At 45.8% G+C, this 127,943-nt stretch overlaps 1 protein-coding gene and 1 pseudogene across 5 annotated transcripts; both read left to right on the top strand.

Annotated features, from left to right (window-relative positions):
- Positions 1-19,600: 19,600 nt before the first annotated feature.
- On the top strand, positions 19,601-19,770 carry LOC123600289 (annotated as a pseudogene).
- A 3,639-nt stretch (positions 19,771-23,409) lies between these two features.
- PLPP3 (phospholipid phosphatase 3) lies at positions 23,410-111,511 on the top strand. Of its 5 annotated transcripts, XM_045477539.1 has the most exons (7): positions 50,942-50,966; positions 58,999-59,001; positions 68,877-69,034; positions 84,598-84,878; positions 85,311-85,368; positions 96,585-96,761; positions 109,571-111,511. In XM_045477539.1, coding segments are annotated over exons 1-7 (804 nt in total). In that variant the 5' UTR covers positions 50,942-50,965; the 3' UTR covers positions 109,697-111,511. The 5 variants fall into 5 exon arrangements, with proteins under 5 accessions (XP_045333496.1, XP_045333493.1, XP_045333494.1 ...); XM_045477537.1 differs by lacking the exons at positions 50,942-50,966; positions 58,999-59,001 and adding an exon at positions 23,414-24,084; XM_045477538.1 differs by lacking the exons at positions 50,942-50,966; positions 58,999-59,001 and adding an exon at positions 35,039-35,164.
- The last annotated feature ends 16,432 nt before the right edge of the window (positions 111,512-127,943 follow it).

Here is a 127,943-nt window from a genome sequence, read left to right as displayed (position 1 = left end):
ATCCAGGCCTCCAGCTATTTCTACACTTCTGTACTTGCTTTCCCAGTCAAACTTCGCTGAAGCAAAACAAAGGCTATCTCAATTTTCTTACCTTCTTTTTTTTTTTTTTTTTTATCATTTGTTCATTTTTTTGAGAGAGAGAAAGAGAGAGAACAAGTAGGGGAGGGGCAGAGAGAGAGGGAGACAGAGGATGTGAAGCGGGCTCTGTGCTGACAGCAGTGAACCGGAGGCGGGTCTCGAACTCACAAACTTCGAGATCATGACCTGAGCTGAGGGGATGCTCAACTGACTGAGCCACCCAGGTGCCCCGCCACTCTCTTACCTTCTATTCTCTCCTTGACAAACTGTAGTGAGGCTTCCGCTTGCACAGGCAGTGACCTTATAGAAGTTACTAAGGGCTCTGTTGCTCAGTCTAATGATCGTATTTTTTTGTGGCTTCATTAAACCCAACCTCAAGCAGCAATCAACACAACCAAGCATTCTCTTCTTTAACTATTCCTTCCCTGGCTTCCTTTTAATGCCCACAACGTGCTGCTGTTTCTTGATTATACATTTGTGTGTTGCTCTTCCTCTTTCTGGCAGTGAGTGTCACCGGACCTTAAGACTTTATCTAGTCCTGTCCCCTCCTCATTACAATACTGGGACATTCTCATATAGACCTGTGATTCCAAATTATGTCATTAGCAGATGACTCAGAAACGTACGTCATCAACCAGTCCTTCCCACTGAATTTTATTTCCCACTTAGTGCTTACTAACTTATCTCAAATGAACCTCTGGCAGCGTAAACAGGGGTCCCGTCCTGTTTACATAAAGTAGGGAATCCTTTTTTTTTCTTAAATAATAAAAAAAATATTTTTAATCTAGCCTACATACCTTGCATGTTCTGGCTCCTATCTCTCCAGTTTATTTTCTTTTCCTCTTGGTGCTTCTAATTTATTAGCTTTCTTTCAGTTCCTACTCTTAGGAAATGCTTTCCCTGCCACAGTACCTTAGGATATGCTTTTGCTCTGCCTAGAAAGCCCTTTCTCTAGTCAATGTCTGTTCAGTTTCCAGGTACATGTGCCTCAACATACCCATGATACGATGTGTAAGAGAGCATGTCCAAGGAGGTCACAAGAGTTTGAATTAAAGCCATGGATTTTGGGATTAGAAGTCAGAACCTGGGGTGCCTGGGTGGCTCAGTCAGTCGAGCATCCCTCTCTTGGTTTTGACTCAGGTCATAACCTCATAGTTCGTGGGTTCAAGCCCAACATTGGGATCTGTGCTGGCAGCGTGGAGCCTGCTTGGGATTCTTTCTCTCTCTCCCTCTCTCTCTCTGTCTCTCTCTGCCCTTCCCCTGCTCGCACTCTGTCTCTCTCTTTCAAAAATAAATAAACGTTAAAAAAAATTACAAAAATAAAAATATCTAGCAAAATACATATTATTTGCTCTTTGACTTAGCAGCCCCACTTCTCAGGCTCCCTCCTAAAGGTGAAGTGACAACAAAACACTGAAAACAAGTCAGAAGTCTCAATGGGGGATTCGATGAACAAGCTATAACACCTTCATATAATAGAGTACGAAGCAGATGTACAAAAAGGAATAAAATTGTCTATATATTACAATAGAGTTATCTTTAGAATATATTAAGTGTAAACAGCAAGGAGGAGAAAGCATACGGAGAACGTTATCACTTATCCAGGAAAGGGAGGAGAGGATTCAAATATATAAGCTAGCTTGCTTGTATTTAAAAAAAAAGTCAAGCCACAGATCCTTTGACTTACCAGATCCTTTGAGTTACCAGTAAGGGGAGCACTGTAATGCAGACCTGCCAAAGTCTGAATCAGCCTGATGAGGAGCTCTGGAGCAAAGACTAAGAGTCCTGGTTGGGTCTTGGTGGCCATACACTGATTCCATCTGCTTGGGCTGCATTAACACACTGTCATAGATGAGGGGGCTCATAGTTCCAGAGGCTGAGGAGTCCAAGATCAAAGTTAGACGGGGTTCATTTCCTCCTAAAAACTCCTTCCTGGCTTGCAAATAGCTGCCTTCTCTCTGTGTCCTCATGTGGGCTTTCCTCCATGTTCATGAGGAGAAAGAGACAGCTCTCTCTCTTCCTCTTCTATAAGGCCACTAATCACATTACCAGGACCCCATGGTCATGACCTGATCTAACCCTAACTAACGTCAAAGTCCCCATCTCCAAATACCACTTATCTTAGGCTGTTCTGGCTGCTATAACAAAATGCCACAGACTGGATAGCTTATAAACAACAAAAATTTATTTTTTCTCACAGTTCTGGAGACTGGAAGCCTGAGATCAGGAGGCCAGCATGGTCGGGCGGGGGGTCCTCTTCTGGGTCACAGGCTTCATGCTGTGTCCTCACATGGCAGAAAGGGCTAGGGAACTGTGTGTGCTCTAAGAACACTAATTCCATTTGTGAGAGCTCCACCCTCATGACCAAAGGACCTCCCCTTTGTGACGTAAGCACTGCCCAAAGGCCCCACCTACTGCCATCGCATTGGGCATTATTATCTTAACATATGAATTTGGCGGGAACACAGAGACTCATATCACAGCGCCATCACCTTAGGGGTTAGGTCTTCAATATAAAAATTAGTGAGAGGGGGACACAAACCCTCAGTCCATAACATATCTCCATTGTGCTTAGTCATTGGCTTGGGTTGCCTAAGAAGAGTAAGCTTTCAGTTAAACCAAAGTGTATCCTGAAGGCACTGAAATGGAAGCTGTCAAATGACTTCAATCTTTGCAACTGTAGCTGTTCTCTCTTGAAGGGAGAGCTAAGTGGTACATCTCTGTGGCCACTGCTGTCCACTTCCGCCCTGGGAGTATCTCCCGCTGGGTTCTTTGTGGCGGGGGTGGGGGTGGGGTTGAGATACCTGATTATGCAAGGTACTTGTGCCCTTCGGTTCTGTTTACGTTTGACCCCCGGTGTAACACTTTCATCTTAGGATGGATTGTTACTGAGACTGTCCAACTTTACAACCCGGTGGGTCTATCAGAGCTCCGAGGTCATTATGGGCAGTTCTGAATGCCTGGTCACTTAGTACCCTATGGTCATCGTTCTAATCTACCAGGACCCAGCAGCATACCAGGAGCAGTATTCCAGAAAGCGTATAATTCTTCGCTGTGGATCAGGGTCTTTGCTCTAGAAGCCCAAGGGCCTGCATGGTGACCCTTTCACTAGAGCTTGTCACAGACTCTATGCTACAGTGTCCCCACCGCTGATAGTTCCAGCACCATAGCATCTGCCAAATTACATGGCCCAAGTGGAATAGCTGTTTGTACCACTGCCTGGATCAGCTGCAGAGTCCATCCCTATTCTAGACCCCGTGCAAAGCTGACAAATTTTCACGATGGACACCGGTAGAAGGGCAGTATTTCTAGATGTGGCATTTATCGCCTTCAGAACCCAAAGAAGCTTACCAGACCTTGTGCTTTCCTCTTTATGGAAACATGCAAGATGCCTCAATTTGTCTTTTGCTTTGGAGGAGACGTTCTGGGATACGCCTGACCACTGGGGTTTTAAGAACTTCACTGAAATGGCAGGTCCCTGAATTATCCGAGGATGTATGGTCCACCTGCTGGAGTACATGCACGTACTTTTTATCAAGGCTTCCAGCGTGCTAGCCAGTTCTTGCTCACCCTGTCAAATCAGAGTGCTGTCGTCACTGTAATGAATGAATGTGATGTTTTTGGCACATCCGGAAAGTTCAGATCTCTTTGGACTGTATTAATGTCAGATAGCAGAAGAGTTAACATAGCACAATGGCAAAACTGTGGACGTGTATAGTTCTCCACTTCATAGGGACCGATTCTGGTCCTTTTTCTTGATCGGGATAGAAAAGAATTCATCTTTCATATTAATGGCCAGATACCATGTACCTAAGGCCGTAATTGATCTGCTGTGGTTAAGATACCATGGTTAGCATATTAGCTGCAATTGGGGATGTTACTTGGTTGGGCCTGCAGTGGCCTACTGTTTCTCCAGAATCTAGCATCTGGTTTCTGCAGAGGCAAGACTGGCTGGTCACATGGAGATAAGGTGGTGGCCACCATCACTGCATCCTTGAGATACGTAAGGCTGATACTAATCCATTCCACCCTCCCTGGGATACAATGCTGTTTCTACCTTGATTAGGGGTGAGGATGGGGCAGTTTCGGAGGTTTTTACTTGACCTACTATCGTATTTCTTATCCCCACAAGCCAAGCGTTACTTCAAATGCCAAGTAATTCGGTCTCCATGATATATTCAAGAATTGGGGAAATAGCCACAGGGTCAGTGCACAGACATAGTATATTGATTTTAAGCTATCTTGTGGCCATGGATCCACTTAATTCCTGGTTCACTTTTGCATCCACTCTGCAGAGGGTTATAATGACACCTGGTTTCTAGGTATCTGTATTAGTCAAGGTTTTTCGGGGAAACAAAATCAAAAGTGTGTGTGTGTGTGTGTGTGTGTGTGTGTGTGTTGTGTAAAGAAAGAGATTTTAAGGAACTGGCTTGTGTGATTATAGGGACAGGCATATCTGCAAGGAAGGCTGGCAGTGTGGAGACCCAGGGAAGAGTTGATATGGTAGCTTAAGTCCAGAGGCAGTCTGGATGCAGAATTCCTTTTCCCTAAAGAGGACCTCGGTCTTCATTCTTTTTTTTTTTTTTTTTAACGTTTATTCATTTCTGAGAGACAGAGAGAGACAGAGCATGAGCCGGCAAGGGGCAGAGAGAGGGAGATGCAGAATCTGAAACAGGCTCCAGGCTCTGAGCTGTCAGCACATAGCCCGACGCAGGGCTCGAACTCACGGACTGTGAGATCATGACCTGAGCCGAAGTTGGACGCTCAACCGACTGAGCCACCCAGGCGCCCCTTGGTCTTCATTCTTAACCCCTTCGACCGATTGGATGAGGCCCACTCGGAATGATGGCGAGTAATCTGCTTTACTCAAAGTCTATTAATTTTAAATGTTAGCCATGCCTGAAAAATACCTACACCACAACATCTAGTCTGGTATTATGACAAACATCTGGGCATCAGAGCCTAGCCAAGTTGACACATAAAATTAACCATTGCGCTATCTATATCAAATAGCAGACCCTGTTCCAATAATTTTCCAAAGGTATTGGTATTTCTCTCTCCCCAGTGTATAGTCACCCAAGCAAACAGCCATTCATCCTTTGGGAAAGAACAAAGAGAACTTGAGTATTTTGCTGTGGTATTTCAGGGTCCCTCTTCCTGGAGACAAACGACTTCGTTATTCACTGGTGTCCTAATTATCAATTGATTACCTCTCAGCTCCAAATTTACACGTCAGTACGTACTCTATGATAATGGATGAAATGTTTTTAAGGATTTATCCTTTGTAGTGAGGAAAATGCTAAACTTTCTCAGTGGTGGGTGCTAGAAGAATACAGGAAGAAGGAAGGAGCTTTTTCCACTCATTCTGGCTGCTGTGCTGTCAGTCAGTGACGCGGTCAGTGGTGCCGATCCAGCCTTGCTCCCAGAATACACAGCCCAGCCTAGCCTGATAATCTTCCCATGGTCCTCTCAATACAGATATCGTGCCCTCCAAGGCTCTTGCCTACACCAGCACCTCCTTCTGCTGGCCTCTACCTCTCCTCCAGAGGGAGAGGACGCCAGGTTTGGTATCCCTGACAATGGTGTGACCTTCCTGACATAGACACTGTGCTCTCCAGGCATCCCATTTGCGCCGGCCACTGTGGCCAACCTTCCCCCACAGTGATTCTCTCCCTGCTTGCCCGGAAACTAACCAGCTCCGGCTTAGGAAAGCCAGCAGACTTCCCTGTCATTTAATGGGTTGCAACCATACCTTCGCCATCAAGATCTGAACCCCAGCCTTCAGAGAACTCCCTCCATAGAAGTCTGTCCTTCCTGGGTATTTTTCCCTCAGCCCTAGAGTACCCTTACATCTTATACTTACTCTTTCATCATAGCCTCATTATTCTTACTCTTGAACCTGCCCTTTTAAAATCATGGTGTGGTTGCTGTCTCTCGATTGGACCCAGACTGCTACACACTGGGAATGGCTCCAGAGAGTTAGGATTTGGGAATCAGATGGGTCATCCCCTGGTCTTGAGTGCAGCGCTGAACCCATTGCTAACGGGAAGCGGGATGCTAGTAACTCAGTGCATGTGATGGCATCGCGAGTAATCACACTGTCGTGGATTGTGATGGAGTACCAGATGAAGCAAGTGCCTTAGAAACTTAAGTGGCTACGGCGTTTGACCATTATGGCAGTCTGTAAGGACTGTGGTAGAGTCCACAGATGGACCGTTTTGAAAGCACTTCAGAACTTACGGGAAAAAAAATTTAAAAAGACGCCCTGAAGCCCAGTAACGTGTAGCTCCGTTATGGAAGTAGCTTTCTCCTGTACCCTGTGCATGTCCACTGGTTGTGGCTTGTCTGTGACCCCAAGGGCTGCTTCCTGCTTGCCCAATGACTGTGGACCATCTCTGATCTGGGATGTTGGAGAATTTTTCACCACCCAGTGGACTGCAACTCTACTGTCTCCAGTGAGGTCTAAAGTCCTGGGCACGTTTGTCCTGCCTTGGTTACTCTCCCTCAGCCCCAAGATCTATTTGTATCTTACAGTGACTCTTTTATCGTAGCTTGATCATTCTTTGCACTGAACTTCCCTTGTTTAAATCACAGTGTAGAGGCGCCTGGGTGGCTCAATCAGGTAAGCATCTGACTTCAGCTCAGGTCATGATCTCACAGTGGGTGAGTCTGAGCCCTCCGTCGGGCTCTGTGCCGGCAGCTCCGAGCCTGGTTCCCGCTTGGGATTCTGTGTCTCCCTCTCTCTCTGCCCCTCCCCTGCTCGCGCTCTGTCTCTCCCTCTCTCTTGCAAAAATAAATAAACATTTAAAAAATTTTAATTTAAAACATCACAGTGTAGTTTCTGTCTTCTGACTGGACCTGTACTGAAATGGACTCCAGGTTTGGTATCTGGCACAGGTCCAGAAACTGAGCGAGGGATGGTGAACTTTTATTAAGACAGCTTTCTGCAGCCGTCTGTTTATCCCATTCTTGCTTTCTTTTCTGCACAGAGTTTCCCCCCCACCCCCACCCCTTCTATTTTGTCCTGAGGGACACTGTGTTCTGCTAATAATCTCTACAGCCCTGCAGGTCACATTCTCTTGGATGCCACATCAACTTTGTCCATCATTACAATCATCGTGAACCATTGTGAAGCATTGGCGGTTAAGCACTACCACGTGTCTTCGTCCCCTGCCATCGATGAGCCAAGTTCTCCTACCTCCCCTACTGTCAGACGGGAGCCACCGCTAAACTTCTTCGTGATGCCAATGCTTCTCTCACTGGCATAAACCTGATGGCCTTGGCAAATTGCATGACTTATGGAACCTCGTGGAACAAAACCCTCCGGTGGGTTCTTCAGCCTCCCGTGGTATATCTACTCAAGTGCGCCCATTGCCTGAGCTTTTTATTCTTCCTGTTCACCATACGCTACAGAGACTCAAGCGTTTCAACTTAGCTCAGCATAAACCATTGCTTTCTTCGGCCTCCCTTGCATTGGGTTTGTACTGTCACCTGAGTTTCTTGGAAGGATGCTAAACCCAGTATCTCAAGAGAGTTACCCCAACTCAAGAAACTCTACCACGTTCAGTCTTACGTGCCAGTCCCTTTGAGAAAATTTCACAAGATCCAGTGCTCAGGTACCCTCGGTTCCGTGTGGAAAATGCCGACTAACTCTCGCGGCTCTTGTGGAGTACCCTGTCCTCCCTCATCAGGCTAAACATGGACCTGGCTGTCACTCCACATACCTATTAACTTTGTAGTTTGGGCCCAGTTGCACTGTCGAAGAGAGGTAGGTCATCTTTGCAGGCTCTGAGGATTTATATAAGTCTGCGGTGCATAAATCTTCAAGAAATACGCCAATGTCCTTATCCTGTGTGTCGAGATTCCTGGGCTTCCCAAGCAGGGCCCTGACATTGGCATAATAGACGTTCTTGGGTTATATATTCAATTGTCTTTGAAGCTAGGAACTCTATTTAATTCTGAGTTTGGTTTTTAGCTTCTTCTGCCTCTCACTACAAGAGAAAAGGGGCCTGTAGGATACCAAAGAGGCTCTCTGGGCTTCATAGTTCGTTTTCTATTGTTAATTGCCTTCAGCTTTTCATTATCATCTGTAAGACAGAGGATCTGTAAGATACAATTTCATAGCAAATAGCCAATTCCAGTGTCCTTGTATTTGTGGCCTCCCAATCCCAGGCTTCAGATCAGTTTTACATACATTACAGGGGGAAGTAGTTTAGACTCTATCACCCTTCCTCCTGTCTAGATGCCCTCAAGTGATCTAGAGGTCTGATGACAAAGTCTCTGAAGAATTTAGACGGCCTTGCAGGCTTTTTAAGGCAAAGGTTTTTATTGGCTTCCATGAGCGCTCAGTCTTGTGTTTTTGCCTTTCACTCTTTCTCTTTCGGTGTATGTATTTGCCTGATACAGAATAATAAACTTCTTTTCCTCATGTGTCTACAAATTTTAGAAATTGGAGCAGTTCAGTTAGTTACCAAACACGAAGCATTAATCTTCCATAACAGAATGTGGTTTATAAGGAGTAATCTTATTCTGTCACTGAATTATAAGAGTTACCATGGATGGAACAGTTTATTTAAGTGTATGTTCTTTACTTCATCTGTTCCAGAACACTACAAAGCAGACCTAACTCTCTTATTTTACAGATCAGGAAACTCAAGGACAAGGAGCTGAGGTAACTGTCCATGATCACACACACTAGTAAGCAGTATGGCCTATCTGACTCCACACTCACAATATCAAATTTACTCAACTGAGTCTTTTAGGCAGACATCCCAGATTAAAAATTCAGAGACATGCCCCTTAAGGGTTAAGAAAATTTCCACAGACATTAGCCCTACTATTTTCTCCTGTGTTTCTTTCCCTATTTTAAGAGAGGGTATCTATTCCAAATCCTGGAACCTGAATAACTACTAACTATTCTAGGAGAATGACCTAGAAAGAATGCTCAAGGGCATGCACAAACTTTTATGTGTGATTACCTTGGGGCAGTTATCTCCACTCCAACCCACAGTTTAGGGTATCAGACAAAATACTTTGCCCAGATTCAACTACAAAATAATGCCTTCTTTATTAGTATCATACCAACTGCGTAAAAAAAAAATGGAAAAACTGACTTTAAATAATATCATAAAGAAAGGAAGCCTTTTTATTTTGCTAAGGATAAATAGGCTTATCATTCTTGTAAGAGATTGAGGGACAACAAAGTTCCTTTATGTAACCTTTTCTTCTTGTTACTATGGGACTATCAGCTTAAGCCCCAAATTGACTCATGTGTCTTAATTCTTTCCTACTTGAAGATGATTTTACTCCATGAAATTAGGGATGAACTTCCTTCCTTCCTTCCTTCCTTCCTTCCTTCCTTCCTTTCTCTCTCTTCTTCTCTCTCCCTTCAGTGACCTCATAGGTGTGTATAAAATCAAAAGAGCTATCACAATATTACATAAGAGCTCAAAAGAGCAGAAAAATACCCACAGACATCAGAGGGGAAATTTTATTTTATTGTATATTAGAATTTTAAAAATTTATCATACATGGCCTGTTGGCTTGCTCATTAATTCAGTATACATTTGGGGGATGTCTGTTACTGACAAGGCCCTGAACTGAACACTATGGGAGCTGTAAAAACAAATGGGACACAATTACTGACCTCATGAAATGTATTATCTCTAAGCACACAAATAACTGTAATAACGGGCAAAATGTTACAAATGCCATAGCAGCCATGTGAGTGTAGGGTTATGAGAAATTAGGAGAGGCAGCATAATTTTCATTTTGTCTACATTAAATACATATTACTCTTAGAATACCAATTTTAAAAGATTCATTTACTTTTTATTTATCTATATTTTTAAGTTTATTTATTGAGAGAGAGAATGTGCATGAGCAGGGGAGGGGCAGAGAAAGAGAGGGAGAGAGGGAATCCCAAGCAGGCTCCACGCTCAGTGTGGAGCCTGACAGGGGGCTCGATTTCATGACTGAGATCACGACCTGAGCCAAAGTGAAAGGTCAGACACTCAACCAACTAAGCCACCCAGGCACCCCAAGATTCATTTATTTTTTTTTTAATTTTTTTTTAACGTTTATTTATTTTTGAGACAGAGAGAGACAGAGCATGAACGGGAGAGGGGCAGAGAGAGAGGGAGACACAGAATCAGAAGCAGGCTCCAGGCTCTGAGCCATCAGCTCAGAACCCCACGCGGGGCTCGAACTCACGGACTGCGAGATCGTGACCTGAGCTGACGTTGGACGCCCAACCGACTGAGCCACCCAGGCGCCCCTAGTTTTTAATGAAGAGAGATCATTAAGTTTATGGAAGAGAAGCACAAGTATGGAAGTGGCCACGGAAAGTCACAGATACAGGTCTGCCACAATTTACGGTGGGGTTACACCCTGCTAACTCATTGTAAAATGAAAATATCGCAAGTCAAAAATGCACTTTATACACTCAACCTATCAAACATCACAGCTTAGCCTGACCTGCCTTAAACATGCTCAGACACTTACAGTAGCCTACGGTTGAACAGAATCACCCAACATAAAGTGTATTTTATAAAGTGTTTATAATAAACTGTTGAATATCATGTAATTTACTGAATACTGTACAGACAGAAAACACAGCATGGTTGTACGGGTACAGATAGGTTGTAAGCGTATTGGATATTCATCCTCGTGATCATGGGGCTGATTAGGAGCTGTGACTCACTCTTCCTGCTTAGCAGCACAAGAGAACCTCATACCATGTACAGCTAGCCCGAGGAAAGATCAAAATTCAAAATCCGAAGCATGGTTTCCAACGAATGCGTATCACTTTCACACCACCGTGAAGTTGCAAAATCGTAAGTTGAACCATTGTGGGTCGGGACTGTCTGTGCATAGAACAACTTTTTCTTTGTCCGATGAATTACTGGGAGAAGGAAAAGTAGCTGTCTTCCCCGGTTAAGTTCCAAGGGAATGATATCATCTGAGGAAAAATCGACTTCAATTCAGATATGCAAACTGAAGAATTTTTAGGGCCAGGTGGGGGCATCTTGACTATCTTCTTGCATGACCCCTCTTTTTAAAGTTGAAGAAACTGAGGCACAGATAAGTGAAGATAGTGGCCCAAGATCAGGTAACCAGTTGGAATAGAGACAGAACTAATATTCGTGTCTCCAGACTCCACACTGCTTTCACTGATGACTGGCAATATGTAGAATACTGTCTGAGACGTAAACAGAGTCAGATTATCTTCATTGGCTATCCGCAGTGGTGCCTTACACATAATAGGCATTCACTAATTATTAACTGAATAAATTAAAAAATTAAATTAGTGGGGCGCCTGGGTGGCTCAGTCGGTTAAGCGTTCGACTTCGGCTCAGGTCACGATCTCACGGTTCGTGGGTTCGAGCCCTGCATCGGGCTCTGTGCTGACAGCTCAGAGCCTGGAGCCCACTTTGGATTCTGTGTCTCCCCCTCTCTCTGCCCCTCTCCTGCTCATGCTCTGTCTCTCTCTGTCTCTCAATAATAAATGAACATTAAAAAAATTAAATTAGTACTATACTATTTGATGTAATAAGGACAAATAAACTTATAATACATGCTTATCTGTCTACTTAACATCCTGAATCACTAATCGATATTTCGAATTTTGCAAGTCCCGAACTGAGCCCCTGTTCTACACCCCCCACCCCAGGTAGGCTTTACTCAGGCTTCCTTCTCTCTATCGATGACAACTTTATCCTTCTAGTTCCTCAGGCTAAAAACCTTGGAGTCGTTACTGATGTCTCTCTTTTTTTCCTGCCACATACCGTTTTGTCAACAAATCCAACTGGTTCTACCTTCCAAACATCTCCAGAATCTGACGTCTCTCGCCACGTTCTCTACCGCTAGCACCTTAAATCAGTCCATAACCATCTCTCTCTTGGGTGACTGCAATGGTCTTCTAACCAGACTCTGCTTCTCCCTTTGTCCACACCAGTCTATTCTCAAAACAAACAAACAAACAAAAAACAACAACAACAACAACAACAACAAACAGCCAGAATGATTCTTTCTGACCCTAGTTCTAAAACAGACTTCCATTTCACGTCTTCTAAGGGTTACAGTCCCTTCGATGGCACAGATGTTTATAGCAGCATCATTCCTAATAAACCAAGAAGTGGAAATGGCCCAAATGTCACCAAATGGATACATCAACAACAATGTGGTATAGTCCAGAATGCAAAATCCTTGGTAAGAAAAAAAAAAAAGCGACGTACAAATATATGTGACAGCTTGGATGAGCTTTGAAAACATTATCCTAAGTGAAAGAAATCAGCCACAAGGTTGCATATTGTATTGACTCCATTTATATGAAATGTCCAGAATAAGCACACCCATAGAGATGGAAAAATGGACTAGTGGCTACCCAGGACTGGAGGGAATGGAAGAGACAGGAAGTGACTGCTCGTGGGCACAGGTTTCTTTTGGGGATGACAAAAAAATGTTCTAAAATTGATTTGTGGTTATATTTGCGCATCTCTGTAAATATAACAAAACCACTGAATCGTACACTTTATTTTTTTTAAGTTGATTTATTTATTTTGAGAGAGAGAGAGAGAGAGAGAGAGAGAAAGTGTGAGTAGGGGAGGGGCAGATACAGAGGGAGAGAGAGAATCCCAAGCAAATCCCAAGAGAATCCCAATCCTCCGCTAATAGTGCAGAGCCCGACACAGGACTCGAACTCACGAACTGTGAGATCATGACCTGAGCCGAAGTCAGACGCTGAACCAACTGAGCCACCCAGGCGTCTCTGAATTGTACACTGTAAATGGGTACGTTTTATGATAGGCGAATTACATCTCTTTCTCTCTCTAAACAAACAAACACAACAGAAGGTAATAGGAGGGAAGGACAGAACATAATAAAATGGGAGCAGAATATGTAAAGACTCCAGATTAGAAAGGAACTTAGTATCTAAAAGACAGAGGGAAAGCCAAAATCCCCAGTGTATGAGCAAAGTGGGAAATAAGCTGGAGAGTTAGATAAAGACTATATCATGGAGAATTTTAAATTTTATCACAAGCCTGAAAGAAGTTTTAAAGAGCTTCAAGCAGGTAAGTGACATAATCAAATTTCCATTAAAAAAAAACAAACATTCTGGCTGGGAGAATTAGAACAGGACAAATATAGAAATAGAGCAATTAAAAGGTTATTGCAGGAGATGCAGAAGAAAGGATTGTTGAAGTAGAGGCAGAGACGAGAGATGGATCTTAGGATCTACTTTGGAGGGATAAGTAGATAAAGTTGGTGACAGACTGACGTAGGGCATGAAGGCTAGGGGTAGAGGAGGACTCCATTCCATTAGATGGAGACCCCTACGACAAGAGTGGTTTGGGGTCCGGGAGTTCTGGATATGCTACATTTGAGAACCACCAGGTAGAGATGTACATAGGTAGCTTGATATACAGTTCAGATTGGGTTCCAATGTTGGCTCCGCCATTTGCAAGCTATGTGACGCTGCAAAAAGTTATTTTTTCCCCCGATTCCTTCATCTGGTAGTGAAGATTACAATACCCTTTAATAGCCAAATAATAACCCACTGGATTATCACAGCTTTTTGGTTAAGAACACAGACTTTGAGCCTCAACTGCCTGATTTGGATCCATGACCACAGCAGTGTAACGTGGGACAAGTTACCTCTTTGAATCCCATTGTCTTCACCCCCAAATACGGATAATAAAAGCACCTATCCCATAGGGTTATCAAATAATATATGCATTAGATAATACACACACAATGCTTTGGGCTTGGTGGACAAGCATGATGTAGGTGGTTGCTATTATTATTAACTCACGGGCTTAACATGAAGAGAGGAGATGATACAAATGAAGGGAACCAGTGTGTAGTAGGTGTTCGAAGAATGTTACTAAAGTTTCCTTCCTTATTTTTCCACCTGAATTTTGTCTCAATAGAACTTCTTACCCTTATCCAGACTGGATTAACCTGAGGCACTCAATATAGGAAAGCCTACTTCCCTGCCCAACAGTTTAGGATGGGAGATAAAGGCCAGTTAACAGTGACCAAAGAGGGGAAAATGGAGAAAGGAATCTCGAAAAGAGGAGGCACAATCCAGGTTGAGGAGACAGAATGCACTCAGCAAATATGGAATCCAGCTTAGTGAAGCAGATGCGGTAATATGGAAAGGTCGAGTTGGCTTGAAACACTGGCTGCTAAGAGATGAAACCCCACATCGTGTCTTTTTTCTAATGAATAACAGGGAAGCAGGCTTCTTCAAGTGATTTGACAATACCTAAAATTATCATGAACTCTTCCTGCGGCCTTTGTGTCTGCCATCCCAGCTAGGTATTCATTCATTCACCCGCTCATTCATTCACTTATTTACTGACTTAGGCAACAGATATTTGCACTAAGGAAACCAAAGGGAAATCAAGACAAAAATTCTTATCCTGATGGAGTTTGAAGTCTGGTCAAGGACTACAGGGAAGAAACAAGTAACATATGTAAATTCTATGGGGACAAAGCAAGCAGTGGCGTCAGGAGACACGTGGATACGGCGAATACAGTAAAGGCCCGAGGAGGGGAACTTCCCAACAGTGGGAGCGTTCAGTGCAAAGGCCCTGCATCGTCCTGTCTGTGCCGTGTTGTGTCCCATTTCCCCACTTCTAACATTGAAAGAGAAAAGTGAAAAGTTTCTTTTGGACTGAAGAAGATAATGTACTCGATAACTCCATGTATGACTTTGTAAGGGCTACTTCAACAAATTACTACTAACCAGGGGGTTTAAAACAACAAAAATGTGTTCCCTCACAGCTCTGGAGACCAGAAAGCCAAAATCCAGCAGAACCGTGCTCTCTGTGGGGGCTTTTGGAGAAAACCCATTCCTTGCCTCTTCCAGCTCCCAGCGGCCGCCGCAGAGCTTTCTGGCTGCTTCGCTGTCCCCTCTTTCTCCACCGTCACAGGGTCTTCTCTTGTGTGTGCCCATGTCTTCTCTTCTGTGTCTTAAAAGGACACTTGTCTTTGGATTCTGGTCCCAGCTTCGTAATGCAGGATGATCTCAAGAACCTTAATTACATCTACAAAGACGCTTTTTCCAAATAAGGTCACAATCACAGGTTCTGACAATTAGGACATAAACATACCCTCGGAGGGGTGACCATTCCAAGGTGTGAGTGGATTCACCCCCGCCAAATGGGTGAATTAGCCCTCCAAAGGGGGTGAGTCCACTAGAGTCAGTGAAGTTGTCTTAGTTTTACTTTGCCCTCACTCTGGACTTCCTCACATTCCCCATCTTTTTTTCTTCAGGTTGAAAGGTTGCCTTGTAGACATGCTTTTTGGGAAGGCAGCGCCTATGCAGAACGAGGCGAGGTGGACGACCACGAATTATCTGAGAAAGAGATGTTCATATGGCCATGGCCGTTAATGTGGTCCAAGTGCAAGGTGGGGCTGGCTTCTGTTTTGGAGTTGGGATGACTAGGTAGGTTAAATTTTCAGAAGAATTATTAACTCCCTGTTGGCCAAACATCAAGTAGATAAATGTAATCCAATGATAACAATCTGGCATATTGAAGAAATTCTTCCATTTCTCCCTTTTCCCATCCATACCATACAGAACTGTTCCCTTCTTTATTCATATTTCACTTCTACTTTGGCTACCTTTTTATAGTTTAAGTCTCTTAAACTTGTGGTATAACATACAAGCAATGAAGCATAAAACTTTATGCCCACGTCTTGATTTCATACTATTAAATTTTACATATGTGTATATGTATGTAAGCACCATTCAAATCAAGCACCCAGGAAGCTTTCACATACCTGTGCCCAGTTAATAACCCCTCCTCCCAAAGCGACCACTATTCTGAGTTCTATCACCATAGACTAGTTAACTGTTTTCACACTTCTTATAAAGCAATGTAGTATGCGTTCTTGTGTCGCTTTCTTTGTTTAGACGTTATGTATGAGGGATTCATCCATGCTCCTCCGTGTAGATGGAGTCCATTCTTTTTCACCACTCCATAGTATTCCATTGTGTATTATATAGTCATTCTGTTTTGATGGGTGCTTGTGTTGCTTCCATTTGTGAGCTATCATGAATAAAGCTGCTATGAATCATCTTGCACAGGTCTTTTGGTGGACATATGCCCTTATCTTCATTGGGCACATCCCCAGGAGTGGAACTGCTGGGCCTATAGGATAGGCATATGGTTAGTGTTAGTAGATATTGCCAAAGACTTTTCCAAAGTAGCTATACCAATTTTCACTCCAGTTGGCCCACATCCTCACCAACGCTTGATAGTGTCAGGATTTGTCATTGTAGTTATTCTGATAGGTATATAGTGGGATTTAATTGGGTCTTAATTTGCATTTCCCTAATGACTTATGATGTTGAGTACTTTGTCCTATGCTTACTGGCCACTTGTATATCCTCTTGCAAAGTGCTTGTTGAAGGTTTTTTCTGTCCCCCCCCAAAAAAAAATTGGGGTTGTCTGTATTTTTCCAACTGATTTGTAGTTCTTTATATAATCTGGATAAGAGTCCTCTTTGTAAATATATGTCTTTTCCTGATCTGCCCTAATTGTCTTTTCATTTTCTCACTTGTGTATTTTTGCCGTCAGCAAACTTTTTCTATAAAGGGCCAGATGGTAATTATTTTAGACTTTGTAAGCCATGTGATCTCTGTTGCTGCTACTCAACTCTGCCACTGTAGAAAAAAAGCAGCTGTAGACAGCCATACATTAAATGAATAAGCATGGCTGTATTCCAATAAAACTTTATTTATGGACACTAATATTTTGAATTTCATGTGCATTTCACATATCATTACATATTATTCTTCCCCTGACTTTTTTCAACCACGTGAAAATATAAAAACCATTTTGAGCTCACAGGCTGTACAAAGACATATAGCAGGATGAATTTAGTACATTGGCCATAGTTTGGTGGACCCGACATGTATTTTATACACATAAGTTCTTAATTTTCATGAGTTCCAATGTATGTCTCTTCTTTGGTCATTAATGCTTTTTATTCCTATATAAGAAATCTTTGCCTATCACAGTTCTTGAATATGTTCTCCTTTGTTTTATCCCAAAAAGCTGTATTTTATCACTCAACGTTTGTCAATGACCCGTCTAGGATTCAGTTTTGTGTATGATGTAAAGCAGAGGTTTTACACTTTTGTTTCTATGTACTCAAATTATCATACACCTTTTCCAACTCTCCTATGCAGCTGTGACTTACCAGCCCTGAAACATTCCCTGATGGCCGAATGTGGAGCTTACAACTAACTGTCAGCTCATCATTCATCCAACGACTACTTTTTAAAGGCTTTCTATGCACCATGCTAGACGCAAAGGTTTGGCTTTAGTCTCAAGGCGATTATAGCCTTTTGAAGATAACAACGAAGTCTCTACAATCAAATGTGATAAGTGTCCTGATTATATTGCAACTATTTGTTTATGTTTTTCTCCTACTAAAAATTAGTCATGTGAAGAAAGGGGCAAAAGCTTTAATTCGATTATCTCTAGCACTTTGCATGCATTCTGGTAGAAAAGAGGTGCTCATGAAAATTTCGTGAGTAAATGAGTGGATAAATACCCATACATACACAGTGATTATATGCACATATATGTATACAGTGCATATGTACATATAAGATTTCAGTGAATACGTACACACACACACACACACACACACACAGCCTTCTACCTCTTCCTCCCAGACACACAAGCTAAAGTACCTCTTGTGCAACTAATCTTTGTGTACCTTGGTCAGAGGACAAAGTTTACGTGGTATAGCCTCATGATCAAAGTCCCGGTGGCTCCTGTATCAGACCGCCTCCATTCAAATCCAGGCTCTAACACCTAGTGGCTGCGTAATCTTAGACCATTTGCTAAATCTTCCTGTGCCCCAGTAACCTCATCCGTAAAATGGGAAGACCTCTCTCATAGGGTTGTTTAGAATATTAAATGAGTGCATACATATGAAACAACCAGAGACCTAAAAAGCTCAATGAGGACAGGAAGTTTTGTCTGCTTTCTTCATTGCTGTACCCCTAGCTCCTAGGAGACCGGTACGCTGTAGACACTCGATAATCACATCTGTTGCATGAATGAGAAATACGGGGAACAGAAAAATCCCGATGATTGTTGGCTGTGATTATTTCATACATGATAGAAAAGCTCTGAATTCCAGTTCCAGCCATTCCCCATCCCCCAGTCCCCAATGATGACAATTTCACTCTTTGGGAATCATAGCATTTTTCACCAGTGACACAAGGTGGCAGCATCAGTCTCCTTTTGAGCGACCAACCGCACTAGTTTCACTATTCTAGAGAGAAATCCCGCAGCGTCTTTATGCGCAAGTTCCTCCATCCATTCTAGATTCTGTTGCTTTGAATAACAACATTAACTATTTGAATTACTGTAAGGTGAGCTCTTAACTGCCCTAATTTCTAGCTAAAGAAAAGATTACCGCTGGTAAAAAAGATGAAGAAGTACTGACATAATCCAGGCCGCTTTACAGTAACTGTTTTGTTACTAAAGGTCCATTTCCGTAACAAATAACTGCTTGACAAATCATGAACCCGAGCCTTCCTTTCTGCTACACAAGGTGCAACAATGTTGTTCCTTTTCAAGTCTGTAAGAAAAAAACAAAACAAAAGCAAATGTTCTCTGCTTTCTAAATAAAGACATGTGGCTGATTCTGCAGTCCTTCTAAATTAATTCTGTGAAACCACTGCGCAGAAGCAGAAATTTCCAAGTACCTTTGGAGGTGAGACCTTGTGGTGTAAAGAAAAGAATCCTGGTTTAGAAATTTAGAGACCTGGGATTCTAGTGGTGCTTCAGGAATCTCCTTATCTCCAACTTTAAACAAAGTTCCTGGGGCGCCTGGGTGGCTCAGTTGGTTGGGCGTCCGACTTCAGCTCAGGTCATGATCTTGCGGTCTGTGAGTTCGAGCCCCGCGTCGGGCTCTGTGCTGACAGCTCAGAGCCTGGAGCCTGTTTCAGATTCTGTGTCTCCCTCTCTCTCTGACCCTGCCCTGTTCATGCTCTCTCTCTGTCTCAAAAATAAATAAACATTAAACAAAGTTCCTATCTTTCCCAAATTCAGTACCTCTATTTCTAAAACAAAGATAATAATGTCTGCCTTATCTACTTGAAATGAGATCAATGAATGTAAATACATTTACAAACTGTAAAGGGCTCTATTTTATACTGCATGAGCTAATGTTAGAATCATTTCCATTTTACCTACGGGGAAAACCAGTTCTAGCCAGTTAAATGGGCTTGCCTCAGTTTTCTCATCTATAAAATGGGCTGATGAAAGCAACCCCACCTACTTCAGTGACTTGTAAGGATAAAATGAGGTAATAGATGTGAAAGTGCATTTACAGTGCGAGTACTCTCACTTGTACAAGATTGTTAGTTTAAGCAAATGGCTTTTCTTGAGTTTCACAAACAATCCTGAAGAAAACAACATGTAACTAAATAGGCTTTTAAAAATAAGCATGTTTGATTTACTTCAGAAATCTCAGGAAATTGTGCATCACTTCTCGGCCTTTGAGCTAAGATCAAGTGTAGTATCTGTTCTTATCAGGTTAATATCTGATATGTCCTTTATCTGAAGACAATCTAGTAAATGGATTTTTGGAGCTTGCTCAGTCTACTCCACAGGGACCTGGGAATGCAGTACCTCTAAGAACTGCGCACCCCCTCAGGGCAGGGAGGAGGAGAAATCTCAGGAGATCGCACATTTAGAAAAAAAAGACAGGAATAAAGAAGCCTAAGGTATCATCGCATTTAGGGAAGGATAAACTCAAACTAAATGGTATATATTCAGAGCTAGTAGTTGATAAACACTTTTTGAATATGTGTGTTTAAATTAGGTGTATTGTAGAAATAAAGTGTTCGCTTAAAATACTAACATTCAACTAAACATTTATCAACTGCCTATTTTGTATTGAGTATTCTCAAAATGTGTTCTTTCATTTTTAATGTTTTAGTCCTCAAAACCAGGGAAAAATTGAAATTAAATTGAAATTGAAATTAAAAGTTGAGAAAACTGAGATTCAGAGAAGTTGCTCAGTTTGCCTCAGGTCAAACAGCAGATCCGAGATGTTCAGACCTCAAATCCCCTGTTCCTTCCTGCCTTTTCTTTTTAAGTTTATTTCCTTATTTTGAGAAGCAGAGAGAGAGAAAATAGGGGAAGGGCAGAGAGAGAGAAGAGTGAGAATCCCAAGCAGGCTTCGCTGTCAGCACAGAGCCCATGCGGGGCTTGATCCCACATACCAGGGAGGTCATGACCCGAGTCCAAAGTCAAGAGTTGGCCCTTTAACTGCCTGAGCCACCTAGGCACCTCCTTCCTGCCTTTTCCTAGGCCCATTACTGTGGCGGCCTCTACTCACTCCTGTAGCAACACTCATGATTCCAAATCTAGCACTTACAAAAAAGCAATCTAGCAATTTTTGTCTAGTATAATCCAGAGGTGGAATGTACCAGTTTTAAAGAAACTGGATAAATGGGGTACTTCATAACCAAAACTTATCTGTCTCCTTAAGTGAATTTCATTGGCTTGCTTTGACCTTTGGACTACACACTCTCATGTAAAGGCACTCAGTTACCTTTCCTCTAAATATTTCCAGAACCAGTTCACGCCTTTTCAAAAAACAAAACAAAACAAACAAACAAAAAAGATTAATTATTAAATGTTAGGGGTTAAAGAGAAAGAGAAATAAAATAATGAGGTAACAGGAGATCTTAGAAATGAAAGCCATTTAAATCTCTTGGGAGGTATCAGTTATTTAAGAATATGATGTGCTGTGGTTGTCACACATAATAAGTTAATCTTAAAAAAGGCATTTATCCCTGCTGATGCTACAGTTCTTATACGGACTAGTTTAGTGAACTGAATGCCATTTTCAGGAGTGAGTTTTGGTAAGCTATGTTTACCAGGAATTTTAATGACTTAATTACTTTGAAATGACACCATTCTAAACTATGAAGTCTGTTCCACTGCATTTAACTTGCTAGTTAGATTGCTCAATTTTAGAGTTTAAAGCAAAGATGCCTTCACGTTCACGTATCTGGTTAGGTGGTTTGATTTCCTATTGTGTAAAGAATGATATTGACACTGTACTTGTGATTTGTTCAAGTCAATTTTAATGAGTATCTCTGCCATTCTGTTCCCTGGAAGAGTAATTCAAATACAGTACTTGTTTGCATACAACTACAGGCTTCAATCAGCGCTATGATCTTTTTGTTATGAACAAAAGATAACCTGCAGAGCCCTGTGAATGGAAATATAAAACTTACTTCAACATCCATTCATTTTCCCTCTTATCTGCTCTTGGAACAGATTTTTTTGCCTTCTTAGCAAGCAGCTGAATTCAACCTGGAGAACTTGAATGTTAGGTTCTTAGTATTCAGTCTAGTGCCAGCTAAAGTTAACAATCTCACCCAATTACTTTAGGAACCGACAAGATTGAAGAGTTGTAATACCATTTAGCTACATTAAAAGGCTGGCTTTTACAATGTTTATTCTTAAATACGTTTATTCTTAATACAGGTCATTTCGCAGATAAGGAAAAGCATACAGGAGATGGAAAAGGAGGTAACTCTAAAAATTCTAATGATAGAACAGAGTAGAATACACGGAGATATCTGAGTGGCACAGGTGCCCAAGGAGGGGGGAAGATAGGAGGGGTCTGAGGTTTCGACAAGACTTGGACTTACTTGCAGATCGAAATTCCAAAGACAGGGGTTGGTGACTTAGAACTTCAAGGGTGATTATCATTACAAAGAGGGTTGAGTGGGCAAGGGAAAGACTCCAGAATCCCCGAATTCCTTTCCGAAGGTCAATAATCACATTGTATTGTTTCTGCCATTTTAACATTTCAAGAGGTGGGTCTCACTGAAAAGCTAGGAAGGAATCTGTTCTCTTAGCTATCCTGGCTTTTACTTGTTGCTATTTGAATTGAGAGTGCTGTGTGTGTGACACATCTGGATGCCCCAGCTCCAAAGCTGTCTTGGAGATTCCAGAAGACAGAGATTTTACCTTTCTTTGCCAGCCCGACTTGTCCAGGCTGGACTTCGCCTTAATTGAGCAGATACCAAACCCTGTGCTGGGGACGGTACAGATGCTGTGCAACTGATTTTTCCTAACTATAACGCCAAACCAGACGGTGATAAGTGCCACGACAGTGTTCTAAACAAAGGTTGAAAGTGAAGTTAATTCTGCCCAAGGGTCAAGAAAGGGCTCAGAGAGGTGACATTTCAGAGGACTCTAGAGCAACAGAAGCCTTTTGCTAGCTAGAGAAAGGATAGATGTGCGTCATAAGCAGAGGGAGTAGGAGGGCAAGAGAATGGTGTCAAAGGACTGTTCTGGAAAGGACAAGTGGTTGACGGTGGCTGGATACAGGTGTCACTGAACCCCACAACAAGTCAGTGTAAATGTATCAGCAAGCTACAACTCTTTCTTGATGCACAAAAAAGACAGCTGGAAAAAGTGTCCATTTATCGTCCCCTGTGTGCCCAGTTCTCTGCCAAGCACTATAGAAGATATAGGGGAAGGCTCTTGCCCCGTAAATGTTGATATAGTATTCTACCTGGAAGAAGGATGAACTCATACAAAATAATGTAAAATAATATTACAGATATTGCAGAGTGGCTTGACGGCTTGGGACGCCTTCATCCCCAGAAACTGGAATAAAGGTCATGGCTAACTCTTACGTAGCATTTCTTTGTACCGGGCACCGTTCTAGATGCTTACATGGATTAACTAATTCAATCTTTACAGTTACTGTATTTGGGAGAAACAGTTAACACATGCATTTACATATGGGGAAACTGAGGCACAGAGCCACAGCCGCGATTCAAATCTACAGGCTCTGGCTCCAAAGTCGTGTCTCAAGTTCCTATCTTCAGAATCTAGCTCAGAATCCAGTGCCGGGCGTTTTTCCCTGAGCATTTTCACCATTAATACGATTCAAACCAAAATAAATCCTTGAAAGCCCCGAATCTGTAAGGGAGGAGAAACGAATGCATACAGCCTCAACTTTTGGCCGACCCAAGGGCCAGCAAGACAATGTTTTTTTATTTATATCGTTTTCCTTTTGTGACAACTTGGTGTTTCTGAACGCTAGGGGCTCCCGGATTCTCTGGTTTGAGAGTTAACTTTTCCTTTTAGGATTTTTTTTTTTTTTTTTTTTGAAGGGGGGTGGGGGAAAATGTGGCCTTAATTATCCTACGTCTTAGGCAGTTTAAGGAAGGGGCTGTGCTTTCGGGATCTCTTCGGAGCCAAGTAAGGACCCCCCCTCCTCCCCCCCGCCTTCTCTTTTTAAAAGGACCTCGTGCAATAAAAGTGCAGAAACAAACACAGGCGACCACAACAGCAGCCGCTACGGCAGCAGGAGGAGGCGGAGGAAGAGGAGGGAGCAGAAGTTGGGAGTCGGGGCAGGCGCTCCGGCCGGGCTCGGAGCAGCTCCCATTCATTAAGGAAGCAGCAGCCGAGGAAGGTGGCCGAGCGCCCGCGCTGCCCACTCGCCCGCTCGCGCAGCCGGACACGCGCCAGCCCCGCGCGCCCCGGGCAGCACAGCTCTCTGCAGAAGTTTCTGCTCGGCATCTGGCTCTCGTCCCCCCGGACTCTCGCACGGCTGGGGGCTGAGAGAGGACCGCGGAGGAGCAGCGGGGAGCCGAACACAGCCCGGGCTGCAGCGGGAAGCGCGCGGCGGGCTGCACCGTCGCCGCCGCGCCGCCAGCGGGGGCCGACCCGCCGCGTCCCCGAGCAGCCGCGGCCGGGAGGCGGGCCGGGCGCGCGGGTGTGTGGCCGCCGCCGCCGCCGCCGCCGCCGGGCGTCTTCGCGGGGCCGGAGGCTCGCGCTGCAGCCAGCGCCATGCAAAACTACAAGTACGACAAGGCGATCGCCCCGGAGAGCAAGAACGGCGGCAGCCCGGCGCTCAACAACAACCCGAGGAAGGGCGGCAGCAAGCGGGCGCTGCTCATCTGTCTCGACCTCTTCTGCCTCTTCATGGGTGAGCTCGGCCCCGCGCCGTCAGCCCCGGCCCCCCACCCCCACCCCACCCCAGCCCTGTCCCGGAGCCCTCGCGCCGCCCGAGCCCCGGCGCCCGCCCTTCCCCGGGCCGCCGGCTTCCCGGCCTGGAAGCGGGCGTGGGGGCGCGCTCAGGCTCCCCGGGCCACCGGAGCCCGCGGCCCCTTACAAGCCGTCTCCGGCTGGGGGAGCAGGCAGGGTCCCGCGGAAGGTGCGGGGTCGGCCTCCTTACGCAGGGCCGTGGGCGGAACCGTGACCCGGAGCCCGCGCCGAGCCTGTGGCCCCGCGTCCTAGTAAAATGGATCTCCGGGGGCGCCGGGCCCCTGCCTGCAGCCGCGCTGCCTCCTCGCTGAATGTGTGTAAACACCCAACCCTTCCGCTCGCGCCGCCGCGGCCCGGCGGCTCTCGGGCTGGCCTTTCCCCGCGCGCCCCCCGGGGGGGGCAGGAAGGTGCGCCCCGGGGCCTTGATGCGGGCGCCCGTTCCACTGCAACTTGTTGGGCGCCTACTGTGTGCCAGGGGTGGGCGGTGTCGCGGCCCTGGCTTCAACCAGCCCTCGCCCTGACTCGGTGCGGGATGGGTGAGGAACCCCGTTTCACCGATTAGGAAGACCGAGGCACGGGGCAGGCAAGCCAGGATCGAGTTCATGTTGTGGCACCACGGTTAACGGCAGTCCCAGAAAGTTGAGGCGGTGGTCCTTTGCTGTTTTCCCCACTAGTTGGATGCCCCTGCCGGAAGAGCGGTGGGCGTTAAAGAATGGAGCGGGGAGCGAGGAGGATTTATGAACTTGGTAGGAGGCAGGAGAAAGCTATTGACATGAATCTACAGGAGTTCCAAGGTTGAAGTCAGAGTAGAATTTTTTTTTTTTTTTTTTTTTTTTTAAGCGCTTCATGGCGTAATGGAAAGCGCGCAGGACTTGTCATCAGAACACTGCCACTTGCTGGGTGTGCCACCCCACTGCCTCATTGGCCTCAGTTTCCTCGTCAGTGGAGTGAGTGGGTTGAATTAGATGCTCTCCTAAGGCCCCTTCCTGCATTAAGAACTCGGATTTGGTCCAGGAGCTGTTCTGCCAACTCTGCTAACTGAAGAAACATCTGTGTTCCCAGTTCAGTTCCCTTAAAATAGAACTCCTGCACGGAGACTTAAGTCCCCTTTGAAATGGATTTGTCCGTGCACATTGTGCAAACCAGAGACTTAGTGGGCTGGAGGTACACTTCTCTTTGTGTTTGCTGACTCTTTCTGCAGCGAGGTCCTTACTGACGTCCGTCTGTCCTTGGCTTGACTGTCCGTAGTAAGTTTGGGAGTCAAAGAAAGATGGGACCCTTAGGATTATGAAAACATAAGAATGGTCCCCTTTGGGCCCAGAGAGACAGCTGTCCATAAAACTGTGCTCTGTGGAAGGGAAGAGAGGCACAAATCCCCTTGGCACCTCTTGCTAGAAATTGAACGTTAAGATGCTATGTAAAGGAATTGTCACTGGGGGGCCTACCTTCCTGAGGGCCGCCGGCTTATTATCCTGCACAGCGGGAAGATTAGTATTTCAAGTCTGCTGCCAAGCTATTGAATTTTTAAAAGGCCCTCCCTGGTCCTGGGGGAGTACAAGGAAAACACTAAACACATTGAAGCTGTTTGCTGTAAACTTGTCTGGGGCTTCCCAGTGTTTACTGGTGCGTGTTGTTGGCGGTAAGGTAAACTCTTCCCAGACGGTCTGTGCCTCGTACCCTCCTGCCTCCCACTTTGTGATTAGGAAAACAAAGGTAGAACATGCCTGACAGCCTTTGAACAGTTTCATTGTTCTCCTCCCCCCTTCCACTCTGCTGATTTCAGAAGGCCCTCCCCAAGAGAGGATGCATTCTCAGTAAAGGGAAAAGAAGTGTGAAGGAATTTGCAAGAAGACCCAACTATCGGCTATGGTTTAGCCAGGGACACTGTTGTGCGTGGAAGGTGCGAGCGATGTGTATGATTGTGCATTTTAGGTCATCTGCCCCAACTCTCCCTGTGTCCCCCCCACCGGAAGCTAATATTCTCTACTTTGCTATTATGTTGACTCACTGCAGGTCTGGTTGAATAAACGATTTTGTTTACCTCAAAAAGGTGATAGCCGGACCCTGCATTTTATTATGAGGCATGTAGCTATCTATTTTAAGGGTATATGCCGTGCCATTAAAACTATGTCAACAAAGTCCTTTTCAAAGTGACTTATTATCAGCGTCTCCCCTGTGCATAGACCAAAATACATCATCACCAACTTAATGCCTAACACCTTTAATTAATAGGAAAAGCCATAAGGTAAGCACTTGAGAAACCTATGCAGGAGAACTCTTTGACTTCCAAAAGAAAGTTAATAACCAGCATGTGATTTTAATATCCCCTACACAACGGTCCTAAAACATTGTTTCTACTTGGTTCACTTTTTGCCTCAGACTGTCAGTATGATTTAATTTTTATATAGTTTATTGATCATATGGTCTGGATTACAGGGCACTAATATATTAAAAAGAGAAGCATAGTTTTCTGTTTATTCTCTCACAGGAATACATAGCAAGCTTCATCTCCTTGTATCTGGAAAAAATAAAAGCTGATGTGCTACATAAGTGTTATGTGAGTGGAAATATGCTAGTGGTTGAACTCGTTTCTCATACCTTCTTGGAACGCTAAATTCTTAGTGAAAAAAAACAACAAAACACTCTTGGCTTGAAGGCCAGAAGAATCTGGTGTCTGAGGACACCAAAGGGAGTTTACCTCCCATTGAACAGCTGTCTTTGCCAACTAATTGCTTTTGTAAACACAGTTAAGAATCTTTGTGTGGTAGTCTTTCTGAAATTGGTTTTGTTTTCCTTTCAATTATGTAACATGTACCGCCTCCTGTGTTTTGTGCATGGGTTCTGGTGTAGCAGGGGACATGACAGTGGCAGAGGACCTTCCCAGGCAAGAAGGGAGGAGCATCCACTGTCCTTCTAAGCCCTGTTCACCTCTTCTTAATATAAATGTATCTCCACCTTTGTGGAGAGATCACCTCCATTTCCTAGGTGAGAAAGCCAGCGTGTCAGAGAAGGGAAGGACTGAGGTTCACACTGAAGTCAATATGGGTTGAGGACTAATTCTCAGTGAGCAGGACTGGAGTCAGTCTCCTTTTCAAGCTCAGGTTTTTCTTTTTTTAATTTTTTTTTTAATGTTTATTTTTATTTTTGAGACAGAGAGAGACAGAGCATGCATGGGGGAGGGTCAGAGAGAGAGGGAGACACAGAATCTGAAGCAGGCTCCAGGCTCTAAGGTGTCAGCACAGAGCCCGACGTGGGGCTCGAACCCACGGACCGCGAGATCATGACCTGAGCCGAAGTCGGACGCTTCACCGACTGAGCCACCCAGGTGCCCCTCAAGCTCAGGTTTTTTAAAAAAAATGTTTATTTATTTACTTTGAGAGAGAGTGTGTGTGAGTGGAGGAGAGAGAGAGAGAGAGAGAGAGAGAGAGAGAGAGAAAGAGAGAATCCCAAGGAGACTCCACACTTAGTGCAGAGCCCTGTGTGGGGCTCGATCTCAGTGGACTTTGAGATCCATCATGACCTGAGCTGAAATGAAGAGTCACATGCTTAACTGACTGAGCCATCCAGGCGCCCCTCAAACTCAGATTCTTACCAGAAAATTATGAAACCGTTCGCACAAAGTCCTCCCTCTCTACATTTCCCAGTTACCCATTTGCACCAAAGCAAATGGATAAACGTGATTGAACTCTTCTAATTAATGATACGGTTTTGTGGCCCCATAGCATTGTTTTGATTTGGGGCTGGTTGTGAGTCTAAGTAGTTCACAGATTTTTGAGGGCACCTTTTTACTCTGTGCGACTGCAGTTCCAAAGAAGGACCACCAGCAGTCCGTGGCTGTAGCAAAAGGCAGAGATTTGGTAAATCCATGCGGAGCTTCTATGCCCCTGCTTTCCCTCTTTCCTGTCCCTCATCCCAGGTATTTACTGAGTGCCTCCTTCCAACACATGCACTTTGAGGTCTAGGCAGTTTGAGACAGGTCCAGCTTTTTATGCGTCGGCTTTGTTCAAGGCCCTTCATCCTTCGAGCGCAGTTAGCTAATCTGCAAAACAGTGGCCAGCTTGGCCACTTCGTTACGTTGCTGCAAGGATCAGAAGAAATAGTGGATGTGAAAGTTTTTTGTCCTCTCTTAAGACTTGGGCAAATGCAAGGGATTTATACCTGAGCCCTGGATGAAGGTTTTGTGGTTGTCTTCATACATTGTGTCTCAGAATAATAAGTAGATGAGACCATGAAATACTCAGTAAGAATAGTATGGTGAAGACCAGAAAGCTTCACTTCAAATAGGAGAATGTCACGTTTGCCCAGTAAGTTGAAGACAGATGATATCATCCCATTCATCGGGACGCTAAACTGTAGTTGAGAAAGTGGACCCTAAAACTGAGCAGAATTCTTGAGCCAACTGCTCAACAACAGCGTACCCTGAGCTCTCTTTAGAGAAAGTTGTTTGTTCAAAAAAAAAAAAAAAACAACCAAACAAAAAACCCAACTGTCCTCATTTGGCTTTTGATACCCGAAGGTAGGTAAGTTGAACTTAGGGTAGGGGGTGGGAGGTGTTTGAAGAAGCAGGTGCTTGGTCGGATTTAGCCTGGAAGGCTGGACTCCTGTGCCCTTTCCCGCCAGGAAATGCAGTCGATGGGTGTAGTATCACGAAGCAAAGAGAAAGAAGCTCAAACGGGTAAAAATATAGAATCTGGACACTCAGCAACTATGCTGGGTAATTTAGTGATTCCAGAATGTTCTTGGATGTTTCTTGATTTTCACTTAAACAGTGGAGGTAAAATCCTAGAACTGGTTCCATATATGGGCTACATAACACCCTCTTGTGATATTATTAAACTACTCACTTTTAACTGTGGAAGGGAGGCAGTGTGGTGTAGTGAAGAGAGCAGGAGACTTGGAGCCAGAAAGCTTCCAGTTCCAGGGTGGCCAAAGCTACCATCCAGTTGTGTGGTTGTGGACAAGCTGGTTTTCTGTGGATCTCAGGTTTTTTTTTTTTTTTTTTTTTTTTTTCCCCAGTAGTAAAATGACTGGTTGGGCGGGATTATCTCTAATGTGTAAAGCTGCCTTGCAACATTCTGTGACGGATTTCTAGTAGAGAGGAGTGACACATTTGTGGACTATCTACCCTCATGGGTGCACTCTGCTTAACTCTTCATTGTCCATTATCTCAGTGAGTCACAACAGTGATGAGCCTAGAAATAGGAGTTCTGGCCTCAGACTGCCACTAGGTCACTATGTAACTGTGGAGAAAGTCACTTGACTTCCCTGGGCCTGGGTTTCTTCATTATCACAACAAAAGGAAGGGACTAGATCATCTCAGATCTCTTGCAGCACTAACAGTTTTATGATTCTGTGCTGGTAGATACTGCGATGTAGAAACCCAGTTGTTCCTTCTGTTGGACCCTTTACCATCAACTGAAGTGTCATCTTTTTTACCAAAGAATGAATGCTGACCATAAGGTAATATTGGTATTCTTTCTGGAAGGAAAAGTAAGCACCAGTACTAAAGTTAACCCAATATGCTGAGAAACTAGCTAGATTTTTCCTTGGCCAGATGTGTCCCTTAACCTGCCTCCTGAAATGTATAGTACAGCTGACCCTTGAGCGATGCGTATGACCCCAAAACTTTAAGAGCCTTCTGTTGACCAGAAGCCTTACTGGTAAACATGAACATCAATTACCACGTATTTTGTACGTTATAGGTATCATATACTGTGTTCTTACGTTAAAGTGAGCTAGAGAAAAGGAAATGTTATTAGGAAAATCTTAAGAAAGGAAAGATACATTTGTAGTACTGTACTGTATTGAAAAAAATCTCTGTAAGTGGACCCATGCAGTTCAAATCTGTGTTGTTCAAGAGTAGGCTGTAGTCACAAGCATACCATCACAACAGGTGACTTTTCCCTTTTTTTATTGCTCTTTTATTATAGTCACTATGTGTTTTCAATAACTCAATACGTTTTGATAGCTTAATCTACTATGTGAACCACAGAATGTAGAAACAGGTTTTCATTAATCCACTGGTGAACTGTCCAGCCAGGCATCCTGCGTGGGTTGAAATAAAGAAGGGAACCTCCAGGGGCGCCTGGGTGGCTCAGTCGGTGAAGTGTCCGACTTCAGCTCAGGTCACGATCTCACGGTCCGTGAGTTCGAGCCCCGCATCGGGGCTCTGGGCTGATGGCTCAGAGCCTGGAGCCTGCTTCTGATTCTCTGTCTCCCTCTCTCTCTGCCCCTCCCCCATTCACGCTCCGTCTCTCTGTCTCAAAAATAAATAAACGTTAAAAAAAATAATAAAAAAAAAAAAAAGAGAAAGGAACCTCCATTTCATAGGTAAGCCATGATGACTTTTCCAGAATGGTTGAAAACCTCAGTTTCCTTAACTGTCCGAACGGCCAGGGTCTTTTTGTGCTGTTTTTGTTTTCCCTTAGCTCTTTCTTCCCAAGACACCAGAGGGGTTTAGCTGTCTTTGTGGGAGGCTGTTAAAGCCAGAGTTGGTGGCCTTTTCCACTTTTAGCCCCTTTGATTTCCTGTCAATTTTGGATTTTTTCTTTCCCCTTCCTGTGCAGTTGTTTGGGCTGGCAAGCCCAGTTGGTCACAGCATGATGCTAATGAGATTGTAGTCGAGGACCTCTTCCCTGTGTGGGCAGTTATATTTATGGAGACACCCTACCCACTGTGTCAATTCAACCAGCGCACATTATATGAGGGGTAATGACTTATTTGGGGGATGCCTACTATATCAGTATGTCACAAACTCATCTAGTAAGGAAACCCATCTGATGTGAAATGGAGATTCTCAGGCTCCTTCTCAGGAGATTCAGATTCGGCAGGCTTTGGGCCAGGACCTGGGGTCCTGTTTTTTATAAAAGCTTCTGGTGATTCTCATCAAGCCAGTCGGATATTAACTATGTTGTTCAACAGCTGTGTCTTAAGGGCAATTGGTTATGTGCTGGGCCTTTTGTCCCTGGACCGATTGTTCTGCCAGTTTTCACGTTGTTAGGTCGTCTGTAGTTTTTTCGTTGGTGGCCAGCACACCTGTCTCTCAGCAAAGATCATGAAGCTTGTTAGAATTCTTTCAAAAGGAAAAACTACCTCTGCGTGCGGGCCTGAAGGTCTGTGATTTTTAGTGCAGGGACTAGGTGTGATGTCTTCTGATTGCCGAGAGGCCGGGATTTTTTATTTATTTCCGGGTTCTAAACTGAGTTCTGCTCAGTGGAAGTTGCCAGCCCAGTGACCACTTTGGAAACATGAGGTGTTAACTTTGTAAATATTTTCTTTTGAGATATTGAAGTTTGTGTATGAGTGACAAGCGAAATGAATAAATGAGGTTCTTGAATAGAGCCTTCATAGGATCAAAGTTAGCCTGGCAAAGTATTGTAGAAACAATACCAGCTTTGGATTCACTCAGATCTGCGTGTGACTTGGGCAAAAATTGTTTAACCTTTCCAGGCTTCACTTTCCTCATCTGGAAAATAAGCAAGAAACCTAGTGACCCCCTTGTCCGGTGAAACTCAGATGAGGTCATGAATCTGAAAGCACTTTGGGAAGTTAAAAAGCACTCTATCACTACCAGGTATTGTGTTGCTATTATTACTCCTGGTAATAGTAGTATTTCCCTTTCTTTCCTAGTGTTCTTACTCCCCAGTGGTGCTATGAAATCCTTGCATTTTTTGGCAGCAGAATTGCCTGAAAAATATGCTAGGGGGAAAAGTGGGAAGAGAATCCTAAGAAAAAACCAGGCAGAGGGAACACAAATGTTTTCCATTAGTGGAAGAAAAGCAGGGGCAGGTTTTCTGATCCCCTGTGGGAAGGTCACAATACAGGAACCTCAGTAATGTCCGATGGCTGCTTTCTTCCCCTTTGCAAGGGACACGGCCGCATCATCTGGAGAGAAAGACAAACACACCTTAGGAAAGGTGGGAGGGAGTTTGGACAAATGGTATGTCTCAGGGTCACCTCTTATCCGTGTCTTCTGCCAGCCCAGGGAAAAATCTGACTCAAAAGAACAGCCATGATTGACAGTTTTCAAAATACCTGTCGTCCAGGACACTCTGTATTTCTTGAGGAAGTGGGGGACCAGACGTGCTAATTATCAGATTGATTATGCAGTGAATGCAGCGAAGACTTGCTTTTTTCTAGTTCATTCTATTTCATTCATTTCAATTTTACTGAGTCCAGATATGTACTGTATGTTCTACGGGACCCAATATAGGACATACGTAGGAGTCTTTTTTTTTTTTTTAATTTTTATGTTTGTTTATTTTTGAGAGAGAGAAAGTGGGGGAGGAACAGAGAGAGAGAGAGAGGGAGACATACAATCCAAAGCAGGCTCCAGGCTCTGAGCTGTCAGCAGAGCCCGACGCGGGGCTCGAACTCATGAACTGCGAGATCATGACCTGAGCTGAAGTTGGACGCTTAACCGACTGAGCCACCCAGGTGCCTCGGACATAAATAGAAACCTGAAGGATCGTGTTGGGCAGTGAAGAGCTAGCTGTATATAATTAATGGCAAAACAGCTCAGAGTGTGTTGAATGAGCCTTTCTGTAGGAACAGTTCTCCACTGCCTTAGATTCATGGAATCTTTAGAATTTGGAAGGGGCTTGGAGGCATGATGATCAACAATATCAAGGTGTTTTTTTTGTTTTTTTTGTTTTTTTTTTTTAATTTCAGCCAGAAACACAGGGCTCTTGGTCGGGAGGTTGGAGAGGGAGGCACAGGCTTTAGAGTCAGACAGATGAGAGCTTGCCTGCTAGTACTGGCTTTGTACTCTCAGGGAAGTCACTGACAGGCACCTGGGTGGCTCAGTCGGTTGAGTGTCCGACTTCGGCTCAGGTCACGATCTCACAGTCCGTGAGTTCGAGCCCCGCGTCGGGCTCTGTGCTGACCGCTCAGAGCCTGGAGCCTGTTTCAGATTTTGCCTCTCCCTCTCTCTGCCCCTTGCTGGCTCATGCTCTGTCTCTCTCTGTCTCTCAAAAATGAATAAACGTTAAAAAAAAAAAATTATAGGGGCGCCTGGGTGGCTCAGTCGGTTAAGCGTCCGACTTCAGCTCAGGTCACGATCTCGCGGTCCGGTCCGCGAGTTCGAGCCCCGCGTCGGGCTCTGGGCTGGTGGCTCAGAGCCTGGAACCTACTTCCGATTCTGTGTCTCCCTCTCTCTCTGCCCCTCCCCCGTTCATGCTCTGTCTCTCTCTGTCTCAAAAATAAATAAACGTTAAAAAAAAAAAATTTATAAAAAAAAAAATTATAAAAAAAAAAGTCACCGCATGTGTGCGAGGCCTCCGTTTTCTCCTTTGTCGGTGGGATGGTACGTGTGTTGTAGGGTTGTGAGACTCTGCCAGGCATAGTGCCTGGTGCGGGACGCTCAGCAGGTGGTGGCGGCTGCTGTCATCCTTGTCTCTGTGTCCTCATCTGGGCCCTTGATCTGATGAGAGGAGCCTGAGGCCTGAACTGGGTGGTGATCGCCTGGCCATCATGGAGGAGCAGGGCCTCCAACCAGTGTCTTGCCTTTTATGCCATTTTTCCGGTGTTGTGTAGCTGTGAGTTTGAAATCAGCATCGTTCGTGAGGTCCAGTTCTCCAGAACTTCTCTTTTTTTCCCTTGCTGGTGTCAAAGGAAGAGCGAGGCAAATGGGTTAACTTGTAGTCTAAATCGGCAGGTAGTAGCTGAGCGAGGCCAGAGACACATGAGGCGAATTTGAAGGACAAGGCAGCTTTTCGATACCATGTTTCTTCAAACCAGCACTTGCTCTGGAAAGTGCTCATTACCAAAGATCACTGCTGACTGATTGGAGTTTGAACAGGCGCCCACTTTTTCAAACGCTGTATCGGGAGGGAAGAAAAAGAAAACCAAGTTTGCGAAGCTTTTGCTTTTTTTTTTTTTTCAACGTTTATTTATTTTTGGAACAGAGAGAGACAGAGCATGAACGGGGGAGGGGCAGAGAGAGAGGGAGACACAGAATCGGAAACAGGCTCCAGGCTCTGAGCCATCAGGCCAGAGCCCGACGCGGGGCTCGAACTCACAGACGGCGAGATCGTGACCTGGCTGAAGTCGGACGCTTAACCGACTGCACCACCCAGGTGCCCCAGCTTTTGCTTTTTAAAAGCTTCTTGAGGTAGAGAATATTCTCATGTGACTGAGGAGGAAACAGAGGCTCTCAGATTAAATAATTTCCTCAGGGTCATGCACTAATGACCGGTGCCAACATTCAAAAGAAAGCTGGGTCAGGTTCTCCAACATCCTTGTGGAACTCTCCTTCCTTTAGATCCAGATTTACAAATTAGAATGTGCATTAAAGTCCCCCCAATTTAAAAGCAAACCAAACAACACACATGAGATCCAGTTGGAAACTTTTGAAAGGAACTTGTTGATCTCTGTGTTCCTTGAAAGTATATGTTGCAATCAGAATATTGGTGGTAAGCGTGTTTTTGAGGTTTGTCACAAATTAACAAAATTATATGCCTCGAGAGTTTTGCAGAGAAATGCAAATCAGTATAAACGCCTTGTCATAATAAGCAGTATGCTTTGGTTCCTGTTTATGTACCCCCAAAGCACATAATGCACATAATTATATTGACACGAAGGAAGCCGTTCTCATTGATGGTTTCTTTAGATCTGGCCCCCAAATTAGTTTGTGGTATCAGTCGGTATAATTTCTAGAGAGCCTGTTTAATTAAGTCTAGGTTGGTACCTGTCTTTCGAGTAGGGGGTCTTGTCTTCCACGGATGTTCCTTGAACACCTACTATATGCTGGGTCCCGCGGGGTGTCTTGACCTTTAAGAATTCCTCAGGCTGGGGAGTGAGAAACAGACTTGCATACTTGTGCACGCTAAGTGTTGCTGATGTGGAGTGATAGAGGAGGGGCTCTAGCAGAAAAGTGAAGAGTGGGGAAGTTTGCCTGAGCGACTGGAGCTGGGTCATGCAAGAGAAATCCTGGCTTACATGCCCGGAAAGAGGAGACGGCGATCCAGCAAAGGGACCAGCAGGTGCTGAGCTGTGGAAACAGGAACATACATCCGGGAAGGGTGCGTATGCGAGGCTGGGGTAAGCACAGCATTGTGTGTTTGTATTGTGTGTGGGAGGGAGAATGTTGTGGATGAGGCTAGAGAGGTAGCTTGGAGCCAGATTATAAAGGGGGGGCTGTGAAAGGCAGGCAGCCGAGGAACTTGAACTTTATTTTGGAGAACCAGCCGAGCAAATGAAATTTTATTTTTGTTTTCGTTTTCCTTTTTATTATGGAAAATGTCATATAGAAACCAAACACCATATATACCTAGGCGTGGAATTGCTGGGTCATATGGTAACTCCATGTTTAACTTTTTGGGGAACTGCCAAATTGTTTTTCCATGGCGGCTGCAGCATGTTTTAGAAATAGCATAACATTAGTTGAAATATGTCAGGAAAAAAATTAAAGGTTTTATAGACAACGTTTGGAATTAACATATTCATGAACCATTTTTAAGAGAGGATTCATCTACTCTGATTTGTGTTGGAGATCACTGGGTCTGAGGAGAGGGAAATCGGAGAGTGAGGACCAGTTATTAGGGAGGCAGAGAAGAGAAGGTAAGAAAGATGACAGAGAGGGGCGCCTGGGTGGCTCAGTAGGTTAAGCATCTGACTTTTCATCTCGGCTCAGGTCACGCTCTCACAGTTTGTGAGATCGAGCCTGCTGATGGGCTGTGTGCTCTGGGCTCTGTGCGGATAGCACAGAGCTTGCTTGGGATTCTCTCTCTGCCCCTCCCCCAGTGGCACACACTCTCAAAATAAATAAATAGAAAGAAAGGAAGGGAGGGAGAAAAATTAGATAGATAGATAGATAGATAGATAGATAGGTAGATAGAAAGAAAGAAAGAAAAGAAAGCAAGCAAGCAAGCAAGCAAGCAAGCTAGATAGACAGACAGACAGCTAGTTCCTGATCTCCTTGGTGGGAACCTCCGAACAGTGGTACTATTATTCCCTCCCTCCACACTTTCAAGGCAGTGCTTATATAAGACTCAATGAAACCCATCTTGTAGGACTACTAAAACGCTTCATGTTCATAACCTGACTAGACAAGTGAACTTGTGAGTTATCTCTGCACCCCTGCCTCCTGGAACTTTTAGTTTCTCAAATGCCCCTGAAAATAAATGGGCCATTGGATATCCTCCTGGTTTAGAGAAACGTTTTTTTCTTGGATTGTAATGCTGTCTTTAAAACGGCATTGTTGAGGTGTAATTCAGGTACTGTATAATTCACCCCTTTAAAATGTACAGTTCACTGGCTTTCTGTATATCCTACGGACTTGGGCAACTGTCACCACATTCAATTTTTAGAACATTTTCATCCTGTAAAAAGAAACCCGTACCTGTCAGCGGTCACTCTCCATTTACCCTCCTGGTCCCGCCATCCCACGGCAAGCACTTATCAACTCTTTGTGTCTAACACATTCACCTCTTCTGGACGTTTCATGTAAGTGGAATCGTCTATGTGGTCTTTGTGAATGGCCTCTTTCACTCAAGATAATATTTTTAGGGTTCGTCCATATTGTATCACATATGAACAGCGTGTTTGTTCGGCATGTATCAATACTTCATTTACTTTTATTGCCCAATAATATTCCATTGTATGGCCATACCACATTTATCAGTCAGTAAGACCTCTGGGTTATTTGCACTTCCTGGCTATTACGAATAATGCTGCTCTGAACATTCGTTGTACAGACTTTGTGTGTGGCTATGTTTTCAATTCTCTTGGGCGTGTATCCTTAGGAGTGGAATTGCTGGACCCCATGGTAACTCCGTGTTTAACTTCTTGAGGAAACTGCCAAACTATTTTCCATAGCGGCTGTACCATTTTAGAAATATCTGAAGATCGGGGCCGCCTGGGTGGCTCAGTGGGTTAAGCATCCGACTTCAGCTCAGGTCGTGATCTCACACTTTATGGGTTCGAGCCCCGCGTCGGGCTCTGTGCTGACAGCTCGGAGCCTGGAGCCTGCTTCGGATTCTGTGTCTCCGTCTCTCTCTGCCCCTACCCCTCTCGCATTCTGTTTCTCTCTCTCTCTCTCTGTCCCCCTCAAAAATAAATTAAAAAAAAAAAAAACCATTAAAAAAATTAAGGAAAATTTCTTCAGATTAATTAAAATATGTAAGGAGAAAACACAAAAGTTTTACCAAAGACCTTTGGAATTAACATATTCATGAAACCACTATAGTGTCCCTTTGTTCTCAGGACCATTTTCCACAAAGAAGCAAAGTTTCTAATCAGTTTACTACTGTCCCTGGGTTTAAGATGAGTGGGCAGAGAACAATAAAGCGGACCGAGAAAAAAGATGCCGGGTGGTCAGCTAGGCCGCTCACCCGCTGAGTGACCTATTTCCACAAACAGGGATGTTACAGGCAGATTCCTGCCTCGGCAACATGAAAACAAGACTTGGATCTTCAGAGCCTCTTGAAAACAGTTAAAAGTGCAAATGTTAATATTAAGACCTGAGTATTCCTGAGATCTGTCTTACAGTATTTTTAAGGCTATGGAATAGAGCTGTCGTGTCTGCTAAGGTTGTTCCTTCACTCTCCCCCCTGCCCCCAGTTGTGTGGCTGTGTACATAATGATCATGTCAGAAATGAGAATTACCACCTGTCTTTTGGACTTGTGCTGGGTGCCGGAGATGGTAAAGAGCGTAAGACCCGAGCACAAATCTTTAGGAATTAGTTTAAGTATCATGCTGTCAGTTGTTCTACAAATGAAACGGTAAGGGCGTGAAAAACCACAGATATTACAAAAGGGTGAGGAAGAGACTCACCTTTGTTTATTTTTTAAAGTTTATTTACCTTTGAGAGAGAGAGAGAGAGACAGAGCGAGGGGGGAGGGGCAGAGAGAGAGAGAGAGAGAGAGAGGGAGAGAGAATCCTAAGCAGGTTCCACGCTGTCAGTATGGAACCTGAGGTGGGGCTCCAGCTCCCAAACCATGAGATCATGACCTGAGCCGAAACCAAAAGTCGCATACTTAAGACTGAGCCACCCAGGCGCCCCAACACTCAACCTTTATTAATAGGAACATTAGTTGCTGTCTTGCTTGATCTCTACAATAACAGAATAAGGTAGATGTCAATGACTTGGTTTTACAACTCGGAGAGGGGAAATGATTTGGCCAAGTTCACACAGCTCATGTGTGTTGGGGCTGGCCTGGGACTCAGGCCTGCCAAAATAATGTTAACTGTTGACATTTATCAAGTACTAGCTCTGTGCCTCTCACTGGGTTAAGCAGTGTGCCCTCATTCTCTTATTTAATCCTCCCAATGAACCTGTGGAGTCCTTATTACCGATATCTCCATTTTATAGGACTGAGGTTCAGAGAGGTTAAAAAAGAACTCCTTAAAGATTATGGGGCAAGTGCGTGTCAGTGTTGGGGTCAGAGCTAAGCAGTCTGTCCCATAAGACCAGGCTTTACTGCTTTTGTTCTCCGGGTGCTTCTGAAGCCCCCTTTGTCCGTACTAGTCCGTGCTGGCTTTCACATTGGTGACACATGATGAATTGTCCAACATGAGTTATATTTGTGATTCTCACCCTGGGTTCGCTGGGCCTGTAAAGCTCCACTGGGGCAATTATGGGGCATCTTATGCTATTTTCTGTACTTCAAAAATAGCTAACATGTACTGCACATTCATTTACCCACAGTCAATTAGACTGGACTAACTCAGACCCATCAGCCTCTGTGTAGACGAGTCAAAGCATTGGTGTTCTGTGCTGTGACTTGAATGTGTAAGGACACTTGTCCACTCACTCTGGTCCTGCTGCTTATCTCTGCTCATTCGGAGATGGGATTGGCACTGTCTATGCTTTGTTTTACAAAAGCGGAGAAATGATGTAAAATACAGTTTACTTGGTAAATAAGGACATCTTCCAGAGGTCACAGAGGGTCAAGAAGGAAGTGGCAGGTATCTTTGGTGGTGAAAAGGTTGAGCATTCCTGGATGGAGAAGCCGCTCTGTGAATCTAGAGCAGAGGAAACCACCAGGTCATGGGAAGGCAGCCCAAATGGAAGAGGGGCTGGAACCAAGCCTTTGTCACCGGCATCAGGCAACAGTAATGGGTTGTTGTGTTAGTGACCTTTTCGTTCCATGGGCTTGATGTGCTGTGCTTGTGGTGTGATGTAACCTTTGGGTCCCATGGAGAAATTGCGCGTTTCTGGTTAGTGGCTGTGGGTGCAGTATCTCCATTAGATGCGGTGAATAGAACTTCTCCCAGTAGCCTCTTCCCCACAGATGACCCACATTTTTGTGGAGTTGGTGACCACCAACAGGAAGTTGCAGACATGCTTGTCAGCCGCGCAGTGGATTTCATTAGACACTTGCCTGCAGTAGCTGATTTGGTCAATTTGGCCTCCGTTGGTTTCTAGGGAAGAATGACCTGATGTATTAGTTCTTTCTCATCATTGCATTGGTCTTGGCTGTCATTTTGGCCTTGATGGACATTTTGATGGAATATATAGTGTTGTCTTTTGAACAGCTGTACCTACTTTCAGCAGGCTAGGATTTTTAAAATATTGCCAAGGGTGTTACCAACTTAGCCGAGTCTTTTGTTTGATGGGCTTCTCACTTAAATCTCTTTGGAGAGAGTGACTCCAATAAGTAGGCAGGAGGGATGGTCTCCACTCATTACCTGGTAAACGATTGCTTTGGAAGATCTGTATCATAGGCATTGGGTGAATGCATGATTTCCAGGGGCTGGCTGGAAAATTAAAATATGCTTCTTGGGTCAAAACATTTAAACTACTGGCCTTTCAATCCCATGGGAAAATAAGCCATCTTGATTTTTTTTTTTTTTTCCCCTTTGTTTCAATTTTCCTAGGGCCACTGATGATTGAAAAACCTTTAATCAACATTTTGCCTTAAATTGGGTGTCTGCAGTCCTGCTCGTCTGGGTGGTGAAATCCAGTTATTATTAATTAATAATCTCTTTCACTGAACAGTTCCATCAAATGCATCTGAGAATTTGAATGTAAATATTTTGTTTTGCCCCAATTAATTTCTCTCATTCTAGATAGATCTCTGGCTACCTAAACCCTGAAAGCTAACAAAACAAAACACAAATACCCCCACATTCAGAATATTTTTCTCCAAATGTCAGTTGGAAAAAGACTAGGAAACGAACATTTTTTGAGCCCTTCTGGTATAGTCACGCATGATGTGTATCTCCTCAAATTGTGTAATGCCGAAGGGGGAGATACTGCCATAACTGATTTTTAAAGACGAAGCAGTTGCCCTTTGGAGAGGTTGAGTGGCTTGCTGGGGATCCTGCAATAGGAAAATGTTTGAGTGCCTGGGGATAAGAAGCAATCAACACCTTAGCTCTTTCCTCCAAGAGTGAAGACTAGCATTGGAAATTGCACTGGCTTCTATTTTCAATAATAAGCTTATGAAGAAAGCAAGCAAGCCAGAAAGTTTTAGAATGAAATGATCAGGCCTTCTAAAGTGTTCAAGTGTGATTTGGGATTTAGAGCCTTTTAGTTTTGCCTGTTGCTTTGCAGATTCCTGGAGGGTCGAGATTAGACTCAAAACCTTCAGGCTGGAAGGGGGAAGGGCATGCATTTTGCTGGAGACTTATCTGGCAGGCTGTAATGCAAGGGGCTTTACAGGCATTATTAACTGACTTGAATTTCACAATAACTCTGTGAAGGAGCAGGTTGGAGTTCATTTTAGTTTTCTCTGAACTTAGTTAGCAATGCCTGTCTCAACACTTTCTGGTGAGTAGTGACACAACGTATTAATAATTCAACTAGTTAATCACTAGCAAAGATCGTTTACTAAGATTCCAGGGGAAGTGCTTTTCTGGGATCTGTTTTGAGCTGGTCACTCATGCCACGCATCCGTTTTTATTGAAAATACGCAGGAGATTCTTAGCTCCAGCTCCGTAGAGCATTAAAGAAGGGCAGGGGCCCGGCAGGAGAATAGTTTGCCAATTTCATACAGAAATGGATGGACTTTTCTGCGTAGAGATTGGGGACTTCAGATTCTGTCGTTGCTGCTTATCAGTCTTGCCCAAAAGAGTTAAAACGACCCCGGGGAAATGCAACATTTTGAGGGAAGTAGCCTACACTTTGGTTACCGGCTCTGTGTATTTCCCAGGCTATTGTAGGTTTCCTATTCATCTGGTTTTGAATGGTGGTATGATTAGCATGAGAGCAAGTGTATAAAGTAGGTCTTTTTCTCCTTTTCCTAAAAGAAGTTTTGTGGCGTTTCTTTTTCTGACAGAGTTGGCATGAAGCTTTGACAAACACAGACCCATGGAAAAGTTAAATAGGACTTAGAGCAGACCCATTTTGTACAGATCCTTCACACTTAGCATGCAGAGCAGCAAAGCAGCTGGCAAGAGGCACTTGGGATCATAGGAGTCATAGCAAGGGCTGTTCCTCCCCTGTGGACCAGTGATGAATGGGAAATACCCACAAAAAAAAAAACCAGTGAGAAAGTGCATTCTTGGCTATTGACCATTCTCTGTTGTCGGAAAACTACAGATGAGAACATTCCTGGGACTCCCGGTCTATCTTATCTATCCTTCGGTGTTTATTGAGATACATACAAAGGCTGAGAGAGACACAAAGAATCTGGAGAGGTGGATCCTGCCCTTAAGGGGCAGGTGAGAAGATGAGAAGATAGGTACACAATCAGTTGACCTAGAAAACACAGCCAGGTGTCTTGGGTGGATGATTAAATGAAAAACTTAAAATGTGGAGTCTAGGAAGCAGCTCCTTGCTGATCCTGGGCTCTCTTCCCTGCTTGCTGTATTGGTTGGGGGTCCCCTGGCAAATCAGTACTACTTTAGAAATGATACAGTGGGCGTGACAATTCATTTTCTGCTGACCTGTTAGAGCTATTGAGACCAAAGGGTATGGTGTCACAAATATACAGGAAATGCCTTAGGCTGTAAAATCATGTATGTATTATGCAATGGATATATATGTGTGTGTGTGTGTGTATTCATATATATATGTATATGTATATACACGTATATGTATATATATATGTATATGTATGTATATGTATATATTTGTGTATGTATATATACATATATATGTATGTATATATATTATTTTCTGAGTTTGCTCTCTTCTCCATTCTCCCTGTTTCTATCTCATTTTAGATGCATGCTATCACATACTTGTGGCTGAAAACACTTCTTCAGAGGTTTTATTTCTAAGGGGATAGTGTCTCCCCTCCATATGCAGTAAGAATAAAGGAGTGTTTCTTGGGGCGCCTGGGTGGCTCAGTCAGTTGAGCTTCCGACTTTGGCTCAGGTCATGATGTCACAGTTCGTGAGTTCGAACCTCATGTTGGGCTCTGTGCAGACAGCTCAGAGCCTGGAGCCTGCTTCGGATTCTGTGTCTCCCTCTCTCTGCCTCTCCCCTGCTCGTGCTCTGTCTCTCTCTGTCTCAAAAATAAATAAAAAAAACATTACAAAAGAAAAAAAGAATAAAGGAGTGTGTCCTAAAACAGCAATTCAGATTGCATAGGCCTTTCTCTTCAGACCAGGACTTTTACGACCTCTTATTGACTGCAAAGTAACCTTTTATTTTATTTTTTTTTAGGTTTTTAAAACTTGTTTTGAGACAGAGACAGTATGAGTAGGGGAAGGGCAGAGAGAGGAAGAGAGTGAGAATCCCAACACTCCCAACACCAGCGCGGAGCCCGATGCAGGGCCCAAACCCATGAAGCCGTGAGATTGTGATCTGAGCCAAAATCAAGAGTTGGACGCTTAACCAACTGAGCCACCCAGGTGCCCCTACAAAATAAACTTTTAAACGTATTTGAGACCCTTCGGAGTGAGGCCCCAGCCAACTGTTTGTGTTCCTCATTCCCTTGCTTCCCATTCCCCCTCTCCTTCCCTTCTCCATGCCCTTGGCCCCAGGCATCTCCCTTCTATGACTGCTCACTGGCTTCCCCACTGTCATGGTTTCTCTTTGTTCACTGTATGCTACGTACCTCCCCATATGCAGTTCAAGTGCAATATCTGTGAAGCCTTACTCTATTTCCTCTGGGCAGAATTAGACCTTCTTCGGGCCCTCATAGCACTTTGTGTTGATCTTTCTCAGGTAGAGCGTTTGGTTTATTTTCACTTTTGTATAGTTCCATCTTAATAGATTATGACTTCCTGGCATATAATAGGTGCTCAAGAAATTGTATTAAATAAAATGTCAGCAAAAAGTTATGTTAGAAAGTAGAGACAAGAAGCAAAAAAGAAAAGTAACATTTTGCACAATCCTAAGGTAGCCGCTGGCACACTATCTCTTCTTTCTATAAATAGCTACATTATTATTAAGTATAATTATAATGCTAAACACTGTATGCTTACTACATACTTCCTGCCAGTCAGTGTGATGAAATGGGAAAAAAAAAAAAAAAAAAAAAAAAAAAAACCCTTTGCTTCCTAGACTTGTAACAACCCATCATAAAGTACTAATGAACTTGAGAAAATTGAGAGTATGTAACAAAATGAAATGCCGCTAGATATTTTGAGTTCAGTTTCACATTCATACAGTGTTTTGTGGTCAAAAGACTGAATTTGTACTAACCACGACAGCTTCTGTTTTAAAAAAAAAAGTGTTCAACTTACCTTAAAAGCTAGGGCTATTTTTAAACTATTTCTTTTCTTTTTTAAAAAATATTTTTTATTTTTTAGAGAGCATGAGCAAGTAAGCAGGGGAGGGGCAGAGAGAGAGAGAGAGACAGAGACAGAGACAGAGAGAGAATCCCAGGCAGGCTCCACGCTGTCATCGCAGGGCTCGATCTCACAACCCTGAGATCATTACCTGAGCCAAAATCAAAAGTCAGACGCTTAACCAGCCGAGCCACCCAAGTGCCCCAAAAGCCAGGGCTATTTTTAGAATGAGAGATTTTTCTCACCTGGTCCTGTCTGAAGGTAGGATTCTACATGGAGAGAGACAGGAGGCCTTCTGTGGAGGAAAGACATCCAAACTGGGAAAAAGAAATCTAAATCTGGGTTTCTGTTCTAACCTTCTAATTTTACTGGATCACCTTGGCCAGGTAACTTTCCTTCTCTATGACTGTTGCCTCAAAGACTATGTTAATATGAAATCTGTCTTGCTATAATATTAATCCAACATGAACTATGTTTGGTACTGTGTCGTTAATTATTTGCATTATTAATATTAATCAGCTTTATCATTAAAAGCCCTAGAGTAAATGGTCATGGTGTGTCATTTCAACAGATATTCCTTGAGCATCTTTTTTTTTTTTTTTTTAACGTTTATTTTTGAGACAGAGAGAGACAGAGCATGAACGGGGGAGGGGCAGAGAGAGGGAGACACAGAATCTGAAACAGGCTCCAAGCTCTGAGCTGTCAGCACAAAGCCTGATGCGGGGCTCGAACTCACGGACCGTGAGATCATGACCTGAACCGAAGTCGGACGCCTAACCGACCAAGCCACCCCATGCGCCCCTCCTTGGGCATCTTTAATGTACCAGGTAAAGTGCTAGGTGTTGGGATCTAATGATGAATTGGATGTGGTCCCTGCCCATGAGTCTTCTGGAGCAGACACTGGGCAGATACGAATCTAGAAGTTCAACACGGACATTGTACGGGGGTAGCAGAATTGGTCTGGGGAGACCGAGGGCAGTAATATCACAGTTGTTTGGACGGCAAATCAGGAGAAGGCTGTTAGGCACCGTCGTCAAATAAGGCATTACACCAGCAGAGTGGTTCTTCTTTCTCAGCCCTGACCTGTACTGATGACCATCCTTTAGAAAAGTCTTCGAATGCAGAAGGCATTGGGCACAAGCACCAAGTGTTTCCCCTGCCCACCCCTATTTTATGGGTGGGAAAACTAGGCTCAGAAAAGTTAACTGTCTTGGAAAATGGGTAAAACCCAGAGGAAATAAAACGCTTACCTTGTGCAGGTTCAAGTTTAAATCCAGTAAGTGCTTTATTTTAAAGCGTCCCTGCACGCTATGGATTTGGTCGTTTTGCAGATCAGGTACTGACCCCATGTGTCAGTAATCTACAAAGCCTTTTAAACCTTAACACAGCATACCAGAGCACAGCGAAGTATTACAGTTAAAAAAAAAAAAAATCCAAAAATACGATAATGTTAAAAGGGAATAAATAACCCCCTCACCCATCATCCCTCAAAATTCTAATCCCCAGAGGCATCTACTGTTAACAGTTTCTAGTTCCTACCAGGCTTGTTGTGAATACACAGGTATTCTCCTTGACATCCACATTCAGCCATATTGCTCTCATTGTTTCCTAGACACGCCCCACAGATGGCTGCCTTCTGGCCTTTGATCACGTCTTCCCTCTTCAAAGCACCCTCCCCTTCCTCTCTGCATGTGGGAAAGCGTATCCATTCTGATGGCTGGTTTCTGCTCATCCTACTCCTTCACTACGTCCACCTCATCTGAAGTCATCCCAGCTGTGGCACTAGTTAACAGCCTTCAAGAGAGCCCTGAACTGGGGCACCTGGGTGGCGCAGTCGGTTAAGCGTCCGACTTCAGCCAGGTCACGATCTTGCGGTCCGGGAGTTCGAGCCCCGCGTCGGGCTCTGGGCTGATGGCTCAGAGCCTAGAGCCTGTTTCCGAATCTGTGTCTCCCTCTCTCTCTGCCCCTCCCCCGTTCATGCTCTGTCTCTCTCTGTACCAAAAAAATAAATAAACGTTGAAAAAAAAAAATTTAAAAAAAAATAAAAAAAGAGAGCCCTGAACTCTGTTGGTCTAATATTCCTCGCTTAAATAATGGGGCAGTTGAATTAGATGGCCTTTTTTTTTTTTTTTTCCTTCAAGTTTATTTATTTATATATTTCGGGAGAGGCAGAGAGAGTGAGAGCAGGGGAGGGGCAGAGTAAGAGGGAGAATCTCAAGCAGGCTCCACACTGACATTGCTGAACCCCACTGATTGACAGGGCTTGAACTCACAAAACTGATATCATGACCTGAGCTGAAATCAACAGTCGGGCACTTAACCGACTGAGCCACCCAGGCACCCCTAGATGGTCTTTAAGATCTGCTGAGGTCATAAAATATTAAAGACTGCACCTAACACAATGCTTAGTTACTTTGGAGTCTTGATCGTATTGGATGGCTGAGTCCTGTCCCAGGATTTCAACATAAGAAGAGAGATGAAGAGATTGACCTAACAAGTTCCCCAGTCCAGCACTTGCCCAAAGTGTTAACCCTTTATAAAAAACAATGTGGCACAATGGAAAAAGGATGTGTCTTGGGACAGTTCTGGGCTCAAATCGTGGTTCCACCATTTGCTAGCTTACAATCCAAGGAAAGGATTGTACCCTCTCTGAAACTCAGTTTCCTCATCTGTAAAATGGGGGCAGTCATCCCTATCTCAGAGGTTGTCCCAGGATTGGAAGATCCCCTGGCAGACAGCAGCCTATTTCCACACTGACCTCTACCTCTGCCCTGCCCCCCTAGAAACTTTTTGTTTGGAAACCGTTATCTGTCGGAGATAATTGGCAAACTTCAGAACCAGTAAGTGTGTCAAAGAGTGCTACCTGGATTTATAGCATGTGTAGTATACAAAGTGTGGATTAGACGTAGTTTATCTGATCTTTGAAAAGTAGCTTTGGAGCCCTTCCAGAGAATCCTATGGCAGCTGCACAGATAGCTACCTTGCCAGCTGCTCTTGCTAAAGGAAGGTGTTTTCCAGTTGGGAGAGAGTGTGCACGCTGGGGTTTTGTCTTTAATGCATTCCAGTGTTCTGAGGCAAAACTTGCCCAAGAGATTAAGCTGAGCATATTAACCAATATCATTTAAAGTTGATTAAAACTATCATCTTAATTAAATACAAGGGAACAAGAAGTTCTCAGTCTTCTGGTAGCAATTAAAGACTAAAGAGTCAATTTGAAGTTGTTTTTGCAACTCTTAAAATAATACTCCGTCTCCCCCCTCCCATGAAACAGAGTTTCTTAGCTATAGACATGCCCTCACATTGAGGTTTTTGAAAGCTGTTAGGACTACAGACCTGCTGGCCAACGCTTCTGCTGCCAAGGCATCGGAGTTCTCAAAAGCAAGAGGGTTCAAGCTCAGGATACGCTGATTTGGAAAGAGAGCCCAAACAAAGGGCCTTTTGAGGCAGGAAACGGGGCTTTGGCTTCAGCACAGAGCAGTGTGGGATTGGAACAGCGCCCCGGGACTTGCCGAGGAGGAGAGGGACTATGGGATCGATGGAGGAAGTATAAACTTTCCCCATACAGTGAGAGTTTATTCCAAAACCCTCGAAAGTCGGTTTCAGAAGCTGTTATCTTTCCTCTGTCCGCTCAATCTGCACAGCCTGTCTAGTGTGGACTTAACACTAGTATGTCTTTTAGCAGAAGACGGAAATGATCCGTGAAGGTACACACAGACATGACCACTCTAGCAAGGATGTCTGACCTGAGACCAAAGGTTTTCCTTTCGCCACCCAAAGTGACTGCGTTCATGAATTCATTGATTCACCCGCTTATCTGTGCAACATTTTCTGATCACCTGCTATCCGCCAGGTTGATGGAGCTGAGTTAAAGGAGTACGATTCCAGTACAAAGGAGCTTAAACTTGAGTGGACCAGAGCGCGAAGATTGGAAGTCTAGGAGACTGCCTTTCTTCATAAGTACCCACCACCGCGTTCACATACGTGTGGCCCTCTCCCAACCAACAGGCTTTTAAATTTGACCTTCCCTGAAGTGAGACTTCAGTGGTCGCCTCACAGATTTTCTTTTTTTTTTTTTTTTTTTTAAATTTTTTTTTTCAACGTTTATTTATTTTTGGGACAGAGAGAGAGACAGAGCATGAACGGGGGAGGGGCAGAGAGAGAGGGAGACACAGAATCGGAAACAGGCTCCAGGCTCTGAGCTGTCAGCACAGAGCCCGATGCGGGGCTCGAACTCCCGGACCGCGAGATCGTGACCTGGCTGAAGTCGGATGCTTAACCGACTGCGCCACCCAGGCGCCCCGCTCACAGATTTTCTAAACAGCAGCAACCCCACCAACAGATGGAGCCCTGCAGAGACGGTTCGGTTTGAGAAGGGCTATAAACATTGAGAAGACTCAGCGATATAACTCCCGGAAGAGAAAATAAATTCTGGCAGAGCCCATTCATTTTTTTTTTTTTTTTTCCTTTTCTTCATTTTTATGTATCTAAACAGTACCTACTAAGCAAAAACGTCCATGAGCAGTAAAGACCCACTTCCTGTCAACTGCTTTGTAAGGTTGGAGCAGGGGGCGTGGGGGCCGAGATAGAACAATGGGAACAACGAAAGGAAATGAGTGGGTTTGGCAGAACCTTTGACAACAGACAGGATTCTGGGAGGGCCTGGGTCCACCGGGACTGTCACCTAGACGAGGCGCAGCGACTCTGGGTCACCCATTTGGAAAACTAAGATTTCAGGGCAACAGGACTCAGAGATGTGAGCAAGGAGGGACAGTGTTTCGTAGATTAGTGATCTTAACTATTTGTGCTCTGTGCCCCAAATGGGTGTCAGTAATGTAGTCCATGCTAAGAGGCTCCTGAGAGTCAAGATCTAAGCCTCTGCCTTGTAGCATTATTTATGTGGTGGCAGTTAACGAGTATTGTTCCTCCCCTAGTAGTTTTATGGACGCGCTTGACCAACAAAGTCAAGCACACTTGAATTCAGAGGTGCCAGGGCTTTGAATCTGCATCCAGGCTAGGTTATTCTCACCCTAGTTAGGTGTTGTCATGATATGTAGGGACAGCATGTCTCTCTCTTTTGATTCAGGTGGACTTAATTCACTTTGACAACTGGACTCAATCAGAGACATTATAACAGCTGATTGGTTTATTGAACAATGACATTTAGAAGAAAAGTGTCCCGTGTGTTTGTAGATATCTGGACCACGCACACAACTTTTCTTTCCCTCTTTGAATGAGAGCATTTTGTATGGTGGATTAAGATTTGGAGAAAATGCCATATTCCTATACATATTTGGAGAGGCACAGAGAATAGCTATAGGTCTATGTAGAACCCTGAGAGTGAAATCTGAGGCAGGGACTTTCTCTTTTTACTTCTGTATTCCTGTTGCCTAACTCAGGGCTTGGTATACATAAATTGTTCAGCAAAAATTGCAAAAAAAAAACAAACAGATAAACCGAAGTGATTTTTACACTAGCATAAATGTTACAGCCTTTCTTTCTTTTTTTTTAAATAATGTCTTTTTTTTTAAGTTTTTTTAAAAAAAATTTTTTTATGTTTTATTTATTTTTGAGAGAGAGACAGCATGAGCGGGGGAGGGACAGAGAGAGAGGGAGACACAGAATCTGAAGACAGGCTCCAGGCTCTGAGCTAGCTCTGAGCACAGAGCCTGATGCGGGGCTCGAACTCATGAACCGCGAGATAATGTCCTGAGCCGAAGTCGGACGCTTAACTGACTGAGCCACCGAGGTGCCCCTGTAGCCTTTCTTTCTAAACCTATCAGTTTGTTTTTCATCACTGATGTTTTAAACTTGCCCAAATTTGGGAAAAGGGAGAAAATCACTCATCCACCACCGGACACAAATTCTACCACCATTTGGGCATATATCCCATTAGCCATTTTTATTTGAGTTTCTTTTAATTTTTTAGGTATATATATATATGTACATATATATGTATGATTTTCTGTGTTGCAAAGAATTGCCATAATCAAAGTTATTCATCTTTACCCTTATTCAGAATTAAGGATTACCCTGTAACCCTGTACCTTTCCTCCCTGCTTCTCCCCCAGATTGATTCTCTCTCTGGGGTAGTACTGTTGGCCCTGTTTGCTAGGGCTTCTATTAACAAAGTACCACACACTGAGTGGCTTAAACAGCAGAAATCTATTGTCTTACAACTCTGGTGGCTAGAAGTCCAAGATCAAAGTGATGCACGGTGGTTCCTTCTGAGGGCTGTGAGGGAAGAGGTGTTCCGTGTCTCTCTCCTTGGCCGAAGATGGTGATCTTCCTGGGCCCTTGGCGTTCTCTCTCCATGCGCCTCTCTACGTCCAGATATCCCATTTTATTAGGTAACTTGTCATGTTGGATTGGGATCCACCCTAATGACCTCACTGTGAATTACCTCTGTAAAGACCCCATCTCCAAATAAGGTCTCACACTCTGAGGTCCACACATGTTGGGGATGGGAGGAGGAGACACTTCAAGCCATAACACTCTTCCATTTATATGCGAGGAAAACGAGTCCCAAGTCAAGTAACTTGAGCTTTGAACCTAGGCTTCTGTAACTCTGAAATGTGCATTATCTTCACATCCTGTTTTCTACTCATGAATTGAGAATGCCATGAACGGTGGGAAAAAAAAAAATGTCTTCCTTGATGTGATTTTGATTAGTGTGAGACAATGTTTGATGATGGTTAGTAACTGCTAAATTTAACTGCTTGACCCGTTGGAACCTGGGTAATCATGTTCTCTAAAAATGAAGAGAAGTACAGTACACTATGCTTTGTGAAACCTTTCTATTGTTCTGCGGTGTTTGCTAAACCTGTTGCACAGATTGTTCCGTTCCTCTTGGCTCCGTGGCATCCCAATGATTCCCTGGCAGTCGGATCACATTTCAGAGTGAAAAACCTATCAATATTACATAGTGGTCATCCATTTTTATCTTGTTTCTCTTTTTCGTAGATCCCTTTTAGTTTTTCGTTCTTCGGCGTGACTATGGCCAACTAGGAGTACACACGTGCATATGTGCTACACCCCCACATACATACTATTGGTAAGGAAAGTAACATGTATTCAGTAATGTCTAATACGTGGGCCATCCTCAAAATGGCAGAATGGGCCCAATATGTCTTTTACAGGTGTTTTGGATCCAGGATCTAATCAAATTTCACTCCGCATATTTGATGACTGCCTCTTCAGTCTCAAAGGAGACCAACGATCTGCAGCAGATTCTTTTCTCTTCTTTCTTTTTTTTCTAACATTGAATTTATTGAGGGGTTCTGGCGAGTTGTGTGAAAGACTGCCCCACGCTTTGGGCTTTTCTGTTTCCTTATGACTCGATTCATCCAAGTTTGGCGTGAACATCACATACACCCCAGTAGGCCCCAGGGAAGGCCAGACCCAGCGTAACAGTGCCCAGCTGATGTCATCAGCCAGGCCGTGGTCCTGAGGATGCCATGCTCACAAGAAATCCAAGGCCCCTGTTGGAGCTATTGAGTAGAGGAGGTTGTACGGGGCCTGCTCACCCTTCTCCATGAGGCAGGAGTGGAAATGGCCCTTAGATTCAGGCCTGCTGACCCTGAAGCCTGTAAGTAGTGACCTTTGGGGTCGTGCTGTACATAAATACCTGAGTCCCTTTTTCACTGGGACATAAATACCTGAGTCCCTTTTTTCGTTGGTCAGCTCACTCTTCTTTTTCTTAACTTCCTCACATGAGCTTTAAAAAAGGGTGTGACCCGGGATTACCCCCAACTGCCCCCACATCTGTACTTTGGTCATTGTGGGTGCATAATAATATTGATTGGAAAAAAGTGAATGAAGAGAAGGTGAACCAGTAGTTTCTGTCTGTATGGAGACTATCAATATGAAGTGAAGGCCCCAGGCAGTCCCAAGGGACATTCCATTCAAACCAGCCTGCCGTGCTGAGAAAATCCCCAGTTATTTTCCGTTAGCGGGAAATAATCCAACATCCAAAAGGCAACTGGTGTTTTCGAAAACTCTGCATATGTTGTTGCCCTTAACTGCTTGAAAGGAAATGAAGAGCTCCCACTCGGGGACAAAGGACTCCCCTAATCCTCTTTCTTGGTTCTGATGGGTTTTGTAGGAAACACCGTCAGCGATCACGATCACCTCTATGAACGGAGTGCACTTTATATATCATGCTGTATGTTTCAACCCCACACTCACCCCTCAGGAGTGGCTCAGCTAGCCCCACCTAACAGATGGCCTTACAGACTTCAGCAGCTTGCCCAACGTCACAGGACTAAGAAGAAAACGATCCAAGCTTCAAATGCAAATTGAATCGACCCCAAACCCTGTGTGCTTTTTCTGATCATCTATATTGTCACTCACTCACTCACTCACTCACTCACTCACTCACGTCTCCTCAAAAAGCCAAAGGCTTGGTGACCGTCGTGGTACATATTCGGCAACTGTACGTAAAGTAAACCGTGGCCCTCTTCGTGGGCCAGGATAACACCTATCTCTCTCCTTGTTACAGAAGGCGCGCCATCCCATAGTCCCGATAGCAATGGTTATTGGGCGTTTCTGTGTGCCAGGCATTGAATTAAGCATCTTTGCACCCAATGTCTTATTTGTCTCACGTCACCGTGAGGTATGCTGACTTGGTTAAGGTGGAGATGAGCCCCAGGTGTGTCTGACTCCCCAAATCCACCTGCTTAGAGCACCACCGAAGCCATCGTAGTTCAGTTGCCCATAGATGGATTGCCCCTTCGGCAGTCTACACCTAGGCGTGCTCCTGAATAGTGCTCTGTGTTAAGATAACCCGAGAGTCTGAACAGAGAGGCCGCAGCAGTCTGTTTCAGAGAGGTGTTTAAAAGCAAAGAGGGAAAGAGCCCCAGACTCTCCCAGAGAGCAGGCCGTGTTTATTTGAGTTGTGCTGGCCAGGACCTAGCATGGCGTCAGGGCTGTGGGAGGCCTTAATACATCTTATTCAGAATTGATGGGGATGTGTCTAAAAAATGCAGAAGGCTTTTCCTCGGGAAGGTGGTTGGTCACACCTCAGTTAGCAGGGAGCATTAGTTCTAAGGGCCCTGTGCTCCAGTCTGTCCTCCACGTGGCTGCCAGAGTCATCTTTGTAAAGCAGCCTGGCCATGCCACTGCCTAGCCTAGACCTCTTCCTTCATTTTGAGTCTCTGCTGTGTACCCAGCACTGCAGAGAGTAAAGAAAAAGCCCTGTCTCTGCCGGCTAAGAAACGAGTCTTGTTTGAAAGCCGGCTACATGAAACCTAATTTTAGAGCCGGTCAGAGATCCTTTAGTCGAGCTTTTCTTAGAGAGCGTTCTGGAGAGCTACGATTCTTCCAGTCTTGAAGACTCAGCAGAGAACTTTGATGAAGGCTCCAGGGAAAAGGTTTATGCTACATATGCTCTCGGGTGTGACCACAAGGTCCAGTCTCCCCTCTTTAACAGATAAGGAGGCACAATGAGGAACGGAGGCTGTAAGTTGAGAAACACTCCGACCTTGGGCTCTTTCAAAACCCAGCCCAGGGCTCTGTCTGCTGTATAGGGAACCACTCTATTTCTCTGTGTTCAGGCTAGGCAGGCTTAAGGCACATATTTTCTCCTGGATCTTGAAACCATATGTTTCTCAGGCTTTTCCTCCCCTTCTAAGATAGGCCTCTGATGTTTGGTGCCTGAAATCATCCTGTTTCGTTTTTGGTGCCATCTTGGCGAAGAGACTGGAAAGCAAAGTTGACCATGAGGCAAAAGAGAAAGCGAGGAAGAGCCGCGGGTTTGTAGTCTCACAGGATCCCTGTTAAGAAAGGCTGGCTTTCCTGTTGGGATGTCACTGCATCGCTAGACAGCAAGCTCTTCTGAGGGCAAGAACCCTGTTTTTTTCCCCCCGGTTGTCCCCTTCTCTCACACAGTAGGTGCTCAGCAAACATTTGATGTTCATTGTGGTTCAAAATTGTAATCATTTGGTGTATGCATATATAAATTGCATTTTATGTATATTATTCGTCAATTTTTTTTAATTTTTTTTATTTAAAAAAAATTTTTTTTTAACGTTTATTTATTTTTGAGACAGAGAGAGACAGAGCATGAACAGGGGAGGGGCAGAGAGAGAGGGAGACACAGAATCCGAAACAGGCTCCAGGCTCTGAGCTGTCAGCACAGAGCCCGACGAGGGGCTCGAACTCATGGACCGTGAGATCATGACCTGAGCCGAAGTCGGACGCTTAACCGACCAAGCCACCCAGGCGCCCCGTCAATTTTTTTTTAAAGCCTTTGAGTTCGGCAGTGAAATTGCTTTTAATTTTTAAAGCAGATTCCCAAATCACCTGGGAATAGAATCATTTCAAAGGCTCATTAAAAATGAGAATTCTCAGGCCCTTGTCTTGGGAATTCTGGTTGAGTTATTAAGTAGGTCTGGGTAGGGCCTGGAATGTATTTTTTCATGAGTGCCCCTGATAATTTTGTTGATTGGCCAGATCTGAAAGTCGCTGTCCAGAGGATAACTTGGTTCAATCCCCAGCTTTACACTTAAAGACAGCCATGAAAATAAGCACTAGCCTTCAGGCCTGGAGCCTTGAAACAAAGCGTGCTGAGAAATGCAGAAAGGTTATTCGCAGAACAATTGGCCAGTATACCTGGTGTCAGACTGAGAGGGGGTGATGGAGAGAAATGATTTGGAACCCTAATTAGACCTGCTCCCTCGTTCTCAAACCTGCGGCTCTAAGCCCCCTGCTAATTGGCAGTCCCTTAATAGATTAGGACTTGGCATCGGGCTTGCATGTTATTATAAACCACACACAGAAAAACCCAGTGGCTGAGGAACTCCTGCCAAACCCAGGCCTGGGTTTTTGTGAAGCTTTTGAAGTGCACTGGTCTTTCAGTATTTTGTATAGTCAGTGTACTGAAAGGCATCAAACCGTTCCTTTGGATGGGATTTGTGAAGGGCCAGTTTGTTGAATACTTAATTCCCCGAGACCCATTCTGTCATCTTGATGGACAAGCAGGGGCCCACATACATGGTTTTGCTCCCAGCGGTACAAGGAGTGTGATAGGAGAGATTATTTCTCACGGTTCCTGTCCTGTGCTCAGCAATCTGTCCCCCTCCCCGCCGTGCTTTGCGGGGAAGGAAGAAACAGAGGGCATCTACTCTTGTGTCATGCCCAGCTGTTTAACACCCCGTCTTAGGAAATCCTTAGAGCAGCCCTTCCAGGCTGCATGACCTCTTTTGAGGATCCGGAGGTTCTGAGAATTCACTAATCTAGGGTCACAGTGCCACAACAGAGAAGGGAGGGACTCCTATCTAGGTCCACTAATTCCAAACTGTCACCAAACTGGACCAAACCCGGAAAACCATTTTTCGTTTTGCTTGGTGGTCAGTTGATTAAGATGGCTGTGGGGGCGTCTGGGTCGCACCACCGTCGGACTCTTTGATTTTGTCTCAGGTCATGATCTTGCGGATCGTGAGTTCAAGACCTGCATTGGGCCCCGTACTGGCAGCATGGAGCCTGGTTGGGATTCTCTCCCATTCTCTCTCTGCTCCTCCCCTGCTAATGCTTGCTCGCTCTCTCTCTTTCTCAAAATAAATAAATAAAACAAACAAAAGATGGGCTATGAAACAGTTTTCTGTCATTGACCTCCTGAGCCAGGGATACCTGTGGGTAATATATGCACTTACAGTGCTCCCCTTTCCCCTGAAGTTCTGTAGTAGGGTCCCTACTCTGGGGTGAGGCTGCCCCTTACAGAGAGCCACATTATGCAGGCGGATGAGTGGCTGGAGAAGGCGGGCTCTCGAGTGTGCAGAGCCCTGTTCCAGGCTTCCGAAGGCAGTCAGGTATTCCTCAGGCCTCCGAGCAGTCCCAGGGGCCTTGCTCTCTGCTCTCGTCTGCCCAATTAGGTTCCAGTTAGAGGCCCTTCCATTTCTTTCCAAGTCCATTTCCACAAAGGGAGAGCTGTAGTGGAGGCCGAGATTTCCATGAAAACCTTCCAATTTTCAGGCACACATACCAGGCAGCTCTCATGGCAATACCATGGTGAAGGGGAATAATGTTATTTGGCATTTCGCCCTTAAAAAAAAATGTATGTGTGGGGGGCGGGGGGGCGGGTAGGGAGGCTGTGGGAGGATGGGCAGAGAGAACAGTGGGGGCTTTGTAATTTACTGCTACAGAGAGGTCAGGTGGGCAGGGCCATGAGGGGAGGTGGGGTGCAGAGGAGGCCTGAACGCTCCCCTCCCCACCTTGGGATTCACTACCTGCTTCTCCCCTTTTGCCTGATTCACACATTTTGAGAGGTTGTAAGGAGGAAGTTGAGGAGTTTTTATGTTTCTATTTGGAAGAAGGACTCGACATTCTGTCCCTCTGAGGGAAGCTGGCTCCTTGCTGCTTTGCAAGGATTAAGGGCCTGGTTTCCAGTACCATTGAAGAAACATCCCAGGAACTACCCTTTTCTCTCAACAGCTGAAAAATGCATCACAGAGCAGTGGCTTCCTGGAGAGTTTTGGCAAAAGAGCTTCCCTCTGGAACAATAGGGTTCCTATAGCAAACCACCTAGGGTTTTGTGTTTTTTTTTTTTTTTTTACTGCTGCCAGTTCTCCTGTATCTGAATGCCCACATTTTGTTATCCCCATCCTGGTGGGGGGAGGGGGCTGCCAGAGCAACTGAGGGTGGCCCCAGAGACATTTCTGGGATTTCTTACTACAGAAGGCCAGCCAGTTCACCAGAGGCACCCCCTTCTCAGTCTGGGCAAAAGCACCTAAAGATAGGAAGTGCGGTGACTGCACAGAACTGTGCAAAGCCAGTCTGACCCGGTGGCATTTCTGCTTTGCTGTTCTGTGACCGTGTTTCTGATCTTCAGTTTGGGCCTTTGCAAACCCTAGGTGGTGCCGCTTAGGTGGAAGGGGTTCCTGGGAGGAATAAAAGAGGCTCAGCTCTGAATCACCTAGGAGAGTATCCAGTTGGCTGCAGTAGCTGATGCGAATTCCCACCTGCTTCCAACCCACACTGCATTTTTGCTGATAACCTGCTTCTTTGACAGAGCCAAGAGCTGCCAATCATTAACTCACTTTGGATGGGAAGGCCTGCAGATTTGGGGATGTTTTCTGAAGCTCTTGTTTATAAATGAGCACCTATGAATTCTGGAGGGTTCTGCTTGGCCAGTCTCTCTTCCCCAACTGAAAGTAGCACCGCTTCTCAGTTACCCCAGGGGCATAGCGGGCAGGTGGCGAATCCGCCCTATAAGGACGCCGTGGGAATGAAGCCTGCAGTTTGTTTATAGAATGCCTATAGGCCAAAGGCAAAAACTCCTGAATTAGAAATGTCCCTAAGCCACCTGATGAAACCACCCCTTTCATTTTGCACATGAAGAAACAGAGCCTGAGAGAGCAGAAGTGAATCTCTGTATAGTTAGCCAGCCGCGGAATGAACGCTGATGAATACGGGTCATTATTATTGTCAATTATTGTTAGTTGGTATTAGTTTTTGAGGTTGCCTTGCCAACAGAAACTTCCCTCGTACTCCCAACTCACTTGTGATAACAGGTATGTCTTCACCGAGTCAGGGACTAGTGTGGAGACCATTTTCTTCTCTAGGACCCTGGCTGAGCTGACCCAGCTCCGACTACTTGAGACTTCATTAGTCAGTAGGTGAAAGGTTACCTAATTCACTAGGATAGTCACACAGTGTAGAATGACCCTGATCCTTCTATTTGGATTTGACTTACTTCCATTTAGAGTAATCCTGGTGATTACTATAGATCCTTTCTTTTTTTTTTTTTTCAACGTTTATTTATTTTTGGGACAGAGAGAGACAGATCATGGACAGGGGAGGGTCAGAGAGAGAGGGAGACACAGAATCGGAAGAGAGAGGGAGACACAGAATCGGAAGCAGGCTCCAGGCTCTGAGCCATCAGCCCAGAGCCTGACGCGGGGCTCGAACTCACGGACCGCGAGATCGTGACCTGGCTGAAGTCGGACGCTTAACCGACTGCGCCACCCAGGCGCCCCTATAGATCCTTTCTTAAACTAGAAACCTAGTTTAAGGGTTGGGGAAACCTTCCCCTTTTGGGGGGAAACCCCAAATAAGACATTTCTTCTGGAGTGAACAACATTTTTAACTGCCAGTTCTCCCTTTGTAGCATCTTTTCAGCATCTGTGAAATTAGATGGGCTCCCTCAGACTCCCTTTTCTCATTTTTCCTCAGGGTTAAAACTTGGGTAGGAAATGAGGGTAGGTTGCAACAGCAGTATTGTTAACTGGCTCGTCGGGGTGGTGGTGGGGGGGGTGGTTTCCAGTTCTGAATTTTTATTTTTTTATTTTTATTATTTTTTTTTATTAAAATTTTTTTGTGTGTGGCCTTACCTACATTGTTGGCGTTCAGATGACAGCAAGGAATCTTTGAAATGTGTTTACTGGATTAGTCAAGAAACTGGTACTGCGCGTCTGCTGGCTTTCGCGTCACGTGCTAACACATGTCCTGGACGTTCCTGTCACGCTGCATCATGAGTACGCCTCCCCAGACGCGTGTGCTGTCCCCCGAGCGTGCACTCTTAGAGGGCAGGGGCCACCTCTTGTTAATTTCTGTAGCCCGTAATTCTCTCAGTACGGACTCTCCTTCAAAAGCAGCCTTTTTCTCCTTCACTTTCTTCACCACCCAGTGCAGTTCGGAAAACTCGGGGCCTACACCAAGCCTCAGATGTCGGGGCAAGAAGTTTGCCTTGTACTTTAATCAGGTGTTTTGTAATGCCATCCACTCCCTGGATACTTCTAAAATGAAAATGTGGCCCCACAAGTACAACACATAGGGAGGAAATACACTACAAATTAAAAAGTGATTAGCGCGCATTTAGGCAGAAGGTCAAAGGGATTATTTTGGACTTCAAACTTTTCAGCTTTTAAGGGCCTTGTATTCGGTTTCAGAATTGCATCCCTGAATTATTTGTGCAGGTGGCAGCTGTCAGATTTGAAGGAGGCTTCTGGGTTTTACAAAAGGAACGTTTGACAGGCTGGGGAATGGGGAGTGTGCTCCTGGCGTGAGGCTGGTCTTATCCCTGAAGCTGGAATCGCTCCAGCTTTACTGAACTCCAGTGCCGGTCCTTGTCTTGAGCTGACACAGCCCTGACCAGGGTAGTCTGGCCACCTTCTTGAGGAAACCAGTCAAGCTGGCTGATACAGCTGGATAGTAGATTTGCAGGCTGGGAGGGCAGGGAACTCACCTTTGTTAAATACCTACCATGTGATCTGACATCCTCCCAGCTCTTCCAAGTGGGTATTGACCTCCTCTTTTGAAAATTGGGGCTCTGAGAAATTAAGCAGCTTGCTGAAGTTTGCATAGATTTCAAGTGGCAAAACTGGTTTCCAAACCCAGATCCGAGTTGCCTTCTTGAGATTTGTGCCCTTCCTCTGATTGGGAGCTCTCTCCTGGGCAGCGACTCCCAAGAGGATCACAGGAAGTGGGTCAGAGGTGTGCTGAAATGGATCCCTTAGCCCTCGGGGTGGCCGGCCCGGCAGGGTGGGGTGGGGCGGGGCGGCTGAATCACTGAGTGGCGGCCTCCGCGGCTTACCTGGGGCTGCCCCACAAAGTGTTTTCTGATAGTTTCACTACCTGAAAAAGAGGAGGAAACTGAAAATTCGGGGTCTTCGCGGTCATCCAGCCCAACAGCCAGAGGCTGTAAGCTGGTTAGGTTCCCCGTAAATAACTCCCGATGGATTTGTCTGGTCTTCATGAGGTTGTGTGGTCGTGTGTTGTTTCAGGGGATTGTGTTAGAAAAACAGGTTTGGAGATGTGAGAGAGATCAGATTAAAACTCCGAAGGGTGGGGGAAAAAAGGATTTACAAGCCATACACTGTATCTGGGGCAGAGCCAGGTCATCTGGATTTTAGTTTATTTCCTTTATGCATTTCTCCAATATATGTTTGTGGAGCACTCACAAGGCACCAGGAATTAGTCTTTTTGTGTGGGGTATGCAGAGATGAATAAAATGTGAACCCTTTTCTGAAGAGACTATCAGCTGATGTAGGGGGCTTACAGAAAAAGGAATAATTAACGGTGCTAGGATGTGATGGATAAATTCTTGGATTTATAGTTGAACACATAGATAGGGTTAAGATGAAAACATATACATATGGGAGGGGGGGTGCTGGGTGGCTCGGCTGGTTAAGTGTCCGAGTCTTGATGACTCCCGTCATGATCTCACGGTTTGTGAGTTCAAACCCCACGTCGTGCTCTGTGCTGACAGTGCAAAGCCTGCTTTGGATTCTCTCTCTCTCCCTCTCTCTCTGCCCCTCCCCTGCTCTCTCTCTCTCTCTCTCTCTCTTTCTTAAATAAATACACATTTAAAAAAATTTAAGCAATGGGTGTCCAAACTGAGCATCTCTGCCAGCCAGATTTGGCCATGGGCTGCCAGTTTGTGACCTTTGACCCAGGTTGGACCATGCAGCTGGGCCCTGGTGGCCTTGGATCGCCTACCAGCGTGATTTTGTTCTCACAGCGTCTCCAATAACACTCCAACTCTTCATTTTTGGCACCGCGTCTGGCTCCAGTCTTGCCTTTTGACTATCTCGAACTTTGGCCCTCCCAGGTGTCTGATGTCCTGCCAGTCCACATGTTGTTTATTTTACCGCCACGTGAACCTGGTATTTTGTGTACACCTGGGCAGCGTGGCTGGGGTGGGAGCACGCCTGCTGACGCGTGTGTGCGTAACTGTTGGGAAAATAACATTTTTTTTCACCCTCGTGGACTTCCCTCCCATTCAGCCTTGTGCGACCCTTTGATGACACGCGGCAGGGTTCCTGCCGTGATATTTCTTCTCTGCATCAGGGTGCCAGGTCCTGCTAACCACTGCTCAAGCCCCTTCTGTTTATACAATCCCAAGAAGTCCCTGGAATTGCAGGATTTTATGAGCATGCTTTTCCCATGGGATCAGATTGCAGTTGGGAAGGAGCTGGCAAACCCACAGCTGCGTGAGTGAGCTTTTGACTGAACTCTGATCACATCTTATACCTGCTTAAAAGCTTTCAGTGGCTTCCTGTCACCTACAGGAGCAGGAGCTAACATGGAGCCAGGCGATTGGATATTTTATAAACTGTGTCTTCATGCATTGGGAACTATTGTACAAGGTCCTGTTGTATGATGATGAAGCTCAGAGAGGTAAACTGACTTGCCCAAGGTCATACCATAAACATGGCAGGTGGTAGAAGTTAAGACGTGAAATCCTGTCTGCCTGACTCTGAAACCTGACTTGCCCGAGGTCATACCGTAAGCGTGGCGGGTGATAGAGGTAAGAGGTGAAATCCTGTCTGCCTGACTCTGAAGTTCACAGATAAATTGAAAAAAAGTAACTCTGCCAGGGTAGCTTCCATGGCTCAGTGAATCCTTTGTAGAAGAGATATCTAAGTCTTACAGGATGAATAGGAGTTTGCCAGTGGTACTTTAATCCAGATGTTAAGACATCATTTCCTGGAGTTGTTAGGAAGATTAAATGTGGTTATTTATGTAAGAGCTAATAAAACCCCATGCACACATGGGATTCTTGCTGTGTCCTAGCTCTGGGGAGCCATATTGGAAATAAACACATTGGGTCATAACAGAAACTGAGGCAGGAGAGTAGGTGTATCTGAGAGATCCAGAGAGATCAAGAGGGTAGGTGGTAAGTCCATCTCACATATAAGGGGGAGCCCTGCTTTTTATCCTCGTTCAAGGTCAGCCTACACTTTTCAGAGCTTTGTAGCTTTGCTAATCTCTACATAGACATATTTCCTATGTACTTAGCAAGAAAGGCTAACTGGCCCCATCTCTGAATGAACTCTAAGGGTCTTGGTATTCTATGATATATCCTGGTTACACTGGTTATCAGCAGCGGCAAATTATAATCTCTCTGACTCTCAATTCTTTGACTGTATATTAATAATTATTTTAGAGGATTGTTTTGAGCGTTACATCAGTTGACTTATACAGAGCTCCTGGCACGTAGTGTGGGTACCCAAAGAATGCGTATTACTCTCGTCCTTATTGAAAAGAGGGGTCAAAAGAGGAAGGAGGTGACCCAGTTTGACCTGGGGAAGAGCAATTGTAAGTCCTTTTAACTTTGGTAGTTGTGTATTACTAGAAATATCATGTCGAGGGGCGCCTGGCTGGCTTAGTCGGTAGAGCATGTGGCTCTTCATCTCAGGGTCATGAGTTCGAACCACACATTGGGTGTGGAGCTCACTCAAAAATTAGACATATCATGTCGACAAAAGAGGGCTGGGACTCTCTTCGTGAAAGGTCTGAATCATGCTGTTGGCTAGTTTGTTTTTTAGGGGTGGATCTGACACCCCTTTCAAAGTCCAAATGAAAAGGCTAAAATAGCGCTAAGAGTTTTTTTTTTTTTTTTTTAATTTTTTTTTTTTTTTCAATGTTTATTTATTTTTGGGACAGAGAGAGACAGAGCATGAACGGGGGAGGGGCAGAGAGAGAGGGAGACACAGAATCGGAAACAGGCTCCAGGCTCTGAGCCATCAGCCCAGAGCCCGACGCGGGGCTCGAACTCACGGACCGCGAGATCGTGACCTGGCTGAAGTCGGACGCTTAACCGACTGCGCCACCCAGGCGCCCCGCGCTAAGAGTTTTAAGGTGGCTGATATTATTTTGGAGAATAAAGTGGGTTTTTTCCCTTTAAGCGCTTCCAAATAAGAAAGGCCATCCAAAGTTCTTTTTCACATCCATGATTAGACTAAAGACAGATGTCCCTTTGTCACGGAACCGGAGACTTGCCAACGTTGAGAAACTCAGAAACAGTGTGGTTTCTCGATACTGTGTGTCCCCAGCACCTAACAGTGCCCAGTACTCAGGAACTGTCAGTACGTGTTTGTGGAATTGCATTGAAGGCCTTGGATTTGGGCTCAGGAAACCCGGCACCGGGACCAGATCTGCCACTAATGTCTTTGTTTCTCCCATGGAGTTGCTTTCGGTTATGACAGTCTTCTTTTTGTAAAGAAAGGTCTGGACCTTCCAGCTTTGAAGAATGACCATTTGTCAAGGCAAACCCCTAGACCCAGAATATTGCATGTTCACACCAGCCCACAGCGAGTGTTTTTCATGGCAGCCCTTTTCAAAGGTAGGAAACGCCTTCATAGTAAACTCAGTTTTGTCTCATCTGGATTGTGTCCAGTACAAAAATCTGGACAAATAATCGTAAACCAAAGAAAGTTTGCACACTTCTAAGACCAGTAGCAATTAATTACTTTAAATAGAAACCCTGTCACTTACAAGCAACATAAATATTTGTATTTTGAACCTCTAAGTAGTAGTTGGGTTGACCATTCTGGCCTTAAGTGATTAAAAAAAAAAAAATCGGTCATATTTTAACAAGGCATACATTTATAAAGAAAGGGAGGGTCAGGTCATGGAGTAAGAAAACATGAACCAAAAGACAGACAGACCTGGGTTCAAATCCCAGTGACCAACTGACTCAGTGTGGGAACCTTGAACATGTTACAAAACTTCTGGCCTCAGCTTTCTGTTGGGTACAGATGAAAATAATAATGCACATTTTCACAGCTGTTGTGAAAATTCAGATACATTAATTCCTAATTGGATTCCAAGTTTGAACTCAGAAGCCCAGTGTCTTCCATCTATATTTTTCTTTTTTTCTTTCTTTCTTTTTCTTTCTTTCTTTTTCTTTTCTTTCTTTTCTTTCTGTTCTTTTTTTTTTTTTTTTTTTGAGAGAGAGAGAGAATCCCACGAGGGGCAGAGAGAGAGAAGTGGGGCTCACACGGGGCTTGAGCTCACCTAATATGGAACTCAAACTCACTGTGAGATCATAACCTGAGCCAAAGTCAGATGCTCCACGACTGAGCCACCCAGGCGCCCTTCCGTCACTATTTCAAACATCTGGTCCACATTGGTGCCATTTGCCAGCTTTGCATTTTAGATGAGCTGCAGTCTTCAGTCTCTGAGCTTCAGTCTTTCATTTGTAAAGTGAGCACAAGAGTGAAGTCTACACTGTAGGTAAGATGTAGAAAACTCCGTTGTAGAGTTCTCCCAGCTGCCTGATTGGAGCAGTGAGCCTGCGCTTGATGTCCACATACGTGGTCTGCACCCAGTATTCTTCTGTGGGTAGAAGTGTAGGCTTTCTGCAGATATTAGTTTAATTATTACTCTCACAGATCCTGGACTTTGTTTATTCTAAGGTAACCACAGATTGGATGAAATGGCAAGTTGGACAACTCTGGGAAAGGCACTCGAAGGACTTGGTATATAGGAGCCACGGGCAGCCCCTTCCTGATGCTCTGAGTCAGGTCCTGCTGTGGGTCCCGCCCAAGTGCAAAGATTTCTTATTCACTCTCCCACCCCCACTCCTTCCCTTTCTAAAAAAGCACTTTGAGAGCAGGAGGCTGTGTTTAATTTTGTGCCAACGTGAAGCTGTGGCTGAAGGGAGCAGGGCTCTGGGGCTGGGTCACTTTGGTAACACTTCCCACATGACTTTATCAATGGGTGGGCCACAAAAACTTATCCTGTGTTTTTTTACACCCCACCCCCAAACCACCCAACCTGCTCAAGTGTTAGTTTTTCAAAGCCCAAGAAGTTTCAAAGGCCCGAACCCAACACAGGGGCCTTTCTTCACGCTTTGATTTTCTGCCCGTTAAGTGTTTGTCAGTGAGTTCGTATTTCGCCTCCTCTGCAGCCTACATATCCCAAGAGGTCCCTGGAGGTATAGGAAGTTAATTGATCCTTGATTAAAAGAAGGAGAAGTGCTTTGAATTGGGGTCTAGAATCACCAGATGGTATGTACACACACACACACACACACACACTTCTTGTTTCTGCTTTGCAAAAAGCTTGTAATGTACCTTTCATTATAGATAAATCTAAATTCCAGGATATTGGCTTCAGAGTGTTGGTTAAATTAGATACTGAGCACAGATGTGTATGTGGTGAATATTCAGTGAGTAATCGCCCATGCTGTTGCCTTGACTGTTCCATATAAAGCATCTTTTTCTTCAAAGGCCATGAAATTTGCTGAGCTTTAACTAATTTATCAATGTACCTCGGGGCTTCCTTCTCTGTTTCAAGTGACTCGCTTACTTTAGAAAGCACTCGAAAGTCCAAGTGTCTCTGGTAAGTCACTTTAATCCCTTTGAACCTTCGGGTGACTGAATGTGTTCATTTTTATGACTGTTTCTCCCATTAGCCTTTGGGCCACTTGAAGGTTGGGACTGAAATTCCCTCAGCACAGCGACCCAGTCAGTGCCGAGAACAATAATGGGTATCCAGATTGTCCAGATGGCAGTCCTTTATGTGGGGTTCCTCAGCACAGTTCGGGCACAAAACAGTTATTTAGTAAATGTTAGCTACTCTTGCTGTTGTCTGTGTTGACTCTCTCTTTCTTCCTTTCGTTGTCCACCTGTGTGTCTCTTCCAGCTCTGGAGCCAAATCTAAAATCGTGTTCTCGTAATGGCCATCGGTTGTGATGACTGCCTTATTGAAGTCCCTAAACTACTTGGAGTTTCTTGAGCGTACTTAGTCCCTGGACCCCAGAAACCTCCTACTCACATAAGGGTTCCCTCAAGCCTCCCGTCCTCTGTGGGCCATCTTTAATGTCCCCGGTGGAGAAGCCTTATGGGCCCTCCCTGTAATCTATACATACGTCAGTCTGCCCATTTAGAAATATTTTAGTGCGCTTGTTTTTGTAACTTTCTTAAAATACCATAAGCCTCTTGAGGGTGGGTACTATGATGTATTCACCTTTAGGTTCCTAGTCATTAGCACTGGGAATTTTTTGGAAATGAACTGATCAAGAACTATAGTAGTTGGTTATAAAGATGGTGCCAGTGTTGGAAATGGAGATCCTGCTTTGGAAAAGAACAGCCTCCTCTCTGGGTCCTGGAGAGGCAAGGAAGGCATGGTGCTGTATCTCTTGAGGACCAGCTACCCCACTGGAGAAAATGCCTATGCTTTTCCCATCAACTGAAGGGAATCCGAGGTTACTCTCTCCTGGAGTGAAGTCAAGACTTGACTGGCATCACCCCCGATCATACCACACATTTTTAGAGGAAACAGAAAGAGCCATTGGGTCTTCTAAATGCTCTCTCCGTGCCTTTCAAGAAAATAAACAGAACACATTCAGATCCAACTTCTTGACTGTTTGTGGGCACCATCCACATGATCAGAACCGGAAGCTCCCCGAGCTTTAGGCAAGGGAGGAAGAGAAAGGATTTGGATTGCTCCCAGGTTAAGAGAGGGCAAAGGAACGGAATAAACAGATTTTCTTTACTAACTTTCTCTGTGGGATTGTTCCCCCCACCCCCTCTTCGTCCTTTTAACATTTATTGAGTGTCTGTGGTGCGTGCCAGACCCCGAGCTGACATGACCCAGTGCTGTTGCCTGGTTTCCTCTAACTAAAACCCCTTCCTGCACTGATTTTATTCCATGACGTCTTGCCCTACTAGATTGCAAGCTCCCTGAGGGCAGGGCTCGTGCCATCTTTGTACCTCGTGTACACAGTGAAGATGGAATCAATATTTGTCGACTAAATGAATGGATTAGTGTAGTAGTAGATGACATCATCCCAGCAATCCCAAAGCTAGACTGCACTCTTCCCATTGCAGAGATGAGAAGAGCGTTTTGGAGATGTGAAATAACTTGCTCAAGTAGCTGGGAGCAGAGTTGAGGTCATTAACCCAGTTCTGTCTAACTCCACAGCTCTTTTATATGTGTTTTATTGTCCTTAGAAACATATGTTTTACAGGCCTATCATGTGAACACCATTAAAAATAGAAGCTGGGGCCTAAGAGCCCAGCCCAAACGTAAGGCACTCGAGGTCTGTTCCCTTCCTGAGTTTATTAGCAACGCTTTGGCTCCCAGGCACCACAGAGGCTGCGGCCGGGCTCAGACGTGGAGCTCAAGGTTTTTATCACGATGTGTGGAGCTTTAAAAGCGGACTATTAATATCATAGTGCTGGCTTCTTGGCTACTTTTCGTAGCCAACTTGGCCCCATTTCAAAATGTTTAGGCCGTGGAATGAAGATGGTTTGGGCCCGTAGGATATTTTTTTCTCTCCCAGCGCCCCACCCCCCAAAGATCAGCTGACTGTTCTTGCCCCTTCCTCGCCTCAGCATTCCCTCCCTGCCTCACCTCTCCCGCTTCACTCTTTTGCAGAGACACGGTCTCAAGAGCTAATGGTTATTGCCTTCCAGGGTCCCTCTGTGTTTACTTTGAGAAGGTCAGGCACAATGCTGTGGTATGTTGCCGTTTCTTTCTTTTCAAAGCACTAGTATGAATTTGATAAAGTAAATTGTTGTTCTAGCAGGAAGCAGTTAGGGGTCACAAAATAAATAGCCGTAGAATTCAAATAAATCCAAAGAATAAAACCAAATAAATCCATGTGTGTATGCACAGTGATACATAAATACACTTTTTAGAAAGTGAGCATTTTTATCGCTGCTGGTCTGGACCAAAGTAATTGAAAAATTGTGGAGTTCGTGGTACATTTTTTTTTTTAAGAGGCGGTCTGGGGCTTCGAGCAACGTGACGTGAATTCAATTCTTTTTGAAAAACACGAAAGTGGAATTTTATCTTTTCAACCACCGCTTATCTTGGGATTTTTCGGCTAATGAAATTCACAGTCGGACGAAACCAATTTGCACAAAGTTAAATCAGGGATTCAGGCATTTGGGGGTAGACTAAGAGACCCTGAAGGAGCTAAATATTCTCTCTAAATATTCTCTCGTAGTCACTGTTCTCTTCACTTGAAGATGAACGGCACATGCTTAACCGATGGTGTAAAATGACCTCTTCAGGTTATTGGGAGATCCAATACAGAAATGAATGAATGCCTTACACATTGTGGATGGCTCTTACATCGGTGGTGGCTGTTAACAGGATGTTTTTCTTGGTCTTCCCTAGTCCTAACATTTACTGGCTCACCTTTTACTTAGGGGAGTGGTATTGCAGCTTGGTATTGAACGTGGGTGGTAGGGGAAGAGGTCTTCCAGTCCGAGAGAAGAGTAGGAACTGAGGCAAGAGTCGCCGTGTCCTGTTTTCTTGGAGGCTGTGTCCAGGGGGCCACAGACCATGAGTCAGGAGAAGGGAGGTCCAGGTCGCGGGGCACTCCAGAGGTCACACTTTATCTCGTGCGGTGCAACGGCGAGCCGCGGAAGAAACTTAAGCAAGGCAGTGACGTGCTCGTGGTCAGGAAGTGAACGGGTAGATATGTGTGAGAGGCGGTGAAGGTCAGGAGACCGATGCGAAGGCTGCTGCAGTGACCAGGCCAGAGATCTTGTAGGCCTTCGCTTTTTGCTTCAGGGTTGTGAGGAACTTTTCCTGGCAGGTGATGGAATCCATTCGCCATGACCTTTAAGAGAAAGGCATCTGAGCTGAGCCACTGATAAACCAGCAGCAGCTGCGGGAGCAGCTTGGTGCTCCCAGATGCCCTTGGGCTCCGCTCCAGAGCTCGAGGCCGCAGGGCCCTCTGCTCAGCTCTACTTCGTCTTGGTAGGGACTCTTCAGTGGAAGAAAATGGTTGAAAAGGGCACCACTGAGCAGCTACCGTGTGCCAGGCGCTACGCTGGAAGTCGTGTGTGGCTGGTTCTCCTTTTGTCGTCCCTGCAACTCATGTGTGGGGAGACTGAGGCTCAGAAAGATGGAATGACAACCAGGGGTCACATTGGACCTGAGATCCAAATTCAGCTTATCTGACCCCGAGGCCTTCACGGCTCCAAGCAGCAGAGCCTTACGATGAGCCTCTCGAAGGGGGAATGGTGACGTCCGATGCACTTGGCGAACGACACATCATTAGACTCGGGGCCCTGTTGGCGATTGTCACTCGTTGGGCTTTAATGTCCGCAGGGTGTGGTCGCGCGGTGGGAAAGCTCCTCCCCGGCTCTTCCACTGCCTCCCACTGTGCCCTTGGACAAGACCAGAGAATAATGCGTTGCTCCTCCCGGGGGTGACCAGGAAGGAGAGGGCCTGCAGGTGCTGAACACTCTCTGTGGGCTGTACATAGCTGCAAATGCACAGAATTCCTGTCCCTGGCAATGGTGTTACCTGGGCTGGTCTTTGCTGCAAGTCATTCTCCGGCTTCCTTTTATTGATGTTTTCCCTTTCTCTCTCCTCTCCCTTTTTTAATTTTCCGGTGCCTGTGATGGTCGCATCTGGACCAGCGGGCCTGCCCTTCCTCATCATTGAGACAAGCACCATCAAGCCTTACCACCGAGGGTTTTACTGCAATGACGAGAGCATCAAGTATCCTCTGAAAACCGGCGAGACCATAAATGATGCTGTGCTCTGCGCCGTGGGGATTGTCATCGCCATCCTCGCGGTAAGCGCCCGGGCTGCCATGCTCCACCTGTCCGACTTCCCCTGTGTCGTGTTTCAGGATATGTGAGCCAACGGAGGTTGGCCGCGCAAGCAGAATTTCAGTCGGTTAATAATAGTGTGTATTTCATGCGGTTAATGCTGTTACCAAAAGCATATGCTAAAAGTATCATCTGTATACACACATATATACTGAACGTCTTCTAAAAGTATGCTATGCTAAGCACCCCTCTACTCTACTTTGCGTGCATTATCCTCACAGCCATCCAGTGAAGTCCAGATACCGTCCTTGTCTTTCTTCTACAAGTTAGGAGACTGAGGTCTGCAGAGTGAAAATAACTTGCCCACGCTCACTTGGAGCGGTAGAGTTGGAATTTGAACCCATCTGTCCCTTACCCCAGAGTCTGACCTCTGAGCCATGAAGGTGAGGCCCCCGAGGAGGGGTATCACAGGCACGTTCTGCTGTCTTCACACTATGGCTGTGCCTCTGTAACAGTCATGCCACTGGTGTTCTCTGGCATATTGTTTACTTCTCTCATCCAGGGGCTGTGGTGGCAAAGCGAAAATAAAATTGGGACTTGGCATCAAGAGACCGAAGTTCTAGACCTGGCACCCCGCTGACAAGCTGTACGTGCTTAAAACCAGGGATGACCCCCTTGCTGCATAGTGTTGTATTGAGGAGGAAAAGAGAGCATGAGCATTGAAATACTTTGCAAACTCCTGAATTGCTGAGCGGGTTACCCGGTTGCAAGTGTAAAGTCTAGACTTACATACAGCTCATCCCTTAAAGGATGAAGGCCTCGTTGGGAATGCACACATGTGCCACGGTCTTTGACAGAGTCCAGAATTACTTTGGAGCAATGTTAGCCTCGTGGAAATTGGGGCATGGCCTACTTGGGCTTTACTTGGGAGGTCACCACCTTTTGTTTTTAGATGTGTCCATTTGGGGTGTTTGGGAGAGTAATTGATGATAATCCACTCTCCTAATTTGTGAGTCATACATTTTCACAGATGTCCGTTCCACATCTCCAGTATTTTCTGCTCTTTGCCCTTGAACCCCAGCCATGTAGACATAAGGGATAGGCATCATGTCCACCAAGATCATAAATTCTCCCTCTCAGATCCTTGAGTCATGTTTATATTAGCCAGAGCCTGGAAGCTTATCTTTGGCCTATATGAGAAGCCGAGAAGGAAGGAAGCTAGAGTTAAACACACTACATGTGAATTGAGTGCTAGTATTCCCATTATACGAATGGAAAATCAGAAGCTCGAAGGGGTTAAGTGATACGTTCAAAGTCTACAGCAAGTAAAAATTGGGGCTCAAGCCTATCCCTGGCTTATTTCAAAGCCCTGCTTCCATTTTGCAGGCGTGATTTCAAATGCAGAGTGGCTGTTCTATCCAAATTAATTGCTTAAGGGATCGGCATTTGTCTACTCATGCCTACTCTGGATCAGATGGAAGCTGCTGATGGTCCTGAGCCGCATTTCATGAAGTTTTTCTTTTGACTTCCCCACCATGGGGGTTGGTTGTAAACTTTGAGACCCCTCTTTGTTTTTTAATAACATCGTAAACCAGGCACACAATCAACAGTTTGAAATTGGGGAGGGGGGGGAGGGGGGCTGGTAGAATTCTTTCCAACCTTTAAAATAAAAACAGTCCATTGGGCAATGCTCGTAGTTTCTTAAAGGTGCACTGAGGATCTTTGTGTTCAGAAACTGAGAGATATAAAATCTAATTTTACTGTTTGTTCCAAATGGACAGTGTGGGGTTGAGTTCTGTAGGAAGAATGGCTTTTCCTGGAAGAGAAGTTTGTCGTAGAAGGCACATAATTGTGCAGTATCGTCTACTAAGGTTTGAACAGGTGTTTTTGACACTCGGGAGGATCAGTTAATTGAGTCCTTTTAGGAAGCTGACTATAACCCAGGAGTGGTTAAGATAAGAATAGCACAGGGACAAAGTGTCACATGCCCTTTGCTCTTTCTACATGCAATTGTTCTTGGCTTTGGCTTGCCTAGTGGGACTGCTCCCAGACCCAGCACGGGAGCGAGGCACTCTTCAGAGGCCGTGGCACCCCAGCTACGTGAATCAGGTGAATCCTGACTCTGTCCAGCCCTCGTTTTCCTTACCTGTGTTCAGATTCACTCATGGGCCTTGCTATAAGGATCAGATGCCATCATTCGTGGGAACGGACTTTGTAGCAGATGGACATGGGGTGCCAAAGTGGCTTTTCTGAGGGCTGTGCTTCTCGTCTGTTCTTCCTTCCTCAAGCAAAACTCCTGGTCAGCAGCTCTTTCCCTGCTGTCAGCCAAGACCAGCCCCTTCTTCCTCTTGAAATGCTAGCATTTCTGAAAAAAAAATCTGCTTTTAGGAGTTTAGTTTGGCTTGCTCTTCTCCTCATGTCATGTTGGTGTTTTAATTAAAAGCCTCCCTGACCTCCCAGGTTTCCTTGGAACGGTCAGTCGTGCGCTGTGACCTTGGTTATAGGATGAGCAACGGCATTGCTTCCACATCCCATACAGTGTCAGCAAAATAGGTTTGGATAGTGCTTTCCTCTAGTTCTCCGTGCTCCTCCCACCCCCCACTCCGAAACCCAAAACAAAACAGGCAAAACAGATAATAATTAGTGTCCTTCGTTAGGTGCCACTGTGTGCCATAGAAACCTACAAACTGTGTTCAAGCATTTCACCCGTGCGGAAACCCTGACAGCTAGGTAACCTGCCTCCACATAGTCTGGAGTTATAGGCATGTGCTCCGGTGCCTCTCTGAACTCCCGCTGTGCAGTGCGTATGCAGCAAGTGAATTAACCCCGCTGAGCCTCAGTACGCCCATCTGTGGAATGGAGATAATATATCTCCTTATTAAGGTTTTTAGAATTAAATGAGATGATGCATGTAAGGTAACTCAGTGCTTGGTGCCTAGGGCATCCTCGATAAATGTTAACTGTTTTCATTATAAATGACTAAACAGTCAAAAAGTGGTGGAGTGACTTTGCAAAGACCTCATGTCTAATAAAAATAGAATCAGGAAAGGACCGCCAGCCTTGGGACCCATCCTGCCGCTCCCGCTCTTTCCTTGTAGTTAATTCACTAAAACCCAGATCTCTTGACTCTTCCTCCCGTGCTCTTTGCAAAAGGACCTTTACCTCTGGATCCAGCTGGGGGCATGTGTGAGATGTGGGCTCATAACGAGGTCTGCTTACCCACTTCCCTGCCATTAAGTACTAGAGTACTCATGGACATAAGCAGAGGCAAGACCTCAGAGGAAAAATGAGTAATTCACTTTAGTGCACCCGATTCTGGAAAAGCTATATACAGCTTAAATTAAACAACAACAACACGTTTCCCATTTCCCCATCATGACTGGTCACAGAGCCTGGCTGCCTCCGTCCAGGATCTGCTTCTGATCAGAGGGTGTGAGTGACAGTCAGGGAGGGTGGGGGTGGGGAACCCGGTCTGGAAATCTAATCATCTTGATATTTGCTGCCCGGGCCTTCTCCTGCCGACCTCAGGTTTGTTTAAAACAACAAGAGAATCCTTGGCTGACTTGCACGCCCCTGCTCCAGTCTGAGTGTCCCCACAGCAAAGGAGTGGGGTGGCGGTGCCGTTTCAAATGTGACCGGGAGGTGCAAATCATCAGAAGTTATAGAGAAAGCAGACACCTTTCGATGGCAGGAGATATGGAAAAATCTAGTCGCTTTGACTTCTTTTTCAGATGTATCTCAGATTCTGGAATTATAGCATAATAGGAATTCCTTCCAAATCCACAAAGCAGCGGTTCCTATCTCTGCCTTGTAAAGGTTTAATGACTCTAGCAGCAGAGAGATTAGGAGCAAAAACAGTGAAGTATCACCCCCTACCTAGCCTCCTCTCAATTTGCCTTGTACCGCACTATGAAGAGTATCAGGGGCGAAGATTTTAATATGGAAAAATGCTCAGTATTCTTTTTAAATCAGCGTGGGCTCAGGGCTTGCTTTGGTCAGGCCCTGAAAGTGGTTTATATAGATTCTTAGCATCTAGGACTTGATGTGTGAATGAGTCACGGGTGAATCCCCTTCTCCCTCTGGCCATATAAATTTGACTTTTCCTCTCAGATCCCATTGAATGGGACTTCTGTAATAATACTCCTAACTAGAGAAAGAGCTCAGACTTTGGCATCATCTGGTTTAGGTTTATATCCTAACTTTTGTGCTGATTATTGATTGTCAGACCCCTTTGGAAAAGAACTATACTTTCCTTTCCTGTAAGATGGTGACAGTAGCTCCCCAACCCCCTAGGCTTTTCTGGAGGTCCAGTCAAGTGACATTATGTGTGTCATTGGCGAGAATCCTCCTTGTCATTGCTGTAGTGTCATGCAGTTAACAGAGTGCCCATTATGTGCACATTCCCTTATTTGCACCTGGTGGTGATTCTGGGAGGTTGACTGTTACAGTTAAGGCCACTAGGGATCAAGGATATTAAGTGACTTTCCCATAACTACTTAGTGGCAGGGCCAGACCAGGGGTCCTCTGATTCACAAGTAAGGCTTTTAAAATAATAATAATGATAATAATAATAATAATAATAATAATAATAATAATAATAATAATATAAGGCACCATTGCTGCCTTATAAAGCCTGCCTGCCTGCCTGCCTGCCTGCCTGCCTTCCACATTCACTTGTCTAGCACCCCCGAAGTAGCAGGTGCTGGGGATCCGATGGTGAACCTGCTGCATCTCTAGCAGGCAAACAGCACCTTCAGTATTTCTGCCTGGTAATGTGATTTGTGTCTGGGTATTGTCTCCCCAGCTAGATGATAGGTCCCTGGAAGGCTGAGACCAGCCTTTTCTTCTTGCCCATGGTATGTATTAAATAAACCCCAGGCAGACATCTCCCTCTCCAGGAAACATTCCTTGGCTGCCTCCTTCCCCACCTTCCAAAGGTCCCAGAGATCCCTGGGCTGGCCTCTGTCTTTGCCGTTACTGTGTGCAACTGTCCTATCTTTTTCTCGGTGACCCCGTTAGCTGCAGCAGAGACAGGGAGCGGCCTGATCTGATTTTAAATTGCTAGTCTCTAGTGCAAGGCACAGACTGTGGTGCTCAATACGCGTTTGTAAAAATCACAAGCCATACGTTTTGGGCAGCAGATCAAAAGCATTAGGCCAGGAGATGTCAGAGGACCTAGGCAGCCGGGCGAAGTATTCCATTTGCTTCCCTAAAATCTTAAATACGGTCCCCGACGCACGCGGGAACGGGCTGTGTAGCACACGGCAGATGTCTTGCTGCAGAGACAAGAAGAAGAGCTTAATACCTCCAGGACTTGTTTATTCAGGATCGGGCTTCAGTGTGCCCACATCTGGACTTCATTACTTCCTCCCCACCCCTCCAACCCCTTTATCTGAGAGCACACTGCCAAGAAAACAAGGTTCCCCAAGATTGCCTCATTAAGGGTTAGTCGAGTTTTCAACTCTGCAAAAAGTGAAGTCGGGCTGGCCCAGCGGTGCCCCGGTAGGAGACCCGGTCCCCCAGTTTACAATCCACTAGGCCTGTGCAATTACCAGGACCACCCACAGAGAGTGGCCGCATGAATCCTTCCACTGTGTCGGTCCCTGATCGAATGGCACAGAGTTCTTCTGAGACCTTCTTATCCCTGAGGGGATGGTGGCAGGGGGCATCTATTTGCAATTTAACAAACACGGGCATCGGGATTAGGATTTAGTTTGTCCCCTTCCACACACACACACACACACATACACACACACACACACACACACACACACAGTCCATGCTCTGGCACCAGTTTTTCCTCAGGCACATGTAGCTCTGAGGGGGTTAATGACCACTTGGAAAATGTCTCCAGTGTGCAAGTGGCTTTTCATTTGTCCATTTAAAAAAATTTTTTTTGATGTTTATTAATTTTTGAGAGAGACACAGACAGAATGCGAATGTGTTGGGGCAGAGAGAGAGGGAGGCACAGAATCTGAAGCAGGCTGCAAGGCTCCGTCCGAGCTGTCAGCACAGAGCCCGACGCGGGGCTCAAAGTTGGAAACCGCGAGATCATGACCTGAGTCAAAGTCGGATGCTCAACCGACTGAGCCACCCAGGTGCCCCTCATTTGTCCATTTTAAATGATAATGCTCTGGAGGCCGAGAAGTCCATTCTGTGAATCATTGTCTGTTCGGGATTGGGGCAGAGAATCAGGTAACATTTACAAGCTATCTGATGGACGGGAAATTAATGCCTTATCTTAAATCCTCTTCTTTAGTTAGATGAGGTAGGTATTATTATTTATTTTTATTTTTATTTTTATTTTTTTACGTTTATTTATTTTTGAGAGAGAGAGCATGCCCAGGGTAGGAGCAGAGAGAGGTGGGGACAGAGGATCTAAAGCGGGCTCTGCGCTGACAGGAGAGAGCCCTACGTGGGGCTCGAACTCGCAAACTGTGAGACCGTCAACCTGAGCCAAAGTCGGACGCTTAATCGGTTGAGCCACCTAGGTGCCCAGAGGTAGGTGTTATTTACCCTGTTTTACAAATGAAGGAGGGCACGGAGGCTCCCAAGGGAGGAGTGGCTAGTTTAAGGTTACTCTGTTTAGTGAATGAAGGAGCAGAAATGAGAACCCAGGTCTCTGTGGCTTCAGAGCCCAGTGCCTGAACTGACATTTATTCAAGGCCTGCTCTGCCAGGAGCTATGCCAAGTGCTCTTTATTTCAGTGAGCTGTAAAACCTTTTCGTTTCTGGGCTTGGGGAGCTCAGTGTATGGCGGCAGGCAAAACGTTGAGACCGCTAGGCAGACGGCTGCCTAAGATCCTCCCGTGGACGGTGTGCGATAGTGTTTTGGGCAAAGTGGCTTTTGCAGAAGGTGGTAACCTGCTGGGAGGGTGGATGTTGGGTGAGTCCCCCCCCCCCCGCTTAGAACAAGCAGGCTTTGTGGTAGACACCTCGCCCTAGGACCCAGATGCTACCCTAGGGGGTTACGGTCTAAAGGGGAAGCCGGGCAACTACAAGACTGACAATACTGTTCCCCGCGGGGAGACTGAGGAGTTGGTCAGAGAACAGGACGGGGGCCAGAGCGCCCCCGGTGGTGCTGGTGGTGCCCCCCGGAACTGAGAGCTTCAAGGGTAAAACAGGCCAAAGGCTGTAGATGGTGTGATGTATAAATCAAGTGCTGCTGTGAAAATTCAGAGGAAGATCACTGAAGGTTACTTTCATGGGTCAAGACTGGGATCATCATTGTCCCCCTCATCATTCATTGGGCACTGGTCCCACTTAATCATCACCACAGCCCTTGAGCTCTTGGTATTGGCATCGTCCCTTTTTCACACATGAGGAAACTGAGGGCTACAGCGCTCTGTTGTCCAGGACCCATTAAGTGAAGAGAGCCGGAACTCTCCCCCGATGCACTCGTTGATTGATGGAGCTCCGCCTTGAAGGGTGGGTGGGACTTCCATCAGAGATCCTGACCTAGGCAGAAGGGCTTGCCTGGAGAACGAGAGGCTGGAACAATGGAGTGTTTTCAGGAAACGTAGAGCAACCCTGTTTGGCTGGAGAAATAAGAGTATCGGGGAGTAGATGGAGATAAGGTCAAAAAGGATCACAGCGAGATTGTGAAATTCCTTGAATGTCAAGGAGTTTTTACCCCAGTTAATCGGCTGGAGATTGTGATGAAAACCTTTCAAGCTAGCTTCGTCAGTTTTGCAGCCAAGGTGAGGAGGAGGCCTGAACCACGATGGGGCTGATGCAAGGGGGAGAGAGAGAGAGAGAGGGAGAGAGAGAGATGGATATGAGACCCCTTGTAGAAGTAAGACGACCGGAATTGGAAGACCGTGCGACAGCCTACAGGGTCATGTCTTTGCAGTTATATGATGGTAACTTGAGCAGGAATAAGGGGGAGAGGAGTGAGGTTTGGGGAAAAAGTGGGAATGGGTGTGACACACTGGGTTAGGTTGACGTGCTGATACCATTGGTTTGATAACTGGTTGGGAGATTTGGCAGAAGATTGGAAGAAGGCTGACCACTGGGGTAAGGGGTAAGCTAAAAGTAGAGCTGGGGTGAGGGAGGGAAGAGAGAGAGGGAAGTGCCCTTTTGATGGTCGTCTTCACAGAGGTAATAATTGGAACTGTTGAAGCAGCAGAGATCAGGGCGGAAAGGCAAGGCTTCAACCCCAGGAAGACCCACATTTATCTGGGAGAACCCTGAAGGGGAGCCTCTGGAAGGAGTAACGCATTTGAGAAATAGGAAGAAAAGCATGGTGGTGCGATATTCAGGAAGTTCAGGGGATTCAGTGTCAAAAAAGAGCATGAGATGGGCAGCAGGCAGTGCGACAGAAAAAACATTCAGGAGACCCTTACGCAGACAGGCAGAGCTAGCCATCTAGGACACCCGTGGCTTTGAGTCCCTGACTTTTGGGAAAATGACGATGCTTCGCACTTCAATTTTTTTTTTTTTTTTTTTTTTTTACATTTATTTATTTTTGAGAGACAGAGAGAGACGGTGTGAGCAGGGGAGGGGCAGAGAGAGAGGGAGACACAGAATCCGAAGCAGGCTCCAAGCTCTGAGCTGTCGGCACAGAGCCCGACACGGGGCTCGAACTCATCAACTGTGAGAGCATGACCTGAGCCGAAGTTGGACGCTTAACCGACTGAGCCACCCAGGTGCCCCTACGATGCTTTGCACTTCAGACTGCCTTCTTCCTAAAGCTTCTGGGCTTAGGGCAGCCACTGCTGATTTCCGCCATAGCTAGCTTCTGTGGCCTCTCTCTGGCCTCTTTGCTGTCTGTATTCTAGATATTGGAGTGTTGGCTTATCCACGGAGTCCAGAAACTCCACTGGTGGCCTTGGACAGAACTATGTCCTCAGTGCTTTTCCCAGTCTGCGAGGCACTACTCTTCCACCCAAGCAGGAGAGGCAGTGAAGATTAAATTTCTCATCATTTATTTCTAGTCATTAAAGATACTGCATTTTGTTGTCCTGGATGGAGCATCCAGCTTCAGAGAAAATCCAGCCACACTTCTGTCTCTGTCCCGCGAAGCGGGATCCAGATAACATTACCTTTTTCCTTTCGCTGGGGACTGAAAAAAATGATTCTCCCTTCTTTATTGTCCATCACCCAGTGTTTGTTGAATGAATCTATTCTTCTGGATGGAAAGAAGTTCACTAGTCTGCATAACTGAGATGTGAAAGAACAGGTTGGCCCTCTGTGGCTAGCAGGGACTGAGGTGGGCAAGCGTTTGGCAAGATTACCTGACCTTCCCAGGTGTTCTAGCAGCACCCGTCTCACTGGAAACACAGACCCTGCCGCCTGCTGGGACATCTAAGAGAAAGCCAGCTTGACGCCATCGGACAGGACCCAGGAGCTAGAATGAGGAGTCCAGGCTGCAGTGACAGTTCTGCCATTGCCTGATTTCTAAGGGTGATTCCCTGGCCTCCCCGGCCTTCCCCATACTCACTTATAAGGTGTTAATAATAATTCAGTAATAGGATGTTGGGAGAAGCAGATAATGCAGTAGTTGTGAAAATGCTTTGTAAGCTATAAAGCGCTAGGCGAATATTATTATTCAAGCAGGTCAAAAAATAAGGAAGTTTGTCCTTCAAACTCGGCAGGGGAAGAAGATGAGTTCTCAGTCTCTAAAAGAGGTGTTTGTTGGGATGCTGTGCAAAAGTCTGACTTTTCTTGGGATAAGTTACAGAGTGGCATGTGACAGATGACACGAACAATGCACTAGGCTTTCCCTTGCTGCCCTGGGTTGAGACTTCCGCTTTGTCCCCCTGAAAAAGACATCCTATGGATAAAGTGGTCAAAGCCAACATATCCATACACATGTTTTCTGGTTCTACTCTGGAGGGGTAGTACTTCCAAACTCTTCACTTTGGAATGTGCTTTTCCAAGGAGCTTTTGAAAGTATCTTAGAGAAGATATTTTCAGGGCGCCTGGGTGGCTCCGTCGGTTGAGCGTCCAACTTCATCTCAGGTCATGATCTCACGGTTTCGTGAGTTCGAGCCCCGTGTCAGGCTCTGCCCTGGCATCACAGAGCCTCTGCTTCTCTCTCTCTGTCCCTCCCCCACTCATGCTGTCTCTGTCTCTCTCAAAATAAATAAATAAACTTAAAAAAAAAAAAAAAAAGAAAAGATTTTCTACAAGTATTTGTTAATGTTTTGTTTCCTCTTCCCTAAGGGGAAGAGAAAAAAATTATAAGAGAGCTCTAGGCTTTTGACATACCACCTTCTTGCGTCCCTTGGCAATCCTACCAGGTAGATGTTATTGACGTTATTTTCATAGAGGAGGAGCCCTAAGCCCAGAGAGGCGAAGTCACTTGCCTAACGTAAGATGTGCGATTCAGGCTGAGGATTTTCTGGCTCCAAAGTCAGTGCTGCTTTGACCACCCTGTGCTCTCTCTTTTCCAAAAAGCCAATGCTCTCCAGATTTCCTCTCTGGAACACTTCGATATTGGTGAATATGTGGACAGTTGAGGTCTTTTACACCAGAAAGGAGAGGCAGAGAGGAGCTGTCTTGGAGTTGGGGACAAACCATCACCGTGGTCGGGGGCAAGGGCTGGTCGTTTTCTGTCTCCTTGTAGCTTTAATTGCGATGCTTCCCGCTTTATTAGTTTCCAGATTCTGTGCCAAGTGCTTTAAAAGGCAGGTAGGGGAGAATTCTCCTCTGCTGCCTGGCAGCTTGCCATTACCCCCGAATCTGTTGCTTGCTGTTTCAGAAAGGGATCAACATTGAAGGCATTTTTCTCAGTAGTGAAATTTACATATCACAGCCTTGCTGACTGAAGCAGAAATGAGGGCTCCAGGGGCTGGAGTCTGGGGGTGGGGACAGAGCCTTTGTAGGGGGAGGGAAGAGCTTATTTTATTACCCGGGAATAAAAACATTGCGAGTAATGAATAAAGTCCGAAAGCAGTAAATCTGGAACTCCGGCGTTAGGTGTGTAATGTGTCGGAGAACAATTTAAGCCTTCGCCTCTTCGGCAGAGGTGAGGTATTCGGGCCGCCTTTCACAGCCCGAATTTCATTAAATGGCCTTTTAAGGGTTAGGATTACAAGAAGCCAAGTCCGGCTGGTTCATAATGATGATTTATGGCTGTGTTGTCGACTCCCCGACCCTTCTGTACAAGGGGATAGAGAAAATACATAATTTGTTGCTCATTAACTGTAAGATCTGTCAGGGCTGCCCCAGAAGCCATGTGGTCCTGGAGTCATGTGTCTGCTAAATGGCTTCAGCCTGGCCCTGTCCTTGAAAACACGCAGTTGCTGTTGGGCCGTGGAGATCGTTTTTAGTAACAATAGAAATACGGCTGATCCCCAATTTAGGAGGGTTTGACTTACGATTTTTCGACTTTACGGGGGTGCACAAGCAATACCCATTCAGTAGAAACCACACTTTGATTTTGAATTTTGATTTCTTTTTTTTCCTGGGCTAGTGATCCACGGTGCTGGGCACCAGCAGTGAGCCACGGCTCCCAGTCGGCCTTGCCAGCACGAGGGTAAACAGCCGGTACTCTTCACATCATTCCGTGCCCGTGCAACCGTTCTGGTTTTCACTGTCAGTGCAATATTTAATACATTACGTGAGCTGTTCTACACTTTATTGTAAAATAGACCCTTTGGTAGTGATTGTGCCCAAATGTAAGCCAACGAAAGTGTTCTGAGCACATTTAAGGTAGGCCAGGCGAAGCTATGATGGTCAGTAGGTTAGACGTGTTCAATGCATTTCCGACTTACGATATTTTCCACTTAGGATGCGTTTATCGGGACGTAATGCCATCATAGGTTGAGGAAGATCTGTAATCAAAAATTCTCTCAATACAGTGTGTTGTGAGTCTTTGAACTTAAATATCTGGGCTCTCCTTTTAGCTCTGTCACTTAGAAACCTCAGAACCTTCAGGTTAGTGACTCTCCCTCAGTGCCTTACCATTCTCAGCTGCAGAATGGGTATAACTTCACAGAGCCGCAGATCAGATGAAACCAAAAAGTACGAAAGAAATGTAAAAGATTGCTGCTGTTATTAGCATCGTTTTGAGGAATCTGAGGTGCCACGAAATGCTTTCTTTACCTCTTCCTCCTCCAGTGAGAGGAGGAAGCATTTTAACTGTGTGAGACACTGTGGCACCACACCCAAAGTTTTCAAATGAAGGGACGTTAGCACCAAAATGAGTCCTTGAGTTGTAACCAAGCCCTTTCTCCCTAAAGTGACTCAAGCACAGCGGTGAATCCCCTGAGATTAATCCGTAGATTTGTGTAAGAGATGCTGATTTGCAGTGAAAAGCTACGTGTTCTTTTTCAGCATCAAATAGGAAATCGGGCTCAAACCAGGCCAGCTTAGAGTTTCTTCATTTGTGGCCGCGGTATGGTTCAAGGAACTCAGGAGCCGTCCAAGGGCGGGGATTGTGCATGGGGCCTTGGTTCTGCTCCGTGCCGTGGCATCATCTCGGAGGGAGTACCTTACCTCTGCTACTGCTGATTACCTTTGCTTGGTTAGGAGAGTCGTGGTGAAGGTAGTATGGGAGAGTTGAAAATAAATGTCATTGCAGGGGCACCGGGGTGTCTCAGTCGTTAAGCATCTGATTTTGGTTGGGGTCATGATCTCACGGTTTGTGAGTTCGAGTCCCACCTCAGGTGAGTTCAAGCCCCGCTTCTGGTAAGCTCATGCCCTGCTTCAGGTGAGCCCCGCTTCTCTCTCTCTCACTCCCTCTCTCTCTGCCCATTGCTCACTTGCACCCCTCCCCCCCTTTCAAAAACAAGAAAATGTCATTGCAATGAGGAAGTGATAAATTACGGAGTCTAGTCTCCTCAGTGGAGAAACTGGCTTATCTCAGGTTCACTCAGTGAGTAGAGACTCGCTCAGTGAGTAGAGAACGCTGGCTACCGACTCCTACTGTAGTTTTCTTCTCCCTGCATCCAAAGTCATGTGAGCATCATTTATAAATAAAGAAGAAGAAAGAGCATGACGGTGGTAGTGAACATCTGGAACTTGTTAGCCTGTAAGGTTACACAGGGTAAAAGTATAAACAGGTTCAAAGGGGAGTTAGACCAGGAATCGTAGGAAAGAACGCTGGGCGGGGAGCTAGAACACCTGGGTCCAATCTTCAGTTGCGAGTTAATTTGGACCTCGGTTTCTTCCGTGTATAGGGGACCCTTTCATTTCTGACTTGCTGTGCTTCTCAGATTTTAATCTCTGCAACATGTTCTCAAAGGGCTTTTGGTAATATTTAGAGGATATTTCCAAGTTTGCAGTAAAACAACTGCGAAAACTGTGGTCCTGTTTCCATCCGTCCATTCATTCAATCAGTAGTCTGAGCACCTCTGCCAGAGCAGGTACTCGTCCTGCCCCTCAGGGAATGCCTAAGCCAGGACTTTGCGTTGGACTGGCCTTTGACCGTCTCTCTTTATTGTAGAATCACACTCAGTGTGCTGTGGGAACCAAGGTGTAGCACTTAGAAATAATCAGGTATTTATAAACACAGAATCGTTGTGTAAACGTTAGCAGTGCTGGTGGCTGTTCTCGCTGCCACACCGGCTGGCCCCTGGGCCCGGCTGGCATCTCCCTGCCACCTGGCCATCCTCCCGCTAGACGTGGGAGCCCTCGAGAACTTGGATCAGATCCCCTGCGTTGACCCCTTCCCCAGCGGTAAAAAAAAAAAAAAAAATAATGGGAGACGTTGAAAAGGAGTGCCCGGATATGTCAGTCTATTGCTTCCCTTGCGGTTGTGAACACGCTGTCTGTTCCCTGAAGCAGCAAGTGTGGCTCGTCACCCTGCCCTGGGAGGAATTGTGAAAGGAGCTTTGTGGTGTGTGATGAGTTGAACATCGCTGTCCCTGGACTGTGGTTGCAATCAGGAAGTGGCCGGGGCTGTGCTATGGAGTTAAGACAAGAGCAGCAGGCTGTGTGGTGGGGCATCACCAAAGTGGGATTGGTCCTCTGCTGTGTAGGCATCAAGGGCATTTGCCTTACGGAGAGCAGGCTGGCCCCCCACTCCTAATATAAAACCAGGCAGTGTGACTTGATCTTGAGCTTCCACCGTGCCTAACTCATGATTATTGTAGGCAGTTCATGAAATAAAGTGTATAAAAGCAATACCTAGTATGCAGTAGGTAATCAATAATTTTTCCCGGAGTGACAAACGTCCCCTAAGTATTAGGAGTAAACAAGGTGGGATGGTGAAAGGGTATGAAAATCCAGACTCATTGGCTGCCCTTTAGGATTGAGGAGATGGGAGACAATGTGCTGAGACTTGGAAATTTGCAAACACTGAAGGGCATTGTGTTAAAAGTTCCTTGGTTTGGGGGCGCCTGGGTGGCTCAGTCTGTTAAGTCAGACTCTTGATTTCGGCTCAGGTCATGGTCTCAGGGTTCATAGGATCGAGCCCTGTGTTGAGCTCTGTGCTGTCAGTGGATTCTCTCTTTCTCCCTCTCTCTCAGCCTTTCCTTCATTCTCTCTCTCTCTCTCTCTCTCAAAAATAAATATAAAAAAGTAAATAAATAAAGACAGCTAAAGAAACATGCCAACTAAAGACGATGCTTAATAGTTAACTGGATTCTATTTAAAAAAAAAAAAGAAAAAAGCTCCTTGGTTTGTAGAGCAGTAGTCTTTTCATCACAGCATTCCTCTACAAAGGAAAATGAAAGAATCCCTTTCTACAACCCGGGTCGTTTCCCATCCGTGTTACCAGATTGAAGCCAACAACTCTGCAAAGGCCTGCAGCCTCCTCTCAAGGAGAAGGAGACTGAAGCTTGGAGAGGTTAAGTCATTGCTGAAGGACACCGGGCAGGTGGCAGAGCTGGGACTCACACCCAGGACATGGTCTTAGGCATCCACCCTCCTATAGAAGCCCTCACCACGGCTCAGTGTTGACACAAGGCTGAGATCCCTTACTCAAAAGCTCAGAATCCTGACATTTGCTCAGATCCTCTGACATCCTGGCCACCCTTGACCATGTCCTTGATTCTTCATCTGTTTTTTTTTTTTTTTTCCATATCTGGGTCCTTGTCTCTTTCTTTGTTTAAAAAAATACGTGTATAATTTATATTATATATAATATTTATATTTTTTACATATTATCCATAATATTTATATTTTTACATATCATATGTGTTTATATATAAATATATTTAGTTGTATATTTCTGCTGGGACTTTTTTTAAAAAGGAGAAAATGACCATGTTATTAGCACTTTGCTCTTTCCTCTCCTGCGTATTTCTGTCTGTATATTTCTTTTTTTTTTTTTTCAACGTTTATTTATTTTTTTGGGGACAGAGAGAGACAGAGCATGAACGGGGGAGGGGCAGAGAGAGAGGGAGACACAGAATCGGAAACAGGCTCCGGGCTCTGAGCCATCAGCCCAGAGCCTGACGCGGGGCTCGAACTCACGGACCGCGAGATCGTGACCTGGCTGAAGTCGGACGCTTAACCGACTGCGCCACCCAGGCGCCCCTGTCTGTATATTTCTTAAATAGAAAACTGGGATTTTTCTAGATTATAGCCTGCGATTACGTACTGAACGTTCTCTCGAGCCATGAAATATCCTTTACGGCATCCACTTTGATGACGGGTCTTGAGACCACCTAATTCCCCCGTTGGCTTCCTTTCAGATCATCACTGGGGAGTTCTACCGTATCTACTACCTGAAGGAGAAGTCCCGGCCAGCGATTCAGAATCCCTATGTGGCAGCCCTCTACAAGCAGGTGGGCTGCTTCCTCTTCGGCTGTGCCATCAGCCAGTCCTTCACCGACATTGCCAAAGTCTCCATTGGGCGCCTGCGTCCTCACTTCTTGAACGTCTGCAACCCCGATTTCAGCCAGATCAACTGCTCCGAGGGCTACATCCAAAACTACAAATGCAGAGGGGACGACAGCAAAGTCCAAGAGGCCAGGTGAGTCACCACCTGCCGTGGCCACAGCGTGCCTGCTTTGACACGGGCAGCTCAGGGAGCACTTGCGAAGGCGCCTGCGACATGAGGTGCCAGGCTCAGCGCTGGGCTTTGGTTTCAGTGGGTGAATGAGGCATAGTCCCCATCCTTAAGGAACTCGGGGTCAGTTGATTTAGATGCATAGGTAAATAAGCAATTATGGTAGAATACTGGTAAGTCCACTCATTCATTCATTCATTCATTCATTCTTTTTCTTATCCATTCATGGGTGCCTGCTAGGTTCTAGAAAACATGTCCCAGCGGACTGCCAAGGTGGCAAAACCAAACAAGACAGTGCTGGTCTCAAGGTCACGGTCTAGGGAGAGAAGACGGACAGGCAGACATGTGTCAGGGATGTGCCTATGGCCCTCTCATGGCCCTCTCTTGCTCTTGCAGGAAGTCCTTCTTCTCTGGCCACGCCTCCTTCTCCATGTACACGATGCTGTATTTGGTGGTAAGTACCTTCCTTCTGATTCCAGTGGAGTGTACTATTGAGCCCCAGCTTAAATCTCTTCTGTGCAGAGAGCCCTCAGAATGGTTAGGGATAGACCCCATTGTGAAATCCTTGACAAAGAAGTCAGCTAGAAAAGTTAGGTTCCGTTTTGAGCTCTGCCACAGCGTTAGAAGTTGTTTTCCTTTCTAGGCTTTTCCCATTTGTCAAATAAAAATAATATTGATCATGGCTGCTTGATAAGGCTTGTGGGCCCTTTTTGAAATTGTAAAGTGATAAAGACACTTGTGTAATATTTTATGGTAACGAGTACTGTCTTCTGACCATCTCTTTACTCAGTTGACCCTTCCAGGCACCCTGGTACTACTGTCTCCGTTGTGGGAAAGGATTACTAAGTAAGGCTCCGAGAATTCAAGTCAACTGTCAGAATTGACAGGCACTAGAACTGTTGCTCAAATGCAAACCCTGTCATCAAATTCCTAGTGTTCACCATGCCAGGCTTCTTCCATCCCCCGCTGATGGAAAGGCTTTAAAAATCATCAATATCCGACTACATAGAACGATTTCAAGTTTTTCAGAATACTTCTGCTCCATGAGCACACGCCACCTCATGACAGCATGGCGAAGTATGAAATGTGTATCCCCACTGCTTGGAGCCAGAAACTAAGACCCAGGGAGGCTAAGCGGCATGTTGGGGGGTCCCTCAGCTAGTGGTGGGGCCATGATCTGAACCCCTGTGGCCCTGTCTGCCCCGACTTCCTAGAGGTGCTGGGAAGGGACAGGTGAGTGCCCGGTTCTTCCCCAGCTGCTGCACAGACAGCAGCTGGTCTGTTTCTCTTTGCGAGTTAAAAAACGGTCCCCTGCCTCTCCTCTCCCCTTGAATGAGGCCCCTGTGCCAAGGTACTTCCTGCTTTCGGCCCCTTTGATGCAGAGAGAGAAGGCGCTGAGAGGTCAGACATAGCTCAGGGGAGCAAAAGCTGTTTGCAAAAGAACGTTTTGATTTTGACTTATTTAAAAAACATAATTAGGATTTGGAAAACCTAGCAGAAGGTTTTTTTTGTTTTGTTTCCCCCCTCCTCCCAAAACAATCCTTTCCAAGCCTGGAGGCCTCCCGGCTTCCCGTTACCTGGGATGCGGAGCTGAAAGGTGGGCCCCAACCTATGAAAACCTCAAACATGGATCTTGTTTATACACGAATCACACTCCCTCCATTCTTCATTTGTTGTTGTTTTGCTTTCGCTTGGCTTTTAGAAAGCTAATGTCGCGAAGATCTTTCGTTTCCTATTTCGGTTTTTTTTTTTTTTTTTTTTTTGTATTTCTACCCAGGTCTGGAAGCAATTTTACAAATGTAATTTCAGTGTTTTGCAAAGGTGCTTGGAGGAGTGGGTCTCTGTTCGTTTTTCCCATGTTCCTTCATTTTCTTCCAAGAGAAAAATACTGGGTAATTTTGAAACCAACTGTGTGCCCTGTGTGCTCTATGGCCGCCCAAAAGATAAAGGTGCTGACCCGTTTCTGGTGCCTTCTGTGTGCCGGGCACCGGGTCAAGCTCTCTCTTCCACACTGGTTCTCTCAATAACTCGATGAGATGCGTTTTGATTACCCCGTTTTAAGCTGAAAACAAACCAACCAACCTGACGCTAAGAAGTTTAGTAATAAAAGTTCTACCTCCGGGGGCGCCTGGGTGGCCCAGTTGGTTAAGCGTCTGACTTCTGCTCAGGTCATGATCTCACGGTTCGTGAGTTCGAGCCCCGCATTGGGCTCTGTGCTGACAGCTCAGAGGCCGGAGCCTGCTTCGGATTCCGCGTCTCCCTCTCTCCCTGCCCCTCCCCCACTCACACTCTGTCTCTGTCTCAAAATAAGTAAGCATTAAAAACAATAAAAGTTCTACCTCCTGTAAGAGGCAGAAGAGAGATTTGAAGGCTGGTCTCGATGCCACCAGGATCGCTGCCTGTTCCTTTCGTGATACTGCACTACAAACCCAAAACCAACCTCGTCGGGATAAACTTAAAGAATATAAGCTCCCGACCCTAATTTCAATTTCACCTGAAGGCGACCTGCCTTTCTTCAGAGCTGCCTTAATGGATGACATGCCCCCCTCGCCCCCACCCTCCACCTCCAGGATGATTACAGCTGGAGATCTCTGCAGGGGTGAGGAGTAAGGGGCAGTTCAGACTGGGTGTTTATTTGCATCTCTGAGGGAGGAAAAAAATTACAGTGCCTTTATGTTCCTGGAAAGAAGGAAGGGAAGGAGGGAGGGAGGAAGAGAAGAGCGTCCTTAGTCCTTCACGTCCCTCGCATCCTGCTACACGTGCACACACAGCCATGCGCACATCACACGTTGAAGGACCCTTGCAAACAGACACAACTCGCGGACACCCACATATACAACCTGGAAACACATAGCTCCGTTTTTAGCTCCGAGGTTATCTTGCCCTAAGGCAACGTCTGAGGCTAAATTCCAAGGAGGACAGTGCTCATTCCCAGGGCTCTTCCTCTATGTGATGTCACACCGAAGTCTCAACCCTCTCTATGTCCAATTTGCAGAGGTTTCTAAAGCAAGTTAGAACACCACGGCTGCCCGTCAGGGTCAGTGGGAAATGCTGTAGTCGGTCAGAGCAGCCCTCAGACCCATCCCCCAGGGATGTGGAGCTTCCCAAAGTATTGGAGCTGGGCAAATGAGACCACAGGAGACCCTGGCCTCCCCGCCAGGGCAGCCTCCTTGGGGCCTTGGGGGAAAATCGCCTTTGAACCAGCCGGTTGTGGGCAGCATTGATGGCGTTTGCCCTCAAGGTCAGGCAGACCTGGCAGATTCTGCCCTGGTGGTTACCAGCTCTGGAACCAGGCATTGCTCACTGAGCTTTGAAGCCTCGGTGTATTCCTCTGTAAAGTAGAGACAGTAGTGTATTTCGCAGGGTTTTCGCCATTTCACTTCTTTTTTTTTTTAATTTTTTTTTTTTTCAACGTTTATTTATTTTTGGGACAGAGAGAGACAGAGCATGAACGGGGGAGGGGCAGAGAGAGAGAGGGAGACACAGAATCGGAAACAGGCTCCAGGCTCTGAGCCATCATGAGCCATCAGCCCAGAGCCTGACACGGGGCTCGAACTCACGGACCGCGAGATCGTGACCTGGCCGAAGTCGGACGCTTAACCGACTGCGCCACCCAGGCACCCCCGCCACTTCACTTCTTTAGGTCCCACGTTCTCCAGCTGTCCTATGAAAGAGTGGAATTAGATGGCATCTACTTCTCAATCTCTGTGGCTCTCTTTGAAAGATGTTTGAACTACCCTAAACTCTGCGAGGGAAGATGGGAAGCCCTCGGGGGCAAACTTATGCCCTCATGGCCCTGGCGTTCAAAGAGAGGGGCGGACAGGAAGCACTCTAGGCCTGTTGACGGCAGCCGCCCTCTAGAGCCTCCCATGGCTTTGAAGGACACTCCGTATTAGGTTTTGATTTGTAAAATGGTTAGCTTGGAAAAACCATGCCCCAAACACCAAATTATCTCTGGGCATAGAAGCTTACAGATGAGGTTAAGGCATGTTAGTGATTAATGCAGATTCTAATAAGAGAAACCCACAGCATGTATAAGCGCATGCGAAGCTTTCCTAGCCCGGAGTCCTGGCCCCAACCCCAGGGAACCACATCTGGACTGGCCCTGTACCCTCCACAGTCGGGGACTGAGGATAACTTGGCTTTCTGGATAAAACGCCTATACCAGCACAGGCACTAAACCATGTAGCAACCAGACAACCTGGTGTTTCTTGTGTTGTGCCAGCACCCTGCTACCTCCCGGGGCCCCTGACGTGCATCGGACGTGGGCCCTGCCCTCCAGGGACTCAACACGGTTTCGGCATTTGGCGTTCAGCGCGTATTCAGTGGGTGGCTGTTACACACCAAACAGTGTGCTAGGGGGGTGGAATTATAGACATGGGGAAGTCATCGTCACAGCCTTGGGGAGTTCAGTCTAGGGGAGCAAGGAGACAGTGACAGCGGTTGGGTACGCTGTGTGCTGGGGTGGGGGTGGGGGGTGGATGTGGGATCTTATGGAAGCTCAGGGTCGTGGCACCCCCAGCCAGCCCAGAGTGGAGGGGGGCAGAGCTGGGGAAGGGTTCCCGTAGGGTAAAGATGGGCAGATTGGAAGGACCACCCGTGTGCAGGTGAAAAGGGGGACGATGGTTTGGGGGCTGCAGGTTTTCATTTCGGTCTAGCTGGGGTGGCTGGTAGGGGAGGAAGCAGGGGTGGGAGGGCGCAGTGAAAGCTGAGAGGACCTTTGGGACCAGCCACCCCAGCTCCTCCTTCTCCAGCCCAGAGCAGGCAGCAAGTTGGTGGTGAGGCCTTTCCCTTGTTGCTACTCCCCTCCCCAAACGTGAACCTTGGCCGCTTGCCTTTTTCAGGGTCAGAGAAGCCTTTCCTGCCCCCTTTCTGCAATACTCCCTGACTCCCCTGTGCAGCCTAATCCCTGCCCCCCTCCCCCGACCAGTTTCTCACCATCTGACATACTATATATTCTTCGCTTCTTTGTTTATCTCTGCCGGATAAATTGTAAGCTTCATGAGGGAGACGTTTTTGTCTCTTGACTCACTCTTGTATCCCACTGCCCCAAACAGCGTCTGACACTTAGTTGCAATGAACATTTGACGAGTGAGTGAATGAATCAATCTCAGGTCTTCAACATTCCCAGGCCATGCTTCTTTCCGTTCCATGCAGATTTTGTTCCTCTCCTCATTGATTTGTTCCTCTCCTCATTGAATTGATAGATCGTGAAGGACCTATGCGGTGTAAGGAAGGCCTCTGCTGCCTCTTTGCTGAACTGTTTATGCACTGGCTCTTTACTGCAGTGCCCATGAGAAATGTTGATGTGTCAAAGGGTTTGTCGGATACCAAGGAAACAGGGAAGCGGCCGTCCTCTGACCGCCATGTTCCCTGGCCTGTGGTTGTTAGTCATTGAGGTTTTGTTCAGTGTGTTTAGAATCCTGGAGCGGTGGGGTCTGGTATGCCCACGAGACATGCCCGCAGATCCTGGGAGTTTCTGGTGAAACCCCTTGTAGGGACAAGATGGCTGTTTGTAAGGGGAATAAACCACTGTACCAAATGTTTTCCAAACTCTTCCCCACCCCCATCCACATCCATCCATCCAGCCACCCTTCTGTCCATCTGCCCATCCATCAGTCTGTCCATCCATTCAGCCAGCCAGCAGTTTCTGAGCCAGACCTTGTGTGAGCACCTGAGGACACGAAGAGACCTCATATTTGGTGTGGAAATCCTGAAAGGTAGAGTCTCAGAACAGTTGGATGAGGTCCCCAATTCGGGTGGACTGAGGCACGGAGCCCCAAGGGAAGGGCTGTGAACTCCACTCTGAGGCGCACTGACTCAGTTCACAGGGTCTCCGTAGCTTATGATCAGGTCAGAGATTCTAATACCCTGACTCTTCCAAAAGCTGTATACTTGTGTTTTGACATGGGCCTTGTAAAAGTATGTGACCGGTGAATTCAAGGAGCATGAGTGTTCAGATGTTCCCCGTAGGTTGTCCTTAAGTCCACGACAAGCGGGTAGTCCCCTCAAATTGCTTTTCTCCTAAGACAAATCCAGTATAAAAGACCGTTACTTTGTGTGAAGAGCACTAATTTCCTCAAAGGAAGCCAGGCTCTGTGGTTAGATCTCAGTCTTAGAAAAACACGTCTTACTCAGTATAAATTGTGGCTCTTTGTTACCTTGAGCAAGTGACAGGGCCTTTTGGCCTTGATCTCTTCATCTGAAAAATGGGCACGATGGTGGTATCTACCCAACAGGATGATTGTGATAGTTGCAGGTGAGGCCGTTTAAAGCCGCGGCACCGTGTCTGAAACCGTGCTTGACAAATGGGGAGTGTATGTTTCTCCCCCTGATAGTGACAGAAAACAAGAGCTGATCCCCTTTTCAAGGAGGAGAAAAGTCGACTAAAAATTCTTCCTTTGTCCTGAAAGTAGTCGAATAGCTTCCCAGAGAGAAATGCCCGTTCTGCACCACGTAGACGAATCACCAGGCACAGGCACCAGAGCCAGGCGTGAGCCGTGGAGGAGCTGAGAGGAGGGAGAAAGTTTCTCCCTGTGGGTGTCAGTGATCTGGACCGACTTCCAGGAAGAGAGCATATGCAGGGACATAAGGAGGGACAAAAGCCTCCTTTTCACTCTGAGCAGAGCAGTCCCAAGAGCAATGGAAATGAAGTGAGAGGACAGTACCGACCTGTTTCACCAGTATGCAAATCATGTAATGAAACACAAATGACTTCGCAAGAAGGAGTGTGACTCACCCCACATGTGACTCGGCTGGTTCAGACCAGAGGAGCCAGCTTGAGTTCAGCCAGACCTCTCTAAAGAGTTTTTGTTGAATTCCACAGGACCCCAGTTTGGGAGCTAGGACCAGGAAGGAGAAGAGAACTCCATTTAGGGAGTGAGTTGGGTGTGCCAGGGACTTCCACATACATCATTTTGGGGATGGGGGTTCATGGGCAGACATAGTCCTTTCTGTTGTAAGCTACCTGCCTACAATCAGCAGTGTTATTTTAGCAATTGGGGAGAAAAATCTTAGTCAAAGAACGAGATTTAATTAAAAAAAATTTTTTTTTTTACATTTAATTCCTTTTTGAGAGAGAGAGAGAGAGAGAGAGAGAGAGAGAGAGAATCAGCGGGGGAGGGGCAGAGAGAGAGGGAGACCCAGAATCCGAAGCAGGCTCCAGGCTCTGAGCTGTCAGCACAGAGCCTGACGCGGGGCTCGAACCCACGAACCGGGAGATCGTGACCTGAGCCGAAGTCGGACACCCAACTGACTGAGCCACCCGGGCACCCCGAGATTTAATTTTTAATGTGAACATATTCTTTTTGCATAGAGGAACTTATTTTTCATTCATGTTTCTGTCTTTCGCAGTTTTGAACAGATGTACACGATATGTGTTGGAGGTTTTTTTTTTAATGAACAAATCCCCTTACTCTGTAAGAGAAAGCAGAAACTTCAGAGAAGCAGAGTGACTGGTTCAGGGTCCCCCAGCTGGCCTGGAGCAGAGAAAAGATTCAAGTTTGGTTTTGCTCTGATTGCAAATCAGACACTTTTCTGCAGTGTCACACTGATGGTTAGAAGTGGATTCTCCCAGCCCAGAGGTCTTCACACAGAAGGGGAAGTAAAGACAGATCGGTCAGGACCTCAGGGCTGCTGACCATGAGGAGAGATCAAGGTGATTCAGCCTTTCTGGTTTTGTCCAACTCTGCTTATGTCTTCGCTAATTACTCGTTCAGGGTGCCTGGGACTTTGCTGAAGCCCCTGCAGAAATTCTGATTCTGGGCAAGTCTCCTTGCTGTTTGGTCGAGGACAGGGGCCATGGGAGTGTTGTGGTCAGAAGTGCGACTTCCTCCCGTGGAATGGCAGTGAACGCAGCCTCTTGCCCCATGGACTTGTTCCCAGGCTCAGGTTTCCCAGAGCAGGAGAACTGGGCTATGAACCGGCAGAAGCTAATCCATTTAGCGGCAGGGTTGCTGGGGCATGAAGGGACTTACCAGGTCCTTCGGTCAGCCTCCAAGCCTGTTGTAACAGCTTCTCAAATCAGAATTAGCCACAAGGTGGAAGGTTATTGTGCAACCTTTTGCTTTGGTAATCTACTTGTTTTGGCGAAATCCCTCATCGTCAGCGAGTAAATGGCATTCACCGACGTAAAGGGTTGACACAGGTTTCTGAAGAGTGCCTTGAGTTCCCGTGTCACGCCAGGCAGGGTCCTGTGTGTCCCATTCGATCCCGGCAACCCTGAGAGGGAGATAGTGTTGTACCTGTTCCACAGATGAGAAGTTGGGGGCCCACCCACTTAGGAGGTGACAGAGCCATGAATGGAGTTGGGGCCGCTTCACCCCAAAATTCCCGGTGCCGCTGCCGCTGTGCTTTCCTCCTGAAGCCCCAGCTGCAGACCCTAGGATCAGCCCTGAGGCCTTGAGCCATTCGTGGGTAAATGTGTTGGTTACCGATGGGGAGCGGAGAAGCAAGCTTCAGCGTGCTGCCGGCCAGTCCACGTCTGACTGCTTCCCAAAGGGATTCTTTTCCTGTGGCCCCTACTCCTTTTTCATTCATAAGCACTCCCTTCCTGCAGCTCTCCTGATGACTGGTCTCTTCCTCTCTCTTCAAGTTCCTCTGGTGTATTTATTTTTTTTTCTTTTCGTGAGCTCCAGTATCTGAGTCAGTAGAAGGGGAGATGTGGGCCGTGTCCGGTTGGGAAACCCACCCTTCCTCTGCCCCACCCTCATTTCCAAGGCCCATGACCTAAACTCTGCACGGGGAGGGAGAAGCCCTGGAGGATTCTAAAGAAGCATTTTCTGAGGATCTGCGGACTTTTCAGTTGAGGGAAATGAGAAAATCTCAGGGCCGGGTTAAGAAATGTGGTTAGAGGGGCGCCTGGGTGGCTCAGTCGGTTGGGCGTCCAACTTCAGCTCAGGTCACGATCTCACGGTCCGTGAGTTCGAGCCCCGCGTCGGGCTCTGGGCTGATGGCTCAGAGCCTGGACCCTGTTTCCGATTCTGTGTCTCCCTCTCTCTCTGCCCCTCCCCCGTTCATGCTCTGTCTCTCTCTGTCTCAAAAATAAATAAAAACGTTTAAACAAAATTAAAAAAAAATTAAAAAAAAAAGAAATGTGGTTAGAGAATAAAATCTGTGTCTTGAGCAGAACTTGGTGCCAGGCAACCTCTACCGTAGCAGCCACCTGTACTACAGCCTGAGAGATAGTGGCTGTTACACTTATTTTCTTTGTGAGAAAACTCAAGGCTCAGTGAGATTTTCCTTTTTTTTTTTTATGTTTTATTTATTTGGAGAGAGAGAGCATGAGTGTGAGCAGGGGAGGGGCAGAGAGAGAGACACACACAGAATCCAAAGCAGGCTCCACACTGTCAGCGTAGAGCCCAGCGCAGGGCTCGAACCCACCACCTGTGAGATCATGACCTGAGCCAAAATCAAGAGTCCCGACGCTTAACGGACTAAGGCACCCAGGCGCCCCATTACCTCTTCTTGTAGATTTTCAACTGTTTATTTTTTATATACGAGAAACTGTTGATCTTTATCACTTGTTCAACCGTGCCCATCAGTGCATTCTTTATTATTTCTCATTCGTTATTCTTAGATTGCCCAATAATGCATTCATAGCATTTCATAATGATTATAGAGTTGCCTGCTGTTTTCTTGGCCTGGGTTTTAGAATTGTCTTTCCGGTTAGTTGTGGATTCAGTGCTGGCCAACTTTCCCGCCCTGTCAGGGCTGGCTCTGGAATCTTCCACCCTTCTTTCTCCTCAGGACCAGCCAGTGGCTTGCTCCCTCCTGACCACCAGGAGGAAGGTGTCCCTTTGTCTCCGGCAGGGCAGAGTCCCATCCCTGCCGTCCCAGGTCCATCTTTGGGCCATCGGCTCCTCCCCTGTGCTCTCTTCCCCTTTCTCCTGGTCTCCCCCTGTGCTTGCCTTTGATTTGTCTTCGGAAGTTCCCCTTGTCCACTTGCCTTTTCGTCTTCATTTCCCAAGTTCCCACAGGAACCTGGGAAGTAGGTTGTGCCCAGAGGTTAGAACGGAAACTGCAGCCAGATAACTCCAAGGGACAATGCTCAGTTGACGTCATTTCTTTGCCTCGGCCAGAGGTGGTTTTTTTCTTTCTTCCATTTTTCTTCAGGTTACTCTTCTACTCCACCCAGCCCAGTATCTGTCAACCTCTGTGTGAAAGCTCCCTGGCATTGTCTGGTTGGTTTATGTGTTTCCTTTATATTCGAGCTCAAAAATCCATAGTTAGACACTTGGTCTTTGGTAGGGTTGCTTTGTTTTGAAGCAGAAGCATCCCCTTGTGACTATCTCGATAATCTCTCCTATCGATCCTGCATTTATTTCCAACACGATCCTAAGAGGCGAGTCATGTAGGGACTGTACAGCCCTATCTCCAGGAATACACACAGATGCGTGAAATGAGTTGTCACAGGTTGCGGAAAAGAAAGCTTTCCTACCCTGGTTAGTATTCTTTAGTGAGTTTCAATCAAACTTCAAATCTTCAAAAGAAGATGATGAAAAGAAACTAGTGAACTTTTAGGAAGTGTCCAGTGTGGTCCAGGCTGTGGATTCTTTTTTTTTTTTTTTTTTTTTTCTTTTTAAGTTTATTTATTTATTTTGAGAGAGAAAGAGCATGTGTGCACATAAGTGGGGCAGGGGCGGAAAGAGGTGGGGGAGAGAGAAAATCCCAAGCAGTCTCTGCACCGCCAGCATTGAGCCCGACGCAGGGCTGGAACCCACAAACCGTGAAATCATGACCTGAGCTGAAGTCAGACACTTAACCAACTGAGCCAGCCAGGCGCCCCCAGGCTGTGTATTCTAAGGCATTCCTTGCTGTCTCCATTTTAATTCTTTCTTTCTTTCTCCCTCTTTCTTTCTTTCTTTCTTTCTTTCTTTCTTTCTTTCTTTCTTTCTTTCTTTCTTTTCTTTCTTTCTTTCTTTCTCTTTTTCTTCCTTCCTTCCTTTCTCTCTTTCTTTCTTTTTCTTTCTTTCTTTCTCTCTTCCTTCCTTCCTTCCTTTCTTTCTCTTTCTCTCTTTCTTTCTTTCTTTCTTTCTCCCTCTCTCTTTCTTTCTTTCTTTCTCTCTTTCTTCCTTCCTTCCTTTCTTTCTCTTTCTCTCTCTCTCTCTCTTTCTTTCTTTCTCTTTCTCTCTTTCTTTCTCTTTCTTTCTTTCTTTCTGTCTGTCTTTCTCTTTCTTTCTCTCTTCCTTCCTTCCTTTTTTTCTCTTTCTCTCTTTCTTTCTTTCTTTCTCTCTCTCTCTTTCTTTCTTTCTTTCTTTCTCTCTTTCTTCCTTCCTTCCTTTCTTTCTCTTTCTTTCTCTCTCTCTCTTTCTTTCTTTCTTTCTTTCTCTGTCTCTCTTTCTTTCTCTTTCTTTCTTTCTTTCTGTCTTTCTCTTTCTTTCTCTCTTCCTTCCTTCCTTTCTTTCTCTTTCTTTCTCTCTCTTTCTTTCTCTCTTTCTTTCTTTCTTTCTTTCTTTCTTTCTTTCTTTCTTTCTTTCTTTCTTTCTTTCTTCCATATGGGAGCTGAGGCTCAAGGCTTAAATAACTGGCTTGAGGTCATATCCAAGCTGAATGCTTTTTGTAAAACATGCCACCTGAGGTCCAGATGGGTCCATTTAACGGCAGTGTAGTGTGTGTCCTCGTGGTGTTCTAATGCACTGAGCTTCTGTTCATTTTCTCTCCTCTGTCCAGCTCTACCTTCAGGCCCGCTTCACGTGGCGAGGGGCCCGCCTGCTCCGGCCCCTCCTGCAGTTCACCCTGATCATGATGGCCTTTTACACAGGACTGTCGCGTGTGTCCGACCACAAGCACCATCCCAGCGATGTGCTTGCAGGATTTGCTCAAGGAGCCCTGGTGGCCTGCTGCATAGTGAGTAGCATCGTATTCTTACTACACACGCAGAGCCCCACACCGCCTGCTTGTTAAATGTTTCCAGCTCAGTGACCAAAGCTAGGGAGCTCTCAATCCTTTTTTCTGCTTGGTGTATAAAGAGTCACCCCGCCCCAAGACCCCTTCAGTAAAAGGAAAGTCATTTCTGTTTCCTTCCAGCCTGTGAGATTTCATTCAGCAGAGTCTGTGAGTCCTCAGGTTTGGGCTCATAGAGCATTGCAGCTGGAGATCTTTGATAGTGGCCACCTTGCTCACTTTATTGATGAGGACATTTAGGGTTTGAAAGGGGAAGAAACTTGCCCCAGGTCACATGTCAGGTGACCAGCAGAGTCTGGGTCCCTGACTCAGTGCTCACGTGCTGCTTTGGTGGACACTTAAAATTGAGTTGAATTCAGAATCTTGGGAAACTTCCACCCTTCCCAGTGTGACCTTTAGGGTGACTTGGTCAGACCCTAAACGTGGTGTTGGCTAGACAAGAGGGGGCTTGGTCAAGGCTGAGCCTTACCTTGGCTAGCTAAAGGGCCTTGTACATCAAGAGAAGGCCTTGTACCTAGAGAATGGCCTCGGGATGGGCCAGGTTCTCATTTGCCCCAGGTGACTGGGTTACCCTTTTCCCATATTTCATCCCTGACTCTGTGAATGTGCATAAGGCATCCCAGCTCTCTGAGCTTCTGTCCCCTCAAGAATCTCTGCTTTTCTTGCCTGCTAAAAGTTTTGAGGGGTTTATTCAGCACACATGGTGGAGCTCCTGCTCTGATACCATGCCTTCCTGGGCCCCACTCTGGGGAGCTCACACCAGGCCAGCGAGAATCTCAGAGCACAGTCATGGCTGGATGTTTAGGCACCACACATGCAGGTTGTGTTGTTCGTATAATCCTTGCCCACTTGCAGTAAGACTCATGAACAATAGAGATCTGGACGAGCCCTTGGCCTTTCTTCATTTCTAAACTTGGCTGCTGCCCCGAGTCTCCCTGTGATCACCTCTCCCACTCACTCCTGTGATGGCGTTTGTCACCCTGTGCTGACATTGCAGATGTGTGTATCCCTTTAGACTGTAAATTTCCCCAGGGAACAGGGACCGTAGATGACACACTGTTGTTCTCCCCGTCTCCCCAGTGCCTCTCAGGGAGTCTGCTCAGAGCAGATAAATCTTTAATCCACAGAAAGCTTGAGTCGATGGGTGGCTCTCCTCTTCCTTGAGAACACTACAAGAGACATTGTGTTGGAGGCAGAGGGATGAATAAGGCACGGGCCTTGCTTCCAAGGAAATCCCAGCCTACTTGCTCCCACCGCCTGGCCAGCACAGGGCTTAGAACACAGCACGGGGCTGTCATGGAGATACGGACAGGGTGCTTCGGCTGCAGGTGAGGGCCGGGTGCAGGGGGAAGGAAGTGGGCAGGGAGTAGTGGCGATCGAGTGGGCACCACGTAGAAAGTCGTGTCTGAGCTGCTTGTCAGTTTTGGCAGGAGAATCCTGGCCTAAGGACTTGCCTCTTTTGATGGCTTTGTTCATCACTTTCTTTCTTCCTTTTTTTTTTTTTTTTTTTTTTTTCAGTCAAGGTCAGAAGGGAGAGAAATTGGGGGAGCAAACCGTTAAATGAGAGCATCGGTCACCAGCCAGCTCAGTCTCTGATGCTTTAATGTGAAGTGACAGCAGGGGACGGGTGTTTGCTCGAGGGGGTAACCCTTTGTCGACTGCGGCCTTCTGAGCCATGCTCTTGGCAGGCGCCCGGCCCACCGGCCTGCTTCTGTGTTTTCTTCCGCGTGCTGCTGTCCTAGTTAGGGTCTCCTGCACCCCCAGTTTAAAAAGGTGCAGAGATGCTTTGTAGCCTGCCTCTTTCATATCCTATAGCACTCTCCATGCACAATGAGACAGTATCTGGGAGGACCAGGGTTTATTTTCAACAAGGGAAATGAGAGGTCTGACTTCTGTCCTGTTTGACTCTGGCTGACTGTAGCTGAGGAGAGGAAGTTGGTACGAGCATTTACTAAGCCCCTACTCTGTGCTGGCACCATTCCAGATCCTTTACCCATGGTCGATGGCTGCTCCCAGGTGCTCCCTGACTTGAAAGCTTTGCCCTCTGCACTTGGCAAGGAAGGATGGTCACTGGGGCCGAAGGCCAACCAGAGTTAACCCGAGGCGGAACAGCACAGACCACACAGATTTATTTTCTGGCAGTTCTCGAGTTTGGAATTACAAAATAGGTCTCACTGGGCTAAGATCAAGGTGTTGGCGGGCTGCGTTCCTTCTGGAAGCTGCCTGCGTTCTTTAGCCCATGGCCCCTTCCTCCCTCTCCAGGTCTTTCTTTCCTTCTCTCTGGCCTCTGCTTCTGTCACTACATCTCCCCCTGTGATTCTGACTCTCTTGCCTCCCTCTTAGGAGGGCTCGGGAGATTCCATGGAGTCCGCCCGGTGATCCAGGGAAATCTCCCCATCTCCAGGTCTTCAACTTCATCCCACCTGCAAAGTCTGTTTGGCCATGGAGGGTAACATATTAGCAGGTTGTAGGGATTAGGACACAGACATCTTTGGGGCACCGTTGTTTAGTCTACCACACGTTTCCTGCCATCTTCCTCGAAGACAGAATTGTCTAACTTTCTCCTCTTGTTCCCGTGGCCCTTTTCATGGTTTTCCTGCTGTGGCCTTCAGCCTGGCTTTGTTGAAGTTGCCTGCTCAAACGTCTGTCTCCCGAACCAGGCTGCCAGTGCCTTAGCAGAATCCTGTGGCTTCACCTTCCAGCTCTTTGTCATCCTCAGGCCTTATACAGTGGCTGGCACAAGGGGTGCTTGATTAGCCTTGGTTAAAGAGGGCGTGTGACGAGTGAACTTGTAACCTCAGGCGAGACACTTCCCCTCTGAGCCTAGTTTTCTCATCCTGTGAATGGACCTTGGAGGCGTGATAGCTCTGGGACCTTCTCCCACAGAGATTGAGAGGCACGGCCGACTTCGTAGCGAGTAAACTACCTGCCTTCTCAGATGGAACCGTCTTCCTGCAGTGCCCACGAAGATGGCCTCTTTTGGGGGACTGGGACTTGTTTTTAAGTCCCAGTGGGTGCCTTGCATCACCCTAGAACGTTGGCTGAGTCACTGCAGAGCCTTGGGCAACAGGCCGTGACAGCTTAGCACTTTTACTCAGGTCTTCTGAGATTAAGTCCTGCACAGCAAGCACATGTGTCTAGACAGAAACCACGTGTCAAGCAAGAGCAGATCCGATTTCCTACCCCACTGCTCGCTAGTTGAACCTTTCCAGAGAGGGAAGCTGATGGCACTCACCACAAACAGAAAACCTATGTGGCATCACGGACTGAACACGAAGACATGGGCACACAGGGTCAGATAGGCCTGCGCACTGATGTAGGTCTTTACACGTGTGGCTGGAGGTAGAGAGACCCAGAGGCGCATGGACAGACCCAGCAGTACCCAGACACATAGACATCCATCCTTTTTCCGATTAGAACCACGGAAACACACAGTCAGGCAAGCCAATGCAAACACAGCCACATACTGACCTTTGCAGTGCCCCTCCTGTCTACACACACACACACACACACACACACACACACATACACACACACACAGTCAGCCCTACCAAGATATGAGCCCTACAGCTGGACTCACCCCCTAGAGTAACCCAGGGACTCCGACGAGGCGACAAACATCAGTTCATTTCCTGTCTGGTGACAACTTGCCTATCTGGTCACCTCTTCCCTGACCCTCCAGCAGATGGCAAACGATGGGGCCCTGGGAGGGGTCAGGGCAGGGCCAGGCCGCCATTGCTGTGGGTGCAGCAGAGGAAGCAGCTGTTTTCGAATGTCATAAACACACGGCAGAGTCTTTCCTGGTTTTCCTCTTCCCCGGGGGTGTAGCTCAGTTAGCAGTCGCTCTTTTGTGTGCTGCTGTCTTCCTCCAGGATGTAGGGAAGGGAGAGGGCGTTCTTTGTCTCTGCCCCAGTGCGGTGACCTTGGGAGAAGAGACCAGCAAGAACACAAGTGTTAAGAACTTGGTGATGACACCCCCTTGAGAGGAAATGGATGCAGAGAGGGTGTGGCACACCCAAGGACACACAGTGGCAGAGTTGGGACCAGATCCTGGCTCACAATTCTCTCTCACAGGACTAAAACCGTGAACTCCAAACATGCTTGGTCTATGCCATGAACTTGTGAGATCTCTTCCTTCTCTAATGGAAGATTCCCATCTATTCCCATTGGATTGATCGCACTGTTGTCTGGGCACAGGAATATGGATGAAATGACCTTGCAAGTCTTTTCTGGCCATGCAGAAGTCTAGCTCTTTGCCCAGTCGGCCCTGGGGCTGACCTTGCCTCCTCAGGGCCCCCACTCTGAGGAGGGTAGGGGTGTCAGGACCGTGATGTGGGAAAGAGAAGGGAGCAAGGTCTGGAGACAAACTGTGGCCCCAGCAGTGTCCTTCGAAAATCTCGTTTCTCATTCCACTGCTGAGATGAATGAGTGATGAGTCAGAGACTCCAAAGGGAATCCCACTAGCCACCTGCTAATTAGGCATATGGGCATGTCACTTCTTCTCAGCCACCTTTCCCCATAGTGGGGTGTGGGGATGATAATAACATCCCACTCTCTTTGGATTGTGGAATCGATGAATAAAAGATGCTTGTGCTTGCCCCATGCAACACATCAATTGAATGTGTATCACGGAGGAAGTACTATACTTTGTTTTAAAGATTTGGAGCTAAAGAAGAGTTGGCCCTTGAAGAGTTTTAATGCAGGAGCTTCCCCAGACTTGACCACGATCCGTAATACTAAATTCATCTTCCAGGGCGCCTGCGTGTCTTGCTTGGTTAGGCTTCTGACCCTGGATTTCGGCTCAGGTCATGATCTCATGGTTCGTGAGATAGAGCCCTCATTGGACTCTGTGCAAGCAGCACTGAGTCTGCTTGGAATATTCTTTCTCATTCTCTCTCTCTCTCTCTCTCTCAGTAAGTAAATAAACTGTAAAAGAAGTATGTTTTCCATTATAACCCAATAGAAGCACTCACACATAACTGGAAAATTTCCCAAAATAAGATTTACCCTTACTGTGTGTGATACAGTCTAATATTTTTCATTCAACCTTTAAAACTGCTGGTAGTGTATCCAAAAAAAAAACAAAAAACAAATGCTGGTAGTGACCACCCAGTAAATGGATTTTGTAACTTTCTCAGGACTTGTGACATGAGGTTGGAAAAACACTGACGTAGTGGGGACAATGGGGGGCACAAGAGAGGGGATAGTTAGTTCATTCTGAGGGTGTTGGAAGGCTAGAAAGAATTCCTAGAGGAGATGGAACCTTGATGAGTGGACATTTTTTTATGAGCTATGGAAGAGAAGGAAAGGCATTTCATGAAGAAGGAATGTTGCAGAGACATGGGGATGGGTGAGAACAATGGGAACACAGTGTGTCTTCTGATCCTAGAAGGCTTCAAAATGTAGGACTTCTGGAAGCAGGGCCCCTGCTTTTCTCAGCCTCTGTCATCCTTGAGCATCATGTTCCGGAAGCCCAGATCTTGCTAGATGTAGCTCCCCACTAGCTGAGCTGTCGGTGCTGTGCCCCACCCCCCCACCCTCCACCCCACCCCCACCTTCCCAGAAACCCTCCTTTGCCATAGCCTAGAAGCGCCTTCCTGGAAGGGTCCTAGGCAGGCACAGATCCCTGTTCTCCTCCAGAATTGCCCCCAACTCTCCTCCGCTGTTCCAAACACACCTTGTTTTTGTGGGACTAACTTCATCCATGACCCTCAGTAGCAGTGATGGTCATGAATGATGATAACTGAGGTAGGATTTGAGTAGCCCTACATCAGTAGGAGGTGTTTTCATGTGAATTCTCCCACTGAAGCCCGACAACTATGGGAAGGTGAATTTTTAAATAATGCTTGCACACACATACAGAGACGATCTATCATCTGAAGTTATAAACCTCTTCATTTGGTATAAATTCAAGTCCCAACAAGAGTGTGACTTAGTCTGAGGTCACACACAGCAGGAGCAATTTTGGTACCAGATCCTGCTGCCTGATGCCTAGTGTGACCGTTTCCACCCCATCAAGTTCCTCTCAGATATACCAGGAAACCATTCAAATGAGATGCTGGCAAGTCCCCAGTGCCAAAAGCCACTGGAAGTCCTTTTCTGAGGTCAAAAAGTGATGATTGCAACTGGGTAGCTCTCATTTAGTCAAAAGACAGGGCTGCCAAAGATGGCTTTTCTTTAGACAGCACTTATTATTCTTGGGGCACAAGAGTGAGCCAGGTCCCAAGGCTTTCTCCTGCAAAGAAAATGATTCCTTAATCCATGAGATTGTTTATTATGGTAGAGCAGGATGCCAAAAGGAAATCCTGAGGCCAAGGCATGGGGATGTCTACAAAAAGGAACAGCACAGGGATGCCTGGCTGGCTCAGTCGGTGGAGTGTGAGACTCTTGATCTCGGGGTTGTAGGTTCGAGCCCTGTGCTGGGCGTGGAGATTACTTGAAAATAAAATGTTAAAAAGAAAAAGATCAGCTCATGGACTGTATCCTCCCGTGGGGGTGGAGTAGAATTTGTTGAGGGCCACAGCTGGGCTCTGAGTCGTTCATGCATTTGAGTAGCTCACAGTCTAAAGTGGAAACGTGGCATAGCATTACTCCTTAAAGCCTGTGCCCAGTGCTAAGACGGAAGGTCATTAAAAGTTGAGTGTGGGTAGGGGTGCCTGGGTGGCTGAGTTGGTTGAGTGTCCAACTCTTGGTTTTGGCTCAGGTCATGATCTCAACGTTCATGAGACCGAGCCCCGCGTCAGGCTCTCCACTGACAGCATGAAGCCTCCTTGGGAGTCCCCCTCTCAGCCCCTCCCCCGCTCACACTGTCTCTCTCAAGATAAATAGATAAATAAACTTAAAAAACGTTGAATGTGGGTAGCAAAGAGAAAACACAGGCAGCTCCGGGCAGGTATCCTGAAACCCAGTGTATAGATACAGGAGCTGCTTTCAAAGCAATTACAAGATGTGTAAGACCTTCAGCCATTAAAATGGCAGATCTAGCATTTGAGCCCATCTGTGTTATCTCCATAGGGTGCCCATTGGCGGTTCTCCTAACTTTAGTCTGCATAACAGACTAAAATAGGGTTTGTTAAAACCCTACACTTCCCGTAGGCCTAGGGTGGGCCTAGGAATCTGCTTTTTCAAGAGGCAGCCAGCTGATTCTGAAACAGATGATCTGAGGATTACATTTGGAGAAATACCAGAATAGACAACCCTCCGTGTCCTTCTGGTTGTTAAGGTTCTAACATTCTTCTCCTTTAATATTTAGCTGCTCTGGGCTGGCATCTAAGCTCAACAGGGGCTTATAAAAATCCTTGATGTATGAGGAGGTGATTCCTGTTTTCAGGGAGCTAACTTCCACATTCTCAGGAGTTGAAACATTCAAGGACTCCAGAAACATTTAAAGAACACTTTTGTTGTCATAACCGAGGGTAGATTAACGAAGTGACCCTCAGAAGTTGCGGACGTGGCCATTCGCAGGCAAGTGGGAGTGGAAACCTTGCTACCGACCGGCCTTCTTGTTTCTGGCCGACTTGGTCCTTGCTGAGCTCCAGCCAGGCCGTACCCCAGAAGGGCCTCTCTGCTCCGGGGGGCTGGCATCTCTGGGGCCAGTGAGTGCTGACAGCAAGACATCAGAGGCATCTTCCTTCTTGATTGTGCTGACTCATTCCTCAAAATAGCCTCGGAAATTATAGGACTTGGAGATCAGATTCTATCTGTCCTGTGGAAAACTCCTACCTGCGTATGATCTTCCTGTCTGGCTCGACTTTTACCTTTTGGCTTATTTATATTCTTCATCATCCGTCTTCCCCGCCCCCCCTCCCTTTTCCTTTCTTCTAGTTCCTTCTCTTGTTTCTTGTCTTCCCACACAAGGAGCGGGGAAGGAGAAGTGACATTGTGTAGGTAGGCACTGGACACATGAGCCAGTGGCCATGGATCCCAATTATTAACCTTTATTTATTTATTTATGGTTTATTAACCTTTATTTATTTATTTATGGTTTATTAACCACACTGTCAACACTTGTGCCTTCTGTTACGTCACATCCTTAGAGTGACCCTCCCAGGTGGGTACTGTGTCCCTCATTTGGGTATTTTACCGAAAATGGCAGAGGCTGGATTTGAAGACAAGTCTGTCTTGCCCTTGTGGGCAAGGCTCGTTGCCAGTGCTGCATGTGCTGGACGGGGGCGGGGGGGGGGGGTGATGACACAGGGGCCGCTGGGGATGGTGGCTCCCTGTACGCTTCTTACCTCCTCTTTGTAACGAATGGGATTCCTCAGCCTGGACTTGCCTCGTTTGTGTGGAGTCTTGCTCTTGGTCGAAGGACTCCACTCTCCTGAGGGCTTGGGTATGTCAGGGCATCTTGCACACTCGGGTCCCAGAATGGCCTGGCCATTCTAACTCAGAAGAAGGCCACGCCTGCTTCCCCAAGGTGCTGTCAGAGGGACCCCAAATGTTAGAAGGCAGATGAAAGCGGAGCTAGAATTTTTTTCCCCTGGCGTGGTTACCCCCGCCGCAAGAGTTCCGTGGCGGGGACGGGGGGGGGGGGGGAACAAGAGCAAAGGTTTCTAGAGTGAGACGCGCAACTAGGAAGGAAAGCATTGCCTTTTTCCTGCACACGTATCCACCTCCACACGTCCACACCAACCCCGTCAATTCTTATCAACTGCTGTCTGCTCTCCACATTCCAGAAGTCCATTTCTTCTGCGTCTTCACGGCTTGGTTGTAGCGTGGGACCCATCTTCTGGACTCTGCGGGTCCTGACTTGGTGCCCTTGCCTTCAGGTTCTCCATTCCCTCTCTGACTCCTTCTGCATCTTTAGGTAACAGCCTTCTCAACAGGCTGCTTCTCTGCTACAGCCTTGACAGTGGCTCCTGAAGCCAAGAGGATGAGGTCCGAGTGCCTTAACGTGTCCTAGGAGCCTTCTCAGGATCTGGCTGTCTCCTCTGCAGCCTTACTGACCGCGTGGCCGTAGCCATGCTGAGTTTCCTCCAGCTCCTGAACGTGCTGTCCTCTCTCACTCCCGTGCCTTTGCACGCACCGCTCCTCTGCCTAGAACAACATTCCTGGCGTTCGCCACCTGGCTAACTCCTACTGAGCTAAGCTCAAATATACCTCCTTTGGGGGAAGCCTTTATAAAGCCTCCCGCCCTCCCTTTCAGTGTGGGTTCCATGATTCTTCAACCCCCCTGGCTTCCCTCTATCATGATCTTTAAAACACTGTATCGTAACTATCTGTTTGCTTGGATCTCTCCCCCACCATTGCCCTGTGAGCTTGGGAGGGCAAAGGGCTGTTAGGTATATTTATCTTTATAATCTCAGGGCTTGGCACAGAGCAGATGTTCAATACGCGTTACTGGTTGCATTTTTCAAAAAAAAGCACTTTATAAAATTCAAAGAATCGGAGAGATGGAATTGAAAGCAAATGCTCAGGGTAGTTTAAACAAGAGCTTTTCTTGGTGCTTAGGGTATAGATTTCCGGCTCGCTGACACTGTGTTTATTATCTAATGTTGCTCTCTTCTCACAGCAGAGATCTGTGGAAGTAGGGCTGTGGGCTGGGAGTGGTTCCCTGGACATAAGATAGCTACCTAATTTGTATAGACCCTTCCCCGTCTGGGCCTCTGGGTTTTCTTTTTGGGTGGAGAGCACCTTCTGCAGGAAATGGAACTGCTCGGGGCAAGGTTTTCACTTCTGCTAGTCCTTTTTGTGCTCTGCTGTTCAAGCGTTGGGAAGACTGAGCCCTGTTTGAGTCTTGACAGGATCGAGTTTCATGATCCCAAAAAAGTGTTTGTGTAAGCTCAAGCCACGCTGAAAGCGAAATGCAGCTTTTAAAGGGGGGTTCTGCTGGACCTGACTCAACTTTTCATCTTGCCGCCTGGCCGCGTACATGCAGTGTGCGAGCGTGTGGTTCCCCAGAAGGCTGGGGGATTCGCATGTGCCGATAAGACCCAAGGCCAGCGTGCTTGCTTCCAGTAGAGAGGAGTTTAGAAATTCAACTGGGTGTTGTATGGAAACCAGTTTGACAATAAATTTCATATTAAAAAAAAAAAAAAGAAATTCAACAAGAATTTTTTTTAGGTTTATTTATTTTCAGAAAGAGAGAGAAAGAGAGTGAGCAGGGGAGGAGCAGAGAGAGAGAGAGAGAGAGAGAAGCAGGATCCCAAGCAGGCTCTGTGCCATTAGCACAGAGCCCTACATGGGGTCTCAAGCTCAGGAGCCACGAGATCATGACCTGAGCCGAAGTCGGACGCTTAAGCGACTGAGCCACCCAGGCGGCCCCTACATTCTTGCCTTTAACGTCCGTATTATCCCTGTCTCGCAGCTGGGAAACGGAAACCCTAATATGCGGTAGACAATGAGCTCAGAAAATTCAACTGGGAAATAAGCCAGTAGATTAAGGTGGTGTCAGATTCTCGGAGGGAAGATGTTTATTGGGGGCTGGGGGTTCATCCCCTTGCTATGTTTGCCTTCAGCAGGTGGGCTGAAGCTGGGAGAAAGATCTCTAAGAGATGGGAGCAGTGAGAGCCCTCATTTGGTGCCACCGGCGGCTGGGCAGGAAGAACTGCAGTTGAGAGTCCGCCTCGGAGGGCTAGATTGAAGCCTTCCTCCAAAACCAAGTAAAGGAGGAAGGAGAGGGTAGTTTCCAGGTGGAGATGGGGGTATTGGCTCTGCACCTGTCAGAGAAGAGTTGAAAAGTGTAATTATTTCCACATTTAACTTCAGTCACGGTCGTTAGTGCTTCCTTATACGGGAAGCACTTGCAAGCTCCTTCTGTGACCACATGTAAAGGATTCCCAGCCAGGGGGCCTCGAACCTCCTGGCAGGGTTGGGTACACATCTTTCCTTTCCTGGTTCTCGGGTTTGGCCCGGACTAGGAGCCAGGAGTTCTCACTGTTCACACCTCCTTGGAAAAGAAAGGGACAGAAGGTTTAATTTTTTTTTTTCTTTGCAAAATGGTACATTCTATAGCACCAGGGCTGTAAATGTTATTAAAATGTTAACACTTCTTGGCAACATTTCACTTTCTGATAGTAGCACAGAAACATCCCAGCCATCTTTTCTTATTACTTTTTTTACAAACAAATAATAATTAAACTTTGAGTAGGCGATGTATAGAATGGGTACAAAATTCAAAAGATGTCAGGGTTGGGGCGCCTGTGTGGCCCAGTCGGTTAAGCGTCCGACTTCAGCTCAGGTCATGATCTCACGGTTCGTTGAGTTCGAGCCCTTGGTTGGGAGAGCCTGGAGCCCGCTTCAGATTCTGTGTCTCCCTCTGTCTGCCCCTCCACTGCTTGCACTCTGTCTCTCACATTGTCTCAAAAGTAAATAAACATTAAAAAAAAAAAAAATTCTTTTTTTTTAAAAAAAAGTTGTCAGGGTTTTGTAGCGGCTGATAAGTCTCTATTTCCTGTTCCTCTTCTGGTCCCTTGATCTCCTGAGTAACCAGCACCACCAGTTTCTGGCTGTGCTTTCTGTGGCACTTGGTTGATGCTCTGTCTGACTATAGAAAGGACATCATGGAAGTTGGCTCGCTAGGTGATCCAAGGGGTGATCCATGGACCCTTGATGCATGATCCAAGGATCAGGGTATCGAGCCCCACATCTGGCTCCGCACTGAGCATGCTTGCTTGGGATTCTCTCTCTCTCCCTCTGCCCCTCTCCCCAGCTCAAACGCTCTCTCTCAAAAAAATTTGAAAAGTAACTTTTTGGCCTCTGTGTCCAGAACGAAGTCACAGTGCCATCATTGTTAGTGAGCACATGACCCGTGGCAGGACAAGGACTTTCCAATCGCAAAAGTTGCTAGCCGTAGGGAATTTGGAGGTGCTCTCGTCTCCATTTCGAAAATCTGCGCTGTGTTTCCTATTAAATGACATGACTGATAGCCGCCTCTTATGGTTACGCAATACAAACTCCTATTGCTGAATGGCTCAAGTGGATGTCTGTGTATTTATTTTGCCGTGTAATACAAAGCATAAATTTTTCTTACTCCACTAACTCATCAGGCTCTTGAATCTGTCCTCGTAAGCTAATTGGGACAGGAGCTATGCCTCAGCCATCCCCGTACCTTTGCAAGTTGGGTGTCTGTAAATGTTCCTCAGTGATTGTTAAGACCGGGTGGGGTCTTGTGCTCACAAATGGGAAGGACTTTGGGAAGGAGCGATAGGAGATTGCATTGACCTCTCCTCCGGGTTAGCTGCTGACTCCCTCAGCCACAAAACCCTGGCTTCTGCACCCCCATCAAATTGTTGAGATCCGGACTTTCAGGAAAACGTGGTCACAACGGCTTCCTTCTCCACTCCTGCTGATAGGAATTCATGTTGGCTGATCTCTTGTGGTTACACCCTAGATTTCTTTGTGAGGAAAGGGAAAGTATCGTAGATTAATGAGCATGACTAATTATGACTTGCTTCCTTATGTAGGAATTTATTTTTCACTGCTGTTCATTTTCCTTGAGAAATCGGGAAGTAGCATTTTTGGTAGGAAGCACTGGACTGAGAGTCCAGAGAACAGAATTCTACTCCCACCATGGCTGTGCATCCTGGGACATGTCACTGTCCTCTGGGCTTCAGTTTCCCTACCTGTATAACACAAGTTGGTGTATGTGTGTGTGTGTGTGTGTGTGTGTGTGTGTGTATGTGTATATATATATATAATCTCCGTAGGATCCTTCCCTAGTCAAAGATCTATGCTTCTATGACCTTCCCTTTGCCTGTCCCCAGGCCCCAGATGTCAGTTATTAATTTCGATGTCTGATTTTGTGCTTCTAGGTTTTCTTTGTGTCCGACCTCTTCAAGACCAAGACGACACTCTCCCTGCCTCCCCCTGCTCTCCGGAAGGAAATCCTTTCGCCTGTGGACATTATTGACAGGAACAATCACCACAACATGGTGTAGGTGCTGCCCACCTCCTGAGCTGTTTTATAAAATGACTGCTGACAGCAAGCTCTTGCTGCTCTCCAATCTCATCAGACAGTAGAATGTAGGGAAAAACTTTTTGCCCAACTGATTTTAAAAAGGAAAAAAAAAAAAAAGTCTTATTTTGTGGCCTTCCAAAATAGGTAGCATTCACCTATGTGGAAACAGCAGCAAACTAACACCAAGTGCCGAAATCCTGGATGTGCAATTGGTCTAAGTGTTCATGTTCTAGTGAACACAGGCTTGTTCTGGAACAGACACTAAAATGATTTGAGTAGGGTCTGCCAGTCACGCTTGTGACCCGAGGAACCCCAGGCCTGTGAGAAAAGATCAAATTCACATTGTAGCACACAATGCCAGAAGTAGCACTGAATCGAGAAAACAGCCATTGGGCGGGCTCCTGTCTTGTGTCTCTCTGTCCACACCACTCTGACCTGTGCTGTGACTTTGGTTCAGGAAGGTTGGTTTTGTTTTGTTCAACATAAGGGCAGAGCAGGTGTGCTAAGTCAGGCCACGTGATCCCGAATCTGGATTCCCAGTCCTGAGGCCTTTCTCCCTCCCTCCCCCGGCCCCCAGGCCAGCAGCCACAGCCCCTCACTTTAGCGATTAGGAGACTCTTTGTGGATGAGTGAGTTTCACAAATAGCACAATTTCAAAAGCGATCGAGGGTGCTGGGCCTCCTTTGTCTTCTCTGGCCGCATCATTGGGTGATGCGGGACGTCAGCAGCGGGATGCCCCTGTTGTGTTCACCAGTCACTCGGCACCTTCACACTCTTGGTAACAGTTAGCTTCGGTCACTGCTTTCTCCCCGGGAGTCCTTGCTGTGTGCCCCCCGGGGTCTCCCGGGAGGGTCCCGACACCAGCAAAGGCGTGCTCTGCCGTCGGCTGACGGGAAGCAGCCTTACGTACAAGAGACGTGGGAGCGAATGGGCAAGAATGAAAAACTCACCAACCTTTTGGCTACTCAGAGTCAGAATGAGCCAGAGCAGCAGATGGTCTCGTGCCTGAGAGGCGGCCCTTCCAGATCTCGGAGCGGACGAGCGTCTCTGCGGGGGCTGCTCTTGCGAAGCTGTGTAAAGCACTATTGTCTTGGGGTTGATCTCTAGGGCAGTTCTCGGTAGGTTCTGCTGGGCAGAACACATGGGTTAAATCTCCGTAGAGTTTTTCCTCATCCTCTCTCGGTAAGTGTCCTTCCAAGCAAGGTCCCACGCGGGGCAGTAGACAGGGATCCTTTCTACTGAACCTTCGAGGAAAGGAGGAAGGAAGAAATGCTTTCAGATCGCGGGTGCCAACCTTGCAAAGGGCTAAATGTAACCACATGGATCAAGCACATGTACATCCTTACTCCAGAAGCCGTCCTTTTCATTTCCACTTCTAGCAAGCTATGATTTTTATATATAAATATTATATAAATAATGTATAAAACATTAAAAGTTAACTATGTAAGATATTATTTCTGAAACAATTTTAGCTACATCCACTATGATTATAAACTGTCTCGACCTGTGTTATTTACATTAGCTGCTTAAAAAAGCATGGAGTTAATTTCTTTTTTTTTTTAATATCAACTAAAATATCGTAGTTCTGTGGTAGACATTGTTTTACAATGAAAGAAATAACTGCAACTAGAGAAAACTGTATAAAAACATTAAAGTGTCAGTATTTTTGTAAGGTTCCATTTTGTAAAGAGAATAATATTCAAAGACTTTTGTAGAATACAAAGTGAAAACTTGTATCTGCGAAACTACACTTGTATTAAATGTGCTTTTTAAATAAAAGCTCATAACCCAACTACTGAAGGGGCTGGAATCCTGAAATGTGTGAGGGGTGTCTGTCTCGGGTGTGTGGCAGGAGGGAGGGGGCTCGCAGGCCATCTGAGCTCTTTCAGTGGGCTGGCTTCACCTCGGGGCACCGCTTCCTGATCCTTCCAGTGGGAAATACGGTGGCCGTAGCTGCCCCAGCTGTTCTTTCATCTCTGAAAGCCTGTTTGCCCAGCCAGACTCTGGCTCTGCTCTGTCTCAGGCTCTAAAGAGCTTCTGTATTCTGAAGGGGTTTGTCAAGGAGGGAGGAGCTAGTGGGTCCCCCAAAGGCAGATAAGAAGCAGGGCTCCTGATAAGGTGTGCTTGGGGAGCTCCCAAGGGAGCCCTTTACGTATCAAAAGAAGGAGGGTGGAGGGCGCTCCCCAGAGAATGGCACTTGGCCCTTGCTTTCTTGCTTTCTCTCCCGGTGTCTCCCCAGCCTGGAAGAAGAGGGGGAGCTGGTACATGTCACACCCGTTGAGCACCTGTGTGCCAGGCCACGTCTGCCTGTTTGTCAGTGCTGATCCTTCTGGCAGTTCTTACTTTGAGAACTGAGGAATGCGAAGGAGCCCAAAGATGGAACGACCTGTCTGAGATCCTGGAAGAGTAAATTGCCGGCCAAGACTTGTGTCCGTTGCCTATTGCTGCTGTAACAAGTTACCAGGAACACAGTAGCTTAAAGCAGCACAGATTTACTATCTGACAGTTTTGGAGGCTCTGGGGAAGAAGCTGTTTCCTGGTCTTTTCCAGCTTCTAGAGGCCATCTGCATCCCTTGGTTTGTGGCCCTCTTTCTCCATCTGCAAAGCCAGCAGTACTGGACCAGGCCCTTTCCATTCTGCGGTCTCTGGGTCTCTACTTCTGCCACGTCTTCCACATTTAGGGCCCTGCTGATTAGATGGACCCACCTCTCTTATCCAGGATGCTCTACTCGTGTTAAGGTCAGCTGATTATCAACCTTCGTTCCATCTGCTACCTTAATTCCCCTTTGCCATGTCACAGAGCATATGCATAGAACCCAGGGATTAGTACACAGACGTCTTGCAGGGTGGTCAGGCTGCCCACCACAGTTCACCCTCTAGGCCTCAAAGATTCATATCCAGCCCATATGCAAAATAGATTCACCAGATCCCAACCTCCCCCAAAGTCTCAACCCATTACAGCATCAACTCAAGTCCGAAGTCTTCTCTAAATCTTGACTCCAGAGTCTCAAATCTCATCATCTAAACTAAATCATCAAAGTCAGGTAAGGATGGGGTTCTGGGTTTAGTCCATCCTGAGGCATAATTGCTCTCCAACTGTGAATGCATAACACAAGTCAGCTGCTCCCCAAAATTCAGCGATGGGACAGGCGTAGATTAACAGTTACAGACATTCCTGTTCAAAAGAGAAAATGGGAGGAAAAAAGCCGTGGATTCCAAGCACTTTGAAAATCCAAGGAGGCAAAGCTTCATTTGGTTTCAGGGCATGGGGGAATAAAGCCCCCCCCCATCCCTTCCCCCCACCCAAATCAGTCTGTTCTTCACTTCTAGATAAGCCTGCTCAGGCCCTGACACTAGCTCAGCACTTTCTCAGCATTCTCCTGCAGGCAGAAATGTACCTTTGGGCCCCAGTATGCAGCTAGGGAGACCCTCAAGGTCAGAGTCCAGATTTTCCCTTCAAATCCAGAGGAACAAAGGTCCAGACAGACAAAATAACTTGCTGGGGGGGAGAAGGCAAATTAGAGGAGGGACCAGGAGACCAAACCCCTGTACTGCTAATCCTCTAGCCTTTCCATCACACCTTTCCAGTAGCACTTGACAGACCCAACTGGTCTCAAGAAGAAATAACCCCATTTCCTGGAGACTTCAGGGAAGATGGAGCCATGCCATAGTAATAGGGCACCTCTGGGATTCAGATCCAACCCATTTCAATGATTTGTTGACTAGTATTAATTCCCTACAGTGTACTGAGCACTAGTGAACACGTGAGGTGGGACAGTGGATAAAAGGAACAGGATCTCAGTTTTAAGGAGTTTATAGGCTAGAGGCGAATGTAAAATATCAAATAATCACACAAATATGTAATCACGAATTAAGCTGTTATGAAGAAAGTAGAGGAAGCCATGAGGTGTAGGCAGAAGGAGATGTCCTATCTGAGGCTGGTTTCCCTAGGAGCTACCTTGGGCCAAAGCCTGTTTGTATCCCTCCCCGACCCCAACAGAACGAATGAAGAGCCTGCCAAATGCAGGTCCAGGACAAGAGACAAATGAGGAGGTAAATAATTAAGGCAGTGGGATGGGGGAGGAGGGTCCTGTATGAAGTGTCCTGGGAACTTAAATGGAATGAATCAGAAAGACTGACACCCTCCAGGTGGACCCTCTTCTCACCTCATGTAAGCGTCCTTTCTAGAACATCCAATCCCGAAAAAGATGCTAGCTTCTGCAAGAATCCTTCCAATGATGATAATCATGCCTTTAACAGCGCTTTGCAGTTTCAAAGACCCTTGAGTGCACACGGTCCCATTTGGATTCTCCACGTCTCTTTCTAAATGACGTGGAAGGAATGGCCCCAGCCAGATATCAGAGAAAATGTTAGTGACAGGGAGGCTTTGGTAGTTTTCTTTTGACACCAAAACAGGTTGTAGATAATAATGAATAAGAAGAAGAGACTAAAGGTCCCTAGTTCGGTCCTGGGTTTGGGCAAAGAGTAGACTTCTTGGAGCGCCTGGGTTGCTCAGTTGGTTATGCGTCCTACTTCAGCTCAGGTCACGATCTCATCGTACGTGAGTGTGAGCCCTGTGTCAGGCTCTGTGCTGACAGCTCACAGCCTGGAGCCTGCTTCAGATTCTGTGTCTCCCTCTCTCTCTGCCCCTCCTCAGCTTGCATATTCTCTCTCTCTCTCTCTCTCAAAAACAAACATTCAAAACAAAACAAAACTGGAACTCATGCATGGCAAATGGGAGGTAAATTGGTACAACCATTTTGGAGAACGTTGGCAGTATCTACTAAAGCCAGTTATACACATACCCTATCCCCCAGAAATTCTCCTCCTAAATATTTGGTGTATATTTAGGAGGAGATATATATATATATATATATATATATATATATATATATATATATATATCTCCACATACTTATCAAAAGACAGGTACAAGAATGCTCATGGATGCACTACCTAAGACTGGAGACAACTGAAATTCTCATCAATTGAGTGGATAATTAAATAGCCACATGAGGAATACTATTAAACAATGAAAATTAACAACCCCCCACTATGCACAATATGAGTGAATTTCACAGAAGACTATAGAGTGAGTGAAACCAAGCCCAGCAGAATACATACTGTGTGAGTTGATTTGTACGAAGTTCAGAACTGGCAAAGCCCACAGCAAAAGGAATGATCGACAAAATGAAAAGACAACCATGGAATGGGAAAAAAAATACTTGCCAATCATATATCTGATAAGAGGTTAATATTCAAAATATATAAATACTCATGCAACTCAATAGTAAAAGACCAAATAACTCAATTTAAAAATGGCCAAAAGAGGGGCACCTGGGTGGCTCGGTTAAGTGTCTGACTCTTGATTTCAGCTCAGGTCGTATCTCACAGTCCGTGCGATAGAGCCCCGCGTTGGGGTCAGCCCTGAGGGTGAGGAGCCTTCTTGGGATTCTCTCTCTCTCTCTCTCTCTCTCTCTCTCTGCCCCTCCCCTGCTTTCTCTCTCTCTCTCTCTCCCTCAACATAAACAAATAATTTTAATTTTAAAAAATGGCCAAAGCACTCGAATAGACACTTTTCCAAAGAAGATATATGAATGGCCAACAGGTACATGAAAAGATGCTCAGCATCACTCATCATCAGGGAAATGCAAACCAAAGCCACAGTGATATATCACCTCACCTGTTAGAACGGCATCAAAAAGACAAGAGGTAGCAAATACTGATGAAGATGTGGAAGAGAGGGAACCCTTATGCTTGTTGGTGGGATTGCAAACTGGTGCAGCCACCGTGGAAAACAGTATGGAGGTTCCTCAAAAAATTAAAGATAGAAATACCATATGATCCGGCAATTCCACTTCTGGGACGATATCTGAAGGAAGCAAAAACACTTTGTCAAAGAGATATCTGCACCCTCATGTCACTGCAGCAATATTTACAATAGCCAAGACATGGAAACCACCTAAATGTCTATCAGTGGAGGAAGAAGTTGTGGAATATATATACAATAGAACACTATTCGCCTATGCAAAGGAGGAAATCCGGCCATTTGCAACAACATGGATGCACCTTGAGGGCTTAAGGCTAAGTGAAATAAATCAGAGAAAAATAAATACAGTATGATCTTGCTTATATGTGAAATGTAAAAAATAAACCAAAAAACCCAAAGCCGTAGAAGGAGATCAGATTTGTGGTACCAGAGGCTGGCGGTGGGAGGGGAAGGAATCAGACGAAGGTGGCAAAAGGTACAAACTCCAGTTATAAGATAAATAAGTAGTAGGGACGTAATGTACAACATGATGGATATAGTTAACGCTGCTGTGTGGCATATTTGAAAGTTGTTAAAGAATAAATCCTTTTTTGGGGCGCCTGGGTGGTGCAGTCGGTTGAGCATCCGACTTCAGCCAGGTCACGATCTTGCTGTCTGTGAGTTCGAGCCCCGCATCGGGCTCTGGGCTGATGGCTCGGAGCCTGGAGCCTGTTTCCGGTTCTGTGTCTCCCTCTCTCTCTGCCCCTCCCCCGTTCATGCTCTGTCTCTCTCTGTCCCAAAAGTGAATAAACGTTGAAAAAAAAAAAAAATTAAAAAAAAAAAAAGAATAAATCCTTTTTTTAAAAAAACGTTTATTTATTTTGAGGAGGTGGGCAGAGAGAGGGAGAGAGAGAGAATCCCTAGCAGGCTCCACAACCAGTGAAGAGCCCGATGAGGGCCTCAATCCCTGACTGTGAGATCATGACCTGAGCCGGAATCAAGGGTCGGGTGCTTGATGAACTGAGCCACCCAGGCACCTGTGTTAAAGAATAAATCTTAGGGGCGCCTGGGTGGCTCAGTCGGTTAAGCGTCCGACTTCAGCTCAGGTCACGATCTCAAGGTCCGTGAGTTCGAGCCCCGCGTCAGGCTCTGGGCTGATGGCTCAGAGCCTGGAGCCTGCTTCCGATTCTGTGTCTTCCTCTCTCTCTGCCCCTCCCCTGTTCATGCTCTGTCTCTCTCTGTCCCAAAAATAAATAAACGTTAAAAAAAAAAAAAAAAAGAATAAATCTTAAATCAGCACAAGGAAAAAAAAATTTCCTTTTTCTTTTTTCTTCTTTTTTTTTGCTATCTTTATGAGATGATAAATCTTAACTAAGCTTACTGTGGTAACTATTTCACAATATATGTAAGTCAAATCGTCATGCTATATACCTTAAACTGACACAGTGCTGTATGCGTATTATAATTCAAAACTGGGAAACAACAACAAAAAGTAAAACCAAACTAACAAAAATTGTTCAAGGAGCTCAATAAGAACAGAAAATTCCAGGGTAATGATTATACGTCAGACAGAAAAAGACTCTTGAACCAAAATAAATATTTGTACGACTTGATTCCTAGCATTGAAATGGCCTGGTTGGAAACCAAGGAAATTATTTAACTATCATAAGGCGCCTGGCCCAAGAAGGTTGTTCTTAACCTATCCTCCGTCATGGAGTCTAAACAAGAGGGTCACTGGCTTTCTGAGCCTCCTTGCAGCTGCTAATATTCTATGTATTTGAGAAAACAGGAAAGCACTTGAGGAGGTGTCTCATTAGCTTGGTTATGGCTGCTTCCTTCCTTCGGCATTGTCCTGTGAGGGTATGATGTTTGGGGTTATGGCAGCCACCTTGCCAGCCATAAGGAAAGGGCCAGAACCTCACAGAGCCGTTGACCCGATGCCCTGGATGGATCAGCTCTGGAACCATCTGGATGTAGACTCTCATAAGATGTGGTCACTAAATGCCTTTGTTATTTTAATAAATTCAACTCAATATTAAAAAAAAAAAAAAAGACAGAATAAACTCATCTTCGGTGACAGAAGTCAGATTTGTGATTACATTTGGGAGTATACTGGCTGGGAGAGGATTTGACCTGGGTGGTGGTCACTTTGTGAAAACTTATTAAGCAGTATGCTTATGATTTATTCATTAGTCTTTGCCATGACATACTTCATTTTTTTTTTTTCAACGTTTGTTTATTTTTGGGACAGAGAGAGACAGAGCATGAATGGGGGAGGGGCAGAGAGAGAGGGGGAGACACAGAATCGGAAACAGGCTCCAGGCTCTGAGCCATGAGCCCAGAGCCTGACGCGGGGCTCGAACTCACGGACCGCGAGATCGTGACCTGGCTGAAGTCGGACGCTTAACCGACTGCGCCACCCAGGCGCCCCATGCCATGACATACTTCAGATGAAACGGGGAAAAAAGGAAAGTTTGTAAAAAAAAAAAAAAAAAAAAGACCAAAGGACAAAGGACAAAGGAAAAGGCTGATAGTATATAGGCAATTTTACTTTCTAAATTACTTTCAAACTCATCCCTTGGTTTCACTCCCTGGCCATGAACTTAGGCCAGGCCTCATTACCTCTTTCTTAGTCTACTGCAAGAGCCCTGCCTCCATCTACATTATCATAACAATCCCTCCACACAAGGGCCAGAGGGAGCTTTCCAAAGCACAAAACTAACCGTGTCATTCTCCGCTCAGGGAATAAAATCTTTGCATGGCATTTATTCTTATTTGAAAATTTCAATTTATTTTAAAAATGTAATACGATACAGAGAGTAGCGTGAGAACCATATGCCAACCCCTCAGGTATAACAAATTTGCATTTTGCCCCATTTGTTCCAGATCAAATAGTGTTATAATTTAAAAATGAACCATTAAGATACAGTTTAAGCTCGGCCCCTCTCTTCCATACAGTCGGTCCCAGAGGTAACCATTATCCTGAGTTCTAGTCCTTTCAAATCAGATCTTCGTAGTTGAACAATACATGGATGCTTTCATGAATAACGTGTAGAACTATTTTACGAGCTTTAAATATACCTATATGTAAAAATTATCAAAATAGTATGTATTTTTATAATCTGCTCTAACTAGTCAGCACTGTGTTTTTGCAATTTATACATGATGCAACACCGATCTAGAATGTTCATCTTAGCCACTCTGCAGCAGCACTGTATGAGTAAACCATTCCTCATGAATCCATTATAGTGTTGAAAGACATTCAAGTTGTTTGCAGTTTTTGACTATTATACACAGTGCAGCAATGGACACCCTTATGTCTCTCTCCTTGTCCGTGTGAGTTTTAGTCACGAGATCCAAAGACATGGAATCACTGGATAGAATATATATATATCCCTTCTTTAACAGACATTGTCAAAATACTCTCAGAAGTAGTTGTATCACACTTTAACTATTATTAGCAGCAGAGATTTCCAATTGATTTCCATCTTCAACAATTGTTGGACTTTAAAATTTTAATGATCCAATAGGTATGGATAAGTAAAATCCCTTTGCATTTTAGTTTTCATTTTGGATACTAAATAGGTTGAGCTTGTGTGGTTTATAATGTTTTTATTCTGAGCTTATCTATGGCAGGGCTTATGTTTAATGTAGGAGTGCCATGTGCCCTGGTCTTTAAAAAGTAGTTCTGGGGGCGCCTGGGTGGCTTGGTCAGTTAAGCGTCTGACTTCGGCTCAGGTCATGATCTCACTGGCCGTGAGTTCGAGCCCCGCGTCGGGCTCTGCGCTGACAGCTCAGAGCCTGGAGCCTGTTTCAGATTCTGTGTCTCCCTCTCTCTCTCTGCCCCTCCCCTGTTCATGCTCTGTCTCTCTCTGTCTCAAAAATAAATAAACGTTTAAAAAAAAAATTAAAAAAAAAAGTAGTTCTGTGTTTGCTCCTGCCAGGAGGGAGTCCCAGGGATTTCACAGGCCTTGGGCAATGCAAATCTAATATGCTATTCTCTTTTTAAACTTTATTTTTTTTAATGTTTTTATTTATTTTTGAGAGAGAGAGAGAGAGAGAGAGAGCAAGCAGGGGAGGGGCAGAGAGAGAGGGAGACACAGAATCGGAAGCAGGCTCCAGGCTGTGAGCTTTCAGCACAGAGCCTGACGTGGGGCTCGAACCCACGAACCGTGAAGTCATGACCTGAGCTGAAGACAGATGCTTAACCGACTGAGCCACCCAGGTGCCCCATCTTTTTAAACTTTCTAAAGAGGGATTTCAGGAAAGAGTTGAGACTCTTCAGATGTATAGGACTGCGTGATTTGATGGCCACCTCTCCAACATCAACTTTAGCCTCAAGGTCTTACCTTGCTCTTATACTTCTCTTTCATTTCAGATATAAGGAACTTCTACTCATCTGGTCCATGGATTAATGGGGGCATGGAATTGTTATATTTTATTCAGTGGAGGGAGGCAGTATATTGTATTCAGTATTTCTATGTGTTTTTCTGGGAGAGGAAGTTCTACATTAGTGAAGTCTGCCATGTTGCTAGATTTGGAATTTCAGCGTGGAATATAACTTTCATGATCTGGGACTTGCCTATCCCTCGACCCCTATATTTTCCCAATGTACTTACTTTTCCCCCTTGCCCCCTAAAATCCAGCCATGCTGAACTGCTTGCAGTCCTTCAAACTCATACTGCTTTGCTTTTGTATCTGTAGCCAGTCATCCTTGAGGATCGGATCTGCCTCCACCCTCTCTGGAAAAACTCTGAGTCCAGAGGTTGGGTTGGATGGCTTTGCTGGCCTTCCAACTGCCCTTTTGTTCTGCAGTTGACCATATGTCTCCCTATCTCACTTACTGACTGAGAACTTTTTGAAGGCAATGATAATGTCTCACCCTTCATTTTTTCCTTAATGTGGAGCTCAGGGGTTAGCACAGAGTAGGAACTCCATAAATAGTTTTTGATGGAATAGATGACTAGAGAGTCCCTCTTTCAGTTTATACGTGAAAGTTGTATGTGTGGGGGAGGGGGGTGGGATTGTATGTGCAAGTATGTATATGTATTTGCAGATGCGTGATTTGTATCTGTGGATATGCATGCAAATGTGAGTGTGTGCATCCAAATATAGGCATGTCCATGTTCACTCTGCTTCTGAGTGGGAGACACAAACCGTTAGGTGGCATTTGTGGAGATGCTGTGATGTTTGCGGTGACAGTGGAGAGGGGAAATAAAGGATAATTGCCACTTTGGTGACCAAACTGTGGCATATGTGGTCCAAGCAACCCTCAGCCAGAAACTCTCCCTATGGAAGGTGCCTCTAATGGGGGTGCAATCCATTCTACCTAAGGAAATACTACACTGCTCTTACACTTAGCGTGTTGGGAGGAGGGGGAAGAATGAGTTTTGACGTCAAGGGGACAGCCTCGGTGGACAACGGTTCCTACGGACCCGATCTCTTTAATGCCAATTGAAGCTTATGTGCCAAGTTTTCATTTTTCATTTTCTTTTTTAATCCTTTGAGGCTAGTTCCTGCTGCACACTGGGGCCTCTTTCCATCCCATTAAGCCTCTGACTTCTATTTCTGTGTTTCTTTTCCTCTCATTACTCTGGCATGTGTGGGCAAACAGAAACTTTCTACCGGCACTGCCATTCGACATCTCTTTCTGCTTGATTCATGGGATGCTGTCTAGGGGTCCACCTTTATTGGCAGAGGAGTTCCATGACCATGATGTCACCTCTGCTCTGTTGGAGGACCCCAGCATGAATCAAGACATCAGAGGAAATGAGTGGTGATCCCCCAAGGAGACAAGCTCATAAAGTCATCATCAGTGACAGCAAAGGAAATTAAGGAAAACCGAGGTCAGATTTATAAGAGTAATACCAGTATTTGTATATTCATTCTCCATTCATTCAATGAAGAGTCACTGAGCTCCTATACTGTGACTTAGACATAGCTCCTGCCCTCAAGGAATTTACAGTCTAGGGAGGGAGATTGATTTATGGACAGAGAGACAGAGGTAAGCCCAGGATACTATGGAAACACAGAGAAGATGAATCTAAATGGCAAGAAGCCCAGAGAGGCAGGAAATCACACACAGTGATAAAGAATGTGGGCTTGGAAGCAGTTTAAGCCTCCATTCTGCCACTTAACAGTAGAAACCGCTTACTAATGGAGACTCCATTTCTTCAGTTGGATACTGAAGATAACGTACTTGTGTGAAATGGTCTGATGAGCAAATGACATGAGTTTTTAGCAGAAGGTCTGACTCACTGAAAGCATTTAAGTGGAAGATATTTTATTTATTTTGTTTTTAGTAATTTCTATAGCCAGCATAGGGCTTGAACTCACCACCCTGAGATCAAGAGTGGCACACTCGGGGCGCCTGGGTGGCTCAGTCGGTTAAGCATCTGACTTCGGCTCAGGTCATGATCTCGCGGTTTGTGGGTTCGAGCCCCGCTTCGGGCTCTGTGCTAACAGCTCAGAGCCTGGAGCCTGTTTCGGATTCTGTGTCTCCTCCTCTCTCTGCCCCTCCCCTGCTCATGCTCTGTCTCTCTCTGTCTCTCAATAATAAATAAACGTTAAAAATTAAAAAAAAGAGCGGCACACTCTTCCGACTGAGTCAGCCAGGCGCCACAAGTGGAAGATATTTTATTATATCACATATAGATGATGCTTAAAGCTAAACTTTGAAGCAACATGCAAGACTGGCTAGGGGCGCCCGGGTGGCGCAGTCGGTTGGGCGTCCGACTTCAGCCAGGTCACGATCTCGCGGTCCGTGAGTTCGAGCCCCGCGTCGGGCTCTGGGCTGAGGGCTCGGAGCCTGGAGCCTGTTTCCGATTCTGTGTCTCCCTCTCTCTCTGCCCCTCCCCCGTTCATGCTCTGTCTCTCTCTGTCCCAAAAATAAATAAACGTTGAAAAAAAAAATTAAAAAAATAAAACAACAAAAAAAAACCAAAAAAAAACATGCAAGACTGGCTAGAATAAAAGTGTTCTAGTGGTGTTCTAGACGAGGAACACAGCCTTGTCCAGAGGTGTGACACATGTGATGAACTGTTATATAGTTTGATATGGTTGAAACGAAGTGTTCACTCACAGAACAAGTGGAAGCTGAAGTCAGAGAGACAGAGGTCAAATCATGCAGTCCTGTATACCTACCTAAAAAGTCTGAACCATTTTCTGCACTCCATGTTTAGAGATTTAAAAATAAGAATAATGTGGGGCATCTGGCTGGCTCAGTTGGTGCAGCATGGGACTCTTGATCTCAGGTTGTAAGTTCACGCCCCCACACTGGGTGTAGAGATTACTTAAAATCTTTTAAAAACACTTAAGAAAAGAAGGTGATTAGATTTGCATTATTTATTCATTAAAAAAACTTTTTAAGTTTATTTATTTATTTTGAGAGAGAGAGAGAGCATGAGTTGGGTAGGGGCAGAGAGAGAGGGAGAGAGAATTCTACGCAGGCTCCTTGCTGTCAGTGCAGAGAGCCTGATGTGGGGCTCAAGCTCATGAACCATGAGATCATGACCTGAGCCAAAATAAAGAGTCAAACGCGTAGCCAACTGATTTGCATTTTAAAAAATTTACTCTAGGGGCTCCTGGGTGGCTCAGTCGGTTAAGCGGCCGACTTCGGCTCAGGTCACGATCTCGCGGTCCGTGAGTTCGAGCCCCGCGTCGGGCTCTGTGCTGACAGCTCAGAGCCTGGAGCCTGTTTCAGATTCTGTGTCTCCCTCTCTGTCTCTGACCCTCCCCCGTTCATGCTCTGTCTTTCTCTGTCTCAAAAATAAATAAACGTTAAAAAAAAAAGTTAAAAAAAAAAACTAATAAAAAAAATAAAAAATTTACTCTAAGGCAAAAAAAAAAAAAAAAAGAAAGAAAGAAAGAAAGAAAAAAGTTATGCTGAGGCAACTTGATAAAAGTGTCAAGAGCCTTAAGCAGTTTCATATAATTTGATCTAATAATTTTACTTCTAGGAATTTATAATAAGGAAATAATCAGAGATAAAGACAAAAATTTATGTGCGAGAATGCATATCGAAGACTGTTTTATAATAATGAAATTATAAATAATCTAAATGTTAAATAATTGGAAAATGATTAAATGCATTATGATACATCCAAATGATAGAATATTTTAAATCAAATACATTCGACAACATTTAAAGGTATAGCAGGCATTCATAATAAAATGTCAATGCAAAAAGAAGAATTCAAAGTTTATTTATTTATTTATTTTTTTTCAACGTTTATTTATTTTTGGGACAGAGAGAGACAGAGCATGAACGGGGGAGGGGCAGAGAGAGAGGGAGACACAGAATCGGAAACAGGCTCCAGGCTCTGAGCCATCAGCCCAGAGCCTGACGCGGGGCTCGAACTCACGGACCGCGAGATCGTGACCTGGCTGAAGTCGGACGCTTAACCGACTGCGCCACCCAGGCGCCCCAAGAATTCAAAGTTTAAATACAATGGTTCTGGGTTTGGTTTATTTATTGATTTATTTTTAAAGTTTATTTATTTTGAGAGAGAGAGAGAGAGAGAGAGAGAGAGAGAAAGAGAGAGAGAAAAAGCACAAACAGGGGAGGGACAGAAACAGCAAGAGAATCTACAGCGCCTGATGTAGGGCTCAATCCCACCAATCTCAAAATCATGACCTTAGCTGAAGTCAAGAGTCAGATGATTAACCGACTGAGCCACTCAGGTGCCCCTGGTCTTGTTTTAAAAGAAAGAGAGAAAGAAAGAGAGGAAGAAAGGGAAGAACTACACCCGAATAAATAAATAACTGTACTTATCTCTGTGTGGAGGGATTATTGGTGATTTCTTTTCTGCTTTTCAAGTTTTTTCTGTACTTTCCAAATCTTTAGAATGGATATATAGCTTTTACAATTTAAAAATATTTTTTGAATTATCACTCTTATAGGCATGTACAGAATAGAGGCTTATGTAGGGCAGTAAGAAAAAAATGAGACAACTGATTGACTATTATACTAATCCAGGAGAGAAGGATAAGATTTTTAGCCAAGGCATAAGCAGAAGGGATATAGAGAAGCAGGGACAGATTATAGAAATATCAAGAGTCAGCACTGAGAAGATCTCATTTTCTGTTAGATATGGGTGAAATCATCAAGAAGAAATCTGGTTTCTTACTTGGGCAATCAGGTGGAGTGTGTACTGATCTTAGAGAGAGACACAAGACAGGGAAAGGGCAGTTTGGGGGACAGAGTAGTAGAGGTGAGGAGGTCTGCTTTGCATGTGCTGAACTTCAGGTGTTTGTGGGAGGTCGAGGTGAACACTTCCAGTGAATAACAGAAAAATAGGTTTGCGGTCCAGTTACCCATTCATTCAACAAATATTTATTGAGTATCTACTACATGCCACACAGTGTTTTAGCTCGCGGCATGTAGGAATGTACAAAACAAAATAGTGCTTGCATTCCAGTTGGGGGTTAGTAGGCTTTTTGGAGTCAACAACTGGCGGAGGTGGAGAAAGCCAGTAGAGGTGGATGAGACAAATGGTCCAGTGGGAGAGTGTAGAATAAGACGCGTACTTATTGGGGATCACAGTCAGTCAGGCTACTTCTTTTTCATAGTGTAGGGAATTGAACCGCTTTGGTAAGCGTCTGCAAACCCCCTAAATATGACTACTTTCTGGCTGTAGTCAACTCCCAACCTAGCTGCCACTTCTGTGAGAGGTGGGCAAATCACTCTCTCTTAGATTTAGTTGTCGTATCTCTAGCAACGAAGTAATATGACTTTAACCTGCATCAGTGTAACTTTCCTGCTTCAGGACCTCTGTACTCTCCGTTCCTTCTGCCTGGAATGCCCTTCTTTTTGTTCTTCCCCTGCTTGGCTCCTTCTTGGCATGTAGGTCTCTCTTTAATACTTTTGCAGAGACGACTTCCGTGATCCCCCCCCCCCCCACTATAAGTCAATATAAACCCAGGCCCTTGCTACTCCAATACCCCCTTCTAATCAGGGCCTGGAATTTTACTGATTGTTGGTTCTCCCACACTCCTACCAGAATGTGCCATGAGAGTATGGATCAAGTCTGTCTTGTTCTTTGTGATAGTCCATCTCCTAGAACAGAGCCTGGCTCAGAGAAGGCAAGCAGTAATTTTTGAATTATTTTGCATTCAAATTTTGAACTATTTGAATAATTTGGAACAAGCAAATAAGGGATTTTCCAACTTTAGGAGTAAACATTAAAAAACAATTATTGAACATTTCCATGTGCCAAATACCTTGTTAAAGTGCTGGGGATGCAGAATCAAATATTTGCTTCTTATTTGCAAACAGGTATACAATCTCACAAGAGATACAGACCTCGACAGAGCTATCATAAGAGAGTGAATAAAGGTGAGCAGAGGTTTGAGTTGGTGTGAGGACCGATCTGGAGATGTGTTGTATGCTTGGAGAATGGAACTAGGTAGTCTCAGGGCTCCAAACTGGGATTGTGGTGTTAACTTGATATTCTGACCCACAGCTTTGATTGATGGAATAATAAATAGGACAGGAGAATGGGTCAACTTTGAAGTCTACAGTAGACCGTGAACCTTACATCTGTCTGGTAGGTCGTATACAAATGTGTATGCAGAAACATAGCATCTTTTGAATTAAAAAAAATCCCATCTCAGTGTGGTATTCAGAGTTGGTATATACCTACAGTGGAATGTTATTCAGTCTTAACAAGGAAGGAAATTCTGACATATGCGACAAATGGATGAACCTTGAGGAAATTGTGCTAAATGAAATAGACCAATCACAAGGACATAGAAGATATGATCACCCTTATAGGAGTATATAGAATAGTGAAAGTAATAGAAACAGAAAGTAGAATGGCAATTGCCGGAGACTGGGGGAGGAAAGAATAGAAAATTGTTTAATGGATATAGAATTTCAATTTTGTAAGATGAAAAACTTCTGGCAATTAGTTGTACAACAATGTGAATACACTTAACACTATTAAACTGTACCCTTAAAAATGGTTAAGATGATAAACTTTATACTATGCCTATCTTACTATATTTAAAAGTTAAAAAAATAAAATAAAAACTCATTGTGTGGCTGGTGATGCAGCCGTATCTGGATCTGTGTTATTCTGGTCTCCTGAGAAGTTAAAGAACTCAGAAAAGTCTGTGTTCCCAGTGAGAGCTCCTCCTGCTCCAGATTTTGTGGACCCCATGAAAGGGGAAAGGGGAAGCTAAGGCTCAGAGAGGTTGTGTAACTTGGGCAAGCTCACACTGTCAGCAGAGACTAGGTCCCATGAGTAGAACCCAAGTGTTTTTATTTTATTATTTTTTCTTATGTTTGTTTATTTTGAGAGAGAGAGAGCGTGAGAGAGCATAAATGGGGGAGGGGCAGTGAGAGAGGGGGACAGAGGATCCCAAGCAGGCTCCGCACTGACAGCAAAGAGCCCAGTGCCAGGCTCGAACTCACAAACTGTGAGATCACAACCTGAGCTGAAGTTGCTCAACCAACTGAGCCACCGGGGCACCCCAGAATCCAAGTTTTTGACTCCAGTTCAGTGCTCTTCCCATTCCACTGGCCGTCAGGGTCAGGGTCAGGGTCGGCCTCTGCAGTCACTTCACATCCTGATGCTGCCTGGAGACCACAGTTTTCTCCATAGCAGAGAATGCATTCCCTTGACGTCTCTGCCCAAATATCTAATAGGCACCTCACAATACCCTAAACTGAGCCCCTGATTTATTGTTATCCAATGATACAGTTCTGAAAACAATTTTTGATGGTAGTTCGTGATGTGGTTTTGGAACGTGCCTTAGAAGGAATTCAAAGAATTGAGTCACATTCTTACAACAAACTCTTTCCCCACATACTTATTTTTGAGAATAAGGTTTCTCAGTGCTGACATCTGTAAATATGAAAAATAGGAACAGATTTGATGCTTAACCTTGTGCCATTCTAGCAATAAATATATGCCAATGGATACATGAACTGAGAAAATCCTCATAGATTTCATTATGAGATTCATTTCCAATAAAATTTTACTTTATATGTTTCAGAATTATTTTTAAAAATCCATAGTATATTTGTTGTTTTGGTCAATTGTGTACTACTGATAATTATTATAATTCAGATGGAATTTTCTTTTTAAATGTTTTAATGTTTATTTATTTTTGAGAGAGAGAGAGAGAGAGAGAGAGAGAGCGAGCCCGTGAGCACGGAAGGGGCAGAGAGAGAGGGAGACAGAACCTGAAGCAGGCTCCAGGCTCTGAGCTGTCAGCACAGGGCCCAATGATCCTGACCTGAGCCCAAGTCAGTCGCTTGACGGACTGAGCCCCCCAGGCACCCCCAGATGGAATTTTCTGATACTTTGAACCACAGGGACACGGGAACCGGAACATTTTATATTTCCATTTATATCCATGTTTTGTTAGATATATGGTATGATGATGAATAAAAGACTTTCAATCGAATAATCTGCAGTAGGCTAAGATTCTGGAAGGGAGGTAAATAGGATAAAAATAAGAGTTCAAGGAA

This window comes from Leopardus geoffroyi, chromosome C1, assembly GCF_018350155.1.
Source record: "Leopardus geoffroyi isolate Oge1 chromosome C1, O.geoffroyi_Oge1_pat1.0, whole genome shotgun sequence".
Lineage (NCBI taxonomy): Eukaryota > Metazoa > Chordata > Mammalia > Carnivora > Felidae > Leopardus > Leopardus geoffroyi.
This window is presented reverse-complemented; position numbering and strand designations above follow the sequence as displayed.

Bases quoted from the DNA above. Each gene is read 5' to 3' on its own strand.
- PLPP3 (XM_045477537.1), top strand. From the start codon at position 23,946: ATGCAAAACTACAAGTACGACAAGGCGATCGCCCCGGAGAGCAAGAAC. The intron at 69,035-84,597 runs GTAAGCGCCCGG...GCTTCCTTTCAG, and splicing joins TTGTCATCGCCATCCTCGCG to ATCATCACTGGGGAGTTCTA. The intron at 96,762-109,570 runs GTGAGTAGCATC...TTGTGCTTCTAG, and splicing joins CCCTGGTGGCCTGCTGCATA to GTTTTCTTTGTGTCCGACCT.